The sequence below is a fragment of the Pituophis catenifer genome, unplaced genomic scaffold, assembly GCF_029215685.1.
Source record: "Pituophis catenifer annectens isolate HBS135680 unplaced genomic scaffold, rPitCat1.0.hap2 SCAF_11, whole genome shotgun sequence".
NCBI lineage: Eukaryota > Metazoa > Chordata > Lepidosauria > Squamata > Colubridae > Pituophis > Pituophis catenifer.
Genome location: NW_027256891.1, coordinates 3,746,846 through 3,873,763, shown reverse-complemented (window position 1 = coordinate 3,873,763; position 126,918 = coordinate 3,746,846). Strand labels below are relative to the sequence as shown.

Genomic DNA, 126,918 nt, shown 5'->3' with positions numbered 1-126,918 from the left:
TTCTCCAGCACACGTGGAGGCTCCCCAGGCTGACTCGATGGGTGGATAAACTGAAATCCAAGGATTGCTTCCTCCTCCTGGAGTTGCCTCTTGTTTATTTGGCTTATTGTTCATTCATTTCAGGGGTGGGGAACGACTTGTGGATTTCAATTCCCAGAATTCCTCAGCCAGCCATTTACTACATGGCAACATAGCCAGAGCAAGAAGTTTACATTTTTTAAAAAAAATCCTGGCTCAGGAATTCTGGGAATTGAAGTCCACAAGTCAATAAAGGGTCCCTCGTTCCCCACCTGAGGTTTATTTGAGCTTATTCCATCGTTTGCTTCTTTCCTGCTGAGCAGAAGCCACGCCTGTGACTCGATATGTATCCATTCCTTCAGTTGATAGGGACACCTTGCTCACTTTTATGGGACTCGAGATGGCTTCAATATCGCTTTTTCATGTCTCCAGCATGTTCTAGCTCATTTCTGCCGGCATGCTGCAGCATGGATGTTGCACTTCACAGAAGTCAGCGACAAGAAATGGGCTGGTCTCTTCTTGCAGAATCACAGAATACAGAGAGCCCTCGACTTACAACAGTTCACTTAGTGACTGTTCAAAGTTACAGCGGCACTGGAAAAAGTGACATGACGGTCACGTGATCACAATCCAGAGACTTCATATTTATGATTTCAGTATGAGGTCATGCAAGCCACTTTTGCAACCTTCTGACAAGCAAACTCAGTGGGGAAGCCAGGTTCACTTAACAACCGTGTTACTAACTTAACAACTGCAGTGATTCACTGAACAACTGTGGCAAGACAGATTGTAAAATGGGGCAAAATTCACTTAACAAATGTATCACTTAGCAACAGAAATTTTGGGTTCAATTGTGGTCATAAGTTGAGGACTACCTGCAGGGGTGAAATGCTCCTGGTTCAGACCGGATCGCCTGATCCGGTAGCGATGGTGGTGGGTGGTTCGGAGAACTGGTAGCAAAAATCCCTGCGCCCTCCCTTCCACCATGCGCAGGTGAGCCGCACAATCATCAGAGGTTTTTTCTTTTTACTTTTAAAAGCATTTTTTCTACAACCTCTTCCGACGAAAAAATGCTTTTAAAAGTTAAAAAAAAAAAGCCTCTGATGATCACGTGGCTCAGCTGGGATCATCAGAGGCTTTTCAAAGCATTTTTTTCTGCAACCTCTTGGCCGAAGAGGTGGTAAAAAAAAAATTATTTTATTTGTCATATTTGTATGCTGCCCCAAAGTATACACCAAAGACAATATAATAAATAGCATATTGCCCCCAACAATCTGGGTCCTCATTTTACCCACTTCGGAAGGATAGAACCTTGAGCCAGTGAGATTTGATCCGCTGATCTGCTGAACTAGCAAAAAAAATACTTTGAAAAGTCTCTGACGATCCCAACTGAGTTGCCTGATTGGCAGAGAGGTATTTTTTAAAATGCCTCTCTGACGATCCCAGCTGAGTTGCCTGATCGGCAGAGGCTTTTCAAAGCATTAGAAAAAATGCTTTGAAAAGTTAAAAAAGAAAAAAGTTGGCCACGCCCACCCAGTCACATTACCCCCCCCCCAAGCCACGCTCACAGAACCGGTAGTAACAAATTTTACATTTCACCCCTGACTACCTGTACTCCATGCATCATGTCTGTGTTCTGAAGAACACAGCCATGATGTGAAGGAGCCATGAAGGAGCCTGAGTGGCGTAGGAGGCTAAAGCCTCCTACTAAGGCAGCATTTAACATCCAGCTGCCTGCAATTATTGCGAGTTCAATTCTCATCAGGCTCAAGGTCGACTCAGCCTTCCATCCTTTCTAAGGTGGGTAAAATGAGGACCCGGTTTATAGGGGCAATAAGCTGACTTTGTATAAAATATACAAAAGTATGAAGGCTATTGCTTAACGCATTGTAAGGCATATAAAAATAAATAAATAAAAAAAAAGACCTGGAAAAGATCCTAATGTTATAGGACAAGCCAGATCCTTGGAGGTGCCGCCTGAGATCTACAGGAAATTCCCTTCACTTATACCCACACATCTATTAACCGTTAAATATTAGAAAATGATAACATTTATTTTCTGTATCAATAATATATCTCTTGGAATATTATTATTCCCTTGGAATTAGTATGTGGCACACCCATCTGCCTTACTGCATTGTAGGTTTTTTTCATATCCTGCTGGTCAAAAGAGTTTACAAGTGTCTCTTTCTGTCAGAACTAGATATAGAATCAAAGTAAACAGTAGGTGGTCAGAATCACTTCATGTGTGAGATTTGTGTGCAATCATTCTTCAATCATCAGGATGCCACTGGTAGATCCAGCACAGTTGAAACTGATGAGAGCCTGCTCATTCAGCAAAAATGCAATGTGGGAAGACTGTGGAGGAAACAGGATTGTTGGACACTGCTTCATACCTGCTGTTGACAATTAGTCTGCATCAACACTGGCAAATGTCATCTGTTTTACCTGGCTGCATAATTGTAACAGATTGTTGTTGGCATGGTTATATAAATTGGAAAATATTCCCAATAAATGTTACCACCATCTGTCAATCATCAGGAAGAATTTGGGAATCCTATGTGTTATACAAACACACACAGCGGAGGTATGTAGAATCTCGCCAAAATGAAGAATACTGGGGTGTGATTGACAATTACCTCTTTGATTTTAGATACTGACATGATAATCATAACAAGGATATCTGCATTCTACATCATATTTTTCAGCAACATTCATGTAATTGAATCATTGATTGCTAAACTTTTGCAGAATTTCCCAGTTAATTTATTTGCTGCCAACCAAAATCTTTTAAATAAAATATCACTAGTGACTGGCAAAAAAGGAACAAGAGCCTTGGAGTGATTAAGAAAAGAAAGTTATGCTGGGGATCTATAGTAATGAAATACTAAAATTAATTGATTGTCCCCTGAATTGGTCATGCTTGCAATGGACTCTGAGATAAATGGATATAAAGTAAAAACACTTTTAAAATTAAGGGTTATGAATTAAATATAACTGTAAATTTAATATAAATGATTATTCTGTTGATCAGACACCTGAACACATTTTTTATTCTTAGAGTTAAATGTACAATGTTGCAGTCTTATGTACAACAACTTATAAATAAGGCTTAAAAGATGGGAGGGGGTGTTCCATATAAGTAACAGGAATTTAGGGTGAAGGAAACAAAGCAAAAGTTTTGAAGACTGGAATAAATTCAAAGATAAAAATCCTTTCTTGCAGTTATAACTTTGTGATCATTCATCCTGCTGAATCTTTTGCTTATTTTTTGGGCTGATGTGCACATTTAAAAGCGGAAGAGCTAGAATAAGAAACGGGAGGAGAGGAAGAAACTGAAGTAGAGGTGTTCCTTGATTAACAACCCTAATTGGGATTGGAATTTCCATCACTTAGGGAAATGGTTATTAAGCGAAACATCTCATGACTGCACCAGTACTTCTGTAGTCCCATTTGCAATAATTAGAATAACTCTGCATTGTCATTAGTCTGTTTATGTTCTGCTGCACTCATTTCTCCCCCACCCACTATCTTCCCCATCTCTGCCCTATTGGCTGCTCTACACTCTACCACCCTTGCCACCTCCCCAGCTAACCTTTGCTGTTTTCTTCTGCTGCTGACAAGGCACACCCGGCCTGGCCTTTCCTGAGAAAAGATTCATTGCACAGCCAGCAGCTGCCTTGCAAAAGGCAGGCCAGGCACGTCTTGTCAGCAGGGCAAGAAGACAGTGAAGGTCAGCTGGGCGTGGCAGGGGGGTAGGGCAGAGGGAGTAGCAGAGGCAGGAGAGTGCAGGGCATCCAAAAGTTGAAAATGCAGGCAGGCTGTCAAGCATCCAAATTTTGATCACATGACTAAAACATGAACAGTTGCAGGAATTGGGTACCGTATGTCTAGTCTAGTGAAAAGAAGGACTAGGGGTGACATGATAGCAGTCTTCCACTATTTGAAGAGCTGCCACAAAGAAGACAGGATCAATCTGTTCTCCAGAGCACCTGAAGGCAGGACAAGAAGCAATGGATAGAAACTGATAAAGAAGAGAGCCAATCTAGAACTAAGGAGAAATTTCCTGACAGTGAGAACAATTAAGTAGTGGAATGGCTTGCCTCTGAAGTTCTGGGTGCTCCATCACTGTCCAAGAAGAGACTGGACAGCCACTTGTCTGAAATGTTATAGGGTCTGCTTGAGCAGGGAGTGGACTAGGTCCAAGGTCCCTTCCAACTCTGTTATTCTGACCATGGGGCCACTGCAAAACCCATAACTTTGAGGACCCAACCTAAGTACCAATTGTTCAGTGCAGTCACAACTTCTAACAGTCACTTCATTAAATGACTACCTGTAGTCCCGCCCCCCCCAAGTCAAATTTTAAACTGCATCTTTATTCAATATATGCATACTCAAGATGGAAGGATGGCAATTTTGATCATGTATACAGGTTGTGGAGTGTTTTCCATACTTTCCACGCAATCCTGAAAAATGATCTAGTTTTATGGCTCATGATGTAAGATAAAATAGAACATGATGGAATTGTCTATTAATCTAATGTGCTGGCACCGTTTCCAATACTGTTAACTCAGTGCAAACTCTCTTCTACTGAGGGAAACACAGCAGCCAATGGATGGAGTCCATTGGCTTTATAAATTGAGCACCAGTCTAATTGGACAACAACCTGAAAAGGGCAAATCTAGAACATTTGGAGTGATTAGCATCTTTTCTTTTACATATCATTTTATGAGAATAAATTGCGCTTTATTTACTTTGATTTTAATATCAAGTCCTTAGCCTCTTTTATGTTATTTAAGCATAATTTAAATTACTAAGTAAAAACCTCAGGTTTCTTTTCTTGTGGCTTTTAAATACAAAAAAAGTAGTTAATTTTGGAAAAACAATTCTGAACCACACAATTCAATTTAATTTAATTTTCTAAAGCTCAAAATATTTAAGTATAAAATAAATATTAAATGAAAACAATACATTTAAAATCAGAAAATAGCAATGAAATTAATATAAACAGAGGGATGGAAAGAGAAAAAAGTTGTAAAACTAAGTGGAAAGAGGTAAAAATTTGCACCCGTTTCTTCAAAAAACTAGGAAAATTAGGACACAATTGATACGGACCTTCACTGTACAAACTATATTCTATATTAGGATGAGTGTTTCTGTTCAAACCGAACTCTGCATAAAAGAGAAAATTAGATACTATGGTGTTACACGCTGCACTATAAACCTAAATACAGACAGCGGCTACCAGGAATCCTCGGCTTGCAATCACTCCTTTAGTGACCATACAACAGCACTGAAAAAAGTGACTTACCACCGGGTCTTTGCATTTACGACCTTCGCAGCATCCCCAGTTACATCAAAAGTCAAGCTCTTGGCAACCAGCATGGATTCACAACCGTTGCAGCTTCCTGGGATTGCCATTTGTGGCTTTCCCAGCAGGCTTCAGAAGCTCAACGGACTCGATGTGGGATTCGCCCTGAGCAGGGGTGGGCAAATGTGGCTCTTTTACAACCTCTTTTAGGGAGCCCTGGTAGTACAGTGGACTAAAGCACTGTTATTAACATCAGCTGCCTGCAATTACTGCAAGTTCAAGTCTCACCAGGCTCAAGGTTGACTCAGCCTTCCATCCTTTCTAAGGTGGGTAAAATGAGGACCCAGATTGTGGGGGCAATAAGCTGACTTTGTATAAATATACAAAAGAATGAAGGCTATTGCGTAACGCATTGTAAGCCGCCCTGAGTCTCCGGAGAAGGGCGGCATATAAATCAAATTTTTAAAAAAATTGCAGACTCCCTTAACTGCAGTGATTTGCTCAATTGCGGCAAAAAAGGTCGTAAAATCGGTTAGGACTGCTCGCCAACGGAATTCTGCTCCCCATTATGGTAATAAGTCAAGGGCTGCTTATATCTGCATTTCAAAGGCATACAAAAGTAGCTCTTGACTTCTCAGATCTAAAACAGAAGGGAAATGCGTCCTATTTTCGCCCCCTGGGCAAATGCAGCCCTTGCGGTTTGCCAGCAGCAGGATCGGCGGCTTGTCTGCCTGAAGACGCTCCCTTGCGGTTTACGCGCAACCACAGCCGAGGCAGCCCTGCCTGCGTGGAACGAGAAGGGGGCCACGGCAGCAAAGGGCCAATTTTCCCACCCACAATAATACACTGCTCAAAAAAACTAAAGGGAAGACAAGCAGAAGACATCCGAGAAATGAATGCATGAAATAAGCCTCTTGAAATACTTTGTTCGTTACCTACAGTAGTTTTGTGTTCCCTTTAGTTGTTTGAGCAGTGTATAAACTACTGCATGTAACGAACAAAGTATTTCATGAGGCTATTTCATTCATTCATTTCTCGGATGTCTTCTGCTTGTCTTCCCTTTTAGTTTTTTGAGCAGTGTAATAATAATGTAAGCCGCCCCTTTAAGAGGCCTGGTTTCGCGCGAAGGATTCTGGGAAATGTAGTTTAACGAGCACGGCGCTGGGGAACTTTCCACCGGCGCGAACTCTCTTCCCACTCAGGGAGACACAGCAGCCCATGGACGGACTCCGGGGAGGCCCACGCGAGGCCAGCAGCCGCCCGGCCCACGGCACTTCCTCGCAGGTGAGCGGGCGCGGGACGCAGCTCCTCAGGTGTGCCGCGCAACTCCCGCCCAGGCCGGAAAGGGGCGGGGCTGGAGCCCGTCCGCGCGCTCGCTAGGGGGCGAGAGTGGGCGGGCTCCGGCCCCTCCTCCGAACGGCGGGAGTGGCGGCGCGGCGCCGAGCGGCGGGCGCGGCGGCCAATGGGAGCGCCCGGCGTCACGGGCCGGCACGCGGGCCCCGGGCTGAGGTAAAGCGGAGCGCGTGGCGGGGCTCCGTGGCTCTCGGGCGGCGCATGGAGGCGATGCCTTGCCGCGACCGGCGCGTGGTGGGCCCGGCGGGGGCAGAGCCCGGGATGCCGGCGAGCGGCGAGGGCGGGCCTCGGCAGCTGCGCTTCGCCGACCCCGGCCCGGGCAGCGGCGACAGTCTGAGCCCGGACAGCAGCAGCAGCAGCGCCGACGGCACCCGATGCTGCTGCGCCGGCGGGAACGGCTGCTGCGCGGGCGACGGGAGCGCCGAGGCGGCCACCACCCCCACCACCCCCACGACGACGCTTCACGACTGGCCGGGGGCGGCGGCGGCCCAGCTCAAGCTCCTGCCCATGAACGACCAGATCCGGGAGCTGCAGACCATCATCCGCGACAAGTAAGCGCGGGCAGAGCGGGGGTTGCAAGCTGAGCGCCTCTCCCCCGACCGCAGCCCCGCGTCGCCGCCCTGCCCAGCCAGCCAGCCAGCCAGCCAGCGGGCGTCGGGGGAGAGGACGCGAAGGGCCGGCCGGGCTCGGGGCTTCGTCGGCAGGTGCCGGCGGCAGAGAGAGAGAGATCTCTTTTTCTCCAGGGGGGGGGGAAGGGGGAGGGCAACTAAGGAAAGGCTGGAAAGTTGAGTGGCATCTGATATTCCAGAAGGAGAGATGGCTCTTGTAATATCTATCTATCTATCTACCTATCTTTCTATCTATCTATCTATCTATCTATCTATCTATCTATCTATCTATCATCTACCTACCTACCTACCTACCTACCTATCTTCCTACCTACCTACCTACCTACCTACCTACCTACTTACCTTCCTATCTGTCTATCATCTATCTATCTTCCTATCTATCTACTACCTACCTACCTACCTACCTACCTATCTATCTTTCTAATCTATCTATCTATCTATCTATCTATCTATCTATCTATCTATCTATCTATCTATCTATCTATCTATCTATCTTCCTATCTACCTACCTACCTACCTTCCTATCTGTCTATCTATCTACCTACCTACCTACCTATCTGTCCTATCTATTCTATCCTATCTAATTTATCTTGCATCTGTGTATATTATATACGTCACCTCAAGGCAGCGAACATCTCCAATAAGTGCAGGTAGTCCTCAACTTACGACCACAAAGAGACATTTGTTAAGGGAGTTTTGCCACATTTGTTAAGTGAATCACTGCAGTTAAATTAGCAAGATAGTTGTTAAGTGAATCTGACGTCCCCATTGATTTCACTTGACAGAAGGTCGCAAAAGGGGATCATGCGACCCCAAGAAATGGCAGCTATCATAAATGAGTCAGTTGCCTCTGAATTTTGATTACGTGGCCATGGGGATGCTGCAATTGTCGTAGGAGTGAAAAATGGACACGGGTCACACTTTTCCGTGTCATCGTAACTTTAAACAGCCACTAAATGAACTGTTGTAAGTTGAGGATTACCTGTACGTCTGCCTCCTGTTTTCCCTACCACAACAACCCTGTGAGGCAGGTTGGACAGAGAGAGAGAGAGAGAGAGACTGCCCTCACTCACCCAGCCAGCTTCTGTGCCCAAGGGAGAGGCTAGAACCCACCTTCTCCTGCTTCTAGGTCAGCATCTTCACCATGACACAAGGCTGACTCTCTATATTGTGCCAGGTGCAAAATTGTCTGGAAGAGAGTTCTTTCATTTTTCCCTTTTTAGTGCTTTAGTATACAGAAAGAAACAAAAAGTGTTAGAAACAATGTTACAGTCTTCTTTTAAAAAGTGAATTTAAGATAAAGCATTACAGCTGACTAGTGGAATTATTTTCCATCAATTTTTTAAATTTATGTTTTGAGAAAGAACCAACTTTGTAAGCAGAGAGGGGTCTTTATAGGTAAGCCTGATGATGTAAAAATGACAGCCATGCTTCATGCAATGCAATGCTTCAGCCATTAAATGAGTACACGTATGTGGATTCTTGGTTCAGTTCCTCTGAAATACAGGCATGTTAACTCTTGCTGCGTAATAATAATGCTTGGAGTAATATTTATCAGAAATGCATGATAGATAGGTGAGTCATCCATCCAGATTTTACCCAGCTTAGAGGAGTATTACGAAAGTACAGCCACACCAGATGACGCTGGCCCAAGGCATCTTCTATTCTGTAAAGAGACCGACCTGGGTGGGGGCAAGTGCCGACGTCTTTGTACCATCAAAGGAGTGTAGAGAAGCCTGTTCTGAAAGGCAGGCATTCAGGGTAGGGCTTTCAGTTCAAGTCTGCGTCAAAGTTCATAGTGTGTGTCAGTGCAAATCCGCCTCTGCTGTCTCACTGTTCTTGGCTTGCTCTCCGATCTAGTTTTGTCATAGTACTGTAAGACTTGATGAGTCCAGCTGTCTTTTATTAAAAACATTTTCCTTTGTACGTAGATGCAGAAGAGCTTTTTGGCTAGGCAGACTTTTGAGATGAAATGAATGTTCTTGCAATAACCTTGTTTAATGGAGACTGATGGATTTCACACATTGCACAGACCTGTATGTGGTTAGCTTGCAGATTAGCATGGGGGTGCATAATGTGAGAAAGACCAAATGTTTGTCAGCACACTTTTAAATGTATTGAATTCATTTATTATGAATCAAACTTAGGTGGTTTTTTCCCTCCTGGCTCCACCCATTTGGCTGGGGACCCTCATGCCACCCAAAGACTCAAGTGTGCCTTTATGCAAGAAAGGTTTTACACTACACCCCTGACTTAGCATTACTGTGAACTCAACCACTGTGCTTATAAAGCTACATGGTTTGACCTAATGTATAGAATAAAGCTCATTGTGATTTATTTAGTAATCTTTGTTAACAAACTCATCTTACTGTGATGCATTAACCCAGTTATTATAATATTAGTGAAGCTGGATGCATTAACCCAGTTATTATAATATTAGTGAAGCTGGAAGCAAAAGAACCCATACTGTAGCTGCAATATGAAGCCAGAATTTTGTGTTCTCAGAACAATTTCAAAACCTATTTTTCCTGTTTGCTTGTAGGCCACTAAGTAAACAACACACTAGCAAAGTATATGACTCCACCTCAGGCTTCTTGCCAGCTCTAGTAGTTAAAGCACATAGAGGCATCCGGGTTCGTTATTTGTTGGTACACATAAACCAGGTTCTGAAGTTTGTTCTTTTTGAAACAAGTCACAAAATTTGTGCAGAAAGAAGCTACCGGTATTTCTAATTCTGCAACATGCTTTAGATGGGTGGCTCTTCTAGAATATGCCACACATCTAATGCGGATGCTTCACTAAGTGCCAAGGGGCTTGTTTGAACAAAGGGCCAACAATAACTGTATAAATAGCTAATGTATTCTGGGCATCTCAGTGTTATAATTTTGATGCTTTTTCTTACCTATTCTGATTTTGGTTTTATAATTAATGTGATAATTACATTGCTTTGCAATTTGTTGAAACCTGTTCAAATGATGTTATGGCTTTTAAATATAACTACATTAAGTAAATGGTGGGATTGTATCATTTTCATTGGTCTTAATATCAAGCAATTTTTAACAAATGAAACACAGTGAATGTAGATATTATAGACATTGGTACTGTCTTATATACACCTTCATTCTAGAATTATTGAACCAGTAGAGTGGATCTTGCTTTAAGGTAATGTCTCATTTTTTTATTAAGCCGATTTGGGAAATATATCCAAGCTTATGCAGCAATTCTACAACTTCTCAACAAGTCCTGCTGTGGTAAAAGCTGGAAATACCCTCTAATCTATATGACATTGCAAATTGGGTCTTGGAAATTTTCTAGTGCAACACCTACCACAAATAAATAAATAATTTCTGCTTTATAAAAATAACTTTTCAGTAGAAAGCACAATGAAACTTAAGGACATATTTTTAACGTGGAGGATGACCTTTTGTTTGCATAATTCCTGAAATCTGGATTTTATTGTTTAAACGACCATTTCTTCCTTGAAAAGATGATCAGAAATGAATAAAGCGATCCCTAGAAGCCAGGGGTGGATTCTACTTACCTTTACTACCGGTTTGTAGCGGGGCCGTGCGCTCTTCTGCGCATGCGCAGAAGCATTTTGATGATGGGGTCGGTGGGCGGGGCCTCCCACCGGTTTTACGACCGGTTCTATAGAATCGGTGCGAACCGGGGGCAACCCACCACTGCCAACATGGGCTTGTTAAAAACGAATCATGCCAGACAAACCTTACTGCCTTCTTTGATAAAGTAACTAAATTAGTGGATCAGGAAAATACTGTGGATATAGTTTCCTTGGGCTTCTGTAAGGCATTTGACAAGTCGATCACAGCCTACTTTTTGGAAAGATAGAACAATGTGGGGTAGACTGCACCACCACCAGATGGCTTCACAGTTGGGTGAACAAGTGAACTCGGGGAGAGTTAATGGAACTACATCTACATGGAGGGAAGCACGCAGTGGGGTACTCAAGGTTCCGTCTAGGGCCCAGTACTTCATCAATCATCTAGATGAGGGGATAGAAGGGTGGAGCTCATGAAATTTGCAAATGACATCAAGCTGCCTGGAATAACTAACAGTTTAGAAGATAGGCTACAGAGGGATCTTGACAGATTTCAACACTAGGCCCTATCCAACAAAATGCAGTTCAGTGGTGAGAAAAGTAAGGTATAACACTTAGGCAAGAGAAACCTAATGTACAGGTATAGAATAGGCAGTACCTGACTCAACAATTGTAACTGTGAGAGGAGGGCGGACCACTATTTAAGCATGAGTCAGCAGTGTGCTGCAGCTACCAAAAAACCCAGTGCAGTCCTAGGATGCATCAACAGAGGGCATCAAGATCACAAGAAGTGATAGTATCTCTATATTGCACCAGTGAGGGCACACTTGGAATTCTGTGTCCAATTCTGGTTGCTACAATACAAAAAAGACACTGAGACCCTAGAAAGAGTGCAGCAAAGAGCAACAAAAATGATAAGTGGTCTGGGGGCCAAATCATATGATGAATGGTTGAGGGAGTTAGGTATGTTTAACAGGGAGAAGTCATTTTTGAGACTGTATAACATCAGTCCTAAAAAAACTGTTCTACAAATTTGGATTTGACTCTAAGGTTACAGTAATGTTTCAGGTTCTTAATTGTTTAGGGTCATATTCACAGCACTCGGCAAAATAGATGATTAAGATTGCCAAAGCTGATTCTTCCAACGTACAGAAAAATATTTGCTGGCTCAGATCTGAAGTGTACTTGAGAAAGAATTACATTAAGATCAGTGGCTTGTTTCTATTCCCTTATGTAGATAAGGTGATTTCTATCCATTTCTTATACTGATGGTATCTTGCAGTCAAAATAACATGCAATCATGATAAACAATACAGAAATATAAACATGAAAGCACACAAATAGGATACAGTAAAAGCTTTGAAACAAGATCATTGCATGCTCTTGGACAACGATGAGGCAGGGCATTGCAGGACTCATGAGAAAATTTTAAGTATGAGATCTACAGTGCCATCTGTAATGGCAAATTACAGCCTTTTGCTTCAAATGATCTCTTGTGTCTTCAATAAAATGCTATGAAAATAAATGCCACTTTACTATTAAAGATTTGAAAAATCAGAGAGCTTTGTCTTTGTTTCTCACCTTGTAAGAGTTCACTAATTTATTGCAGTGTTAATCTCATAATGTGTAATTATATACTTCCTGTGGAAGCATTAGCTTTTTCACTTCAAAGCATTTTGAGTTTCATTGTGTATAAGGCTTCCAGAGCATTTGCAAAGATCAGTAGCATGTCATTCTTTGCTAAAAGAATGGTAAAAAAAAAGTGGGGAAAGATGGATTAAGTCTAGTTCTGCAACAAATTTAAGGTTTAGGTTCATTATACAAATCCATTATCTGCAATGAGTGTTTTTTGCGGAAACTCGGAAATAAATGCCAATTTCCAGCAAAAACCTCAAATTGTAGTTGCCAAATGCTACAAATGGTTGTAAAGACTGAGTGCCCAGAGTGTGCTTGTGTGACCACAGGCAGGGGGAGGATCAGAATTTTGGATCCGGGTGATAAATATCCCTGGGGAGATCCACCATCATTTCAAACAGTTGTTAAGTGGCCAATTGTAAGTCGAGGACTACCTGTTCTTGCTAACCTGTGGAGACGGCCAAATACATTGGGTCTCTTACCAGAATCAATAGTTTTCTCCTGTTTTTCTTCTTTTCCTGATCAAGCGGTTCTCATTTAATCAACTTACTAGATTTAGATTCCATTCTTTCCTCGCCACAACAGCCTTGGGAGGCTGAGCTCAACTGGGCAGGATTGGCCTAAGAGATCTCCTGAGCTTTCATGGCTGGGGACAGACTTTCCGCAAGGGTCAGCCTCCAGCTTCACTTGGCCAGGGATATTTTGTCCTAATATAGTCTGTGGATGTGGTCATCTTTGTAAAGAACACTGACCTGATTTATTTTAGTGGCTCATGGTGTTGTGCCTACAGCCATTCCTTTTTCTAAAGCTGTTGCAGCAGCTACTTCCAAACTGCCCGTGTTCTGACTCTCTGCTTTGGAATAAGCCTCAGTGGGTGGCAGCACCTGGCTGACCGTGTCTGGGTTTGTCAACCGAGCAGCTGTGGGTCCTGCTTCGGGAAGGCAGTGGCAACACCCTTCTGTATGGCTGCCCAAAATTAACGTGGGCACATGGGCATGTCCATACTGTCACCGACAGTTGAGTTAAATTTGAAGAAAATGTTTCCCTTTCCTATTGAAAGAGACGATCGGCGAGAGCTTTTCCTCGTGTACAAATTGTACTCGGCAGCCTCCTGATTAGTTGCATGCTCCAGGGCAAGTAGAATTATTGCTTGCTTTCGCTGACTTCATACATTTGTTATTGCTTCACTCGGCAGTGACCCACTGTGTCAGGAGCAGTGTAATCCTGTTATAAAAATGTCTCACTCAAATTATTTCCTATTAGTATTGAAACATTTATAGTTTTAAATATCTAGAATATGTTGTACGATTAATGTGCTGAAGGATTCATTAATGTATAACTCAAACGATGCAGAAAGCAGCCGTGGAAAGTGTGAAATCCTTAATATGGAAAGTTGTCTCTCACCAAAGGGCATTTTTCTAAGTTCAGTCTGCTACTGTCTTTGTGTTGCATCATTAGAGAAATGTGTGTTATGGCACAGAAAAGCGGAGAAAGAGGCTGATGTAAAAAAGAATCCATGTGGATGTGTTATCAAGCTGATAAGGAATACTGCATGTAAGCAGGTGCAGAACTTCTGAAAATATCCTGTAGGAATGGGGTTTTTTGGGTTTTTTTTTTTTTTGGTGTAATGAATGATCTCAATTATTTGTTTTGATGGAAGATTAATATTTTACCCTCAAAGTATTTACATTAGTATATATCATTTGTTCTAAAGTTTAATGCTAGTAATGTTCCAGAATTATTGCTCCCCCCTCCCCCAAATCAGTACTGTAGTGTAGATGCTTAATAATGGAATACTTGAAGCAAATTTCAAATGGGCGATTCTCTACTATTCAGTAGAGAATAACAGCTCATTATCCTGGACTATTACAGGGCTAGAAAGGAGAATATGAAATACAGTTAGGAAGAGTAAGAGGCAGACTTCTCTAAAAAAGATGTAGAATTGGACTAGGCTGAGTCACTACAGAAACAGTAGAATCAAAGAATGTTGAGTGTGGTGATCATGTTCCAGTAGCACTTTGGTGAGTGCTCTCTGTGTGTCCCCATCTGTTTGCAAATGTGTTATGTGTGTATTTGTGTACTTTTTACTTCAATTCTTTTAAAATGAAATTCCGTATTATCCCTTTGATGTGTGTATTCCAAGCAGGATGTTTTAAAAGCCGTGCCCTTTATTCTTGCCAGACGTGGCATACAAAGAGCCTCTTCTAGGAGTTAATAAACACAAACCAAATGGATGGCCATTAGCTGTGTTTTGCTTTTTACAATTCTGGAGGCAGTGTGATAAAATTTGTGCTAGTCAGAGAGAGAAAGTTAAATTGATTTCATGCAGCTGCTGTAGGAAGTATTCCCATGGAATACTTTTCACATATGACCCACAATCAAGGGAGATTATATCAGAGTACAGAGTCTATTGAGAAAGCCATTGATGCCCGCCCTCCCCATCCTGCCAGAAGAAGCTGAAGGATCAGAGATTATGCAGAATTTTTAGTTATATCTTAATAATGAGATTTTGTTTTCAGACAATTGTTAGCAAAAGCTTTCTTATATAGATGCTTTAGCATTGTAAGTCAGCTTTTGGCCAGGATGCATAGGTGTGATTAAAGTTGTGGACCAGAATATTTAGGGACATTGTGTTAGAAATTGCTAGCAACCAAGATTTGTGAAATTATTGGTAGTATTGATTATGATATTCTTTTGAATTGCCTTCCTGAGCTCAATTTCAGAGGTTTGAAATGCTGGGATTCTAGTCCTGCTATCATGAAGTTTTAATAGGGGGCTTTTTTTGAGGCTATTGTTTTGTACCATGGCTCTAGAAATCTGCTGTTGGTCATAGAATTTCATACGGTTTGGTTGTGTCCCAATGCCTTTTAATATTTCTGTGAAACCAATATGTGGTTTACATCCAACGGAGTGCTTTTTGACATGTTATTTTAAGACTACAATTAGAATCCATAGAAATAGTTTGGATTTGACAGTGGGTTGATGACAACCATGTTGAAGGTTAATTCTGAGTGATAAATATGCTATTGGTTAATAGAAAATTAAGCCAATTCCATAGAGATTTTAGTCAGTTCTAGAGGTAGGGAATTTGTGCCTTCCTCAAAAGAGTAACATTACCTTCCTATTTCTTTACACTTTTAATTATTAATTAAGGTTTGCATTGGTTTAATTCTCTATTTTCTACTTTTAATAATTGTTTGGCCTAAGATACCCAGTTGAGCTTTTTACTTAACTGAGTGGAAAGTAGAATGTAAATTAGATAAGTAATTGGCCCTATACTGACAAAATTTCTAGGGAGGTGGCATAGAATATGCCTATCCCATTATTTAATGTGTTAGCTGCAGTAATTCATGTATTGGCTTCATTTGTAGCAAAAACACCTTTAAGTGATGATGAACCTCCATGTGCTCTATAATGAGTTAATCTTGGAAAGCATTTGGAAATAGCTGTGGACATAATATGCAGCATCCAAAGTGCAGAGCAAAGTACAATGATCAGATCATACCAGTATGAAAACAGCTGGTTATGAAACTGTCCAGCTGTTAAATATCTTCAGCAAAGGCCCTTTAGGGTATTCCATCATTTGCAGAGACCTATACAAAGGATTTCAGTACTCATTTCTTGAGTGCAACATTTTGAGTGAATTCACATGTCTTTTAAATTCAGTGTCTCAAGTACTTACAACTATGGTCTTAATTTGCTTGTACATTTTGCTTTCTGCTCCTTGCCCTGAATATATTTCTCAGGTGAAAAGGTAAGATGTGAATACAATAAATCTCACTGAACCTGGCTAGACCTATAAACTGCATAAACTGAATGTACATCCTAAAATACTCCACTCTTCTCATATAACTGGACTTTACAGGTAAAGGTATAATGGGCAAGTCAGTTTGTCAAGAAACAATGTATTTATAATTGGTAATCACAGAACGAAGTAGATACGGTACAAACAATTTGGCGTTTTTTCCCTGTGTTTGTGTTTTCTTCAAAGCAGATGCAGTTGGTACAGAAGCAGAAATACAATTTTCTTGCTATATGTTTATCTAATCTAAATCGTTCCCTAGAAGTACATATTAAATTAAGGAAATACGGATTCAGAAAAAGTTATATCTGTTATTAAAAAACCTAGTGCTAACTAAAAATCCCAAAAGAAATATTTAAAAAAATTGGCATCCCCTGACAAAAATGTGGAATGGAGCAAGTCTTTTGAAATTCCTAGTACGATTTGATAGCTTATTAGTAACCTTGCTTATCACTAAGTGTTGTATCTTTTTATTCTTGATGAATGTATTTTATTCTCCTTATGTACACTGAGAGCATATGCACCTAAGACAAATTTCTTGTGCGTCCAATCACACTTGGACAATAAAGAATTCTATTCTATTCTAAAAAAGAAATCAAATCACTTAAGCAGTGAATTCAATTCTTCACTTGGTAATGTGCACAAAAGAGCAAAGATTGTATTGGTTTTGCATAATTGGCACTTTTGGTTAAATAGGCTCAATCCATTATTAATTCAGGAGGCAATCACTCCAGAATTCTTCAGCGTACTGTTTTGTTAGATTTATATCCTATCTTTCGTTCCAATTCTTCATTTTATTCCCACAAAGACAACCTTGCAAAATAGCCGAACTGAGAGAGAATGAATAGCCCACTGTTACACAGTGAGTTTTCATAACTGCTAGTAGTCTCATACATGTGTATTCTGGATTCTAGTCCAACCTTTTAACCAATAAACTACAATTTTAATTATTAAAATATTACCTTTTTCCCCGTCGGGCATCTCGTGCTGTTGTTGGACGTTAGAGGATTTCAGTATGCTGCAGACAGTTCTTTGAGGTAATGGGTGAGGGATGTGGAACCAGTCTACAGAGCTACTGTGGAACATGCCCTTAGCTTTTTATCCTGATGTGGCAGAAAAAATGGTGGTGGCAATCCTAGTGATGAGCAGAGAGCAACCCCTCTCTGTTGGTGTGCTCAGCTAGGCAGCCGGAGCATGTCGGGCTGCCAATGGAGGTTTGGTGGTCTGGAATGACAATGACGCAGCACCCGTAGAGAACCATCAACCGTGCAACAACATTGCTAAATGCCTGTTTTTCCGACTAGAGTTATAGGAGCTAGAGGTCAAATTCAAGATTCCAAGATTCAGGGTTCAGGAAGCCAGTAAAGGATTGTAGGCAAGTAACAGCAGCTGGATGTTTTTCTGGGAGGCCATCCTTGAAACTAGCAGTACTAAACGATGTTCATTTAGTCTCTATGCTTGCCTTTCTGACAAAGGTCACCGAGAAGGTGATAGGTCAAGATCCTGCTTGTCATCTTCAAAGCCCTACATGGGATGGAGCCAGGTTATTTGTGGGGCTGCCTCTCCAAATATTTCTGCCTGCCGTTGAGTCCTTGGAAGACTGCCTCCTTTCTCAGGGCACCTGTCTTGTGGATCAAATGTCCTCCTGGAGATACAGGCAGGCTTCCCAGGAATGTGAAGACCTTGGTTATTCTCCCAGGCCTTGGAGTCAATGTGCTCGTAGGAGCTCTGATACAAGTAAGGTGTGTTTGTTCCTGAGTTCACTACCGTTGATGCTTTGGATTGTGTTTCTGTGTCGTTTTTAGCTGCCCAACACCCAAGGTGTCTGTGTTCAATAAATAAATAAATACTAGTGTTTCTTATTTATATCAGTATGTTGAACTTTTTGAGGAGAATAAATTTCACAAAATATTTGGGCAGAGGTTGGTTTGCTTGATTTCAAGGCTAATGGTAACAGTGCCGCAGTTGACAATAAAAACGGAGATTTGGGGCAGCTGATTTTGGGAGCTGGTTTCCATAGAAGCAGCTCCGAACAGTATGTGTCTATTAGTGAAATCCATAATTAACTAACTGAATGCAAACATGGGGGAATTCTTTATGTTTCTGTTCTGCCGATAATTGTTTTAGGTTACTTAACACTTCTATAAAAATTCTGTTTACTTCGGTTGAAAACTGACTCTGCTTTTTTTTAATGAATCAGATTTAAGCTTTAGGTCTGTCAGAATCAATATTACAATTGTTCTTTGTTATAATGCCCAGGTTTCTTGTTTGCTTCAATTGAGAACAGATGTTAAAAAGGTGGGTGGTGGGGAGTCTGGAGTAGGAAGCAAGGAATCCTGGACCAGATACAGGTAGTCCTTGACTTACAACCAGAATGGAGCCCAAAATTTATGTTGTTAAGTGAAAATGTGTTAAGTGAGCTTTCCCCCATTTTACGACCTCTCTTGCCACAGTTGTTAAGTGAATCACTGCAGTTGTTAAGTGAGTAACATGGTTGTTAAGTGAATCTGGCTTCCCCGTTGACTTCGCTTATCAGAAAGTCGCAAAAAGTGGTCACATGACCTTGGGGACACAGCCATGGTCATAAGTAAGAACCAGTTGCCAAGCATCTGAATTTTGATCACATGATCAGAGGGATGCCACAAAGGCGGTAACTGAAAAATGGTCATAAGTTCCTTTTTTCAGTGCTGTTGTAACTTTGATCAGTCACTAAATGTTGTAAGTCGAAGACTACCTGTAGTGTAGGAGAGGACCAGGCTGAGCCTGAGGGAGGGGTCAAACAAATCATAAGTCATGAGTCCCTGCACCCATCTAAATCCAGCCCACCTTGAATGCCTTTCTTATCTATTTTCCCTCAACCCTTAGTAGTTCAGACTCTTGTCGAGAGCTTAAACTTGCAATAAATCTTTATATTCATTTGAACTGCCTGAATCTTCTAATTTCCCCAGCACTAGATACATATAGTATCACTTTGAAAGCCGCCTCTAGCCAACTGGCCAGCATAAGAACCAGGTTTGAAACAATTTGTTGCATTTTTTTTTTTACCATTGTGTTATTATGTTAGGAGAATGATTTAGTTAGATTCCGTATGTAGCAGATTGGCTCAGCCTATAGAGTGGTATGTTGGAGTTCTCCAACGTCTTTTGGGAACCCTCCGAATATTCACCCCTTGTTCTGGCTCCTGCTGTGGGTTGGTTAATACCACCAATCAGTGCCTTTCCTGACATCCTTACCTTGCTATGGGTGAAAGATCTGGTGGCTCTTACAACCTGTGCTGTCCCATTGGCAATTAAAAGGTACTAATGAAAAAAAAGGCTCTAATGCAAACTCTGGCAAGTGACTAGAGAATTTAACTCTTCCTTGGGAAATAAATCAATTTCACAATTTCGCATTTTTTAAATGCAGAAATCCCTGTTTACAGAGTTAAATGCAAATAGTCAGGGTGAGTAAAGAGAAACTGCAAAATAGATAATGCGATGCTCTGGACAGAACACAAGATGATGCTTGTAATGGGCTGTGGGAATAATCTTGAGGAAGAAGAGGAAGAGCTGCAACCAAAGCAACAGTCAAATAAGAATCCAAAGCAGGAATGGAATTTGAGAAAGCATCTGAGACTGGATAAAGGCATGGAAGGGAGAGGCACTTCCAGAGTTACAAGATTCTATTACTGTAACTGTATAATGAAAGTAGCTTTAGTATACATGACTTTGGTATTCAAGTCTGGCCTACCTTGCAGGGCCGATAGCACTGGTCTACTGCAAATTCTCTCCTGAGGCATTTGAAACAGGAGTCAAATTATCCAGGAAAAATGTATTTTAATAAAATTAATAAACTTGTACACATTGTGAGTTTTATGTAAATTGGACATAAAGCTCAAATTTATAATTAGGAGAGAAATGGAAAAATCAGCACCACACAGTAAAAAAAAAAAAAATCAGTGTAATATGGAATCCTGCTAATTACCATATTTTTTTCACTATAAGATGCTCCAGACCGTAAGACACACCTATCATATTTTTCAGTGTATAAGACGCACCTTTTTACCCCCAAAAAGGGGGTGAAAATCTGGGTGCGTCTTATACGCTGAATGTAGCCCCGCCACTCAAACCCGCGATCCCCTTCCTGATTCCAAACATGGGGTGTGCAGAGACCAAAAAAGTGCACCGTGTTTCAGGCGGTGGATCTGGCCAGGAGGAAAGATAAGTTGAGTCTGCTGAGAAGAAGGACGAAGGCTCTGCAATGTGCAGAAAAACACTTTCAGGCGGCAGCGCTACAATCTCCTCCCCGAATCCAAAGCACTTCCCAGTTCCCCACTGCACATTGCAGGGGAACTGGCCGCCACCTGAAGCGCGACTCTTGAGAATTGCATTGGGGAATCTGGGCAGCGATGGCTGGAAAGGAGGAATGTTTCCCTTTAGGGGCTCACATTCAGCTCGGCTTGGCTCCTGGGCACAGAGAGGGCTTAGGTGGCAGCAGCGGCTCCTCACATTGCTGGGGAGTGAAGTCAGCGCGGCCAGAGGGGTGACCAGCCGCAAATCGTGGCACCTGCCTTGTTCCCCGAAGCTGCAGAGCAGATTCCCCCCTCCCAGACCATCCCGAAGAGGTTTGTTCCTCAGGCTGTGCTCTGTCCCTCCCCCCAGAGCATGCGAGGGGTCTCTTTGGGGGAAAGCAAGTAGTCCCTGCACCTCTCGCTTGCAGGAGGAGGAGGAGGGCGGCGCCACCTTAAATGCTGGTAGGCAGAGGTAAAATACTTTTTTCCTTGTTTTCCTCCCCCCAAATTAAGGTGCGTCTTATACTCCGGTGCGTCTTATACACCGAAAAATACGGTAGCTTTTGGTGAGGAAAATGGACGTTGTCTTACCTGAACGTCCCTTTTCTGGGCGCTGCGTACACTATCCATGCATGGGTTAATCCTTCAGTGCTTGGCAAACAACTGAGTGAAAACAAAAGACCTTTCCTCCCCTTTCCGGCTCCCAAGCCACGCCTCTGTTCCCATGATTCCCCAGTCTGAACGAAGGCGCAGCAGACAAGAAACCACACTATGAGTAACTTAAAAACTCAACTTTATTAACTCGAATTAACGTAATGGAAAAAAAGAGCTAGTCTCAGTCATAAGCAGGGGCAGTCAGCCCTAACGGGTGGGATATGGATAGTGTACGCAGCGCCCAGAAAAGGGACGTTCAGGTAAGACAACGTCCATTTTCCTGTGCGCTGCTCCCACTATCCATGCATGGGATATACCCAAGCTTAAACTCCCTGGGTGGGAAGCTGACTGCCTCCAGAGTCCTCCGTCAACACCTTCTGCAGTACTCTGCGGCCAAACGATGCCTCAGCCGAGTTGAACACATCGATCTTGTAGTGTCGGATGAACGGTGTGAGGGACGACCACGTCGCAGCTCTGCAGATGTCCACGACCGAGGCTTGTGTGGCCCAAGCCGCCGTGGTGGCCGCGCTGCGAGTCGAGTGCGGTAGGATCTTGCCGGGACCCGGTTTGGAGGACAGGTCATATGCCAAAGCGATGCAGGCCTTGATCCATCTGCTGACCGTGGCTGTTGATATCTTCTGACCCATGGACTTCGGGTTGAATGAGACCAGGAGACCCTCTGAACGACGGAAGGGAGCGGTCCGTTGAATGTAAATGCGGACGGCGCGTTGGACGTCTAGAGTGTGCCACCTCTCTTCTCTGGGATCACGAGGAGAAGGGCAGAAATCTGGCAGGATGAGCTCCTGGGCCCGGTGGAACCACGAGTTGACCTTTGGGATAAAGGCGGGATCCAGACGTAGCGTCACGGTTGAGTCGTGGAAGATACATAAGTCCTTGCGGACTGAAAGAGCTGCTAGTTCTGAGACCCTTCTCGCCGAGGTGATCGCCAGAAGGAAGGTCACCTTAAAGGATAGGTACTTCAGCGAGCTTGAGTCTAGGGGCTCAAAGGGGGCCTCGGTCAGCGCCCGCAACACTAGCGGCAAATCCCATGAAGGGAAACGGTGCACTGTGGGGGGTCGCAGGTTGGTGGCCCCATGCAGAAACTCCTTGATGCGCGGATGGTGCGCGAGGGTTTGGTACGGCGGGCATGTGATGACTGTTGACAACGCCGCAGTCTGTCTACGTAGGGTTGCAGTGGCCAGGCCTCTTTCTAGACCAGCTTGTAGGAACCGCAGAATGTCCCGAGTAGTAGCTGACGTGGGGTCAATGTGCTGGTTGGCACTCCAGCGACAGAACGCCTGCCATGATGACTCGTAGATGCGTGTCGTAGACGGGCGCCTGGCCGCCTGGATAGTGGCAACTACCTCGTCTGGCAGGTTATCCTTCTTCAGGATGACCCGTTCAAATGCCAGACGGCTAATTGCAGCCACTGAGGCTCTGGATGCGTGACTGCTCCCTGGCACAGGACGAGCTGTTGTGGTGGGATCACCCATGGTTGTTCCACGGACAGTGCCACCAGGTCGGCGAACCATGGTCTCCGGGGCCAGTTCGGGGCTACCAGGAGTAGGTCTGCTTTTTCTGCCAGTAGCTTTCGGATGAGGCGTGGGAGTAGCGGGACTGGTGGAAATGCGTACAGGAGACCCCTGGGCCACCTGCAGCGTAGTGCATTGTGGTCCTCCGCCTGTGGTGTCGGGTAGCGAGAAATGAAGCGGGGAAGTTGGGCGTTGGCTGGGGTCGCGAAGAGATCTACTGCCGGGTTTCCGAAGCGCGAGGCGAGTTCTTGGAACAGCTGAGGGTGGAGCTGCCATTCCGCTTGATCTATTGTTTCGCGGCTGAGCCAGTCCGCCCTCACATTGGTTGCGCCCGAAATGTGATCTGCTCTGATCGAGAGTAGGTGTCTCTCTGCCCAGCTGAACAGCTCTGCGGCCTCCCGCATCAGGGTACGAGACCTTGTGCCCCCCTCCCTGTTGACGTGCGCTTTGGCCGAGATGTTGTCGGTCAGGATTAGGATGTGATGCCCCTGCACCGACGGCTGGAAGCTGCGCAGAGCCAGCTTGATCGCCCGCAGCTCTAGGAGATTGATGCTGCATAGCCGTTCCTGAGGCGACCACTGACCCTGCGTGACTAAGTTGTGGAGATGTGCTCCCCACCCCCGAAGGCTGGCGTCGGTGGTAAGAATCAGGCGGTCCGGCTCTAGGAAGCTGGACCCCTTGAGGAGTGATGGGGATGTCCACCACCTGAGAGAACGGCGGACCTGGGGGGTGAGACGAACTTCCCTCTTGGAGTTGGCCCTTCCCGTTCGCTGGAAGGGAAGGAGGAACCACTGCAGGGGTCTCGAATGTCTGCGTGCCCACGGTACGATGCCGAAGCAGGATACCATCTTGCCCAGGAGGCTTGAGAGGTGGCACAGTGCAGCTCTCCTCCCCGACAGGGTCTGCAGGATCAGAGTTCGGATGCTCTGGACTCTTTCCGGTGACAGGAACACCTGGCCGCTGGACGAATCTATCACCGCCCCTAGGTGGAGAAGTCTGGTGGTGGGCTGAAGTTGACTCTTTGCAAAGTTTATGGTGAAACCGTGATCCTGGAAGATCTTCATCACCATCTTCATATCTCTGGAGGCCTGGTCGGGCGTGGACGACAGGACAAGAATGTCGTCCAGGTAACAGAGAACCCGGATCGGGACGGCTCGGAGCCTGGCTGCCACCACCGCTACCAGCTTGGTAAAGGTGCGCGGGGCCGACGAGAGTCCGAATGGCATCGCACGATATTGGTAATGCCGGCCCACATACTCGAACCTCAGGTACCGCCGGTGATGCGGGTGAATGGGCACATGGAGGTAAGCCTCCTTGAGGTCGACCGACTGAAGGAAGTCGCCCTGTCTCACCCCCGCTAAGATGGACCTGAGGGAGTGCATTTTGAACCTGCGGTATTGAACGGACAGGTTCAGGCGCTTTAGATTGAGTATGGCCCTCCAACCCCCGGAGTTCTTGGGCACCAGGAAGAGGGTTGAGTAGAAACCTGAGCCCCGCTGGTTGTGCGGGACCGGTTCTATGGCTTCGACCTCTAGGAGGTGGGCAATCTCTTGTGACATTAGGTCCTGAAGCTCCGAGGATCGAGGGGTTGGGCAACGGACGAACCGGTGGGGCGGCAGACCGGCAAATTCGATGGATAATCCTGAAGAGATCGTACGCCTTACCCAGGAGTCCGACGTCGATCTGGCCCATTGTGGATGAAAGAGGATGAGCCTTCCCCCTATGGGTCCCGTGGGCCCGGAGTCATTTTCCCCTTCTGGCGGGCTTAGGGCCGGCTCCACGGAAGTTGCGCTTAGGCTGCTGTTGTCGTCCTCGGTCTCGGAACTGCTGCCTGTCGTGAAATCTGTCTCCTCCCTGGTATTGGGAGCGATGAGAGAAGGACCCCCTGGGTCCGGCGCTGGCGCGAAAGGGCTGCTGGAGCGGGTAAGGTGTGTATCTGCGCTCCTGGCGCCGGTATGTCGAGGGGAGGATCTTCCTCTTGTCTTTCCCCTCGACCAGAAGGGGTTCTAGCGCCGCTCCGAACAGCTCTGGCGCTTTGTATGGGGAAGTGGTCAGCTTCCACTTTGCTTTAAAGTCAGCTTTCCATGGCTTAAGCCAGAACAGCCTCCTAGCGGTAATGGTTGAGGCTAGAGCCCTAGAAGCGAACTTAGCAGAGTTCAGAGAGCTGTCGGCTGTGTATTCGGTGGCAGCTATTATTTTGTTAAGATCTTGATGCAGCCTAGTGTCCTCCGGCGGGAGTCTGTCCTGGAGGTGCCGGAGCCAAATGAGGGACGCTCTGTTGAAGAAGGAAGAGGCGGTCGCGGATCTGATTGCCCAGCCTGCTGCCTGATGAGCCTTGCGGAAAGCCCCCTCCATTCTCTTCTCCTCTGCTTTGAGAGTGTCTAGCGGGTCGGTGGAGACCAAGGAGCTAGAGGATAGCGTTGCCACTGGTTGGTCTACTGAGGGCAGCGCCAGAAGGTCCTCCAATTCCGGGGCTGAGCAGTAGAGTTTCCTTTCCAGGCTGCTGGGCGTTGCCAGGGAGGCTGGTTGCGCCCAAGGGTTCTGAATGACCTCCTTAAAGAGCTGAGGGCACGGGATGAAGTCCTTTTGTGGTTTTGACGATTGGAAAAGCGCGTCATGAGGACCTGCTGTTTGCGGGGTAGTAGTTGCGACGTCCCCTGGAACTCCGAGGTTGGTTGTAAGCCGCGCCTTGTGGAGTAGGGATTTGAATAGCGCCGGGCGAAAGAGGCCAGTAAATGCCGGGGTGTCCGGTGCCAGGCCCTCGTCCTCCGATAGCTCCATCTCCTCAGGCCCCTCCTCCGCTTGGTCTGATTCTTCAGACGACGAGTCCTGCCCTTGATCTGGGTGAGGACGGAGTTGCGAGTGGTGCTGTCGTGCCTGGGCCGGTGCGGCTTGTACCTGTGCCTGGGAAGCCTGCTGCATGCTTGCTGTGAGGAACGACGAGAAGGCCGAGAACATGGCCTGGAAATCCATTGGGGCTGTTCCTCCTGCCCCCCCCTGGGTCTGTTGGTCTGCCCTTGACGGGGTGAGGGTTGCCTCCCTGGCCCGAAACAGCTGGGCTGGGGAAGGAGTCAATGCGGCCTCTGATCCGGTCCCTGGGCCTGTGTCGAGACGGGGGGTTGCGTGTCCCGGTCTCGTCACATCTGGGGTTCTTGGCGTGATTGCAATGTCAGCCACTGAAGAAAGTCCCAGCTCTATTTCCCCTGGGGGGGGCTGTGCTGGTCCCAAAGGCCCGGACTCTCTGGCTGTGGCTCCTGCAGTCGCTTTGTGCGCTCTCTCCCACTGCCGCTCGAGTGCATTGTGCCTCCTTAAGGCGTCCCTGTCCCGGATGGGTAGGGAGCCTTCTGATGCGGCCCTGCTGGTCGAGCTCGTGTGTCTCCTCTTGGATTTCTTTTTCCCCCCTTTTGAGGTTTTGCGTGGGGGGGTGAGCTCGAGCTCCATATCCGAAGACGGGGGGGAGCGAGACATTGCCGCTTTAGCGACGATTGGGCCGGCGTGGAGGTGCGCTGAGGCTTGTCCCCAGATGGGGAAGAACTCCCTTCAGGCGAGGAGTGAAAGAGGAGGGGGGATTTGTAGCCGGCTCCCTGGAAATGAGGGAGGCGTAGGCCTGAGGCACTTGCCAAAATGGCGGCCCGAGGGTCCATCAAAATGGCGCTGGCACGTGGTGCGATCACCTGCTGTGCCAGTCTTCAGCGTCGGACTCACAATGGCGGCCCGAGGGTCCGCCAAACGCCGCGCGTTTCCCCTTTGCAAGCCTTTTCCGTAGTGTAGGGGCAGGCTGCTTGAATTGGGGCCCTCCTCCTCTTCGCGCTTCTGCCGCTGTCCTTTCGGCGCAGCGCGGCTCCCCAGGAAGCGCTGCGGTCCGCGCCACGTGGTCCAAGGCTCCGGCCCCGACGCCCAGCTGATTAGCGCGAAGCCGCTTTGAGCGCAGCGCGCGGTGAGCGAGGGGCGTGCAACGAGCCTGCCGGTCAGCTGGGGAGCGCGAGCGAGAGCGGCGGCACCAAAGCGGGAAAGGAGCTTCTTTAAAGGTGATCCAGCCGATCGGGCGGCGTGGGCAGCTTAGCTCCGCTCCCCCCCCTTCTTCTGATGCACGTGCAGCAGTAAAAATAGATAGAGAAAAGGAGCCGCGAAAAACCAATCTATTCAAAATTAAATCAAAAGCCTAGACGCCCTAAGGAAAGGGAAGATTAAAGAAACTAGGAAAGGAAAAACAAAGAGGGAGAACTATCCCCACAGCGGTACAATACCTTCCTGGAAACTGTGGAGCTCCCAAAATCACTACAGTGTTTGCCAGCAACTGAGTGAAGACTGGGGAATCATGGGAACAGAGGCGTGGCTTGGGAGCCGGAAAGGGGAGGAAAGGTCTTTTGTTTTCACTCAGTTGTTTGCCAAGCACTGAAGGATTAACCCATGCATGGATAGTGGGAGCAGCGCACAGGAAAACAAGAAAAAAAAAAATCTGCCTCTGCCTCCCAGCATCCATCGGTATTCATCTGGCTAGCATCTTTGCAGCAAACAGCCTGGTCAGTTTCAGCATGTTATCGCAATCTGATTTAGCACAAGCAGCTGATTGGTGGTTGGATCTGCCTCTCAGAATACCACCAATCAGCTGTTCCAGGCTGCAGGGATTGCCACAGCCCATTGCCGCTGCCACACATGCTGTTTTCGATCTCCACATGCCCTGTTTTGGCCTCCGTGTGTCCCATTCTCAGCCCGTTCCAGGCGGGTATCGCTGCTGATCGCCTCTGCCAAGGAACGGAACCCTGGAATGGGCTGAAAACAGGGCGCGCAGAGGCCAAAAACGTCTGAAGGGTGGGGGCCGGCAAGTGGGCGGGGCTTCGGAAACATTCACTCTATAAGACGCACAGACATTTCCTCCCACTGGAAATGGGGGGGGGAGTGTGTTTTATAGTGCAAAAATATTTTTACCTACGCCTACAGAAATGAATACTGTTATCTGTTTTAAGTTACCTGGTTTTTCTTCAGATTCCAAATGGAATCATAAACTGGAGAGAACACGTGTTAGTTATTGGCTTTTCCCAACCCAGTTCACAGCTTCTGCTCTTGTTTTTCATTCTTTTAAGACTTCTTTTATGAAAATCCCTGACTCTGTACATGACAAGGCATAGATCTCCTTTGTGAATATAGATTGAATTTGAGATGAGGGAACATATATTCTGTGTCTGAGCTTGCCGCTATTGCCACCTACAGTCGCAACTCCATCGAAGGTTGATAATGTTAACAAGGCTTTGAAATCTGTGGAGTTATGAGAATGTAAGACAAGGTAAAGCCTGCTCCTTAGGGCACCAGATTAGCTATATGTCAAGCCACCTAGTAGGGCAGTAGTACTACTATCCTTCTCATCTTTCCTATTACCTATTTCCTTAGCTTCTTATGACACAACTTTGTTATATATTGGGATTTTATGTTGATCGTTTTTATTGAGTATCCTATTATGATTTATGTTGATTGCTTATTTAGTATCTTATGACTATCACTGAGTGTTGTATCTTATGATTTATGATGATTGTACTTTATGGTTGGGACATGGTGGCTTAGTGGCTAAGACGCTGAGCTTGTTGATTGAAACATCACTAGTTCAGAGGTTCGAATCCCTAGTGTTGCGTAACAGGGTAAGCTCCCGTGACTTGTCCCAGGTTCTGCCAACCTAGCAGTTCAAAAGCACGTTAAAAATGCAAGTAGAAAAATAGGGACCACCTTTGGTGGGAAGGTAACAGCGTTCTGTGCGCCTTTGGCGTTTAGTCATGCCAGCCATATGACCATGGAGACATCTTCAGAGAGCGCTGGCTCTTCGGCTTTGAAACAGAGATGAGCACCACCCCCTAGAGTCAGGAACGACTAGCACATATGTGCGAGGGGAACCTTTACCTTTACCTTACTTTATGGTTATGATCATGATTTATCACTTGTTGCTTATATCTATGCTGAGAGCTTACGCACTGGAGACAAGTTCCTTGTGTGTGTCCAATCACACTAGGGCCTAGGCCAATAAAGAATCTTATGCTATGCTATGCTATACTACACCATGCCACACCACTCTCCACTCCCTATTCCACTCCAATCCACTCCACTCCACTCCACTCCATTCCATTCTATTCTGCATGTACAACTGGTAACAAGTAAAGGTGATTTGCTATTTGAGGATGGCCCACAGCTTGTTTGTTGCAAACTTTTTTCATATCTTAAAATAATGAATAAAGGCTTCAAAAAGATAAATGATGACATGGTTTTGTCAGATTTTTAAACAGGGTGGATTTGATTTAAATCGAGTCGATTTAAATCATGATTTAAATCACTAGTAAAAAGACTTGATTTAAATCAACTCGATTTAAATCATAATTTTTAAAGAGCAACTATCATCTCTGCTACTCCTTTGACCCTCTGTTGACTCACCGATAGTCCCAGTGTTGCAGAATATACAGCCTTGTGCTACATAACTAAGCTCCATTTCGTGCTGAATAAACTAAATTATCTATGTATCTTAAATAGAAAACTATCTTACGATAGATTTTTACCCCAAAAGTTTTTTATTAAAATAAATTCAATAAAAATAAAAAAAATCTGATTTAAATAAAAAAATCCAATTTAAATCAAAAAAATCTGATTTTTTTTAATTTATTTTTTTAAAAATCATTGATTTTTATCCACCCTGTTTTTAAAATCTGATTAGAAGGACTAAAAGAAGCTAATTTCATAAAATGCATAGGTATGGAATGTTACTGAGCTCTGAGAAATGCAAGATCCATTTTGTTTTCTTTATTAAACTTACTATGCTGTTTATTTTTGAGCTTTTTGACGGGGCTAAAAATAAATGTAGAGTTTTGCTCATATGCTTACAGATAATCTGTCTCCTTATTGTCACCCAAAGAAATGAATAAAAAGCAGGATGGCTTCAGTAGATCTTTCTGATGGAGTTTTTCTCTGACCATATTGGCGGCTGCTATAATGATTAATGTTGAAGGGCCTTGATGATGATATCAGATGTAAATGTAAAGTCTAGACATTCTCTCATATAATAATAGATGAAACGAATGTGCATGTTGCTAGTGTCACACTTTAATTATGTTAAATATTCTGAGATAACTAACAAAGTAATTCAAACCGAAGTTGAATCCTTAATAAAACTGATTTCTTGCTGCTTTTTTGTTCAGGACAGCCAGTAGAGGTGACTTCGTATTTTCTGCTGATCGTTTGGTAAGCCATATTTTTCATGCACTATGTTATGCTCATTAATGATGGTATTATTACCATAATGACTCCACCTTTAAACATAGATTATTTAAAAATCGGTCATTAGCATTAATGGTCTAGTTACATTATTATATTATGTTTTCATATTGTCCCATTCCCCATTTATGTCAGAGGTATGGTTAGGGTGCTTCCGAGTTGAAAGAATTAGCCGGTGACATCACTTTTGCCCACGGGATACCTGTGGGGGCTCCCAAAAAGGAGCTGGAGTGAATGACAGGAACTCAACCTGCCACACAGCAGCACTCAGGTCTTACAGGTGGGCTTGCTAACCTCCAACCTCCAGGGCCCCACCATGTGAGCAACTGTGCTCCTTGTTTTCATATTGTAATTCCATCAAAGTTCAGTGAGATTTCTTATCCAATTCAATTCAATTCAATTCAGCCTTAAATACTATTTTTTAAAATACTGTTCTTTTCCCAGTGGCAAGATATATTTGCTTGTTTTACCAAGTAAAATATTTCTATATAACCATAAATCTTTAGGATATATATTCAGGAATGCATAACGGATTCTGAATCAATTGGTATTTTTAGTTAATATAACCAATCTTAAACTATTGGACAGTTATTACTGTATTTTCCAATACCAGTTTTCTTGGAAATACCTATTCTGTTGTTTGCATTGGTTCAGCAGTAATGCCAATAGATAAGGAGAGAATCCTCCAAGATATTCTGTTTATCCACCATTGTGGCTGTCCTATGCAGTTAGACTTCAATTTATGACCATTCAACGACTCAAATTACAACGGTGCTGAACGAAAGGACCTGCAACCTGTGCCCAAAGTTACAGACCCCCTATGATCTCATGATCAAAGCTCAGGTGTTCAGCAGCCCACTCACACTTAGAACTGCCCACAACTCCTCTTACCTGCCTATCTCCCCCCCCCATTCATTTATGCCCTTAAATGCCAGGGAAGTTCCAGTGGTGCCGCATGAAGCAGCCACCCCGCCAGGGTCAAACACCTGGGAAACCTTCACAGCAGGGTGCAAAACAGCTGCCCACAGCTGACTCCAAAGGCCAGGACACTCCAAGAGTGGGGAATGCCTGGGAAGCTCCAGCCCAACTGCCCTCAGTGCCCTGCACTATGCCAATTGGCTTTCGCTGTTTTCTTCCTCCCATGAGGCAGCTCCACTTGGCCCTTTATTAGGAAGAAAAAGTTAAAGGCAGCCACTCAGCTGCAGTGTCTTAAAATGCCCCTTTCCCCATTTTCCTGGGTGGGGCTGGAGGACTGCAGCTGCCTTCCTGGTGAAAGAAGAAAGAGGGGGGGATGAAGAGCTGCCCTTACTTTCTGACAGCTGTGTAAGCCACTCTCAATTCCAAAAGCAAAAGTTTAGCACGTCTTTCCTTCTTTTTCTGTGCAAAGGGCCAGACTTGGCAACCCTTGTAAGCTCAGTCAGAGTTTTAGTTTTAAGAACTTTTGGCTTAACTTTCCTGGGTTAAAACCATCAAGCACCCATTCCTAGAAGAGATCAGTTTCAATGGAAATGACCCCTGTGATCTTGTAGCACTTGGCAACCAATCATAATTGCGAGTCAGTTGCCAAATGCCCAAGATGCAATCACGTGATTGCGACGGGGGGGGGGGGGGGCAGGCAGAGGCAACATTTTATGATGGCAAGAAGGGCATAATGGCCATAAAACAGCCTTTTTCTGAGGCTTTGATAATGATCATTAAACAATTGGTAGTAAGTGGAGGGCTACCTGTAAGCTTATTTTAGACTACGCAGGAAACAAATTTTGCTTACAATAAGAGTGAGAAACGCTTTTATTGAAACTTTGATTTTGTTGTGGTTATTTGAATTTTACCTCTCTTGCAGATCAGACTCGTAGTTGAAGAGGGATTAAATCGACTACCATACACAGAATGCACAGTGACCACTCCAACAGGTAAGTGAAGGTAGAAGCACCCAAGGCGTGGGGTATCCCAGGCCAAATTATACAAAGGTTAATAAACTTTTGCTCCAATGCTGCTGAATGAGGAGACATGTCTGGTCCTTGAAATTGGGTTCATTGCAGCGTTCCCACAAGCAGTTCAGGTCCTTGGCAACTGGCTGGCAGACTCTGTCAGTATCCCACAATCACGAGATCACCATTTACAATCTTCACTACAGGTTTCAGACAAACAGTCAGTGGCAAAGCTGGGAGGAGGTTGCAAATAGTGATCATGCGACATTGGGTTTAAACCACCTAATGACTGGAACTGCCATCAGAAATTGATGCAGTCATGTGCTCTTGTGCATTATGACCCTGTCATTTAGTGACTGAGTTCCTGGTGCCATTTACTATTGCTAACCCAGGACTAACTATATTTAGTCCAAAGCTGAAGGAGATAGATAACAGATGGATAAGATATCATAGAGTTAGCACAAACAAATAAAATTATTAAACAAAACATGGAATACTTTTTAGCAGCAATGTTAAATAAAATTCTCAGGAGATTGCTGTCCTTGTCTGGTTTTTGTTGTCCTAAACATCAAAGAACAGCAAAATTTATATAGGACTAATAGATTTCCAAAGAGATCATATATGTGAATTGCCTTAAAATTATAAAGACTAAATAACATTCTGATGTCAATATATAATATATACAGAAACATATATATTTCTGCAGCAGATGGTCTACATGCTGGAGAATTCCAGTTGTTTTATAGGCAGTACAGATTAAGCAACTAAATCTTGAGGTATGCAAATAAACATCCAGTAAATAGAAGATTGTTTTAGTTTTTTAAACTCTAGGATTGATCATTAGATCAATGGACTGGTCATTCAAAGGCAGGTAATCCTCATTTAGCAACCATAATTGGAGCCAGCAACTCTCACTAACCAAAGCAGTCGCTAAGTGGGAAATCCTGTGACTGCAACTGTATTTTCCTTCAACGACCCCACCCTTTGGAATGCTTACCCTGGTGCTAGCAAAAAGGAGCTACGTTCAATGAAGAGGAAGGATTACAGGAAACTAAGCAGGTGAGAGTGGGGAATATGATGGCCCTGGTAGCCCCAAGTGCAATTGGCAAACCAGTGTATTCCCCATTGTTCCTCTCTTGTAATCCCTTCCTCTCCAATCTCTCTGTTGTGCATGGGGGGGATCAGATCAGGCACAGGAGAGATTGCTTGATCTTTTTTTTCCTCCCCCCCAGTCCCACCCTTGCAGAACAGAAAGGAAGGTGTTGGAAAGGAAGGGGTAACAAGAGAGGGAACAGGCACACAATGGGAAATATACCAGGCTGTTTGTGTAGCATGCTCGTAGCTGCCAGTGCAGTGAATTGCTTTAAATGTGTATTTCCGTTGTATGCCTGCTTCCTCTCTTTAAATCCCTTCCTCTTCAGAGTTTCTACTCAGTAAAGGAGGGGGGATAAAAAACAAAAGGTCAGACACAGAACAATGTGCACTGATTATAATGGTGACATGTGACTGAGAGATGCTGTGTTTCCAGCTGATTGGAACTTTGCGATATTGTGCATCTTACCCTAGATTTGATTCAAGTGGGCCTGAGAAATGTTGCAACTATAATTAACTAGGAGAAGATAAATTCACCTATTTTGTATCAATACGTCCTTCTAATATAGTTTGAGAGCTTTTATGTAAGCAAGAGCTTTATATTTTCTGATTCATAGATTAGATCCAGATAGGATCAGTTAGCAATAAGATTGCGTTTCTTATTTTATCATCTTATTAACAGGAGTCTAAGCTCTGGTAAAGGTGAAGATAAAAAACCCCTTTAGGCTGAGCATTCTTCCTGGAGTTTTCATGACTACATCCATGTAATTTTCTTAGAAACCATGTACCCATGTCTCTAAATATATTTTGATTTCCCAGCCTGGGATTTCCTAGAGGTCTTTCATACAGGTTCAAATTGGCTATGTCTTTTGTTTATTCGTTTGTTTGTTTGTTTCTGCTGTGGTTGGCTAGGTATTAATTAGCTTCAGATGTTCAAAATGATAAACTAGTTTTCTAAGCAAGAAGCACTGTTGCATTCCATCAGTTGGCTTTTCATTCTGGCAGAAATGGCTGAACCAGCTGCATTATCAAGCCAGAGTCTACAGTATATGATTGGAACAATAGTCTGAAAATAAATAGAGTTGTCTGTAGAGTCTGTAAATAAATAGTCTGATAATAAGTAGAGTTGTTCTCTTAATTTTGCCTGGAATCTTGCTCAATGCATTAGCCTAAAATAGCTTTTTTGACCTGATTCGTTCCTACATGCAGGCTGCAGTTTTGGAAGTCACAGGGCAAACCTCTTGGAAAGCTGGGGAAGGCTTCAGGAAACCAGTCAGGGAGCTTCCATAGTTATTTTGGTACTTCTTTCCAGATGTGACTGGATTCTTTCCTCAGATTTCTGACTTGGAGTCAGAATATGAAAGACATACACAACTAATTATTCAACAACAGCAACTCAGTGAGTTTTTCTTTCTCTGTGTGTATCCCTCCAAAAAAGTATGGACTAAATTTTAGAAAGGAAATTTATTAATTGACTACTGTACAGATGGTAATGAAATTTCAACGCTTAAAAAGAGACACCTCTGTAAATGTTTGCAATGAAAGTGCATCTTAAATTTTATTTCTCATCACTGAAGGTCAACCATTGCAATATTGTCCTTTCTTTCTGTTCCAAATTTATAAGACCTCCTGTTTCCTTATTTGAACACGTCATTGCAGTAAAAGCTGTCTGGGAAATGAAGTTATTACATTTACTACTGAATAACATGAAGGATACCAACTCCTGAAGAAACTTCTTTACTCTTATAAGAATAAAAAATTCTTTATAACAAATAAAAATAATATTTGTGTCTTTTCAACAGGGTACAAATATGAAGGAGTGAAATTTGAAAAGGGAAACTGTGGGGTCAGCATAATGAGAAGCGGTAGGTCACTTAAAATTCTCTTGTGTGCTTGTTAATATTTCTTACTATTGATCATTGTACCACGTTATCAATCACGCCAGAATGCAGATTGAAAAACAATGCCCAGGACTCACCTATGTAAGAGAGTCAACCCTATTTAGGAAAACGGCATAGAATTGCAACGAGGTTGAGAGTGCAAATACCAGTTTTTAAAGCGAGTAATCCCCTTGCCCTTCTTTGCCCCATCCCGTTTTCCTCTTTTCCTCTCCCAATGAAGGGGAGGCAATGGAACAGGGCTTGCGCGATTGCTGCCGATCTATACGAATAGGGAAGATCCTGATCCAGAGCGACGAGGAGACCCAGAGAGCCAAAGTATACTATGCAAAATTTCCACCAGACATCTACAGAAGAAAAGTCCTCCTCATGTACCCCATTCTGAGTGAGTGCTTTAAAGACGGTATTAGAAGCTGTGTGGGCTGCAGCTGCTCGGTTGGAACAGAGATAAGCCAGCGAGGGCAGGCTTAGCTGCTTGGGAGATGCAAAATACACAAGTTTCATGCTTTGCTGAAAGGTCTAGTCCAGTGATGGCAAACCTTTTTGCCATGGCGTGCCAAAAGCGGGGGGGGAGCATGGGGGGGCCGGGTGTACGTGTGCCACACCTATACAATGCTCCCCCGTGTGCTCTGCCCGCGAACGTGACCCCTGCACACTCCCCCCGCCCATCCCCGCATGTACGAGACCCCACTTCCCCCCGCGCACGACCCTCCCACCGCGCGGGGGTGGCGGTTCTCCTCCAGAATCCTGGGCGCAAGTGGCAGGGTGAGAACCGCTGCCCCCCCCCCCCTTCTCAGCCACCGAGAACAAGCAGCGCTGCCCCATCACGGGTATAGTCCTTAATCTAATTGAGCTGGCAAAACATTGATCCTATGCTGCACATATTGAGTAAGATGTGTCTATTCATATAAAACAAATAATGGGAGTTTGCTAATTTAAGTGATGGCATGGCTATGTAGAATTCCACAGATTTTTAAATCTTCATGAGATACTTGATAATTGACTATTTTTTCCCAAGTTCCTATTCTGTTTAGCCAATTCCTTCATAGAAGTTTCTCAAAAAGAATTGGGAATAGATTGTGCCACAATTAGACTCCAGTTGTAATCATACCGAAAGGAAAGATGACTCTGACACACACACTAAGTTTGAAAAGACAGTTGGATATTTCACCTCTGCTTTCTTCCCCCCCCCCTCTTTCCACTCCTCCCCCACCCATTTATCAGGCACTGGCAACACTGTGATCGAGGCCGTAAAGGTCCTGATAGAACACGGGGTTCAGCCCAACGTTATAATCCTGCTGAGTCTATTCTCTACTCCCCATGGTAAGTTCAGGCTAACCAGTAGCAAATCATAAAATAAGGGTATTTGTGGGAAAGAATTTAGCTCTCGTTTCATCTAAGGGGATCCATACACATGCTAGAAATGAACAGAGAAATTATTATAGGCTATATACAACAGTATAGTTGATTTCTTTAAAAAGTGGCAGACGGGATGTTTCAGCATAGATCTACAACCAAACGAATATGTAAAACTAATGAGAACTTGATCAAGCAATCTGTTACATGGAGAAACATAATCTTAACTCGTCTGCTGCAAGATTTTGAAAAACAGACTGTCTTTGGTGTACTTCAGAAAAGGCATGGATGTGAGCATCTTCAAAATATTGTAGATACAAGTTGAGATGGAGTGAATAATTATGAATATAATCCTTGAACATTTGAAAAGATTTTCAACATTCCTACGTAGTGAAATCCTTTCATGTTAGAAAAGCCAGATTAAACGAAAGGAATGGTGTGTCTGTTTGATGCCTATGAGGAGCCATCTAAGTTTCTTTTCTTATACAAATAAGAATATTCCAGAGTGTCATTTCTGTATTATAGAAGTATAATTGAATTTCTTGTTGACAGCTGTGGAAACTGTCACATGTAAGCTTTCATATAGAAATTAGCTATATGTCCAAAGAGAATGCACCTGTTGAATTCACAAAATACTGGGAAAGGGGGAAAAAAGGAATTTATGTCAACTTTTGATTAAAGCTTATAATAATTGGATAAGGGCACATTCCAGAAGTAGAAAATCAACATAGCTACATATATAATTCAGTTTTCTTTTTTTTTTAAGGTGCCAAATCAATAATCCAGGAATTTCCAGATATCACAATTTTGACAACAGAGGTTCATCCAGTCGCACCTACACATTTTGGGCAGAAGTATTTTGGAACAGACTGAAGTACTTAACCCGTTTGTGTTTTGTTACTGTAAGATATTATACCATTTTTCTACATTTTATAATTTGAAGTGGAGGTATCTGGGAATATTTAACATCTTCGGATTTTTGTTTTTGTTTTTTGTTTTTTTTGTCCAAAGGTGGAAATAGTTGACCTGCACTAATTTTTTATTTAAATGGATAGATACTTGATCTTAAGTCTAGTTTTTGTTTTAATAATGAGATGGGGCAATAAAGCAGATCACAGAAATCTAATGTTGGGTTATTCAAATTGCTGCCCTCTACTTTATTTATTCTTTGTAGCCAATTTGGCTGATTGCAACAGTAAAATAAAAACTGTGAAGGCACCATTGTCTGTATTTTTCATTGTTTTTATAATGCAACTGCACCTTTTCCTGGAACAGATGGATTTTTCACTAGAAACCGTTGACATATTTGTGCCAGTCTTGGGATATGATTTTAGTTTTTGTAGATTGCATTCTTAAACTGTATAGGAGTTATGTAACTGTAATAAAGATGTGCAAACAAAATGCAGGCACAATTCAAAAGAGGATGTGTCCAAAACATTACACTGCTCACACTTGCTCACATATGAATATATGGATTAATGGAAGAGGCAATGCATGCCCATCAGATCTGGGTTGCAGAATTCTGAATACCCACCCCAGGGTAGCAAAGGGATACAGAAAATGCTTCGTTTTTTCTGCCATCTGGTGGTTGCTCAGATTTTTATACCACAGGTCAGCTAGTTTTCTTTTGATAATAAATCTTATTGATTTTTAAATTAAATACAATTAATAGAGAATGAGAACAATTAAAGACAAAAGTAATGTTTCATTTCATTACAGGTGACTTGTACACAATTTTAAAGCAAACCATTTCAGAGAAATCATTGCTGTATATCACCCGTTGTAGGTCACTGTCCGGACAATATTTTTAGCTTGGCTATGATCTATCAGTAATTGTCTCCTGTTGCTGATCAGCTGGTATCCTACAACCACAAATCATTTGCATCTTTTGGGAAAAAAAAAACAGGAATGTTCTAGTTCTGTTAACTTTCATTTTTCTGTTCATCATTAGACCTAAGGATATTTATTTTCATTTCTTTAAGAGCATGTTTTACTTCTTACTAAAATATGTTTAGGTATTGGACATTACTGCTAAAACCTTAAAGAGAGATGGGTGGGTGAGATGTCCCCTGGTTGGAAACTCAGTCTGTGACTAACAGACCCCGAGTAAAAATAAGCTAAATCAGAATGGCAGAATACTTCATGCTAAGCAAGAGAAATTCATTAACCCACTCTGGACTCCTGGTACTTGAATTTTAAAAAATGCAGCATTACACAATACATTTTAACATATTTAAATATTCACATGTGATTCTACAAAACATTTTTATTGTAAAATATTTCCATGCTTTAGACTGCTACATGATCACAAACATACATTTTTCAGTTAATGAACCTGAGAGAATGTAACCGTTAAACATTCAGGAGACCCAACATGAACAGCAGAATATGATACAATCCTTAGGAATGATTATGCTCCACTATACTCTACTTAAGTGATCCATTTTGTATGCTTCTCATGATAAAATCAAATGGGGAAATATCATCAATGAAACAATTGTATCTTGATTATACAATACCAAAGAAAAAGCCAGGAAGGAATTACTCTAGATAATGAACAAAATATTTAAAAGTATAGAATAAAGGGCTGTGCAATTTGCTGCCACCCCCGAGACCATTAATCAGTAATATCCAAACTAAAGGTTAGTGCAATTTTACAACATCCCTTAATGATTAAAACAAAAAGACTTGGCAAAAGTATTTTGCAAAAGTGCAGTCAAATCAATAGCTGCTGGTGGCTCATGCAAACGTTTGACCGGATTCATCCGTTCCTTACTTACCTACATGTAGTCTTTCACTCAGTAATCTTTCCTCCCTGTCATAGGAAGTAACTATTATTTAAACCACTCTTAAAAGCTCAGAGAAAGAATTGAAATCTAACTCCAGTGTATTAAGTGGGAAGTATTTTTGAGAAATAACTGGTACCTTCAAGTGAATCCTCTGCCTCAAATGTTTAATTTTCTTCTTAAACCAACAAGAGACTCATCTACAACTCTGCTATAAGAAACACAACCAACTTTAAAAATTCTACGATGGTAAAATCAGCTCTCTTTCTCCATCAGCTGTGACCAACACAGCCATATTCTTTCTCTTAATATATTAATGCATTTATCAGTGTTTTCATGTAGGTCCTGATATGTTTTATTGTGATGGGAAGCAAGCAGCGGGACTGGCAAAACAGCAAACCTCTTTTGCTTGTACTGGCGCATTATTACAAGGCAGACATTTCAAGAAATTGAGCTAAAGCAGCTTTGGTGGTACTCACAGCCCTGTTCTGCATATCTTAAGTGCTGATGGGTCACAGACAGATGGGGGAGTGCAGCTATATTAGATCTCCCCAAAAGTTGAGAAGGGGGTAGAGAGGATACTCAATGTTTCTTAACCTTGGTTGCTGGAAAAAAGCTGGCTGGAGAATTCTGGGAGTTGAAGTCCAGCCATCTTCCAGCTGCCAAGGTTGAGAAACACTGAGCTATTGTATGTCCCTGCCTCTCTAATATATTTTTCCCCACCCAGGTGAGGAGAAAGGAATGGTATGTATGTCACATTCAATTTGTCATTACAGATACGTCACGGTCCTGTCTTGTTACAAGTAGAGCAAATTGTGCTTTTTTTTTTTTTTTTTGCTTTAATTTATATGCCGCCCTTCTCCAGAGACTCAGGGCGGCTTACAATGCGTTAAGCAATAGCCTTCATACTTTTGTATATTTATACAAAGTCAGCTTATTGCCCCCACAATCTGGGTCCTCATTTTACCTACCTTTGAAAGGATGGAAGGCTGAGTCAACCTTGAGCCTGGTGAGACTTGAACTTGCAGTAATTGCAAGCAGCAGATGTTAATAGTGCTTTAGACCACTGTACTACAGGCTTTCAGTTGTGCACCACACGTTACATGAGAAAGAGTTATAGGCTGGGACCAAATAAACATTTCTTACATCGTACTAGCTGACTCTTTCACTATACCAGCATGCAATGACGATATTATTCAACAATTCTGATGATCTCCAAAATTAAGCTATATACAGAAGGCCAATTTTTAAAGCACAGATTTCCTACCTAACTACATTTGTCTCGCTGTCCTTAGCAGACACCAATGGGATGCTTTCAGTTTTGTGGTGAGAATGGGATGCATGTTGTTTGCAAAGATCCTCAGGTTGGATTCCGAGGACCGCTCTCTGCTGCTCAATCTTCTCAGAAGGACATTTTATGCCCAGGGAAATATGGGCAATGTGGAACTGTGGAAGCCTTTAAGAAGTTTCTGAACCTGGGACGTTCCAGCATGGAAAAGTTCCACATACATCAATGCCAACCGGTTCCATGAATAATGCTGGACAAGGTGCAAATTTTATAGTTCCAGTACACAAGTTATTTTGTTCCGCAACACAAGGCAAGATTTGCCACAAATGAGTCCAGATACTGGGAAGAAGGTACTTCTCATAATCAATTCACAACCCTAAATTACGTTTAGATTGATGAAAATGTGTGGCCTCTTGCACACCCGTGACTGCTTTAAAAATGGCTTAAATAATGTATAAAAATTATACCTAGTTGCTTGCAACCATAAAACTAATAAACAATAGGAATCTAGAGACAAACATTACAATATTGGATCATAATTCAAATGCTATAGAACTGTGTTTTTCAACCTGGCCATTTTAAGGTGGGTAGACTTCAGCTCCCAGAATTCTGGGAATTTAAGTCCCACCCAGCTTAAAGTGATTGAGAAACACTGCTATAGTAGCCATTTAAGGTCTTTCAATTTCTTCCTGATACTCAAAAGAATATGTTTGCAAATAGTCTTATTTCTACTCTTCCTCCCTGCTGCTGAATTTCAGTTGGTCCTAAGAAATCACAAAAAAAGGCTAACTAGATTACCAAATACTAGTTATATTATTTCTAGACAGAACACTGCCAAATTCTTGGGTCTGTGCCGTCGGTTAACAGGCAGATTGTTGTGAGCCATCCAGAGTCGCTGGGAGTCGGGTAGCATAAACATTTAATGACTTCTCATTATCTAAAATGAGAAGAAAATACTGTCTGCTCTTCAGAACATTTGTTTAATTGTTTCGGGTTTTGGGCGTCTCCATATCCTGGGTCCTCATGTGAGTACATGAAAACCAGAATGACCTGCAGCAATTGGATAAGGACTGAAAGTGGCAATACTGGTTGGTGCAAAGTATTCCAACAAACACACTTTTATCCCAATAAACTGAAAAAGTTGCTTTAATTACGAAACAGCCTTTCCCAGTCTGGAAGCCAGCATGCCAGCGCATGAGGAAAGTACTCCCAGCCATCATCCCAGTCCTTCTGGAGGGCACTAAATGCAGGGAAGGTCCAAAAAGTCAGTTCAACTTGTGTTTCCACTATTCTTGCATAATGGGCCAGGTTTAGCAGCGCCATTCAGACAAGATGCTTCGTTAGTTTGACCCTTAGGTAGGTTTTCTCAATTTGTGCCAATCTGTAGGTAGACTTCGACTTACGACCAAAATTGAACCCAAAATCTATGTTTGCTAAGTGAGAAATTTGTTAAGTTAGCTTGACCCCATTTTACGACTTTTCTTCTACGTTTGTTAAGTGAATCAGTGCAGTCGTTAAATTAGTAAGACGGTTGTTAAGTGAATCTGGCTTCCCCATTGATTTTGCTTGTCAGAAGGTCGCAAAAGGGGATCACATGACCCCAGGACACTGGAACCGTCATAAATATGAACCACCTCTCGAGCATCCGAATGTAAATCACTCTGACCATAGGGATGCTGCAATGGTCATAAGTCTAAAAAACGGTCATAAATCGCTTTTATTCAGTGCTGTGGTAACTTTGAACAGTCACTAAATGAACTGTTGTAAGTCGAGGACTACCTGTACTGCAAGGATTCAGGGTACAGTATTTGTGCAACAATGAAAATGGGTTAATTTGGCAATGAAATGCATACAGATACAGCACTATTAGTAGAGGGGACTGGCTCTGTAATCTATCATGCAAAAAAAAAAAAAACCCAAACAAAATCCTCCCATAACTTGTGGAAGCTCTTTTACAACCCTGCTTTGCAGGGATGGGCATTAGGAGGCCTTTGATTCTGAGGAATTACTGGGGCTGAAGTCTTCCTAACCTGATTTAACAAGCCCATTCGCTTGCTACAAGCCAGTTGGTCAGATGTTTCCAAAGAGAATTTATTTTTGGTCACCTGATCATATCTAATTTTATTAAATTAAGCAGTTCTCCCTCACCCCAAAATTATTTAAAAATATAATTTGCACGTATTCCACTTTGCCATTTCAAGATCAACAGCTGCCCAGCTCCCAAGGAAGCTGGCAGAGAAGAGGTGCCACAGCTGGAGGGGAGTTTGGGAGAGGCTGCTAAGAGAAAAAGACTTCAGGCCTACTGGAGTTTTCCCTGCGTAGAACAGATTGGGTGAGTTATACTAGCTGCACAAAGGGTTCTTGTTTTTGTTTTCCTCCCAATGATTTAGCCCCAAGAACACCAAGTAGACTTTATCCTTCAATTAGGCTGCTGAGGTGAGGGAAGCTTTGGAAATCATCTGAGTTCAAGAAGTTCTAAGCAGGCCTGGCTCAAGCAAACTGGTTCCCATCACCAAATAAATAATTATGCAAAGGCATAGGCCCACAAAAAGCTGTTTTATGGAGAACCACGCAGAAATATTAGTGAGTGCAGGTATAGTTTTCCTGGAAGCAAATGATGACACGGTTCCTGTGGATCATAATCACTGCTCCACAAAGGTAAACGAAGCAGGGCATTTGAGAGCCGCTTTTGCAGACAAACAGTCATTTTCCCTTTAGTACCTTTCACGGCTTTTCAATCACGGCTAAAGAACCCACCTTCCCTAGCTGTTTCTTCACACAACTGTTAAGCAGAAGAGTGCTTGGACTGCTCATTGCCTTGATAATGGCTTACAATGGTGTTTCGTGCTGACTTTAAAAGATGTGTGGTTTTCCATTTCCAGAATTCCCCGGCCAGCACGCTCACTAGGGGAATTCTGGGAGTTGAAGTCCACACACCTAAAAAATCAGCAAGGTTGAGCAACACTGGGCTACAACTATAGTTGCTGCTAGCCGATTGTTTATTTGGGACTAATGCCAAGGTCCAGAAGTGCCAGGATCTTCACTTCCCTCTGCTGTTGATGTCCCTAATTCAAGAATGTCTAAAAACAGTTGAAAATTTGGGGCATGAAGAAATGCCTGAAATTCAAAGGGTAGTTGACCAGGCCATTCCTTCTAGGCCCCGTAAGACTCACGCTGATCAGACACGGCTTTGGAGATTTTTTAAGGCACGCCTTACCCAGTCACTGCCTGCTAGATTCCCAAAATTCTGGACCCCCCTTTCAGTGAGAGATCAACGAAGCCGAACACCTCCTGATAATGTTAACAGAGTGGACCTGAGAAATGTTCAGTAGCAGCTGAGATGCTTTTCTCACGTAGGTCCATGAAGTTGGGGACACGTCATTAAAAATTAGTCCCCCAAATACATGATCTAGTGTTTTAGTAGATTATCTTTTTGAAACGTTGGAGTGGAGCTGCGTTTGTTAATTTGTTAATTAGAAAAGAGTCTTTTTAGAAAGGGAAACACATTGCAAGTGATTGACAGCACCGTTATGAAGTCTAACTAGGGAAGAATATAAGTGTTACATGTGGACCCACGCAAATGTCTATTTTGCTTAAAATGTATAGCATTCAAAGGACTAATATAATCAGCAGAAAAAATGTTTAAACTAGTTCTATTGAAATGAGTAAAGCTTCAATATTTGCCCTACGATTTCTGTCTGCTTCAGTTTCTCTGGCTGGCGCCTTTCTGCATTGAGAAAAAGTCGTGCTTTTTAACAGCCTAGCCCTAGTCTATTCTGGAGGCCGACTCTTGGGAGGTCTCCTCTAGAGAATCAGCAAAGGATGCCACTGCACAAAGGAAGCCCTTTGTGCAGCTATGAAACCGGGTTACTTCTTAGCAAGGGCATTTCCAAAACCCCAAAAGATACACCGCAAGCAAAGCCACAGAGGTCCCGGGCAAATCTTTGAGGAAGTCCTAGCCACTATAAATGTGGTGGGCTGCCTCTTCCGACTGCAGAACTTTGTTAAAAGTCTTCTTTAAAAATGATCTGATGGCCCCAGTGGAATGGAGGTACTACCCAGGTAGTACTGGAATGGGCTTCTATGGAGAGAGCTCAACTTTCATCTGCTTATGTGGGTGGGGAAGCGAAATGTAGCAGAAGCAGAGAAATGCAGTTGCCTGGATTGGTGACACCATCTTGGCACTGGGGGAAGTTAGTTTAGCTCCAGACACTGGAGCTCCACCACCAGCCCACCTCCCTGATCCTGTGGATTGTGCAAAATGGTTGACGTCTACAACCTATTTCCAATCACCTCCTATTATGGTGCTGGGCTGCTTTCTTCTCCAAAGTTCTAAAGAGGGAAGATAAGAACCTATTTCTGCATAGTCAAAGCCTGGAAAAAAAAATCTTTTTGGGGGGGTGGGAAACCCACGGATCAAAACCTCTTCTTGCAACACCAACATTTGAGATCAAGTCACCCAGCACTCAAGTTAAAGGGGCAGGGGGAAGCCCAGCCTTTTGGACTTTTCTATCCGTGAATTTCTTTAAATATTTGGAAACAAATGAATGACGGAGAGACACAAATCTTATTCCTGATCAGATTATGCAAAGGGTTTAAAAAGTCCGTGAAGTGAGGCTGGCCTGGGCTTCCCCTGCGTGCAAAACCAGGGGACGGACTTTCTCCCCCTGGCAGGCTGACTTTTGCAGGAAGGAGGCAAGTTCTGTCTAAAGATGCCCATAGTCACATGAGCCTCCGTGGACAGTCCAATACGGGGTCACTTGTGCAATTCAATGACTATTTTTTTCATAGCAGAAACTAGTCCAGTAGCTGAAGCTGTTCTGAATGAATTTCAGACAATTGTAGGCCACCTACAAACGAGGATTGTGCTTACATCAAAAAGGAGAACTCAAAAGAGCCGGATTCTTTAGCAAAATCAAGAGTTGACGATGAGTACGTTTAGGGCCCGAGGGTGTTGGAGGTTTCCTAGGGCTACAGAAGCAGTGAGTATTCACCCCGTTCTCTAGCAGTAAGACTTGGTTTGGCAGCCATGATTCCTGTTTTGAGCCGTCTGCTCAACCGTTTTAACCGTCCGTCTACACCGTTTTACGGAGCTGTTCTTCCTATTTGGCAAAACGAGACAACACGAAGTCCAGGCTGTTAGCTAAATGCCCCTTAAGGCACTTGGAAATGCATTTGCACTAAGCAGTTTTCCCTTCTTCTGGGTAAGACGTACAAAAAGAGAAGGTCATGAATAGCCTTAATCACTTCAGAGCTGCCATGTTGAAAAAAAAAGATCCATAATGTGTAGCAAACCTTGGAAGTGTCACCAAGGACAGTCTCCTCAAGAAGCGTTTCGGAAAGCGAGAATTAGCCTCCAATGTTGCTTTTCTTTTTCTGATCCAAGTGCTGTTTTTTTCTTTTCTGCCTCCTGAGTCTCCATCACCAGAGGAAGCTAATGAGACAGGGAGGAAGCTGGAAGTGAAGTGGGTTGCAGGAAAAGAAAGGAATAAGAATGAGTCTAATTAAAAGAATTTCTATTCTACTCCTAAGGACCCAACGCGACACGACATTAGGCAGCCCTGCATTTAATGCGCACGTTGAAATAGAAAGGAAACCGCACCTGCAGATGTGCTCATAATGATCGAGATCAGAGCAGGTGGGAGGAGGGGGCAGAAGGCAGCGCTTTCCTTTCCGGGATGAAAAGTATTCATCAGCAGCTGCTGTTTGATGTTCCGGAACAAAATCTTTAATTGGGGAGGCAAAAACTCCAAAGGAAAGGAAAGCGCCAATCGATTTGAGTTGGACCTGGAATCCTGCTTTCCAAAGGAACTATTCCTCTTCCCCACCCCCACCCCCTTCCTCGTGTTTGCTGTAACTTAAAGTTTAAAAAGAAGTGACATGACCCCACGTTCCCTACCTTTGCCCACGTCTTTGGCTGCCCCTTTCCAAAACTAAGAAGCACAATACAGGTAGTCCTCGATTTACGACCACAGCTGGGGCCAGAATTTCCATTGCTAAGCATTGTTAAGTCCGATTTTCCAACCTCTTCTGCCAGGATGATTCAGTGAAGCGTTGCGGTTGTTAAGTGGATTGTGTGCTCATTAGTAGAGCCCCGCTTCCTGTAAGTAGATGCTGGTTGTCACCCAAATTTTGATCATAACGGTCATAAGTGCAAGAACCAGTCTGCATCACTTTTTTCAGTGCCGTTGTAACTTTGAACAGTTGCTAAACAAATGATTGTAAATCGATGACTACCTGTATCCCTTTATGGATTGTAGTTTCTATAACGTCGCACTCTTGTCCTTCAGCCGTTCAACTTTCTCATGGGAGCCAAAATCCAAGCCAACTGGTGGCATTGGTACAGGAGACAACGGTCTTTTTTTTTTAATTTGATTTATATGCCGCCCTTCTCCGAAGACTCAGGGCGGCTTACAATGTGCTCAGCAATAGTCTTGTCTTCCATCTTCCCTGAATGCAAGTTCTATCCCTCTCTCATATTTTCACATTCATTGGATGGAATTCCTCCATTCTTTCTGTCGGCTGCCAGCCCCTCCAGCAGCCGAATCAGAGGAGGAGGAGGAGGTGGCGTGGGAATCAGGGCCAGCATCAGGGCAACCTGGGAGCTCTGAGGGGGAAGAGGGAATGGAGCTGGCAGAGAGAGGCAGAGGCGGAGCCTGGGCCGTCCGTCAGCCCTCAGATGGAGAGTCAACAGCCCCCAGGTCTGGAGGTGGCTGATGAGGAAGAGGAGGAACAGCTGGGTCCAGTGCCTGACGCACAGATGCACAGAAGGCAGAGGAGAGGAGAGCAGTGGAAATCTATGGGCCCGTCCTTGGGACGGAAGAGCCACTGCTGCTAGCGAGGCCCCACCACCCTAGCTCTGGGGATAAAAGGCAGGGGCCGGAGACGAGTAGATGTGGCAGACAACTATTCATCTTCTGGCTGGACAGACTTGTTAGCCTGCAGTGAGCGAGAAACTTTTTGCTGGGGCTGCCGGCACTCCTAATAAAGGAATTACTGAGTTCACTTCAGGGGGTTTGCCATGTTTTGTTTGGGGAGCTGGCCCAGAACACTTTCTTGCACTTGTGCTTGGAACGTTTGAGATCTTTTCTGAAAATGTATTAAGCTTCCAAAGGTGCTTTTTTCAAGAGGCAACTGGACTTTCTGGTTTTTCTTTGAAGACGTTTCGCTTCTCATTGAAGAAACTTCTTCAGCTCTGACTGGATGGTGGGGAACAGAAAGATTTATACTCCTTGCAGACAGCCATTTGTATTCTTTTAAAAGAATGCAAATGACCAACTGTCTGCAAGGAGTATAAACCCTTCCATTCCCCGCCATCCAGTCAGAGCTGAAGAAGCTTCTTGGATGAGAAGCGAAACGTCTTCAAAGAAAAATCAGAAAGTCCAGTTGCCTCTTGAAAACAGCAACTTTGGGACAACCGTGATCTGGATGATGGAGAATCTCCATAGATACTGAGCTTCCGTTGTTTAGACTAATCAAGAAGGTTTAGAAAAATGCTTCTCAGCTCTGCGGTTGGTTTTGTGTAAAGATATCTGTGCCATCAGGAGATGTCTTGCTCAAGAGCAGACTCATCCATCAGCCAATGTGGCAGAGGGTGGCACCGTCAGTTGACGGTGGGTTTCCTGCAAGCAAATGGCTTGTGGTGAAATAGTTACCGGAAAAGCCTCCTGGGTCTTCTAAATCACAATCATTTGCAAGCGGTTAGTCAACTTCTTCTGAAGCACAAAATCTGCCTCTTCTATTTGATAGACGTCTATCCAGCTTTCTCCCCAAGAGCACAAGGCAGCATCAGAAAAGCTCACACTTTCCACTTGGGGGCGGGGTGTGTGTGTCAGGTAGACTTGGCTGTGTAAGAGCATTTGGGCCGAAGACACCCCTGGATGAATCAAATCTGAATTGGGGCCAACCCAGCACCGATTCTAGGCAAGCTCCAGAAGGCGAGACCTTGACCTGCTGGCACTCCTGCACCAAACCTGCCAGGCAGGGGTGAAATGCTCCCGGTTCAGACTGGATCACCCGATCCGGTAGCAATGGAGGTGGGTGGTTCGGAGAACCGGTAGCAAAAATCCCTGCCCCCCCCCATCCCCCATACCCAGCTGAGCTGCACAATCATCAGAGGCTTTTTTTTACTTTTAAAAGCATTTTTTCTACAACCTCTCGGCCAAAAAATGCTTTTAAAAGTAAAAACAAAAAGCCTCTGATGATTGCGTGGCTCAGCTGGGATCGTCAAAAGCTTTTAAAAGAAAAAAACCCTTTTTTTCTTTTAAATGCCTCTGATGATCCAAGCTGAGTTGCCTGATGGCAGAGGCTTTTAAAAGAAAAAAAAGCCTCTGCCAATCAGCTGGGATCGTCAGAGCCTTTTGAAAGCATTTTTTTACAACCTCTTCGCCGAAGAAGTTGTAGAAAAAATGCTTTTAAAAGTTAAAAAAAAAAATTGGCCACGCCCACCCAGTCACATAATCCCCCCACCAAGCCACGCCCACAGAACCGGTAGTAACAAATTTTAGATTTCACCACTGCTGCCAGGACTTTGTGGCACACTACTAATACTGAACTCCAGTTCAGCGCTTCCCAACCTGGCACCCAGCAGCAACTTTGGGTGGCACAGTGGTTAGAATGCAGTTCTGCAGGGCTAACTCACTGCTCACTCCAGGAGTTCTGACTTCTGGAGGCAAGACGTCCAGATCGAGTATCTCATGAAAGAAAAATTAACTGAAAGAGGAGTGCTAAACACTTACCAGAGCTCATGAGTTGCACAACTCAGCTCTTCAAAGCCGCTACGTCTCCATTTCGATGGAAAGAGAAGTCCGTGACTGGTAATCTGGACAGACAAAGAAAACAAGCCCACTCAAGTCAGCCAGAGATTGCTCTTCCTTCAGGGTTGTCTTCCCACAGTAGTTGTGGAGCCCAATTTTCCTAGGCTGGGGTAGGGTGGGGGTCTATTTGGTTTGGAATGGCCTGCTGGAGACCACACTCTACTAACTCATAGGAAGATTGCATGTCCTTCGCATGCAACTAGAATTCGGTACGATTACTGTGATTACTTCCCAATTCTGTGTTTAATAACGGTTCCCTTTTAAACCATTCAAAAGCAAATTTGGCAAAAAATTATTTGGAAGGCCTGCAGCCAAAAGGTTTACAACTTTCAGATCCTGAGTTTGTATACGTCTTTAGGTAAGTATGGGCACGTGCACCCTTACCCTGCCTTTCTTAAACTTTGCCAAAGATGCCCTGGAGATTTACAGCTTGGTCCCTTTGCTCCCCTTTCAGCTGGGCCATTAACCCCCCACCCCAAGCAGGAAGACAAGCCGTTCCCCAATCCTGCAATCAATCTGATCTTGAGGGCAACCTCTCGAGTCCCCTGGTGAATAGGACTTGATTGGTAAACAAAGCGGCCTTCAGTTGGATGCAGAGAACAGGAGTAACTTTTTAAAATAACTGATTGCAGCACTCTTCATCTCCTAAAACCCTGTTTTTCAAGCAAAATGTAAAGGGAAGAAGGGACTCTGCACTGGAACTACTGGTTCCTTTGCAAGAAGAACAACATGGAGAAACACGGTCATGGAACATACTTTGTGATTTACAAAGTATGTTCCATGTACGTATGCATGCCCACAGAAGACTCAACTTGTATCTCTATCAAATGTAAACTGAATGAATAACTCCAGGAAGTCAACTCAAGGTTTGACTACTGCAAAGCACCCCACATGGGGCTACCCTTGAAAACTACTTGAAAACTAACTGGCCCAGAATGCAATGGGAAGGCTATTCTCCAATTGTTCCCTAAATCTGCCTCAATGATGAGGAAGGGGCTGTAAGAAGGGCATCTCTGTTTCTGCTGCATAAGAATGACTGGCCTAGGATTGCTGACTCCCACCCACCCCCGACCCCTATGACTTTTGGATGTCTGATGCCCATTTTTTCTCTCCCCCCCCCCAATGTACAGAACAGTGTTTGTCAACCTTAGCAACTTTAAGATGTGTGTGTCAGAACTGGCACCTCACAGCTGTGCTTTGCATTTGCTAGCTGCTAGTCTGCCATTGACTATGGGGGGCGGGAGGGAGCTGGATGGGAAGTGGGGAAAACTAAGGATTCATCGTACCGAGAGACACAACATCAAGGTCAGAGAGCTAGGAAAGGCATGTACCTCCGTATCGCCTACTCTACAGTTGAAGAGACCTTTCCCAAAACATCTTATTTGACTATGATTGGACAATGAGGGATGAACAATGGGAAGGGACAAACAGGGAAAAGTTAACCGGGAAAGTTTGGCACGCGAACCTCAGTTCTGGCTTTGCTGTATTATAATCTACTTGGCCTTTAATAAAGTAAACCTTTCACACCAAATGGAGTCGAGGGTTGCTCTTGTTTAAGAGACCAAGTTGGGGCAGGATTGATAGTGTGGATTTTAATTCCCAGAATTCCCCAGCTATCAGGAACAGAGAAATGTTGATGTGGCCTGTCAGTCGCCAGCCCCTCCGGCTACCAAATGTGATGAGGTAGTGGAGTGGGAGTCGGGGCCAGTGTCAAGGCAATCGGAGAGCTCCAAGGGGAAAGAGGGAATGGAGCTGGCAGGGATAAAGACGGAGGCGGAGCCTGGGCCATCAATCATCCCCCAGATGGAGAGGCAATAGCCCCCAGGTCTGGAGGTGGCTGATGAGGAAGAAGAGGAACAGCTGGGTCCCGTGTCTGATGAGTGGATGCGCAGAAGGCAGAGGAGAGCAGCAGGAAGCTATGGACCTGTCCTTGGAACGGAAGAGCCACCGCTGCTAGCGAAGCCCCACCCTGGGGATAAAAGCCCCACCCTGGGGATAAAAGGCAGGGGGCGGAGACAAATAGGTGTGGCAGAGAACTATTTGTCTCCCTGTTGGCCAGCCACTGATATTCTGAGCTTCTGAATCCTGTTGAGAACTTTATCGGAATTCTTTCTTGGAATCTGCGGTGCTGAGAGTCAGGCGCACCTTCTGAGTGTGTGTGTGTCTCTCTCTAATGTTGGATAAGAGCGAGTGCAGCTTCCAGAACAGTATTTTCACCCGTTCGCTCAATTCTCCACTTTGTCCCAGAGCCCCTTCCCCACGATAGCCCCCTCCTCCTCTTCTCTGCGCCAGCGGCTCATCCTACATCCCAAGCGGCAGCTCCTCAAAGGCCGGGGTGCCCTTACTGTGCTGGTTGCCATCTTCCATCCCGTCTTCCTCCCACTGCTCCTCGTTTGCCAGCAGGGGATTCTGGGCTTCGCTCTGGGCTCGGATGGGGAAGGAGTGTCCGTCTCCCTGGCTGTGGAGAGAAAAGGAGTAAGGAGGTCAGGAGAGGGAGAGAAGGAAAAGCCAACTGGCAAATGGCAGATCTGGGCCTTGTTGCCATCAGGCATCACAGAAGAGCTACAGGCTCTTCCGATGCTCACAAACTTCCCTTCAGATGCTCCAACATCTAACCGAGTGAGATTAGTTGCTCTTCTGCAGAGAAGTACAGGGAGTCCTCAAATTGTGACAGCAATTGAGCCCAAAAATTTCTGTTTTAAGTGAGATATTTGTTAAGTGGAGTTTTCCCCATTTTCCCACCTTTCTTGCCACAGCTGTTAAGTGAATCACTGCAGCCGTTAAGCTGGTAACACGGTTGTTAAGTGAATTTTGGTTCCCCACTGAATTTGCTGATCAGGTGGTCTCCAAAGGGGATCACATGATTCCTCAGGACACTCCAACTATCATAAATATGAACCAGCAAAGATCTGAGTTTTGATCACATGACCTTGGGGATGCTGCAACCATCATAAGAGTGGAAAACCGCCATAAGTCACTTTTTTCAGGGCCGTTGTAACTTTGGATGGTCGTTAAATGAACTCTTTTAAGTCGAGGACTATCTGTATGACGGTCAAGGTGTTCCTACTGCAGCCCTGGATATCAGCCTGTCAATCTGTCGGTCTGCTTGCTTACCTGCTCCAGATCGTTTTCCTCCCACCTTGTGAGTCAACAGCAATTGGGCCACCCTCTCCTCAGCCCCACGACTGGGGGAAACTGCTGACTCTTTGCAAAAGGGCCTCCCTTGCACTTGCTGCCCTGCCTCTGGCACGTCCCCCCCAAATGAACAACCACCAGGCAGCCCCTGACTTGTGACCACAAGGGAGCCTGGAATTTTAGTCATAAATTGTTGTAGTTGTAAATTGAGGCAGCATCACATGATCCGATTTTACGACTTTTCTTGTAATTTCATGAAGGAATCAATGCAACTGTTAAGTGAATAGTGAGATCATTATGCAAATACAGCATATCCAATAGGTGTTCTTTGTAGGTTTCTGCCAGAAAGCAGCAAAAAAGTTGCAAATTGCAGTCCTGTGACCATGGAACACTGCAACTGGTCGTAAATGTGAACTGGCTGCCAAGCACCCAAAATGTGATCAGGTGACCACATTGGGAGGGGGTCAGCAGTCATAACTTTGAGGCTGGATCGTAAGTATCTTTTTGTCAACTCACAAAGCATCCCTGACCAGCTCTCGAGTTGCCATAGGCAAGGGGGATGGGAAAGCAAACTTTGCAGCTGCATCGAGGAGCTGGCATCTCAGTCAAAACAAGGCACATTCCAACCAATACGCCGAGGTCATCTCCACGGAAACCCACAGTGGCCGGAGGGGAGTGACTTTTACAACCCACAAAATTGCTTCGTTAGGAATGTGGCTGATGACGCATATTGGGGGTGGAGGGGGAAGCAGGGTCGGAGGCAAAGCGTGAATTAACTAAGGTCAGAGTTGGCTCCATCTGGTCCGTGCCGGCATGAAGCTCCTAATAAATAACTGGATTTCTTTTGAAGCTTGGCTTGAGGCTCATGATTTAATTAGGGCATCGGTGGGAACCCTTGATAGAGGGTTGATAGTATAGGGGTTTAGTGCACCCTGTTATTAACACAGCTGCCTGCAATTTCTGCTGGTTCGAATCTCTCCAAGGCTCAAGGTTGACTCAGCCTTCCATCCTTTCTAAGGTAGGTTAAATGAGGACCCAGTTTATGGGGGCAATAAGCTGACTTTGTATAAATATACAAAAGAATGAAGGCTATTGCTTAACGCATTGTAAGCCGCCCTGAGTCTCCGGAGAAGGGCGGCATATAAATCAAATAATAATAATAAAAAAAAAAACCCTGACACTTTTTTGAAGTCCATTCTAACTTTGAATGGTCATTAAGCAGCTGTTCATTAAGCAAGGACTACTTGCAGTTTTTGCCTGACATTTAACCCATAAACTGTCTCCAGAGTCTGAGCCCATAAGCAGGAACAGCAGGGGAAGGGCTGTTACTAAAGATGTATTCTATAATGCCTCTGGAAGGGCCGTTGTCTTTAAACCAGAAAAAAAAAAACCTCAAGAAATTCTTGTCTTCCTCTTTAACAAGGAAACAGTGCAATTCCACCATGAATGCGACAGAATCTTTACGGAAACAGAGGAGTATAATCCAAGAAGTCATGTCAGGAACAGGGTTAATTAATGACTCTGAACTGCCGACCGAAATAGAGTTCGGCTGGGGACAGTTTGCAGGTCAGTGAAGAGGAGGGGGAGGAGCTGCCTTCTGTGGTGTATCCGAGAGCACGCAGAACAGAGAAAAGACAACAGCAACGGAGATCTGCCAGATTACTCGGGAGGAGGCCCCATCCATCTTAAAGGGCTGCACCAGAAAGCTATTTATCACGGCAGGCAGAGGGGAGGCGTTGCTGGGAACAACATGTTGGGTTTATGGCTGTGTGTTTGTTCGTGCTTCCTGCTTGACTCTGAACTTCTCTTGCCAAGGGAACTCTCGTGGACGTACTTTCAGTTTTGCCTGGTGGCTTTAAGTTTGTTTAGTGGACTTACTTGTTGGAGCAGCTTTATATTGTTTTATGGACTATTGGCCGTTGCCTTGTGGACTAATTTTAGCCTGCTTGTGGCTGGCTTTATTTGGACAATTCTGAGGCCGGATGAAGGGAACTGCTGGGGAACATCAATAAAACTCTCTATAAACCACACTGACCTGTGTGTGTGTGTGTGTGAGTGAGTGGGGGAGCACAGTTGCTAAGGTCCAGGCCCGAGAGAAGGACGTTAAAAAGAAGCCATTCGGGCTGGTGGACCCCTGTGGAATTTTGAAAGCATTTCACAGGTACATTCACAAAATGGCTGTGAATGTGCTATTTAGCAGAAGGTAAACCAGGAAGTTTGCACAGGACCGCTTCTTTCACACCCGCAGACACTGAATAGGGTTACTTTGGCCCTTTGTCTAGGCAGGTGGGCAAAGATAAAGATAAAGGTTTCCCCTGTCCAGTCGTGTCTGGCTCTGGGAGGGATGCTCATCTCCATCTCCTAGTCAGCATTGTTCGAGGAGATTTCTGTGGTCATGTGACCGGCATGATTATACAGCAAGGCGCATGGAATGCTGTTACCTTTCCAACAAAGTGGTACCTATTCATCTACTCGCATTTGCATGCTTTCCAACTGCTAGGTGGGCAGGAGCTTGAGTTGAAGACGGGAGCTCACCCTGTCGTGCGGCACTCGGGTCTCGAATGTGGGCTGTCAGCTTTCCAGCTGACAAGCTCAGCGTCTTTAACCGCTGTGGCTTCGTATCCCCTGGCAGAAGGGCATCCTGGGGAAAATACCAGCCAGGCCAGCAGATTTCTTTTCACAAAGACAAAAGTGCTTTGCTCTGCAGCAATCAGCTTTTCCCTGACTCTTTTTAAATGAAAAGGAAGATTGGCAGAGCACCCGGACAGGTTTCTGCTGCCCCACAGCTCCGGGGCCCCTTTCCCCACCTACACAGCCCCAAACCTCCCTTTGGGGGGAAGGGAGACGAGGGAAGAGGAACTCAAATTCGGTCTCCATGGCTGGTGGGTGGGTTGCTTTCTACTTACCTGGACTTCACCGGGAATAACCAGAGTCTCTTCTCTTCCCCAAACACCTGCTGGAAGTTTCTGACGAAGCCGAGGTTGAATCCGTTTTTATCAGGGCCGCCGGAGAACACGGGAGCCGAGAAGGCCTCTGCAGCAAAATAGAAGGCTGTCTCAGGCGCTGGAAAGCGGAACCTGATAAGAGAGGATTTTTCGGGGCTGCGCCTGCTAGAAATCACCTGACACCTCAAACCATCCTGCGGTTTCAGCACAGGGAAGGCTAGCAAGCAAAACAGAATCTGAACCGGTGTTTTCACAATCTCGTGTTTTAAGATGTCAAACAGGCTTTCCTGCGGAAGATAAGGAGGATCATAGAACACCAGATTTGGAAGGGACTTTGAAGGTCTTCTAGTCCAACCCCCTGCTTGAGCATTTCAAACAAATGGTTGTCCAGTCTCTTGTTGAAAGCCTCCAGTGATGGGGCATCCACAACTTCTGAATGCAGCCTGTTCCATTGATACTAATAAAGGAGAATATTTGTAGGTTGATATGAGGATGATCCAAAAGGTCTTAAGTTGTCCCACTGTAATAAAAAATTGGTAATGCCTTTTCATAAACAAAAATATCAGTGGAATAAGATCAAGAACCGATGAATTAAGGAGGAGTTTCTGACCAGTGCTTCTTGACCTTAACAACTTTAAGCAGCACTGGGGAATTCTGGGAGTTGAAGTCCCCACATCTTAAAAGTTGTTGAGATTGAGAAACTCGGTTCTGGACTGTGAGAGCTCTTCATCAGTGGGACCGCTGGCCTCCTGGATTCATGGAGGCTCCATCACTGGAGGGTTTCATGTCTTTGGATTCTTGGCTGGGCTAAAAGACCCTCCAAATCCCTTCTGACCCAATGATTCTATGAACAACCAACAAATATAAAGCAAAAAACATGTGAATAAGGATTCCGGGATCCCAGAATGGGGAACGGGAGCCATTCTTGGATTCTGGAATGCGTATTAATCAGTTTGGTCGGCCAAAATGGGCTGGTGCAAGTCTGCCTTGCCCACAGCTTTCTTCTCGAAGGGGAACGCCTTACCTAGAGTCGACCTGTTTTGACTGACGAGCCAGCAGTGGTAGCCAAAGAGGAACAACAGGCTGACCAAAAACATGACTGCCACAAAAAGAAGAAAGAGGACATGGAACCTGGAATGGCCACTGGTTGGCTCCATCTGCAAAGAAAAGCAAGAGAAAATAAAAGGAGAGATCCGGAGAGGGTCAAAAGAGCAGGCGTGTTCCACTGCAACGCTCTGTACATGGGGTTCCCCTTGAAGGGCACCCGGAGGCTCCAACTGGTCCAGAATGCGGCCGCACGGGTAGTCATGGGAGCTACCTGGCGCTCCCATATAACACCTCTCCTGCGTGAGCTGCACTGGCTCCCAGTGGTCTTCCGGGTGCGCTTCAAGGTGTTGGTTACCACCTTTAAAGTGCTCCATGGCATAGGGCCTAGCTATCTTCGAGACCGCCTGCTGCTACCGCCGACCTCCCATCGACCTGTGCGCTCCCACAAAGAGGGCCTCCTTGGGGTGCCATCAGCCAAGCAATGTAGACTGGTGGCCCCCAGGGGGAGGGCCTTCTCTGTGGGGGCACCCACCCTCTGGAATCAGCTGCCCCCAGAGATAAGGAGAATCCAAGATCTTGGTGCCTTCCGCCGTGCCCTTAAAACTTTCTTTTTCCAGCAAGCCGGGCTGGCCTAATACTTTTTAAATGTTTTAATTGGTTTTTTACTGTTTTTAATTATGGGGCCAAATCTATATATATCTTTTATTTATTATTTATTTATTTATTTATAAATTTATTTATTTATAAATCATTGGCCCCCACGGAGAGGGCTCGCAACTTGGGCGTCCTCCTGGATTCACGGCTGTCTTTAGAAGAGCACTTGACGGCCGTGACCGGGAGGATTTTTCATCAGGTTCGCCTGATTCGCCAGTTGCGTCCCTTTCTGGATCGGGACTCGTTACGCACGGTCACTCATGCCCTCGTCACCTCCCGCCTGGACTATTGCAATGCTCTCTACATGGGGCTCCCCTTGAGGAGCACCCGGAGGCTCCAACTGGCGCAGAGTGCGGCCGCGCGGGTGGTAATGGGAGCGACGTGGCGCTCCCATGTGACACCTCTCCTGCGCGAGCTGCACTGGCTCCCGGTGGTCTTCCGGGTGCGCTTCAAGGTTTTGGTTACCACCTTTAAAGCGCTCCATGGCTTAGGACCTGGTTATCTACGGGACCGCCTACTACCACCAATAGCCTCCCACCGGCCAGTTCGCTCTCATAGAGAGGGACTCCTCCGGGTGCCGTCAGCCAAACAATGTCGGCTGGCGACCCCTAGGGGGAGAGCCTTCTCTGTGGGGGCACCTACCGTCTGGAATGAGCTCCCCCCGGAGATACGGAGGATCCCGGATCTGCGCACCTTCCACCGCGCTGTGAAGACCTTTTTATTCCAGCAGGCGGGCTTGGCCTAATCTCTTCCCTTTTAAATATGTAAATTTTAATCTGTTTTTAAATTATTGGGGTGTTTTAATCTGTCTGGGCCAAAATAATTTAATTTGATTTTATCTGGTTTTTAAATTTTTTATGTCTATGTTATTTTATTGTTTGGCTGTTCACCGCCCTGAGTCCTTCGGGAGTAGGGCGGTATACAAATCGAATAAATAAATAAATAAATATATATATATCTTTTAATGGTATTTTAATATTTGTAGTCTATGTTTTTACGTGGCTGTACACCGCCCTGAGTCCTTAGGGAGAAGGGCGGTATACAAATTCAAAAATAAATAAATAAATAAATAAATGTTCTTTTTTTTTTTTTTGCAGGTCTGGCTTCGGCAGAGCTTGGAGGACCAGGGAATGCCCCTCCCAGTCATAAGGGACCAGCAGGAGGGAATCTGTTGCCCTCCAGTTGTGGCTGAATGACATCCCCCTGCCTTCCTCCCTGACGGTCTTTGGTTAAGGCTGCTGGGAGTTAGAGAGTTCTGCGGCAATGGTTGGGGGGGGGGGGGCGTTTTTAGAATACAGGTAGTCCTCAACTTTCAACAGTTCATTTAGTGACCCTTCAAAATTACAATGGCACTGAAAAAAGGGACAGGACTATTTTTCTCACTTATGACCGTTGCATCATTCCCAGAGTCACATGATCAAAATTAGGATGCTTGGCAACTGGCATGTACTTATGACAGTTGCTGCGTCCCGGGGTCACGTAATCCTCTTTTGTAACCTTTTGACAACCAAAATGAACGGGGAAGCCACATTCACTTAACAACCACGTTCCTAACTTAACAAGTGTCTCATCTAGCAACAGAAATGTTGAGCTCAATTGTGATCCTAAGCTGAAAGCTACCCGTACTACTTCTCAACCTTAGGAAATTTAAGATGCGTGGACTTCAACTCCCAGAAATCCCCAGCATAGAGACCCTGAAGCCCTGACCACAAAGCAGCTGAGGGCAGGACAAGAAACAACGGGTGGAAACTTATCAAAAGAGAAGCAACCTAGAACTGAGGAGAAATTTCTTGACAGAGAAAACAATCAATCAGTGGAACGACTTGCCTCCAGAAATTGTGGGTGCTCTAACACTGGAAGTTTTTTTTAGAAGAGATTGAACAGCCATTTGTCTGAAATGGTATAGGGACCCCTACACCTGCCTAAGCAGGGAGTTGGACTAGAAGACCTCCAAAGTCCCTTCCAACTCTGTTATACCAATCCTGACTACAAGACAAAACAGCTGAACGAGAGGGGAATATGATCCATTATATATTTTAATGATAAATAAAAAGGAAACTAGCTTGAAGTAGAAATGAATTTCCCCAGTTCTGAAAGATTAGGATTGTAGTAATCCCTTGCACAATGTTTGGAAAGGGGGAGTTCCCCCTCTTTCTGGTTTTGACCCCAGAAGATTTCAGACTCCAATGACATCCAGAAAGGAAGCAGTAACCAGGTCCCCCAACTTACTGTCCAGAATTTGATGAAATACTTGAAGACTGTCGTTGCAATAAACGTGCAGTACAACAGAGAATAGGCTAAAAACAGTAGGAAGAACTTGTAGTTAGAAAAGCCGATGCAGTTGTTCACCCTGGAGGAAAAAAGAGACAAAAATAAGAAGGAAGGTGGAATCAAAATACATTTGGAGAAAAGATGCTATGAAAAGCAAAAGCAGCAACAAGCACCCTCGTTTCTCTGATGCAGCCAAATGCCAACCCCCAGCTCACAGAAGAGTCCCTGCATACTCAGTCCATCGGCACAGTCCCAGCCCACCTAATGCCCACCCTCCCTCCAGCCCCCTCCCAGGTGTACCTGCCTCTTCCAGCCTCTCCCAGAAGCAGACAGACACTGACTTCAGATCAAGGCTTAAACTGCCCTCCAAACTCTTGGATATGGTTCTACCACATAGTTCCCAGCGACCGGTAAGATCCCACAGAGTTGGTCTCCTCCGGGTCTCATCAGCTAAACAATGTCGGCTGGCGGGCCCACGTGGGAGGGCCTTCTCTGTGGCTGCCCCAGCTCTCTGGAACCAGTTACCTCCTGAGGTCCGGACCACCCCACCCTATTGGCCTTCCGAAAAGCGGTGAAGACCTGGCTCCTCCAGCAGGCCTGGGGCCGTTGATCTCACTCTTGCGATCTTGTGAGATCCAGCCATGAATGGTGTGAATGGGTTTTAATGTTTTAATTTTTAAATGTTTTTATAATTTTTTTTAAAATACGTTGTAAGCCGCTCCAGAGTCTCCAGAGAAAGGCGGCATATAAATTGAATAAATGAATAAATGAATGAATAAATGAATGAATGAATGAATGAATGAATAAATAAATAAATAAATAAATAAATAAATAAATAAATAAATAAATAAATAAATAAATAAATAGTGCCCAGGGCTTGACCGATCCTCTCTAGAGTGTCCAGCTAATATACAAGTGTTTCAATTTTTTTTCTTCATGTCCCTTCTTCATTAAGATCTGCTTTTCTCCTTCCAGTAATTTGTAAATATTCATTTCATTTCATGGTACATACTAGCCTTCATTGAGTAATTCTTGCTGCATCTTTAATCTAGTCATTCATAGAAAATAAACTATATCTGCATATATACCTACATTTTTCTTATTGTAACTATCTCCAACTTGGAAAGCATTTGAAATGCCTAAATCAGTATTTTTCAACCTTAGCAACTTTTAAGATGTGTGGACTTCTAACTCCCAGAATTCCCCAGCCAGTAAGGCTGGCTGGGGAATTCTGGGAGCTGCAGTCCACACATTTTAAAGTTGCCAAGGTCGACAAACACTGCTTTAGAGTCATAACTTTCTGCAAGGCTCCAGGTTATGAACAATATTTGAGAGGTAGATCTTGCTTTGCTCTATGCAAAATCCCTCAAGTTCGAACTTATTGGGAGACATTCTGGGCCTCCATTTTTGTGGAGAGTAAGGTCAAAGAAATAAAAACCAGGTAGTTGGAACACACCTGGCACGATTGCATGGTTCCATTTATTATGCATTTGTGGAATTCCCCCAAAATATATTGGGGGGAATATAGCAAGGTAAGGAGAACCTGTACCAAAGAGAGGTAAACTGAGAATTCCTGTTAATAGAATATGAAATTCTGAATCTCCTTCCCAGATTTGGGATGGACAAACATTAATAATGCACTTTTATACTTGAGATATAACATCCAGTCCTTCTTTCTGAGAAGCGGAAACGGAAATAGTGTAAACCCACCAATGTGATACTCCGTTTTCTTTTGGCAGGTCGTTCAAAAGCACAAATGGCTTGGGTCAACATTTCTCAAGCCAATGAGGAAAGGATGCAAGGTGTTGCATCAAGAATGCCATTTCATGGCATCTTTTTGCACGCTTCTATGCATAACAATTTTGGGGTTGTGCGTTGTTTCTCATGAATGTTTATTGGAGTAGCTGAACCAAAGTTGGAGTTCTGAATTTTAAGCAGTGTTGGTGGAATGAGGCGATCAATTTCAGAAATTGATACACCTGTCTGTTCCTGAAACACTTTAATGTGTATATGGTGGATTAACGAAATGGTCCTCAAAAGTCCTTACCATGGGCAATGATGGTCCATTTTTAACACGCACCTATTAAAAAAAGAGAAAAATGTCAGGAACCACACAAGAGGGAAAAGAAGCAAAACCCACAGACTTTGTTCTCTTCTAGATTACTCATAATCCAGGATTCTGCTTGTTTTTTTTTTAAAAGGTGATGTCATTTATTGCTAAAATTTTCAGGTTGCAATTTCATTTCCCAGGAAGTCTCTTTGGTCATGATGCCCCCTTGTGAGGCTTTCTGTTATTGCATGTACAACACAGGACACGGTTGCGGTATCTTATGTCTCGATTATCCTTTGAAAAAGGGATTCCGTGTTTGCTACCAGCAGTTGAATGAATAAGGTGGTTTGCTTAGATTTAAAGCCATACAGAAAATTGCTCTGGCATCAGGCAAAGATTGCTGGCAGTCAAGATATAAACTTCATTTACCCATATAGTAGGGCTGTATTGATATTATCCTTCCCATCTTCTCTACTACCTTCTCCTATCTACCCTTATGACATGTGGTATATTATGATTAATGATTATACCTATGAACTATGATACATGACCTATCACTTTGTTGTTGGTATGTACATTAAGATCTTATGCACTGGAGACAAATTCCTCGTGTGTCCAATCACACTTCGCCAATAAAGAATATTCTATTCCTATTCCTATTCCTATTCCTATTCCTATTCCTATTCCTATTCCTATTCCTATTCCTATTCCTATTCTAGTCTAGTCTAGTCTTAGTTGTCAACTTGCAAAGCTTTCAAATTGCCATGGGCAGGAGGGAGAGAGAACTGATGGAGCTGACTGATTTCCCTAACTAAAATTACATTCCACAGATGCTTTTCTACCGCAATCAGTAGGAGAGTTTTGGGTTTCACAGCCAGCCAAAGTGGTTAATTGGAGAATGTGATTTATGACATGGCCAGGGAGGAGGGGAGAGACAGGGTCATAGGGGAACGTAAATGTATGTAGGATTTGTTCTAATTGCATCTGAATATTGCCGAAATGGGGCTCCTAATAAGTGACTGTATTTCTTTTGAAGTTTGGCTCATGGCTCATGAATTAATTAGGGCATCTTTCGGAAATTTCACACTAGTCTAGTCTAGTCTAGTCTAGTGAAGGGATAATCACTGATACCCTCTCAATAACCTACAGATAAAAACAAACAACCACAAAAATTCTATGCAATGCCAAGCTCACCCATCTTCTTTTTAAACTGAGAGTTGCCACCTTCAGCTCAAAGTCAGCCTGGAGATTTTATTCTCACCAACAAGTATATACTTCTATCTCTGCCAGAAGGAACACAACTAAAAAGAAGGCGCTGGACAAAAACAATGCAGTGATCATAACTGAAATTATGTGCCTGCAAAAGCAGACGCCCTTGTTTATAAAATCACAAAGGATGATGAGGCAGGATGAACAGGGAAGGGAAAAGGGAAAATGGCCCTTTGGGTGTTACCAGGGGATCAGTTTCATCAGGGAACACCACCTTTTCCTAAGCAAAAGCCTGTCATTAGGCTAATTTTTCAAAGAGAGTCAACCCTGCCTGCAGTCCTTCGAACTCTACCATGTCTCCTGTGTTCCTCAGCACAACAATCCTACCACAATTCACAGCTAATGATTGGGTTAGGGTGAGATGGGGGAATCTGCCTTCTGACTGGCAAACCCAGCAGGATAATCTCCTAAGAGTCTTCTTTGTCCTCAAAGGGGGTCAGTTTCCAACCTTTTCTCACTCAACATTTTGACTAAGACCCAGAAGGTCTTCTGGAAATGAGAGGCAGGAGCAGACTCTAAGCTAGAGACATGAATGATGGTGGGAGATCGGGTGGAGAGACGCTGCTTGGAGAACCCACAGATAAAAGGGAGCAGAGCCCACAGCGACATAATGGATGGGAGAACAGGCTCAGGAAGGACCCTCCTTATCTTAACAGACTACAGGTAGTTCAATTTAGGACCACAATTGAGCCCAAAATTTATGTTGTTAAGTGAGAAATTTGCTAAGTGAGTTTTGCCCCATTTTACGACCTTTCTTGCCACATTTGTGAAGTGAATCGCTGCAGTTAAATTAGTAATATGATTGTTAAGTGAATCTGGCTTCCCCACTGACTTTGCTTGTCAGAAGGTTGCAAAAGGGGATCCCATCACCCCGAGATACTGCAACCGTCATAAATATGAGTCAGTCATCAAACATCTGAATGTAAAGCACGTGACCATAGGGAGGCTACAACGGTCATTAAGTGTGAAAATGGTTATAAGTCATCAGCACCGTTGTAACGTCAAATGGTCACTAAATGAACTGTTGTTAAGTGGAGGACTCCCCGTATAAAAATAACAGCAGGAGAATTGTACTTTCAGGCTTGCAAGATTCTGTTAATGCAGCTGCACAATAAAGTAGAATTAGCTTTTCTGTCCGTATTTCCTGTCTGCTCTACCTGGCAAGGCTGGCAGCAGACATTACAGATTAACAGAGTTGGAAGGGACCTTGGAGGTCATCTAGTCCAACCCCCCCCCGCCAAGCAGGAGCCCCTACACCATTTCTGACAGATTAGGAGGATCAAACTGGTGAATCTGGCAGCGGAGATCACCTATGGTATACGGGAGCTCCCGGGATACTTGCGGCCTAAGGCCTTCTTTGTACACATTCCTCATCTGCCACAGCAACCGGCGTTTTGCTCCTGGGAAAGAACAAACTGCTTCCTATTTCAGGGAAATGAAACCAAGCCTGTAATTTGGCAACCCTTGCAAGATGGCATGTCATAACTTTGCACCCGGGCTAACATCAGCTAGCAAGTCCAGGCATAACCCAGCCAGTGATCGTGTTTTGCCTGCCCTCTTGCAAACAAGCTCTGCTTTCCAGTCAGTGCCAAAGTCAGATCCAAATCTCCAACGGCTGGAGAAAAGCTACTGTTTCATTGGCCCAATGCATTTCATTATAAACAGACTGTCCAACTGCACCTTTTAACCCTGAAAAGCCTGCAAGGTAAAAATAACATTGGAATGTTCACCCAGAACATCGGAATGTTCTTCCCTTCCCTTCCCTTCTCTCTCTCTCTATTCTTTCTTTTTAAGTCCTCTTCCTTGAATTATATGAAAATTTAAAAAGTTAACTTAGCAATACATAGCATTAATTATTTCTTACAGCCAAAATCAATTTTTCATGCATTTCTTTTTATCTCTTTTATCTTTCTTTTTTGTACTTATTTTTTTTTTAATACCCTGATTTCCCCCAAAATAAGACATCCCCTGATAATAACCCCAATTGGGCTTTTGAGCGCATGGAAATAAGGCCAAGTGCTTATTTCAGGGTTCAAAAAAAATTTAAGAAAGGGTCTTATTTTCGGGGAAACACAGTACTTCCCTCTCTCTGAGTTCAGTTTATATTTGCTTTCACTATTCTCATTAAAATCTTCAGCGTGTGTGTGCACATAGGTAAGTAGGTGGGGAGAGAGAGAGATATGATAGAAATGGATGGATGGATGGATGGATGAGAGAGCGAAAGATGAGAGAGGGAGGGAGGGACAGACAGATACACAGAGGACAGGATTGGGTCCCTGGGGGTGGGGTGGAAACTGGTATATGTCAAGTTGTACAATCAAGAGTAAGAGCACTTAGACTTATATACTGCTTCACAGTGCTTTCCAGCCTTCTCTAAGCGGTTTACAGAGTCAGCCTTTTGCCCCCAACAATCTGGGTCCTCAGTTTAATGACCTCAGAAGGACGGAAGGCTGAGTCAACCTTGAGCCTGGTGAGATTTGAACTGCCGAATTGCAGTCAGCCGGCAGTCAGCCAAAGTAGCCTGCAGTACTGCACTCTAACCACTGCGCCACCATGGGTAAAGCAAGCAAAATTATTTCTTTTTATGTGTGCACTCAACAACATTCCTGCGTAATTGTTGAGCTAACCTTCAAGCCGCATTGCTGATGGATGAAAAGAGTAAACTTACACAGCGCAAACCGAGCAATGGTGACAACGGTCAGGTTTGATGAGCTGACATCTGTCACAGAATCGAATGGCTGGAAAGAACACGACAAAAACGCCCCTAGTTAATCATTAGCACGAGTGCAAATTCTGTGTTACAAACTTGTTACTAGAAGGACCAAGGCATGTTTCTCAAACTTGGTAATTTTAAGATGTGTGAACTTCGACTCCCAGAATTCCTAGCCAGCATTGGGAATTCTGGGAGTTGAAGTCCATACATGTTAAAGTCGCCAACTTTGAGAAACGTGAGACCAAGGCACGATTTGAGGGCTACTTTGAAGATAGGTGGTGCCTTATATAAAACCAGGGAAGCTATATTTTTTAGGTGGCTGAATGCTGCAGGAGAAATTATGACACAGACACACATGCTTCACTCAGGCTGAGCTGATGACTTTATGGACAGAGTCATTTCTTGACAACAGAAGTTATTTAACGCTTCCTTTTTCTAGGATGCTTGGTCAGTTTCCTATATTGGAGTGGGTCCAATTCCTCCAGCTTTTTTGGTAAAGCTTCTCAGGGGGTCCTACCATATTTTTTATGTGAACTATGCTTTTCTCAATCTTGCGCCCTCCAGGTATATTTTGGCTTACAGCTTCCAGAATTACTAGGCAGAAGGGACAATTTCCCCAGATCTGAATTCACCCCACCTCGAGTTTTACAATTCCAACCGGCATCTAGAAATCAGAGTGTAAATTTTAGCTAGGGTGAAAATGATAAAAGCAGCCAGGGAAAAGCTTGTCATGGTGTCACTAGGCCTGCATTTTGATTTTAAGAGCTGGAATGAATGAATGCCTTATCGGTCCTTCGCCTTTAATACAAAAGCCAAACATTTGGTCATCGCTGATTTTGATGATGCTCTTTGTCACCCCAAACGCTCTCCAAAAGTGGGGTGTCAGTATGGGTTGCTGCATAGGGGGGCTTTGCCCAAGCCATCTTAGAAACTCACCGCCATTCCCTGTCCTTGTGCAAACTGGCAACTTCCGTGCCATCTCTGCGAGGATCTGCCTTTGACCCTCGGGGCTTTCTTCATCCTCATAGCGCTCCTTGTCAGCATATGACATGTGGAACTGGAAGTAGAAGGAAAAGAGTGAAACACACACGGTTGTAGAACAGAGGTAGGGAACTATGGCCCCCTATATGACCTGTGGACTTCAACCCCCAGAATTCCTGAGCCTTCCGGGAGAAGGCGGAAGCTGCCTTTGAAGTGACCATTCTGAAAACATCTTGCTTGAACCTGATTGGTCATGGGGGGAATCAGCAGTGGGAGGCAGTTAAGGGACAGAAAAGTTGAACTGAGGAATTTTGGCCTGCGATTCTCAAGTTCTGGCTGTGAACTACTGCTATACACTTGACACTTCAGAGGTGAAATGCTCCCGGTTCGGACCGGATCAGGCAATCCGGTAGCGATGGTGGCAGGCGGTTCGGAGAACCGGTAGTGCAGGTGGCGCGAGGCTCCGCCCACTCGCCCGGATATTGTTACTTCCTGCTTTTAAAAAGTTAAAAAAAGGCTCTGACGATCGTGTGCCACAGCTGTGATCGTCAGGGACTTTTTTTTAACCTTTTAAAAGCATTTTTTTACAACCTATTAGCCGGAATAGGTTGTAAAAAAATGCTTTAAAAAAGTTTTTTAAAAAAAAGTTGGCCACGCCCACCCAGTCACATTACCCCCCACACACACCAAGCCACACCCACAGAACCGGTAGTAACAAATTTTACGTTTCACCACTGACTTGACTTCTAATAAAACTATACCTTTTCTCAACAAATGGAACCAAGGATTGTTACTACTTAGAGGTTTAAGTGGTGGCAGGCCTGACATTAGGAACGGAGCTGCCCAGAGGCACAGATGTGCTTCGTGTGTCCAAAAAAGAAGCCACCTTCCATCATTGACAGACAACACCAGGCAACATAATAAATGCAGATTTAATGTCAGTTCAGAAGAGTGAGTAGGATCACATTCAATGTCTCTGCCCATTTCTCTCCGCTAGAATCTCCTGAAGGCCAATGACAGCCTTTTCCCCTTGGTTACCAAGATGGCTGATTTCACAATTAAATTATAGCAAAACCTGACCAAGCCATTCCGATTATTTCTGCCCTCCCATCAGCTCTACTGGTGGGGGAGATTTCACGGACTTCTTATTCACAGAGACTTTGCCCTTGTGGATCCAGGGAGTAGAAACTCTTGCTCGTGTCCTCATATGGTGCCTTTTCTATGTTGCCCCAAGACCTGCTCTGATCGCCCCAAGAATTTCCAAATACAAGAATGTTCATGTTTATACTTTTTTAAGGGATGATAACCCCACACTCATGTATCAGATGGCCAAATATCTGCACTAAGTAATACAGTTGCACAGAATTTTTAATTATATTTTTTTATAGTCCTATTATTTTTTTCCCTTCCTCAATAACAAATTGCTGTATTAAACTATTTATCTTTTTTACTGTATTCTTTTTATTGTAAAGTAGAGATATTTGATTTATCTCAGACTCTAGCACCCCATGCTTTACCCAATGGTACTTTGGTACTCAACTGCTTTGAAACTCATCAAATTTGGTACTCAACACATTTTGACATGAGAATTTTGTTCCGGTACTCATCGTTTGTTTGGTACTCAACACATAAGCTAGAACTTGTCAGTGTCGGCTGTCTTCTGACTCACTACATTATTCCTTATGGGAAAAATCTGTTTGGTACTCATCGTTTTTGGAACTCATCGCACCCCCCAGAACCAATTAATGATGAGTACCGAGATACCACTGTAATTGTAGCTGTCCCTAAACTGATCCACTTGCTTTCTGACCATGAAGGCAGACCTAAAGTTATGATGAGATGGCCTATTTATTCTTAAAGGTGAGCACGCCACTTCTGTATTACCTTTCTTTATTTCAGCCTTCTCCAGACTATATTCTCTCCAGACATATGAACCAACTTTAATTCTAGGAGTTGAAGGCCACGCATCCGGAAGGCATCCAGGTTAGGAAGACTGGTTAGTTTCTTTATAAAATTCCAGAGTTTTACCTTTTTGTCCGGTTGCAGTGGAGGAGTAAATATAGACTTCCAATATGTCCATATGAAGAATACGAAGATGATATGGAATACAGTGAGGTAGGCCGCTAAAGAAGAAAAAGAAAAGTATTAACCAAGGAAGCAGAAATGCTCCTTTTGCTGCTAATCCTTTAATAGTATCCTTGACTTTCACAGTAGACAACATAAACCTCTCTCAAAGTGCCTCTATGCTTAAGACTGGGGGGAAACAACACGGAGTCTGATTTATTTATTTAAATTTATACCCCCCCCCCCCGGTCTTGTGTTTCGAAGGATCTCTAGTTAAGGCCTCAGGCTGGACAAGGGGAGACCATGAGTTCTAATCCTACCCAAGGCCCCAAACCAGCTGAGCTAGTCACTTTCTCTCAGCCCAACACAGGAGGCTAAGGAAAACCATTTCCGAGAAAACCTTGCCAAGAAAACAGCAGAGACTTGTGCAGGCAATCTCCAAGATTCAGACACGATTGAACAGAAGAAGAAAAAATGCTTATGATAGGAAGTGAGACGCTTCAGGAAAAAAAAACGGTCATCCCACGAGAAAGCAAGATACATTTCTCCCTATATTATGAGTGTTGACTTCTTCAGCAGTCAACATGCATTTTTGTATCCTCAGGAATACAAAAAGGAAATGATATAGTTTGAGACCCCTTTCAAACACAAGCTACTGGGGTAGAGGGAAGGGGAAGACATGGATTTCATCAAGAAAGGGACTATGGAGGAAAGGAATCTAACCCCTTCCCAAGCCCAGAACTGCTAAGAATCTAACCTAAATGGGGAGCTGAAGTTTATGGTAAGACGCCCAGAGCTACCCTGTAGTAAGATGGGTAGCCAATACATTAAACAAAGCAAAACAAAACAAAAAATAAATAAATAATCCATCAATCAATCATTCAAACTAAGCAAGCAATTCGAAATTGGATCCCCAAGGCCCAGATTCTCCCTTGCATGTCCCCTTAATTAGTTGAGTGCAACTTAGATTCTCTTACACCCACCCACGACTTCCAAGGCCTTCTGTTAAGCAGGTGGCCTGGGGACACTTTGCATTTCCATGAGCCTCAACCACACTTCTGGTGGAAAACTCCCGTCAATGAGTCCTTTCTATCTCTGTCTATGGTGGGATAATCATACTGGATTATCATTGTAGGTGGCTGCAAAGCAATCTAGAGCAGAATGAAGTATAAAGATCAGATATAATAAATATCCACGTACCTTTTTCTACAGAGTTTGTCAGAGTCACTGAAAGAGAAAGGAAGGACATCTTCAAATGACATATCAAGGATTCCACAAAGAAATATGCTTGCAATTATGCATATGCTGACCATCTGTCTGAAATTAATTTTTACTTTATGGGCCATAAATCATTGTATTATTAATAGTACTGCACCGATACTCACTTATCCACTTGATTTATTACCCTTATAACTGAAAGACCCAAAGAATCAAGAACGACATGTGGAGTTACTAATTACTTTGTTATTGTTGGCCTACGGACAGAAACTTGCCAGACTAAAGCAAGATTCTTTTTCAACAAGTTCATTCATGGAAAGGATGAGAGCTTTGTGGAGAATTCAAGCTGTGGATCTGGAGCTGGTTACTGATCCGCTGTAGATTTATTAAAACCTTCCTTGGAAGTTCTACTCTACTCTTCCACTTCTTCGACTTTCATGAATGAAGTTAAGACCTTCTCTCTTTTCCATCTGAATTGGATGATTTTAAAAGATTACATCTGTTGATTTAATTAGCTACCATACTTGGTATATAATATTAATAAATAAGAATAGCAGTAATTATAGATTTATTTATTGGTTCGATTTATATTATTTATTTTATTTATTTTATTAAATTTCTATACCGCCCTTCTCCCGAAGGACTCAGGGCGGTGAACAGCCAGAAGATAAAACACAGGAAATACAAAATCTAAAATAAATTAAAACAAATTAAATAATTTAGGCTGAATTTTAAAATACCCCATAATTAAACAGATTAAAAATTTATGTTTAAAATATATTGCTGAGCACATTGTAAGCCGCCCTGAGTCTTCGGAGAAGGGCGGCATATAAATCAAATTAAAAAAAAAAAAAAAATTAAAAGAGGAGATGATTTAGGCCAGGCCAGCTGGATGAAATAAAAACGTTTTAAGCGCGCGACGGAAGGTGCGAAGATCCGGGATCCTCCGTATCTCCGGGGGGAGCTCGTTCCAGATCGTAGGTGCCCCCACAGAGAAGGCTCTCCCCCTGGGGGCCGCCAGCCGACATTGTTTGGCCGACGGCACCCGGAGGAGCCCCTCTCTATGGGAGCGTACTGGCCGGTGGGAGGCTATTGGTGGTAGCAGGCGGTCCCGTAGATCAGTGGTCCCCAACCTTTTTATCGCTGCGGCCCGCTGAGCGCGCGCAGGGGTCGGGGCACGGCCCAGGAGCTTTTGCGCACGGCCCATTGCGCACGGCCCAGGAGCCTTTGCGCTGCAGCGTTCATGTCCCCCGGCCGCTGCGCGGCCCGGTGCCAGGTACTCCACGGCCCGGCACCGGTCCGCGGACCGGGGGTTGGGGACCACTGCCGTAGATAACCAGGTCCTAAGCCATGGAGCACTTTAAAGGTAGTAACCAAAACCTTGAAGCGCACTCGGAAGACCACCGGGAGCCAGTGCAGCTCGCGCAGGAGAGGTGTTACATGGGAGCTCCATGTTGCTCCCATAACCACCCGCGCGGCCGCACTCTGCGCCAGTTGGAGCCTCCGAGTGCACCTCAAGGGGAGCCCCATGTAGAGAGCGTTACAATAGTCCAGACGAGAGGTGACGAGGGCATGAGTGACTGTGTGTAGGGAGTCCCGATCTAGAAAGGGACGCAACTGGCGGATCAGGCGAACCTGATGAAAAATCCTCCCGGTCACGGCCGTCAAGTGATCTTCTAAAGACAGCCGTGAATCCAGGAGGACGCCCAAGTTGCGAGCCCTTTCCGTGGGGGCCAATGATTCACCCCCAATAGTCAGCGATGGCACCAGCTGACTATATCGGGGCGTCGGAAACCACAGCCACTCTGTCTTGGATGGGTTGAGCCTGAGCCTGTTCCTCCCCATCCAGATCCGTACGGCCTCCAGGCACCGGGACATCACTTCAAGGGCATCGTTGGGGTGGTCCGGGGTGGAGATGTACAGCTGGGTGTCGTCAGCGTACTGATGGTACTTCACCCCGAAACCACCGATGATCTCGCCCAGAGGCTTTACATAAATGTTGAACAAAAGGGGCGAGAGGACCGATCCCTGCGGCACCCCACATATGAGGGGCCTCGGGGTCGACCTCTGCCCCCCTGTCAACACAGACTGCGACCGGTCGGAGAGAAAGGAGGAGAACCACCGTAATACGGTGCTTCCCACCCCCAACTCTTCCAACCGGTGCAGCATGATACCATGGTCGATGGTATCAAAAGCCGCTGAGAGATCTAACAGGACCAGGACAGAGGAGCAACCCCTGTCCCGAGCCCTCCAGAGATCATCAACCAACGCGACCAATGCCGTTTCCGTACCCAGGCCTGAAACCCGACTGGAACGGATCTAGATACGACGTTTCATCCAGGTACTGGGGAAGCTGTCGCGCAACCACACTCTCAACAACCTTCGCAACGAAGCGAAGGTTGGAGACTGGATGATAATTAGCCAATACTGCCGGGTCCAGGGAAGGCTTCTTGAGGAGAGGCCTCACCACCGCCTCCTTCAAGGCGGCAGGGAAGGTACCCTCATCCAATGAAGCATTGATAATCCCCTGGAGCCAGCCTCGCGTCACCTCCCGGGAAGCCAGTACTAACCAGGAGGGACACGGGTCCAACAAACATGTGGTTGCGTTCAGTCTACCCAGAATCCTGTCCACGTCATCTGGGGTCACAGGATCAAACTCGTCCCAGATAACATTCTCAAGACCTGCCTCCGTCACCCTTGCTGGACCTACCCAGTCGGAGTCCAGACCTTCCCGAATCTGAGTGATTTTGTCATGCAGATATTGAACAAAATCCTCGGCTCTTCCCTCCAAGGGGTCCTCCCGCGCTTCCTGGTGGAGCAGGGAGCGGGTCACCCTAAACAGGGCGGCCGGGCGATTATCTGATGACGCAATAAGAGCAGCAAAATGGGTACATTTTGCTGCTTTTATCGCCACTAGGTAAGTCTTAATATGAGATCTTACCAGTGTCCGGTCTGATTCAGAAAGACTAGCCCTCCAACTACTCTCTAGGCGTCTTTTCCGGCGCTTCATCTCCCTCAGCTCCTCAGTAAACCAAGGAGCCAGGTGAGAACGGCGCCAGGTCAGAGGCTGCAAAGGCACGACTCGATCCAGAGCTCCAGCGGCCGCTCTATCCCAGGCGGCCACTAGGTCTCCAGCCGAGGCGTGTGCAAGATCCTCGGAGATTGGCCCAAGCTCCATCTGGAACCTATCGGGTTCCATCAGGTGCCTGGGGCGGTACCATCTTACCGGTTCCGCCTCCCTGCGGCGGGGTACTGCGGTTCGAAGGTCAAGGCGAAGGAGAGAGTGATCCGACCATGACAAGGGCTCAGTGACTATGTCCCCTATCTCAAGATCACTCAACCACTGTCCAGAGACAAAAACCAGGTCCAGTGTGTTTCCCCCCCTGTGCGTAGGGCCATGAATTAACTGGGTCAGGTCCATGGCCGTCATGGAAGCCATGAACTCCCGAGCCACCTCAGATGCCTCACCCGCGGACGGCAGGTTGAAATCCCCCATGACCATAACTCTGGGGGTATCGACCGCCACCGCAGCGATAACATTGAGTAGCTCGGGCAGGGCTGCAGCCACGTGGCAGGGAGCCAGGTACGTGATCCACAAGCCCATCTGCACCCCATGACCCCACTTCACAAGGAGGGACTCACAACCGGCCGTCTGAGGAACAGTGGTCTCCCTCGGCCTAAGACCTTCTCTAATAATAACCGCTACTCCCTCGCCCCTCCCCTGAGGCCTCGGCTGATGGAATGCGTGGAAGCCTGGTGGGCACATTTCTACCAGAGAGACCCCTCCCTCCGGGCCCAACCAGGTCTCCGTAATACCCGCCAGGTCCTCTCCCCCCTCCTGAATAAGATCACAAATGAGGGGGGCTTTATTTACTACAGACCTGGCGTTGCACAACATCAGTCGAAGGCCCAGGCCCTGAGGATCTGTGCAACCAGGAAATCGAGTAGAGCTTTGGGGGCCGGAGCGCCCTACCGCTTGGAGACAGCGGATGCGCGCTCCCTTAACATGATATGGCCCCCTGCTCCCGCCATATCTACCCCTCCCACTCACAGTACCAATGATAGAAACACAGTCTGGACAAGCTTGACCCCCCCTATTACCCCCGGATCCCCCCCGCCCCCCGCCGCACATCCCGGCCTGGCCCGACCCTCCCCTAAGTGGGTTATTCCCCCAAACCCACGACCCTAGTTCCTGTCCAACCCCCCTCCCCAAGCCCCTTAAAAGTTTAGACAAGGACAGTTTTAAAAAACCCCACAGCCCCCTCTTTGTGGCATGCCACCTCTCAGGGTTCCAAAGCCCGTCATCGAGGTAGGCCCTCGATAGAGTGGAGGGCCAAGCCTGCGAGAGGGGGGAGTCTCGCAGACCAAGAAGCTCCGCCGCTGAGTACATCTTAGCCAAACGGGTAGCACGACCATATCCTAAGGGTCTATAAAAGGACCAGGGGAGAAGACGAAGAAATGGGGGATCTCAGAAACATATTTACAGGACCAAGTCCACTGTCCCCTCACAACAGGGGACGAAGTCCAGAACCAAAACAACCACAATCCAAGGGGGGCAATAGATCCTACCACCCTCTCACGGTGGTTAGGTCAGCTTGTCAGCCTCCTCTTGTGGTGAGATGGCAGCAATGGACCAATGGAACAGGCAGCGTCTGCCGCCCTTTTCCAGAAACTCAGGGCGGCTTACAATGTATTAAGCAATAGCCTTCATACTTTTGTATATACCTGCTTAGTAGGGCTTTGCCCCCCTCCCCCCCGATCACATTTATCTTTTGGTCCTTCTTCAACTACGATCCGACTTGTTTACGTGCCTGCTTCTTTAAGCTTACCTGTGAATGAGTTTTTACACCAGCACAAAGACATTCACACCAGGGGTGAAATCCAAAATTTTTCCCTACAGGTTCTGTGGGCGTGGGTTGGTGGGCGTGGCAGGGGAAGGATATTGCAAAATCTCCATTCCCACTCCACTCCAGGGGAAGGATACTGCAAAATCTCCATTCCCACTCCACTCCAGGGGAAGGATACTGTAAAATCTCCATTCCCACTCCACACCAGGGGAAGTATACTGCAAAATCTCCATTCCCACCCACTCTGGGGCCAGCCAGAGGTGGTATTTGCCGGTTCTCCAAACTACTCAACATTTCCACTACTGGTTCTCCAGAACCTGTTAGAACCTGCTGGATTCACCCCCGTCCACATCTAGTTGGACTAAGGGTCCATTCATTCCAAGAGTGCTTATCTTTTGAGGTAAAAGAAGGGAAGGCCAGAATATACATCTGGGGATGGCAGCCAGAAACCTTTTCTGCTGTGTCACAGCTGCTGTACTGCCAAAATCACATGCCACGCTCAATCAAAGCTGCTTTTCAAGTCCTCCTCTCCTCAAAAGAAGGTGGCTTCATTCTGAGCACATACACAGTTAACAAGCAAAATGGCTTTATCCTTCTTCTAAACTGGAAAAGAAGAAAGCATTGTACATTTACAAAAAAAAAAATGTTTTCTGCAGGTTCTTTCATGGTGGATTTGGTCACATTCTATCCTCACAACAAGTAGGAGTTGAGAAGAAGGATCCCCAAGGACTAAGGAGAGTATTAAAACAGAATAGTGGCCAACATCTTTAAGAACTTGAGTGCCAGTATAATGAGGTTCTTTTTGAAAGAAAGGGCAGAAATACGTCAATGATGATTCTCAAACTTTACCTCAGAGGTCTTCAAACTTGGCAGCTTTAAGACTTGTGGACTTCAACTCCCAGAATTCTCCAGCCAGCATAGCTGGCTGGAGAATTCTGGGAGTTGAAGTCCACAAGTCTTAAAGCTGCCAAGTTTGAAGACCTCTGCTTTACCTGAATAATCACAGAGCATCATGAAACACACCCAGTCAGACCATACATCTGTGCATTGCTCAATACACGGCTATGCAGATGACTCAAATTTGAACCAGTCACCCAGGAAGGCTGCTGTGAAAAATGATGGAAAGCACCACGAATGGCTGAATGACAGGAGTTGGTGATTAATCCTATCAGCCCACCTCTTCTTTATTTCCAAATAAAGAAAATAATGCAGTAGCAGGCATGGTTCACGTAGAAAAAAAATGAACTGGATGCAAAGAAGCAGCCGAGAGAAAAACAAATGCGATGAGAAAGGAAGCACTGAGCTCCACCTGCAATAGCCTAATTGAGATTCAGGAGATGGTTGGGAAAACAACAGCCACCTGCAAATGCCTCAGTTTTGGGAAGTAAGCAGCTCGCTCTTTGGTTCAGAGACTATTAAAAACTTGAAAATTATCTGCCTTAAAGAACTGAAAGATCTATTGGGTACTAGATCATGAGAAGTGATAGTACCACGTTTTACTGCCCTAGTGAGGCCACACTTTTCTGTATCGTGGTGACTTCTGGTCACCACGATACAGAAAAGACTGAGGCCCTAGAAAGAGTACAGAGAAGAGCAACAAAGACAGTCTGGTGGCTCAGCAGACTGATAGCATTGTGATTAACACCAGCTGTCTGCAATTACTGTAAGTTCGAATCTCACCAGGCTCAAGGTTGACTCAGCCTTCCATTCTTTCTAAGGTAGGTGAAATGAGGACCCAGTTTGTGGGGGCAAGAAGCTGACTTTGTATAAATATACAAAAGGATGAAGGCTATTGCTTAACGCGCTGTAAGCCGCCCTGAGTCTCCGGAGAAGGGCGGCATATAAATCAAATTAAAAAAATAATAATAAGAGGTCTGCAAGATAAACCATAGGATGTCTGGTTAAGGGGACTAGGTACGTCTATGAAGCGAAGGCTTAGGGGTGACGTGATAGGGGTCTTCCAATACTTGAAGGGCTGTCACAGAGAAGAGGGCTCAACCTATTTTCCATACTGAGGCAGGAAAAGAAGAAATGGGTGGAAACTAATTCTTAAAGAAAGATCCTACCTGGAACTAAGGAGGGATTTCTTGACAGTGAGAACAATGGAACAGATCATCCAGGAGTTGTGGATGCTCCAATGCTGGAGGTTTTCCAGAAAAGATTAGACATCCTTTGGTCCAGGATGGTATAAGGACTCCTGCCTTGTGCTGGGGGTTCGACTAAAAGACCTTCAAAGTCCCTTCCAGCCCTAGGATTCTATGATTCTAAAGTAAAAGCAATCTCATTGCAGAAATTTCAGTAACCTTATCAAAAACCTTGTTAAAGAGAATTCTGTAAATTTTTCTACGGTTGAGTCAGCTGCCGAGAGGTCCTATTGGTGTTCAGCACTATCTCCAAATACTTTGTTCTGTGACTGCTTGAACTCCTGAAATGGTTCACCCCAGTGGTGAAATCCAAATTTTTTTACTGCTCATTCTGTGGGCGTGGCTTGGTGGGTATGGCAGGGGAAGGATACTGCAAAATCTCCATTCCCACCACACTCTGGGGCCAGCCAGAGATGGTATTTCCTGGTTTTCCGAACTACTCAAGATTTCCGCTACAGGTTCTCCAGAACCTGTCAGAACCTGCTGGATTTCACCCCTGGTTACCCTACCATTGGTCCTGAGGTTGTATATCCCTTCCGCCAAACCTTCAAAATACAGCCTCACTTCCCCCCCCCCCACACACACACATAAAAAGGATCTGAAAGGATGATTGTAGCAGACAGCAAGTTCAAGCAATCTGTCTTTCTGTAACCGTTTATTAATTTCTGCCTTATTTTGTGGGGCTGGAATAGAGAGGTTTTTGAGCTCTGAAGAAAGAAGGACACCAGGCACCCTGCTATGAGTCCTGTTAATATTCCTTGCTTGGGTATCAGGTAAGAAGCACTTCTGGGAGGCAACCCCGGACCACCCCAATGATGCCCTTGACGTGATGTCCCGGTGCCTGGAGGCCATGCGGATCTGGATGGGGAGAAACAAGCTCAGACTCAACCCCTCCAAGACGAGTGGCTGTGGTTTTCTGCGTCCCGGTATAGCCAGCTGGCTCCATCGCTGACTATTGGGGGTGAGATCTTGGCCCCCTCAGAGAGGGCTCGCAACTTGGGTATCCTCCTGGATGCACGGCTGTCTTTAGAAGATCATATGACGGCTGTGGCCAGGGGGGCTTTTTATCAGGTTCGCCTGATTTATCAGTTGCGTCCCTTTCTGGACCGGGACTCCTTGCGCACGGTCACTCATGCCCTCGTCACCTCCCGTCTGGACTACTGTAATGCTCTCTACATGGGGCTCCCCTTGAGGAGCACCCGGAGGCTCCAACTGGTCCAGAATGCGGCCGCGCGGGTGATTATGGGAGCGACACAGCGCACCCATGTAACACCTCTCCTGCACAAACTGCACTGGCTCCCGGTGGTCTTCCAGGTGCGATTCAAGGTGCTGGTTACCACCTTTAAAGCGCTCCATGGCTTAGGACCTGGGTACGTACGAGATCGCCTTCTGCCACCGATAGCCTCCCACCAGCCAATACGCTCCCACAGAGAGGGACTCCTCAGGGTGCCGTCGGTCAAACAATGTCGACTGGCGACCCCCAGGGGGAGAGCCTTCTCTGTGGGGGCACCTGCCCTCTGGAATGAGCTGCCCCCGGAGATCCGCATGATCCCCGACCTACGTACCTTTCGCCGTGCCCTTAAGACTCTATTGTTTTAACAGGCTGGGCTGGCTTAGAAAATGAATTTTAATTGGGTGTTTGTAGTTTTTTAATATAAGGGCCAAATTTTTAATATATTTTAAACTGTTTTTAAATTTTATGGGTATATGTTGTTTTAGTATGGCTGTACACCTCCCTGAGTCCTTCGGGAGATGGGCGGTATAAAAATTTAAATAAATAAATAAACCTTACCGCTGCACCTTCGTCTTACCCCTCAGGAGTATCATATGGGTTACTTCTGCTGAGATGCTTTTACTTCTACAGACTACAGGTCCCCACCCCATGAAGAAAAGCACAGGCTTGCCCACATTGCTGTTTGCCAGTGAAAATGGGCACGGCAAGGCAAACCTTTCTAGGACAGCATGTATGTGCATGCACACAGAATCGGAAAAACTGGAGGCAAATTAAAACAACAATTTTCTCTCTCTCTAAGATGCAAATTCAGTTTTAATTAACTGAATCTATGGCAGCGGTGTTAAACTCAAGGCCTGGGGGCCGGATCCGGCCCGCAGGGTACTTAGATCTAGTCCGCAGAGCTGCCCTGGAAATAGCGAAGGATTGGCCGCGGTGCTTCTGCCAGCAAAATGAACTCCCGAGCTCCGTTTTTGGCTGGCACGGCCTCCTGCAACCCTCTGCCAGTGGAAACGGAGCTCGGGAGGGCCGTGTGCGGCCCTCCTGAGCTCCGTTTCCACTGGCAGAGGGTTGCAGGAGGCCGTGCCAGCCAAAAACAGAGCTCGGGAGCCCATTTCGCTGGCAGAGCACTCAGGCCACTGCAGGTGCCCCCAACAGGAATGATGTCGAGCTGGCCACGCCCACCCCGGTCCCCCGAGGTCAAACACAACCCTGATACGGCCCTCCATGAAACTGAGTTTGACACCCCTGATCTATGGGATTCTTAAAAATCCACCAGCTGCATTAAATCCCCGGGTAAATGGAGTGTCTCAGACACTTGCTTTGAAACCATTTTACAGTCAAGTGTCAGGTTTTGAGGTTGTCTCAAATAAATTGCATTTCAAACAAAGTCTTTGATGAAAAACTCCCATTTATTAAGCACGACATTCTAACTCCGACTCCATCCCAGCCAACACTGCCTTCCAGACCCAAAACCCTCCCTTTCCGTTCCCCACTCCCCTGCACTCATTGGCCATCTTCCAAGTCACTCTACCCCTAATCTACTGCTCCAGCTCAAAGGAATTTCCCCCCTCCCATCCCATCCCATATTATCTCCAGGGAAAATAAGTAGGTGAAAAGTCAAACGTCCCTTTCCAGACGCCTCCGCTTCTCCTTCTTATGTCAGCACTAGAGTAAATGCAGCTTGAAATGCTGACATCAAGTCTGTTCCCTCCTTAAATGAAGGCTGGCTGATGGTTGATACTATTGGTCCTCTCTGGTGCCATCAACCTCAGGGGCATCTTGAAGAGAAAGGGATGTTTCTACCTTTAGAGCTCTCTGATAGCTTTTTGTTTCTCTAGTAAGCCCACCCTTGATTTCAAGTCCTGGCTTCACCTGCTAGTGGCTAGGAAGAGGCCTCCCCTGCAGTCTACCTTCTCTCCCAATTCTCCAACAAGGGTCGTTATATAAATGGGTGAGCTATTTTCTGGAAACTAAGAGCTTTAGTAGTATTTTGATTTTTGCTCCGGTCTATCTAGGAGGCCACACGAAGGAACAAGTCACAACAGAAGATGGAATTGTGTTGCAGACTTCCCAACTACAGAACTCACTTCTAATGGATTAGGGAAGTGGTGTGTTTCAAATTTTATTACTACTGGTTCTGTGGGCGTGGTTTGGTGGGCATGGTATGGCTTGGTGGGCGTGGCTTGGTGAGCGTAGCAGGGGAAGCATACTGTAAAATCTCCATTCCCTCCCCAATCCAGGGGAAGGATACTGCAAAATTCCCATTTCCTCCCAATCAGCTGGGACTCGGGAGGCAGAGAATAGATGGGGGTGAGGCTAGTCAGAGGTGGTATTTACCGGTTCTCCGAACTACAAAAAATTTCCACTACCGGTTCTCCAGAACTGGTCAGAACCTGCTGAAACCCACCTCTAATGGATTAGGGGTTGGGGATATCTATCTTTTCTCTCCTGAATGATGAAATGTAGGGAGGGGGGCTCTTGAAGGACCCCAAGATAAGAAGTAAAAGGCTTAAACAGAGACTGCAGACTCCAGAAGTTTTAATAAACTTTGATCCAGTTGCCATGATTTAACCTTTTTAGATGTTTTTGGCCTGGATGATTGAGTCTTCATTTACATTTGCGATACATTTTGGGGAGAAACTCCTGCAGCTGGTATGGCAAGAGTTCATTCCAACGACTCTCTGCTTAACTTAAATTTTTCATTCTGACTAGAAGTTATTTGGATGAGTAATGAAACGTCTCAATTTAATAAACTTTGGTCCAGTTGCCATGCTTTAACCCTTTTAGATGCTGCAGAATCCAGTTGTTAAGAACCAAGTGGGACCTGCCCCAAACTCACCAAGTAGCTTTAACAAAGTTCTAATCAAATTTAATCCACCCACTCCGTATAATGCTCTTGAAAATCACACTGAACTACATTAGCAGATTGTTGTAAGAAAGTTCCCGGATTGCCTGTGTTCATATTATTATTATTATTTATTATTATTTATTTAATTTATATACCACCCCATTCCCGAAGGACTCAGGGCGGTGAACAGCCAAACAGTAAAAATACATAAATACAAAATTTAAAAACAAAGTAAAATCGAATTAAACAAATTTGGCCCAAAACATATTAAAACCCTAATCATTTAAAAAACCAATTTAACATTTGTGTAATTAAAAAGAGGGAAAAGATTAGGCCAGGCCCGCCTGGTGGAATAAAAAGGTCTTAAGAGCGCGGTGGAAAGTGCGTAGATCCGGGATCCTCCGTATCTCCGGGGGGAGCTCGTTCCAGATAGTAGGTGCCCCCACAGAGAAGGCTCTCCCCCTAGGGGCCGCCAGTCGACATTGTTTGGCCGACGGCACCCAGAGGAGCCCCTCTCTATGAGAGCGTACTCGCCGGTGGGAGGCTATTGGTGGTAGTAGGCGGTCCCGTAAATAACCAGGTTATTATGGCACCAGGGGTGAAATCCAGCAGGTTCTGACAGGTTCTAGAGAACTGGTAGCGGAAATTTTGAGCAGTTCAGAGAACCGGTAGCGGAAATTTTCAGTAGTTTAGAGAACCAGCAAATACCACCTCTGGCTGGTCCCAGAGTGGGGTGGGAATGGAGATTTTGCAGTATCCCTCACCTGCCATGCCCACCAAGCCACACCCATCAAGCCACGCCCACAGAACCAGTAGTAAAAAAAATTGGATTTCACCACTGTATGGCACCCTAAATAAACTGCACTGAGCAGGCTTCAGAAAACAGTGGGGAAGACGTGTTTTTGCCCAAATGCCAGCACAGCGTCTCTTCGCTAAAGACCACCAACTTGGTTCCAGCCAGACTGAGGAATTTTGGGAGTTGAAGTCCACACAACTTAAAATTGCTGAGCTTGCATAGCACTGCCTTAAGGTAAATGAGATGCTTAAAGCAGCAGCAACCTTTTTTCCCCAAGCTCTCCTGGGAACAAACAAAACAAAAAAGCTGAGCTGTTTTTGAGGTGCAGCTTTCACAAGATATTGGAAGCGCTTCTTACAAACCATATCTGAGGCCCTAGTGCAGCCTGATACGCTAACTGTGCAAATCCGGTGTTGTGTGCATATTGGTTCCCTTTGCACAACCCCTGCATTGGTTCAAGGAGGGGGAAGTTACGAAGTCAGGTGAGCAGCATCCTCAAATCCTCGAATTTATTTACGGAACCGCCTGCTACCACCAATAGCCTCCCACTGGCCGGTACGCTCTCATAGAGAGGGGCTCCTCCGGGTGCCGTTGGCCAAACAATGTTGACTGGCGGGCCCCAGGGGGAGAGCCTTCTCTGTGGGGGCACCTACTATCTGGAATGAGCTCCCCCTGGAGATACGGAGGATCCTGGATCTGTGCACCTTCCGTCGCGCGCTTAAAATGTTTTTATTCCATCAGGCTGGCCTGGCCTAAATCTTTCCCGTTTAAAATGTAAATTTTAATTTGTTTTTTAAAATTATTGGGTGTTTTAAATTTGTCTCAGCCAAATTGTTTAATTCGGTTTTATTCTGTTTTTAAATTTTGTATTTATGTGTTTTATTCTGTGGCTGTTCACCGCCCTGAGTCCTTCGGGAGTAGGGCGGTATATAAATCCAATAAATGAAATGAAATGAAATGAATCAAATGCTCCCACAGGTGATCCCAGAGAGGCCAGGGGTGGGGAGCCATGGCTCTTTTATGACTTGTGGACTTCAACTCCCAGAATTCCTGAGCCGGCCAAAGCCAGCTCAGGAATTCTGGGAGTTGAAGTCCACAAATTATAAGACTTAAGAATAACTTTATTGCCAACCGGCATACATGAAAGTGAAATTTCGTTGCATGCAGCTCTCAAAAGCATCACCCCCTCCGATATACACTAAACATGACAAAAATATGAATAAATAAATATGCATATTATACCCACATATAGGACACAGAAACAACTCAGTCGAGTTGGGATGCATAAAAGGCCCATGGTTCCCCCCCCCCTTCCTGTCTGAACCAACCGCCTGCGCTCAGCCAGCTGCTCCTCCTCCGGCTTCTCGTGTAGAAAGAAAGCCCCCGAGACCCCCCCCAGCCCTCCCCCCCAATGCTTGATTTGGCCCACCAAGGCGGGCGGAGGCGGCTTAAAGGCAAGCGAGTCCCAACCTCTGCTACTTTGTTGCTACTTTGTTGCCAGGTAAGGAGGAGAAGTCGGGAGGGAGACCTTTGTAGGGGAGGATGCCTGGGGAAAAGGGGTCCTGGGTGCGGGGGGGGGACTCGGGGGGGGCTGTCCAGGCACAGCAAGAGGGCAGCGCCCCCACGACCCCCCCCCCTTTGGAAGCGCTGGAGGGAGGTTGTTGTGCCCCTCCCACCTGGGAATTAGCCCCCCCCACCCCAAATTCCCCCCCATCGGCAACCAGGCGAGGAAAGTCCCCAGAAGCCTGGGACTACCGTGCCCATCATCCTCAGTCCCCAGAAGGCAGCCGGTGGAGCTGTAGCCCAGCACCATTGGAGGGTGGGAGGTGGGGCTGGGGGAAGGGGCTGAGGAAGCCTAGGCCGGGGAGGATGGGAGTGGTAGCCCAACAGCGCCGGAGGAGGGGGGAGGGAGGCTGGGGATGATGGGTCTGGAGGCTCCCCGCGCCCGCTGCGCCCTCCTACCCAGGCAGAGCTCGACGACGTAGGCGTAGTAGGACCAGAGCACCACCAGCGCGATGATGAGGACGGGCACCCAGCCGAAGACCCGCTGGCAGCACCGCAGCCCCCTGGACAGCGCCATCCCCGCCGCGGCGCCCCTCGCGGGCCGGGCCCGGCGGCATCGGCGATCGGCGATCGGCTAAGCGGGGCTGGGCGGCGCGCCCGTTCCCTCCTCCCCCTCCCTCCCTCGCTCGCTCGCTCGCTCGGGGCTCGGCTGCGGCGCCTGGAGGCGGGCGGGCAGGCAGGCGCGCGGCGCGACGGGAAATGTAGTGCCGGCAGCGGCGTGGCAGGCCGCCTCTGGAGGGCGCGCAGACGGCTGGGAGACGCGCATGCGCGCGCTGCCTTCATATGCCCTGCTTCCGAGGAAGGTGCGGGAATCATCGGGCGCGGGCGGGGAGGGCGCAGCTGGGAGAGGATCGCGGGCTGCTTTCCGGAACAGTTTATTTATTTATTTATTTATTGGTTCGATTTATATAAAAAAAGAACACTGCTTGGGGAGGGGCGAAAGCCCTACTAAGCAGGTATATACAAAAAGTATGAAGGCTACTGCTTAAAAGCATTGTAAGCCGCCCTGAGTCTCCGGAGAAGGGCGGCTTACAATGCTTTTAAGCAATAGCCTTCATACTTTTTGTATATACCTGCTTAGTAGGGCTTTCGCCCCTCCCCAAGCAGTGTTCTTTTTTTTATACAAAGTCAGCTTATTGCCCCCACAATCCGGGTCCTCATTTTACCTACCTCAGAAGGATGGAAGGCTGAGTCAACCTTGAGCCTGGTGAGATTCGAACTCGCAGTAATTGCAGGCAGCTGGTGTTACTTAACAGCACTTTAGTCTGCTGCGCCACCAAGGCTCTTAACAGTGGATGGAAACTGATCAAAGAGAGATTCAACCTAGAAATGAGACATTTGCTTGACAGTGAGAACAATCAACCGATGGAGCAGAAGTTGCCTTCGGAAGTTGTGGGGGATTCATCAATTGAAGGTTTTCAAGAAGAGACTGGACAGCCGCTGGTCTGGAATGGTGTAGGGTCCCCTTCTCGAGCAGGGGGTTGGACTAGATGACCTCCAAGGTCGCTTGCAACTCTTGTTATTCTGTTATACCTGCAGCACCTTGAGCTACACTGTGCTCCACCGTGGATGATGGGTTGGGTTTGCACACCCTCCTGCCCCAAAGCAAAAGCAGCAGCCTTGTGGCCTGAGCAACGATGCCACCCAGGTCCTCCCCAAGAGGCCGGAGTTGTGATGCCCGAAGCCGAAGGAAACAATTCCAGCTTCTGGGTAGTTTTAGTGTCTGGCTAGGATCCCTCCTGGGAGCGAGCCCTCTTTTCCTGAGCTAAACCCTGCTTTCCTGGCAAATAGGGTATAAAGCAGGGGTGAAATGCTCCCGGTTCGGACTGGCTCGGGCGAGTAGGTAGTGATGGCAGTGGGCAGTTTGGAGAACCGGTAGCAAAAATCCCTGCCCCCGCCCCCCATGCCCAGCTGAGCCGCGCGATCATCAGAGCCTTTTTTTTCCTTTTAAATGACTCTGACGATCTGCTAATCGGTAGCAAAAATCCCTCCCCCTCCCCCCCCTTAGCTTGCTTACCTTAGCTGCTGGTCGCAACACCTTGCTGTAATCCCTGCAATCCATTGCATCAGCAAGCAACTGAATCTCTCTGCCTGCAATCAAGCAGGCAGGGAGTTGTGGACTTCAACTCCCAGAATTCCTCAGCCAGCAAAGCAAAGCTGGCTGAGGAATTCTGGGAGTTGAAGTCTACAAGTCTTAAAGTTGCCAAGGTTGGAGACCCCTGTTCTATTGGGTAAGTTTTTTTCCCCTTTGGGAGCTTTAAAAAAATAGTTAATTGGGGTTTTTTTTAGTTGTTCTTTTTTAGACCTAGCCATTTAAAGTTTAGGAAGTTTTAAATTTAGCTGCTTTTATATAAAAATAAAATAAAATAATATTTGTGCAGCTTTCTGAGATTTAGTGTGTTTCTGTAGTGTTTCACTCTAACTACACAAACACACAAAATCTCACAAAGCTGTATGTGGAATTTTGTGTGTGTAAAGTGTGAAAGTTGGTTTTTTTGGGCTTTTTGTGGCTGTGTGAGGTTCCTGCTTGTTGCAGGGGCCATTTTGGGTCTAGCACAACTGCTTTTATATTGTGGGTGAGCCAGTTGTGTTGTGTTTTGTAGATTTTAAAAGGGCAAAGAAGTGACATTGACTTGGCCACGCCCACCTGACCAACAAGCCACGCCCTCCCAGTCACCTTACAACCAAGCCCCGCCCACTAATTAAGCCCCGCCCACAGAACCTGTAGCAAAAAAATTTAGATTTCACCCCTGGTATAAAGACCACAGAGAGACCAGGTTTAAACAACGTTCCCACTAACTTCTCTACGGAATTCCCTAGAGAGCCCCCACCCATCCTCACTGGCCACCCAGCCTCCCCCCCCCCGCAAGGTTTTCATGCCCGGGGTGAATATGAAAGAAGCCCAATCTTAAAGCTGCTGCCCAAGACAAGGGAAACAAATGGGCAGACAAAACATGCAGACAAAACCACAAATCGCAGGAGGGCCCAGGTTGGAGTCACTGCCCACTTATTAAGCTCTCCCTTGGTAAAGGGTTAGGGCGACTGCGGTTCCTGGCTGTCACTCCCGGAAGAGGCTTGTGGTTGGGCAGCAGGCCCCAATCCCAGGGAAGAATCCTGAACCAACCAAAATTAGCTGGATTTGCACATATCCAGGCACAAACCGTCTTTGCATTAGGCAAGAGCTGCATTCTTACAGCCCAAGCCTAACCTCATTGTCTGAGGCAGAAGTGATCAACCACAGGCAGACAGTGCAGGAATCAGCTTGAAGAGGGCTGCCAGGCTCAAGGTTGACTCAGCCTTCCATCCTTTCTAAGGTAGGTGAAATGAGGACCCAGATTGTGGAGGCAATAAGCTGACTTTGTATAAATATACAAAAGGATGAAGGCTATTGCTTAACGCATTGCAAGCTGTCCTGAGTCTCCGGAGAAGGGCGGCATATAAATCAAATTAAAAAAAAAAAAAGAGGGCTGACGAAGAATCCCCCAGAAGCTCCCGTTCGCCCTTTGCAAAGAAGCAGGAGAGGGATCATGGCCAGCCCAGAAATGGAGAAAAGAAAGAGACTGCTTCCTTTTGGTGCCAACATTTACTCCTCCCACACCCATCCTAGCCCAATCTACGGCTTCCTGCGGTCTCCTTTCCCAGTCTCCTTTTGTCCCAACAGTGCATGGAGGGTAGGTGATGTATTGTTATTATTATTATTATTATTTAGACTTCTATACCGCTTCATAGTGCTTTACAGCCCTCTCTTAAGCGGTTTACAAAGTTAGCATATTGCATATTACCATATTGCATTAGCATTAGCATTAGCTTGCCCCCAACAATCTGGGTCCTCATTTTACCCACCTCAGAAGGATGGAAGGCTGAGTCAACCGGTAGAGATTAGATCTGCTGAACTAGCAGTCAGCTGAAGTAGCTGCAGTACAGCACTCTAACCACTGCACCACCTCGGCTCATGTTAATGTATTGGAGTGAGAAAACAATCAAAAGAGAAGGAAAGCTGAAGATATATTCCTCCCTTTTCCTTTCCCTCCCCCCCCCTTCCAAGCCAGCTACCCTAGACTGAATACAAATTCCTCCTTAGTTGCGATGTGATTTTGTCTCTGAACAGGAGATCACACACAAAGTAACACCTTCTCTTTATCTTATTTATTGAAGGGACTGACACACATCTGAGGTATAACATCCTGGGTGGGTCAGTGCCTTAAAATACCAACAAAATGACAGTAACAGCAAACAGTGCACCATACTATATATTGTCCCCAAACAATACTCCCTCCCCCATCGAGTCCAGTCTCATCCCAGCCCAATCTAGCGGCTTCTTGCAGTCTGTTTGTGGATGGATGAGAGATTATTACCACAAAGCAGGTCTTTCTAGACCCCAAGTGCTGAAAGGTGAGATAATGCTGAGTGGGGGAGGCGGGGCAGGATGCCGTCATTTGAAGGCAGCTAAAGGGAGAGCAACAAGGCTTGCTGTGTATGGAGTTGGTTTGCAGCGTTGCGCAGGCGGCGTGTCCTCCGTGCACCCGAGGGTGAAAGAGCGGCCGCAGGTGGCTGTGCGCTACGGCTTCTCTGCCAAGGGGGCAAGGCCATTTGGTAGCGCAGTGGGGCAGTGACTCGAAAGTGGAGGCGGGGGGGCAGTGGTGGGTTCCTCCCGGTTCCGCTGAACTGGTAGCGGTGACGATACGATATCACCAGTTCTGGGCTCCCCCGCCCCCCACCCATCCCCGCGCCCCCCCACCCATCCCCCATGTTATTCTTACCTTTTATTTGGCCCCACCCCCAATCTATTGCTGCCTCCTGAGTCCCAGCTGATGGCTAGAGGGAAAAAACTGTTTAAACTCTTGCTGCTGGGCTTCCAAGGGCCGCTGCCCTACAGCTGATCAGTGTTAAAAGAAAACAAATGAGTAGACCGGTGCCTGCAAAAATACATGAGTAGACCGGTGCCTGCAAAAAATAAATGGGTAGATTGGTATAGCTCTGCAAGCAGTTAAAAGCCTGGTAGACCAGTACCTCTGCTAAATCCTAAAGAATTGTCACATGACCATCAAGTCACACCCACAAAATAAGCCACGCCCACAGAACCGGTAGTAAAAAAAATTAGAACCCACTCCTGGGGGGGGAGCTGCTGGTGCGTGGCTGCTTTCACTTCTCGAGCTGCCCCTGGAGCAAGGGGCCCCTGCGGGGACGGGGTATTTGGGGAAGGGAGGAGGAAGGCGGCCCTCTGCCTTTGGGGAGCGGCAAGGGCTGTGGGTGTGCGGGGCTTGTCTGGTGAGGGTGGGGGGAGGTTGGGTCTGGTGCGTTGCTTTTGTGTGTGGTTGTGCGGGTTGCTGGTGGTGAAGGAAAGCCTTGGAGGAGCCAAGCGAGGTAGGAAAGGGCAAGCAGAGGGGGGCAGCAGTTGGGCAAGCGCCAGGCGGAGAGGAATCGAGTGATAGGGGGAAAGAACAGTCCTGTTTGCCGGAGCTGCAAAGAGGGTCCTTGCTTGGCCGGGTCTCCGGTGCCGAGCAGAATCTGCCTAGGCCCGGGGGGGGGGGAGTGTCTCATCTGGATGGGTTACTAAAGGCACCGCTGCAGAGAAGCCCCAGTTCACAACTGAAATGATTTCTTTAGCAACGGTGGCACAAAAGCTGAAAAAAATGGGTGTGACTCACCGAACAACCTCCTCGCTTGGCAAAGGAAAGTCTGGTACTTATCATGGTCATAAGTCAAGGACTACCTGGAGCCCTAGGGGTCTGCAGTTGGATCCCTTGCAGTAGCGCAGCCTCTGTAATTAAGAGATTTTTCAGGCATTGGCCGGTCACTCAGTGCTGGGAGCCTCTGCTCAAAATTCTTGGAAAGCGACTGGATTGGGCAGCTGACAGTGCTGGCACTGTGGGTATCAAGAGGATCTCCCTCATTTGGGCATTTCAAGAGAAAGAGAAAGTTTCCGTTAGGCAGAATTCGGGGGCGGGGGGGGGGGGAGAGATGAGAAAAGTGAGGTTCAATCCCAGACCACAAAAGTGCTCATACCTGCCGCATCAACAACCTGCATAACTTTGACCAAAATCCCCATCCATCATTTCTCCGAAAAGGGGTTGGTGCCAGCTGGCAGGCGGCAATGATCTCTGCTAGAAAAAATCTGCAAGAGTAGGAACCAAAAAATTACCTCAGGATATCCCAGTTGGCATTGTGACCACAAATGTAGAAATTGACCTGGCTCAATGATTTGGAGAAATTAACCTGAAAAGGGACTCAGTTGGCCAGCTATAGTTATTTCCCAACACACTCAGCCTGGTGACTGAAATATTTATTTATTTTAATTTTTATTAATTAGATTTTTAACCCACCTTTATTATTTTTCTAAATAGCTCAAGGCGGTGAAAATACCTCAGACTCCTTCATCCCCACAACAACCACCTTGTGAGGTAGGCGAAGGCTGAGAGAAGGACTGGCTCAAGGTCACCCACCTGGTTTTCATCCCCAAGATGGGACTTGTAAGTACTTGGGGGGGGGGGAGTCCCATCATATTTCAAATGGTCACCACCTTTTCCTGTTATCAGAAAGACCTTAGCAGTGCCAGAGATGAGCAGATTGATAGATATCTGACGCTGACTCCTTTGGAGGGTTTTGATGGATTAATTTGCCTTGAATTGGACTCGGAATCAAATGGGAAGTCAGGATTGTTTGAAGAGAGATACTTTAAGGCAGGGGTGTCAAACTCATTGTCAGGTTTCGAGGTCGTCTCAAATAAATTGCATTTCAAACAAAGTCTTTGATGAAAAACTCCCATTTATTAAGCACGACATTCTAACTCCGACTCCATCGCAGCCAACACTGACTTCCTGACCCAAAACCCTCCCTTTCCTTTCCCCACTCCTCTGCACTCATTGGCCATCTTCAAAGTCACTCTACCCCTAATCTACTGCTCCAGCTCAAAGGAATTTCCCCCCTCCCATCCCATCTCCTAGGGCAGTGGTCCCCAACCTTTTTATCGCCGCGGCCCGCTGAGCGCGTGCAGGGGTGGGGCCACGGCCCAGGAGCCTTTGCGCAGGCCCATTGCGCACGGCCCAGGAGCCTTTGCGCAGGCCCATTGCGCACAGCCCAGGAGCCTTTGCGCAGGCCCATTGCGCACGGCCCAGGAGCCTTTGCGCAGGCCCATTGCGCACGGCCCAGGAGCCTTTGCGCAGGCCCATTGCGCACGGCCCAGGAGCCTTTGCGCAGGCCCATTGCGCACGGCCCAGGAGCCTTTGCGCAGGCCCATTGCGCACGGCCCAGGAGCCTTTGCGCTGCAGCGTTCCTGTCCCCCGGCCGCTGCGCGGCCCGGTGCCAGGTACTCCACGGCCCGGCACCGGTCCGCGGACCGGGGGTTGGGGACCACTGTCCTAGGGGATATTATCTCCAGGGAAAATAAGTAGGTGAAAAGTCAAATGTCCCTTTCCAGACGCCTCCTCTTCTTCTTATGTCAGCACTAGAGTAAATGCAGCTTGAAGTGCTGACACTCATGTTATCATGGCGTCGTCATCTGACGTATCAGGACTTTTTCCCACTTTGCTAAACTGGGCGTGGGCGTGGCCAGCGCATAACGCATCCGGTCCAGGGCCAGGAATTTGGCAGCCCTGTTTTAAGGCATGAGTGGACTTCAACTCCCAGAATTCCCCAGCAAGAGAGAATGATGAATGTTGGGAGTTGAAGTCCACACATGCCTTGAAGGGGACAAGTTTGTGGTTTTTACACAAAGTTGTTGCAATTTAATGAATATGTTAGGCTATTGTCATTTGACTTAATCCTAATTTTATAACTCTTTGGCTATTAATGAAAAGAAATAACAGAATAACAGAGTTGGAAGGGACCTTGAAGGTCTTCTAGTCCAACCCCCTGCACAAGCAGGAGACCCTATACCATTTCGGACAAATGTCTGTCCACTCTCTTCTGAAAAACTTCCAGTGATGGAGCCCCCACAACTTCTGGAGGGAAGCCGTTTACTGGTTAATTGTTCTCAGTGTTAGGAAATTTCTCCTTAGTTCTAGGTTGCTTCTCTCCTTGATTAGTTTTCATCCTTGGGGTGCTTTGGAAAATAGCTTGACCCAGTGATGAAATCCATTTTTTTTTACTATTGGTTCTGTGGGTGTGGCTTGGTGGGTGTGGTGTAGCTTGGTGGGTGTGGCTTGGTGGGCGTGGCGGGGGAAGGATACTGCAAAATCTCCATTCCCATTTCCCACCCCACTCCAGGGGAAGGATATTGCAAAATCTCCATTCCCACCTCCAGAGGTGGTACTCAAAATTTCCGCTACCGGTTCTCCAGAACCTGTCAGAACCTGCTAGATTTCACCCCTGGCTTGACCCCCTCCTCTCTGTGGCAGCCCCTCAAATATTGGAACACTGCTATCCTGTTCCCCCTGGTCTTCCTTTTCACTAGACTAGACATGCCTAATTCCTGCAACTGTTCTTCATACGTTTTAGCGTCCAGCCTCCTAATCATCTTTTTTCTGCAATCTTTCCAGAATCTCAATATCTTTTTTATATTGTGGTGACCAAAATTGGATGTAACAGATGCTCCAGCAGATGCACTTAGCTGAACAATTGGATTTTCCACCAGCTCCATCACCTGCTGCATTACAGTGGCTTCAAGCATCCTTAGAAAGCCTCTCATCTTCTACTGAATCTTCACCAGTTCTGGAAAAAGGGCTTCCAGATTCAGTGAAAAACCCAGACCAGAAAGGTCTTGAAGCTTCTAAACAAGATTACAAAAAATGGTTTGAGATATATTATAATGAACCTCAAAGGGGAAGGACCTAAACCACCCCATCTAGGAATTCAGGAATAGCTTAAAGCATGTATTAAATGATCTACCAAAGCCTAAAGTAGAGGTTTGAGATACCCTAAGTAATGGCTGGCTTGAGAACCAAGTATCATTGTTATGAAAGACCGATGGAAATGGCTTCAAAGATCTCTAGAAAGCCTCTTATCATCTAAAGAACCCAGACCAGTTCTGAAAAAATGGCTTCAAGAATCCTTGAGAAACCTGGAGAAGGTAGAACCTGAAAAAAGATGCCAAAATATGGCTTGAACCACCTGTAAATAACCTTGAAGAAAAGGAGTGAAATGGCTCATGTGGTTAGGACACTGGTATGATAATTTTCAGGCTCACGTTCGAGACCCAGTTGCTACTACACGACAGGGTAAGGTCCCATCACTTGCTCCTCTTCCTGCCAACCCAACAGTTCGAAAGCGGGCAACCGTGAGTAGATAGATGGTTACCACTTTGGTGGGCAGCTTAATGGGGACATGAAGTAATCCCCAATTGATTATCCCCTGGGCAACATTGATGTCACTGTCTAATTCTTTCAACGTGGAAATGCTTTTGTGCTCCTGACATGACTGTCGACAGCGGAAGGACCTGAAGCACCCCATCCAGATACTCAGAAATGGCTTGAAACATCTATTAAGGGCATCCAGGATTTCAAAGAACAATAAATCATTAAAAACTAGCATGGTAAAGAGTGAGGAGTAAGCGAACCTGGTGGCTTCAAGCATTTTTAGCAAGTTCCAGAGAGTGTGGTTCTACTATATACAGAACAGTGGCAGGGGTGAAATCTGTCTGGGCCAAACTATTTAATTCGATTTTATTTCTGCTTTTTAAATTTTGTATGTATGTATTTTATTGTTGGCTGTTCACTGCCCTGAGTCCTTCGGGGGTAGGGCGGTATACAAATTAAATAAAAGTAAAATAAAGTAAAGTCCGGACCAGCTGCTGCGGGAGGAAGGTAAGGCTGAAGAAAGAGGCGGTTGTGGGGGAGGAAGCGGGGCTACGGCCAGGGCCTCTGAAGGAGCAGAAAGGACTGAGGAAGGGAGAGTGGGCGGCATGCAGGAGGAGGCATTTGACAGATTAGGCCAGGCCTGGGCAGAAAATAGGTAGACAGGTAGAAATTCAATTTTTTTTCCTAATGGGTTCTGTGGGCGTGGCTTGGGGGGGGGTCATGTAACTGAATAGGCATGGACATGAGCGATGTCACATTAGCCATGCCCACTCAGTCAATGACCCCCCCCCCAGCAAGCCACACCCACAGAACTGGTAGGAAAAAAAATTGAATACCATCACTGCTTGCAATGCCTATTTCTTTCCTCTCTCTGTCCCATCAGTCCCCCTGCTAAACTTGAGATGTGATGAAGAAACAAAATTAAAAATTTAAGTCTATCAAAAAATACTTTGAGAAATATCTATTGGCAGCAGATATAAAACTCCACTGAACAAAGTATCAAAGATATGAGCACATCCAATAAAAATAAGTCAAATATTTCACAAAGGCTCCCCTCATTGGTTTTCTTTTGATTTCCTTTCCGGACTGCCATGTTAGAAGTGTCAATATCACCTTATAAAATGCTAACAATGAAGCCGAAAGTTTAAGCAACACCATCATAGTTTCCATCTCCTTCTCTTTTATGGTCCCTTCCCCAAGACTTTGCCTTTCCCTAAGACTTTGCCTGTGTAATGCAACTATTTGCCACTGAATGAGTTTTCTGGAGAAACCGGGGATTCCCTTAAAGAGTGAGATGGCCCAATTCCTACCTCCCATAATAGATAAAGTATATTTCAAAGGATGGAAGAAATTGACTCTAGCCTGCTAACTAAGTGAGCATCCGGTAAAGAGTGGTCAGTAAAGCTTGAATCATTTCAAAGGTCTTGTGTCTGTCTCCATGGTAACCTGGGATATTCTGAGATGCAAAGAGAATTTTCAGAGTAGAACCTGATGATGAAAAATGATGTCACTGCAGAAGGCAAGGAACGCATCAGTGATGGCTCTCAAGAGGTAGTAAGCCCAGGAGGAAAGAAAACATCCTGTCCTAGTCCTGACCACTCACCTTCTCTTGTGCCCAATCTCCACATTCACATAAACAGGAAAAAGCTCATTTGGGCAGTAGATCACTTTTTCATTCCTTCATCATTTCTGAATGGTTAGTAATCATCACTCTTTACCAGCTGTGCAGGAAGGAGTCTATAAACATATACCAGTAGTTGTCAGTGTTCTTAAATCTTTATCTATCTATCTATCTATCATCTATCTATCTATCTATCTATCATCTATCTATATCTAGCTGCTGCCCATCTCACTATCCAAAGCAACTCTGGGTGGCATTCCTGAAGTGCTATAAAGTAAATATATCAGAGAAGGGATAAATGAATTGAAAAGTCCTAATTTCAGGTTTCAGGTTCACTATGTACAGTATTTGGGAGAGGCCTAGGCAGTTGAGTCCTCAGTCCTGATAATCATTGATCATTGGCTTACATTTCAGGACTATCACAAAGAAAACATCCAAAGTATTTGGTGTTTTGGGTCCATTCCTATTCAGATCTTTGGATATTGGCAATATCCAACGCCTACTAGATCAGTGGTGAAATCCAAATTGTTTTACTACTGGTTCTGTCCACATTAGTCTTGGTGGTGCTTAAACATTCTCTAATTAAGACAAGATACTGTTCATTCCTAATCATAACAGACACCCAGCAAGGTACCATGGTAAATGGTACCAAAAATTGCTGACATTAAAAAAAGGAACCAGGATGGTTGTAAAAAATAAGAAAAAAACCCCCAGGTAAATGATTGATCCACTATTGGGAGAAAATGGCAAGGAGGTGATAGACAGCAGGGAGAAAGCAGAACTGCTATTCAATCTTTCTATCTGTCTTCATGCAAAAGGAAAAAAATAGCCCAATCTACCAAAAGCAGCACCATAAAAGATAGATTAGGAATATAAATCAAAATTGGCAAGAAAATTGTAAGAGAACACCTATCCACTCTAGATAAGTTTAAATCACAGGACCAGATGGACTACATCTGCACATGGGTATGCACTCTAGTCAAAGAAAGAGAAGGACTAGCGGTGACATGATAGCAGTCTTCCAATACTTAAGGAAATATTACAAAGAAGAGGGGATCAACCTATTCTCCAAAGCACCTGAGGGCAGAACAAGAAGTAACAGATGGAAACTTATCAAAGAGAGAGAGATCCAACCTAGAATTAAGGAGATTTTTTTCTGTCAGTGAGCACAACGAACCAGTGCAATGGCTTGGTTTCAGAAGTTGTCGGTGCTCCATCACAGCAGGGTTATAAGAAGAGATTGGACAGGCATTTGTCCAGAATGATTCGGGGTCCCCTGCTTAAGCAGGAAGGTTGGGCTAGAAGACCTTCAAGGTCCCTTCCAAATCTGTTAGTCTGTAATTCTTTTAGTTCTACTCTTGTTGCAGCTCCGCCAAAGGTCATCGCAAAGAAAGACCAGTGATGCCTCCGCATTATCTATGCACCTGAAAGGTGGAGCAGGTATTAACGACCGATTTCCTCCAGAGGTTTCAGGCTGAGGATGGAATGACAGTTGCCAGTAGAGTCGGGTTTAGGGACAGCCGCTGAAGCTCCTGGCTCTCCTTCCTTTGGGCGAGCCCTCCGGTCTTGGCCGAGGTCTTCCTGGACGGGATCGGTGGAGGGCGGAGGCGGTGGGCCGAAGAGGGAGGAGGCAGCCAAGAGGCGCATCGCCTCGGGGCGCTGCCTTAAACCCTCCGCACAAATCACCGCTCGCAGCCGCGGGAAAACACGGAGGAAGCCAATGAGGCTCTGGCGGCGCCGTCAGCCTCGTGGGCTGCTCTCCAGCCTCAGCCGCCGCCGTCGCCCCTCCTAGCTATCGCGGGACGTCCCCTCCGCGCCTCGCAACCAGCGCCGCGCTCCTAAACGCTCCCGAAGAAGCCGGGCGGCGCTCCGCGGTCCTCAGCCGTTCGGGAGCTGTCCTTCAGCACCACGGCCAGCCGGGGAGGCCGGCGGGCGGCCGCGCTCCGCTGCCGCTCGGGGACGGGCGAGGGAGAGCTGCGGTCGGGAAGCCGCCCGCTCAGCCCGCCCCGACGCCGGCCGCCCGGGCTCCCAGGGGCCGCGGCGGCCGGAGGGAAGTCCCGCATGGCGGCCGCGGCTTCGGGGGCGCTGTGGCGAAGGCAGGGGCGCCGAGCGAAGGAAGTGTTCCCCGGGTGCGGAGCGGAGCGCGCATGCGCCCCCGCCTCTGGCCGCCCCCTCCTTTCCGACCCGATCGATTTCTCAAGGTGTTCCCTGCCCGGCTGAAGATGGCGACGGCCTAAGGCGAGCGGCGGGCGCGGGAGGGGGAGATGGACGGGCCTGGCCGCCGCGCCCGGGCGCTCCGGAGTGGCCTGAAGCGCCGGAGGAAAGGCGAGTGAGGCTGCCCGCTGCGCAGGGCGGGAGGGGGGAAGGCCGAGGCAGGCAGGCGGGCGGGCGGGGGGAGGGAGGGAGCCAGGCGGGCCCGTCGGGACGGAAGATGAAGCGGGCCAAGCGGTGAGCCGGAGCGCCGGACCGAGCAGCCGGGGCGCCCGGGGGGAGGAGGGGGGGATGCCGGGACGGCGCGGGGCGGCCTCCTCCCGCCAGGGCTGGCCATGCTGAGAAGCGCCGCGGCGGCGCAGCACCATGCGCCGGCCCTCGGCAGCCCTTAGCGGCCTCGCGGGGGGAGGCTGGGGGCGTCCGCGCGGGGCTCAGCGGCGGTGGAGGAGCGGCGGGCGGGGCCGGCGGGCTCTGGTCGCGAGCCGCCATGGGGCCGCCCCTCCCCTTCCCAGCGGGCCCGGGCGGCGGCGGCGGCAGGTGACACTCTGCTCGCGGAGGGGGCGGCCGGAGGAGCGGCGGAGCCCGGGAGCCCCCCCGCCGCCCGCCGCCGCCCCCCGCCCGTCTCCGCGCCGCCCCCGAAAAATATGACCAGCGGCGCTTGGATGCAGCCACGGGAACATGCCGCCGCCGCCGCCGCCGCCCTAGCCGCCCGCCTGGGCCAGCCGCGCCAGCCCGAGAAGCCGTGCGCCGACTCGGAGCGGGCGCAGAAATGGCGTTTGTCGCTGGGCTCGCTGCTCTTCTTCGCCGTCCTCCTCTCCGACCGCCTGTGGCTCTGCGGCGCCGCCGCCGGCACGCGGCTCCGAGCTGAGGCCAGGAGCTCGGCCATGGCGGCGCCCGAGGCCGCCCTGCTCGGAGGGCCGCGCAACCGGAGCGCCGAGGGCCCCGCCCCGCCGGCCCCCCCGCACTGCGCCGCCGCCGCCGCGCCCCCGCGCCCGGACCTGAGCTCGGCCTGCTCCCAGCGGCGCCTCTTCCAGCAGGGCTCCCTGGCCGCCTTCGCCGCCGTGCCTCTCCGGCTGCCCGCGGCCGCCGCCCTCGCCGCCGCCGCCGCCGCCGCCCTCGCCTCTCCCCAGCTGGACTTCCTGGAGGGCCACTTTCGGACCTTCCGCCTCCCTTTTTGTGACGCTTACACGGCCTGGGACTTGCTGCTCGGCATGGCCGGCCCGGAGAGCTTGGACTGCAGCTTGTCCAACCTGCTGATGGATTTCCTGTCTGCTGCTGCGGGAGCCCGGCGCGGGGAGGCCTGCACCAGCTGCCTGGAGGCGTATCAAAGGCTGGACCAACACGCTCAGGAAAAATACGAGGAGTTCGAGCTCCTGCTGGAGAAATACCTGCAGGCCGAGGATTACTCTGTGCGCTCCTGCCTCAGAGACTGCAAGGTAGGGAGGCCGGGGAACAGGGGGAGGGGGGGCCCAGAAACCTTCCCCTGCAGCCGGACCCCCTTGGGCTTTGGGTGCAACAGCTGGTCGGCCTATTGGGACTCCGCTTGCCGCTGCTGCTTTCTTCAGCTGTGCCTCCCTCCCTTCTCTCTGGACCAGTGGACCATCTCTCTTGCTGCCGATAAGCAAGACTTTGGCTGGACAGATGGGTTGAGATGGGAGGAATGCCAGCCACAGAGAGCCAGGCCCTTGGCTTCTTGCAGGCCGGCTGCTTTAAACGCTAATTTTGCTTTTCTTGCAGCAGTCCTGGTCAGAATTTCTTGGGAAGGACATAGATTGCCATCAGAGTTCCTCAGCAACTTGCTGTTCAGCAGGGCAGGTCAAGGGCTGGGAATCTCATCTTCCCGGGTAGCAAAATAGCCTTGTGATTAAGTAGTCACTCTGAACTGACTGTCGCTCAGGACAGCTCACCTTTGCTTTCCTATGTAAGACTCATTCTTTTCATCTAGAACCAATAGAAGCTTCTCTCCAATACGTTACTTTTGTTAAGAAGGCAATGAATCTGCCTTGTTGACAACACTCACTATTGCCTTATATTTTGATCTCAACTTTTGACCAGTGTTGTTAGCTGCTTTGAGCTACCTTGCTGAACAGAAAGATGGAACATTTAGTTACTATGTATTCCTGTAGATGTCCCAAAGGGTTCTCTTTATTATAGTTTATTATAGTTTCCAAACTTCCCTTACATCAAAGCATTTTAGAAATTTTACTTTGGGATGTTTGATCATAAGCACCTCCCACTTTCCAAAGTTCCCCAGGGTTGCCTTTAGGACAGGCGTAATAACTGCACTCCAATACATCCTAAAGACTCTTCCAAAAGTTGCCCCTACTAATAATAGACATGAGTGTTGGCCAAATGGATGTGCAGAACCTCAGGCCCAGTTCCATGGGTAGCATTTCCAAGTGTAACTTGCATGGAACTCAGTGGAAGGTAGCCCGGGAGACCAGGGCTCTGGCTTGGGCACAGACTCCCTACCTGCCCCCCTCAGCCACCTCTGGAAATAAGATGCCCTGATTAAGAATGGAAGCCCAGAGAATTAATAGCTCTTGCAGGGATAGAGATGAGTAAGAAGATCCAGACCATTTCTGGATTGTCAAGAAAATTTATCACCAAATTGACTGTATTTTTCATATAAGAATTAATTTGAACGTTACTTCCTCTCTGAAAAGGTTTTTCAAGTTATGCTGTACATAACATTAAATGCACCATTTTTGGAAAGTGGAATGTGCGTTCAAGAAATAAGTGCAGGGGCACTGATTTTCATATGGATATTCCATTACATATGGAAATGTAATGGAAATGTTATTTCCATTAACTAATTTGGAACGGGAGGATTAAATGTACCTTCTCTCTGTCCTCTGATCCCACAATAAATTATTCCACCTCATTGTAGCATTTTGTTAAAAGTACACATTTATGCCATGCATGTTGAATATAACATAAAGTTAAGCTTTTACTATTAGGTGGAAGGGAGGGGATAACATTTCTGGCGATTCTGTTGATATTTGTATATCAGCTTTGACTGTGGGACCTTCATGGGGAGAAGGAATAGAGAGTGCCTGTCACAATATGGCAGTGTTGGAAAAGAAACTATAAGCAGAATGGAGATGGTTTAGTTCCATTGATAATGCAATGGATGAGAGGGGAATCATCCTTAGCTTTCGGAGGAGGCTGATATGTAGGCGTGTGGTTTGTTTACCTCAGAGATTAGTAATGACCAGTGCCCATGAGTCTCAGTGTGTCCAATGCTGTGTCATTTTATTTTGTCAGGTATTCTGTTAACTTAAAAAAAGTAAGGGTTGGCTTCCAACAAGAAGTTCATGATCCCAGATTACTCTGGGATCATCATATTTCAGTCCTATAGATGTTCTCAGAAAAAAGTCAATGATGAAATGTATCCAGAAGAAGACACAAACAAATTGAAGCTGGTGTTAGAGAGGATTTAATTTAAAAGTGTAACTTTTCCCAGATCATCTATTTTTTTTTTCACTGACTTCTGGTGTGGTTACTTAAAAGCAGTCCTCAGTTCAGAAAAAAAAAATTGTATCACTGGTATTGCATATTGTATAATGACTGCATTTTTAGCAACATATTCAAAAACTTTGATGACTTCTTTCTGTTTTCAGATATAGAGCATACATACACAGGACATAGAATAATAGAGTTGGAAGGATCCTTGGAGATCTTCTAATCCAACCACCTGCTTAAGCAGGAGACCTTATACCATTTTAGATAAATGTTTATCCACTCCAGTCTCTTTTCGAAAGCCTCAAATCATGGAGCACCCACAACTTCTGAAGCCAAGCTGCTCCATTGGTTGATTTTTCTCAATGTTAGGAAATTTCTCCTTAGTTCTACCTGTACTGCTTGATTAGTTTCCTCCCATTGTTTTTTGTTTTGCCTTCTGGTGCTTTGGAAAATAGGTTGACCTATTGTAACTTTGTAACTTTGAATGGTCACTAAATGAACTGTTGTAAGTTGAAGACTACCCATACAAGAATTATTCATGCACAATCTTTTCAAAATTGGAAAAATTACTCAATTTGAGCTGCCCTTTGTACTAGCCCAGAAGTTACGCAACTGGTTACTAAAGGCAGTATACGTTAAATTCATCACCTGTGCTGAAAATGCTGTGTTGGCTGCCAGTTACTATACAGCCAAGGTCAAAATGCACATGGCCTGAAGCAGTCTCGTGGACTCAAGAACCTATAGTATTTGGGGAGAGCGGAGGTCTCTTCGCTGCTGACTTTGCTTTTCTTACAACAGGCTTGTATAAAACCTAGCTGAGTTTTGAGCAAGTGCTAATAGGATATATTGGGACTTAGAGTGGGCTGTGAATAGAACACCTGTGCTACTCGGGCTTTGTTTCCTGTGAGGTAGCGCCATTTCCTGGCAAGTTGTGAACTTCTCTCCTCTCAAAAAAGGAGAGATGATTTTCAGAGGTAAACCAGAAGTTAGATAGCCAAAAGAGGAGGTATTGCAGGTCCAAAAGGAGTTCTATCTTCATTCAAGGGTGTTATTGTATAAATCTGGCCTTCCACCTCTCTGAAATACTTAAACCCACCGGGAACAGGCTTTCATTACTGTAGCAAAAGCAACAGTGTGCAACCCTAATGCAACTCCATTGCTTTTGAGGAGAAATGTCATAGTGAATATACAAAAGGAGTGGCACTTGTCTTATATTGATGTGATGCTGCTTTTGTCATTTGCCCTCTCTTAAACAACCCCCCCTCCCAAGTCTGTGAAAGACTCTGGGGGCAGCCCACAGACCCACATAGAATCAAAGTGTGGTCCATGATCCATCCAGGACAGGGTACTACGTAAGGATCTTAACGCCCAGGATCAAGGTAGATGTTTTCATCCATTCAGTCCGCAGCTCAAAATGGAGATGGTGAACTAAATCCACAGAGTTACGGGTATTGCTGACATCTGGGAGAAGAAAGGGTTTTGCGCTTCCCTCTCTGGAATCGATTGGCTGCATCAACTGACCCAGTTTCCTATTTGTGTGACATTCTGACTTCATGACCCAATTAAAGCATGTTGCACAAAACACAACTGCTAACTTTATTAATTCAATGAAATGTAGCTTTTATTATAACGCCACCAACGACTTTTTAGAGTGTCACAGACATGTGCCTTCTCCTCCCCTCGAAAAAAGTTGCCAGATCTTTGATAAATATTTTTATAAATGTGAGTGTCGTATCTAGGAATTGATATTTTCTCAGGTCTGAGCTGAACTTGACTCTATCTCTGGGGCAAATGAAATGAAATTGGGCAGGGAATTTAAATGCAGTAGACCAAAGAGCCCATCTCAAAGGAAGAGAAGCAGGAAGAAGAATGGCTCCTTCCACAAAGCCAGCAGGGCATTCATTTGGAACAGCCTGGTGACCCCTCTCTCTCCAGGCTCCATTACACCAGAAGCCTTTTCACAGAAAGGCCCACTGGTCAGTGAGGGTAGAGCTTCCTCGGCCTCCGAGGCCCTTTGTCTCTGAGGTCCCCATGCCAGAGTTCAGTAGCCTTCCTGCTGCTACCCTGGTTTCTCCCTCCACACTGACCCTCTCAGGAGCTGGAGAGGACAGAAAAGGGGTCTGGCTAAGTACCAAAAAGGGAAACCAAATCAAAAACAAAAATTGAGTCTACAGTTCAGCCCACCTGAGGCAGGTGAGAGAAGGCCACCAGCCAGGGTTGAAATAAAAAATAAATGTTATGAAAGGTGCCAAAAGAAGACAAGTTCACATTCTCAGGCGTTTCCAACAGACTAAATAACTTCAATCTTGCCTGAGGTAATTCCTTCACCAAAGATGCTCTTCCCGCCAAAACCTGACAGGCCCCCTTTTCTTTTCTCCCATTGGCCCTCAGTGGGGCTGTGAGCGCTGACACCTGCCGGCTCACATTCACGGGGCCCGGTTGCAAATAGGCCGTGGCCTGGTAGTGGGCCACGACTCACAGGTTGGGGACCCCTGCTCTACCTTTTATTGGTCTATCATTCCCCTTTTATTGTTCTTTTAATTTTGTGAGGTTTTCGGAAGATCACTTTTGTTTAACTGTTTTGAGTACAGGTAGTCTTTAATTTAATTTAATAATTTAATTTAATTTAATTTAATTTAATTTAATTTAATTTAATTTAATTTAATTTAATTTAATAATTTAATTTAATAATTTAATTTAATAATTTAATTTAATTTAATTTAATTTAATTTAATTTAATTTAATAATTTAATTTAATTTAATTAATTCAATTTATATGCTGCCCCTCTCCGAAGACTCAGGTTCATTTAGTGACTGTTCAAAGTTACAATGGCACTGAAAAAAGTGACTTATGATTGTTTTTCACACTTGCGACCATTGTAGCATCTCCATGGTCACGTGATTTACATTTGGATGCTTGGCAACTGACTCACATTTATGACGGTCGCAGTGTCCCGAGATCATGCGATCCCGCTTTGCGACCTTAGTGAAGTGAGGAGTTTGCCAGTCTGGCTGCCAGGATCTTGAAGACTGAGTCTATTGTTAGGGGAAGGAGTGCAAAGTTTTTGGGTCCCTGGTGTGAGAGTGAGAAAGGAACATTGAAAATATCCAGGTTGGAGTCAAAAAGACATAATCAGCCTGTCTGTTTCTTAAACTGGGAACCTGGGTGATATAAAAATTAAAATGTGAACATTTTGCCCCGTCCTATTTGGTGTGGTTTGAGCTTGAGAGAAGTCTGTAGAGCAGCATTTCTCAACTTTAGCAGCGTGAAGGACTCATGAACTTCTATCATCAACTGCATAATGAACTCTGGTGGTGCAGTGGTTAGAATGCAGTACTGCAGGCTGCCCACAGCCAGTAGTTTGATCCTGACCAGCTTGAGGTTGACTCAGCCTTCCATCCTTCTGAGGTTAGTAAAATGAGCCAGGTTGTTGGGAGTAAACCACTCAGAGAGTGCCTAAGTATAGAAGCCTAAGTGCTATTGCTATTGCTAACTCCCAGAATTCCCCATCCATCCATCCATCCATCAATCCATCCATCCATCCATCCATCCAAAGTCCATATGTCTTAACATTGCCAAGGTTGAGAAACACTGCTGCAGACATTGCAGATTATGGACAACAATATGTAGTCTGCGGCTATTTTTTGGAAATGGGAGGAAATCTGTAATAGATGCAGGGTTTAAAAGACTTGTCCCTTTTTCTTTTTTTACAGAAATATTGTTTTGTTTACAAAAAATATAGGCAAACTTGCTGGGAATGGAAGTCCTCCAATATTCTGTAAGTTTCCGCAAATTAAAGAGGTGCGATGGCTCAGCAGTTAAAGATGCTGAGCTTGTCAGCGGGAAAGCTGAAAGACCCAAACATATGCAAAGGGACGAGCTTCCATTACTTGCCTCAGCTCCTTCAAATGTAGCGGTGAAAAAGCGTGGAAATGCGAGTAGATAAATAAGGTACCACTTTGATGGGAAGGTAACAGTGTTCTGTCCACATTGGCTTTTGTAATGCCAGCGACATGACCACAGAAGCTTCTTTGGACAATACTGCCTCCTTTGGCTAAAATAATGGAGATGAGCATCACCCCTAGAGTCAGACACAACTGGACAGGGGAAACTTGATTTTTTATTTTTGATAGGCCAATTTCTTTGGCACCGTGGGATATAGGCATATGTCCAAACTCTCAAAACCATGTTTATAGTGCAGTTACAGGATCTGTGACTCTAAATGATTCATGTGTCCTTCCTAGCAAGTCAGAACAATTAGAATGTTCGACAGATACAGTGAAAAATCTGATCAGAGCAGGATAAGGAAAGTGTTTCAACACTTCAAAATGGTGTATGGGGCAATCCTAAGCCTCAAATGCTGTGCCTTTTTGGTCTAATAGATGTGTATGTTATAAACGTGAGGGCAATCCATCTCTTGCACTACAGGAACATGCAGAGGAAAAAGACAATAGAGTAGCATAGATTCTGGGGGAGTGAATGTGGGAGAGGGGAGGGAGAGGAATAAACCAATGTGACTGAGCAGTTATCACTCTGAGCACCCTTTCACTGTTATTTGCCTCTTTCCCTGAGCAACTTGAGGTGGAAGACAGGATCATATCCCATCACAGGCAGGCTGGGAGCCAGGCCTAAATTGTTCACCTCGACTTGTAAAATGCCACCTTTTTCCACATGTCAGCTTCATGGCTAATAAATGCTTCAGATATTGCCCCAGGACAGGACAATCTTAAGCAAAATAATTCAAACGTCCACAGTATAAAGCAAAGCCACTTATGACTTGAATGTGTTGGAATTGTTTCTTCACAGTCATAAGTGGCTTTCCTAACCCTCCGTTTCATAGTGTTTCCATCATCTGAGAATAGATGGAAGGGGAGGAAAAAGCAGAGTCATGACCTATCTTCCTGTCCATAGAAACCTAGGGCTGGAAGGGACCTTGGAGGTCTTCTAGTCCAACCCCATGCCCAAGGCAGGAGATCTTATACCATCCTGGAAAATTGGTTATGTAGTCTATTCTTGAAAACCTCCAGCGACGGAGTATCCATAACTTCAGGAGGCAAGCTGTTCCATTGATTAATTGTTCTCACTGCCAGGAAATTTCTCCATAGTTATAGGTTAGATCTTTCTTTAGTGAGCTTCCATCCATTGCTTCTTGTCCTGCAGTCAGGTACTATGAAAAATTTCTATCTGTCAAGATCCTTCTGAATCCCGAGTTTATCTTCCAAAGTGTTAGCAACTCTTCCCGGCTTAGTGTCATCTGTAAATTTGATGAGTTCCCCCTCATCTAGATAATGTATGAAGAAGTTGGAGAGCATGGGCCCAAGACAAAACCTTTGAATCTAAATGTTTTTTATTAGTTTATAATATATAAAACAAAAGTACAAAAGAAAATAATAGGAAAATGGGGGAGGAAAAAGGGAAGGAAAAAGTGTGGGGCAAAGGGAAAAAAGAAAGAAAAGGCATTGACTTCTGACTCCCTTTGGTGCAGTAGAATAAGATAATAACATCAAACCTCAACTTTTTACTTTTACATAATAATATAAACTGGCCATTTCTATAAGAACGAACCTATTAATCAGTAAAACCCAAAATCAAAAGTTCTGCCCAAGACAGAACCTGGAGGTATCCACTGCTTACTTTCCTCCATATTCTACTAAAATTCCTCATGTCTATAGCCATTTACCTCATCATAAGTGTCGGATACTGTGGTTTGCTGTTGCCTACCTGGTGGGTTTACTGCAGGCAGCTGTCCATCTGATCATAAATTTGGTATAATTGTTTATATCCAGGCTGCTGTGTACTAGGATAAGTGATGCTCATAAAGTCATAAACTCTCAGGGCCTCAGATAATATTCATTAGTCAAATAACTGGCGAGAAGGGGTAGAACATTTCTAGAAGGATATGCTGCTCTAAAAATATAAATAAGAAGCAGTTCTGTCTGGCAATTTCCTGGATTTGGGCTAATTGCTGTGGTGTTTGATTTATCGTTTGGTTCAAATGATCTATCTGGGCCACCATGTAATAATGATGTTGGGCCATAGAAGCAAAGTCTTCATAACCTTTTCTATGAACGGTGATGCTGCAAAGGATTATCATTGTCTGGGTGTAGAAACCAGAACTGGTTTTTTCCCCCTGTTCTGTGAAAAAGAGAGTAATGAGTTAATGAAATTGCTGTCAAACCGCTCAATAGATACTAGAACTGGAAGCAACATGGGAAACAATTCAAGGACACAAAATTCTGGTAAATAGGTTTATTTCAAGAAGCTGTCATGAAATGACTGTAAAATAATTCCAGTGACTGCTTATGTAACAATTCAAGCCCTAATTATAGTGAAATCAAGGATAACATTTTTGTGGCTTTTTCTTTATACTGCCATAGGCATACAGTAGAGACCACCCAACAAGCAAATTAAATAGAGGAACGTTTTGCTAATCAGTTAGCTAAAATATGGAGGAACCCTGCTATAGTAGTCATGCAGGACTCTAACTATCCTGATGTGAACTGGGAGACAAATTTTGCATCAAGTGGGAGATCAGGTTCCTGACCAACGTACCAGACCATTTTGTCATCCGAAAGATAAAAGAGGGAACCAGAGGGTCAGCTATACTGGACTTAATCCTTACCATTAGAGATGAAATGATATAAGGAGTTGAGGTTGCGGGAACTTTGGGGGAGAGTGACCATGGCATATTGGAATTCAACATAATGTAGGCATAAGTAAATAAAGTCAAACGAGCATCTCAGACTTTTAAGAGAGCTGACTTCAACATCTTAGAGAGAACTTAGGAAGATTCCAATGGCTGGAAATCTTGAAGGGGAAAGAAATCAAAATGCTTGGGAAAATTGGAAAAATGAGATTATAAAAGACCAGTCTAACATAATACCACAGAGAAAGAAAAATAAACCCAGAACGAAACCAGCATGGTTGCATAAAGAACTCTCTCATAAACTGAGACAAAAATGACAAGTATTTTTAAAAAATGGAAAGAGAGACACATAACTAAAACAAAATATTGGCAAAAACCTTGAATCTGCAAGGATGAAGTCAGGAAAGCACATGATACTAGTCCATTTTTGGTCGTGAGAAAGACTTGAGCGGTTGTTGCTAGTGCTTCCCATCTTAGGAATTGTTGTAATTGGTGTACTAGCCAAAGCTTGGCCATGGCCTCCAGTTGCTGCTGTAGCAGGAACTGTGGGTCTAAAAGTTCCCACATATTGTGGGCTAGTTCCTTTGGGAGAAGACCAAATCGTCAAGAAATAGTGTTGGAATTGTCCCAGAATAGACTGTTATTGGATTGTTTTGGAATTTGACATATGCACACTCTCATATTCCAACCATTAACTTATTTCAACAAATATTTATGCCTTACAGCTGGCTATCCAATTTTCCTATCAGCATTTGCAGAACTTAAAAGTTTCTGTGTTAATTATCCCATTCTTACTAAACATTACACCCAGTTACAGAAATCTAATTTATCAGCAACCTTTCACCTCACTTCTCCAGTCGATCAGAATTGATTTCGTCCCTGATACATTAATTTTCTTATTTGCTTATTCATATGCCTCGTTGCATCACACGGTTTGTCAAACATTCATTACAAATCATTCAGGTTGTCAAGCAACAAAGAATATTTTATTATGCAAATTTATGTCCCAATCAATACCCTTTTAACTTCTTCACAAGCATTCATTATATAGTGATCAATAAGTGCATTAAGCAATTGAGCTGACCTCACACGTTCTCCTCAGTGTTGAATCATTTACTAAGCATTTCATTTATTCTTACATATGTGTAACTTCCATCAAATAGTGCTGTTACTGAATTCAACAGCCAGATAATTTATGTTTTCTCATCTATTTACTTATAATAGTGGGTCTGCCTACAGCAGTGTTTCCCAAACTTGACCCTTTGAAGATGTATGGACTTCAACTCCCAGAATTCCTCAACCAGGCATACTATTCCTCAACCAGGCATACTGGCTGGGGAATTCTGGGAGTTGAAGTCCATGCATCTTAAAATAGCTAAGTTTGGGAAACACTGGCCTACAGGATGGCCCGCTAATTAATTCTCCCACTTTATTGATCCTCTTGATCACTCTTTAATACTTTCAATACTGGTGGCTCAGCAGACTAATAGCATTGTGATTAACACCAGCTGTCTGCAATTACTGTAAGTTCGAATCTCACTAGGCTCAAGGTTGACTCAGCCTTCCATCCTTTTTAAGGTAGGTAAAATGAGGACCCAGATTGTGGAGGCAATAAGCTGACTTTGTATAAAATATACAAAAGTATGAAGGCTATTGCTTAATGCATTGTAAGCCGCCCTGAGTCTCCAGAGAAGGGCGGCATATAAATCAAATTAAAAAAACAACAACTGTCTTTAACTGTCTACTAATACATCACACCAGATCTCTCTTGCTTCTCTTTATCCTTTCATCCTTATAGCTGCTCCTTCAAATTCTTCAAAATTATATTCTTTTATTTTTCTAATCTTTTATCTGTTTTTACATCTTTTTTTTTGCCCTTTGAAGCCTTATTTTAGGCTTTAGTTTTAGTATTAATATTAAGGACTTTTATAGAGATATTTTAAGGTTGTAATTTTATAGATCATGTTAGTAATTCTAACTTCTAGTTATTTCTTTATTACTTACAGGTTACAGTGAAATTATTGAAATTGGTGTAATTTTCTTTTTTTATATTTTATGTTGGACTGTAACCAAAAGAAACTAATTTTTTATTTAATGATCATTGGGACATTTCCCTAATGCAAAAGTTATCCTAGATAAAGAAATATAGGTTTATATATCATTTCCATATATGTATTCATTAGCTAGTCAATATACATTAGCATACATGATTTAGTCATTTATATTTAAGATAAAGTACATTTAACATACACACATGTTTGAATGACTTGAGTGTTTCTTATCAGGGCATACTACTTGTCTACTCCTCTACTCAATTGGCTCCAATTACACTTCCTTTACAATTCGTACAGCAGAATTCTTGGAGTACAGGTAGTTCTCAACTTAAAACTGTTCGTTTAGTGACCATTCAAAATTACAATGGCACTGAATAAAGTGACTTATGACCATTTTTCACACTTACAACCTTTGTAGCATCCCCATGACCATGTGATCACAAGTCAGATGCTTGGCAACTGACTCATACTTATGCCCGTGGCTGTGTCCCAAGGTCACACAATCATCTTTTGCAATCTTCTGACAAGCAAAATCAACGGGGAAGCCAGATTCACTTAACAACCATAGTATTAACTTATCAACTGCAGTGATTCACTTAACAACTGTTGCAAGAAAGGTCATAAAATGGGACAAAACTCACTTAATAAATGTCTTAGCAACATTAAAATTTTGGGCTCAATTGTGGTTGTACATCAAGCACTACCTGTATAGGGTAGGAGGAAAGATCAAAAAAGAGAAGAAAAGGAGCTTTTGTTTTTGTAAAGCACAAATCTTTGTGGTCAACCAGATTGTTCCCTCCTAAACAAAAAACTTTCTCAGTTTTCTGGGATTCACACGAAACTATGATTGAACGAGTGATGAAAATGCACCCACAAATCAGGTTCCTGAGCCATTAGCAAAATAGCTCCACAACCCTTTGGGCCTTTCCCCCACTAGAAATTTTACATTTATGATCTAACACTTTTTGCAGACTAATAAAAATTCATCTTCCTAGGGGATCAGTTCCATTGTTTTGAGTTCTCTCTTTCTTTCTTTTTCTTTTTATGTTTATTGTGGTGCTCAGCAACCCCTCAAACACTGGCACAACATTTGCAAATCCAACATACAAGAGCATTTGGTAAATTTTATATCAGAGGTCCTTGGTGCTCTCTGAGCTGGCTTGTTTTCTTGCAGAGGTTTCATTTTTGTACCGTGGAGCACTGTATACAATCTTGAAAAGCAGTTAGTATTTTAGTGGTATTTTCAAATCTTCAGCCAGGGATTGGTGTCTGTGTGTCGGGGTGGGGGGGTGGGGGTGGGGGAGGGTGGAGTAATGTAAATGCGGCCAATTTGTAGCTGTCTGCACTTTCCTGGATGTTGCAAATCACCCAGCCATGCTTTTCAAGATTGACTCCTGGCTAAAAGGCGAGGAGGGATCTAAATCAGCAGTCCCTAACTTTTCTGGCAGCAGTGGGGCAGGGGTGGGGTGGGGGGGTGGCGTCCTTGAGTCCCTGCACTAGTCCATTAGTATGTTAATATAATTTGCTTTCTCCTGAAAGCTGGTCTCCTATCTGGGTCAGGAGACCAGTAGGTGGTATGTACTAACTAGATAATTGCAATGTGGGACAATATAAGAAGTAAACGATGGATTTTTTGACAGCTGAAAAAATATCCAGTTGCTGGCTTTAACATGGGAAACAGGAAAGCTTTAATTGATGATCAAGGCAGGAGGTTTACCATCTGTTAGGACAGATATTGCTTGTTCTGTGAAGTTTGTAGAACTTGTATAGCTGACCCACATAGAAAAAAATGACAGCTACACATATCACAGAGTAACTTGCCAGCCAGCACATTTCTTTCCACATAGGTCAACGAGGTAGGTCATTTTTTAGAGGTCCTGGTCTACTGTTGTTGTTTTTTTAATTTGATTTATATGCCGCCCTTCTCCGGAGACTCAGGGCGGCTTACAATGCGTTAAGCAATAGCCTTCATGCTTTTGTATATTTATACAAAGTCAGCTTATTGCCCCCACAATCCGGTCCTCATTTTACCTACCTTAGAAAGGATGGAAGGCTGAGTCAACCTTGAGCCTTGGAGAGATTTGAACCAGCAGAAATTGCAGGCAGCTGATGTTAATAACAGTGCTTTAGTCTGCTGCGCTACCAGGGCTCTTGTACCCAGGCTACTGGAAACTGTTGTTTCGAGTAGCCTGGGATCAGGCCAATCCAAATAGCCACAGAGGAAAGTCATTGATGACCAGAGAGCAGCAGGGTTACCTGCAACAGCTGAAAGCAGAAACATGGAGATGGGGAAGACCTCTGTAGCTGGCTGTAGCTGTGGACTGGAGGAGGTGAGAGGCAGGACCCTCACTCAGAGTTGTCTTGCAAGAGCGGCAGCAACAGCCAGGGTTACCCTGTGGTGAAGGGACTGGGCTAGTAGCAAAGAGAGCCAGGTTTGGTCCTCCTCCTGTCCCCACCTCAGCCCTGGAAGCTCCCTGGGAGGCCTTGAGGCAGTTCTCTGCCAGCCCAACTTAAATTGGTGGGAGCCCAACTTAACTTAGTTTGGTGGGAGTGGGGATGGCGTGGTATTTGTTGTGTGCCATTTTGAGCTTCTCAGCAAAAGACAGGATAGAACAAATGCATCTTTCCGCTGAAATTAGAGAGAAATGTAGATTTGCTGAAGGAAATATCCCGTCTGTCTCTGGCTCTCTTGTTACGGGACTAGAAAATGATTTGCAACTAATGGTGCAGTTCTCTTACAACAGATTCTTATGAAATAAGATGATGACAATAAACCAAAGTCAGGATTGTTGTTTTTGCTTTGTGTTGTTATGTCAAGTCTCATCGCTTTGAAAACTCTTTTATGTAACTTTTGAGTTTTAACTTTCTACAAATCCAGACTTGCTTCTCATTTCCCTTCTGTAGCCGCTTGGAGGAATGGCCAGTACGTGAGCAACTTCATGTACTCACGTGACAAACTTAAGCAGTGCTGATTATCTTTCTCCCAATAATTTCCTCTTAAAGTAAACTCCAGTGTCCCCACAAATTACTCAGCCTGACATACCTGGGCTTGGAAAGAATGGCTTCCAACACAGGATTCATGAGTTTCTTCTTATACCGTGTTTCCCCAAAAGTAAGACCCTGTCTTATTTTATTTTTTTTTGGACCCTGAAATAAGCGCTTGGCCTTATTGCCATGTGCTCAAAAACCCGATTGGGCTTATTATCAGGGGATGTCTTATTTTGGGGGAAACGAGGTAGAAACTGAGAATTTTCGCTGAAGGTACATTATTTTCCAACAATCTATCTTATTTATTTTTTTTTAATTTTTAATTTGTATACCGCCCTTCTCCCTGAGGACTCCGGGCGGTGAACAGCCAAGTAAAAACATCAAATACAAATATTAAAATACAATTAAAAGTATATATAAATTTGGCCCCATTAATTAAAAACGATAAACAAAACACTTAAAAACACTTAAAAAATTAGGCCAGCCCGGCTTAACACTTAAAAAATTAGGCCAGCCTTCCTTGGAAAAGGAAGGTTTTAAGGGCACGGCGGAAGGCACCGAGGTCTTGGATTCTCCTTATCTCTGGAGGCAATTGATTCCAGAGGGTAGGTGCCCCCACAGAGAAGGCCCTCCACCTGGGGGTCACCAGCCTGCACTGTTTGGCTGATGGCACCCCGAGGAGGCCCTCTCTGTGGGAGCGCACAGGTCGATGGGAGGTCGTCGGTGGTTATCTTACGTACAGTTCAGCAAAGTCGTGCAAGGCAATGTACAATTAAGGTTGTCCATGGCTACAGGTAGTCCTCGACTTACGACCATAATGGAGCCCAAAATTTCTGTTGCTAAGCTGTTAAGTGAGTTTTGCCCCACTTTTCTTGCCACAGCTGTGAAGTGAATCACTGCATTCATTAGCAATATGTTTGTTAAGTGAATCTGGCTTCCCCATTGACTTTACTCGTCAGAAGGTCGCAAAAGCTGATCACTTGACCCTGGGACACTGCAACCATCATAAATATGAGTCAGTTGCCAAGCGGCTGAATTTTGATCACGTGACCACGGGGATGCTGCAATGGTTGTAAGTGTGAAAATCGCTCATAAGTCACTTTTTTCAGTGCCATTGTAACGGTCACTAATTGAGCTATTGTAAGTCGAGGACTACCCACATATCCCAACAGACACCATTCAGATTCTTGGAGGGGGGGGTGTTTTTGCTACTGTATTATTGCCTCTGGACTCTTGTTCCTTTCATGTAGGCTGTCTACAAGGCTTGGCTGTGCTCTGAGTATTTTGATGTGACCCAACTACAGTGCCAGCACCGGATTCCATGCAAGCAATACTGCCTGGAGGTGGAGACTAGGTGTCCCTTTGTGTTGCCTGACAACGATGAATTGGTCTACGGAGGGTTGCCTGGCTTCCTCTGTACGGGTAAGACTCGGAGGGGGGCTTGAGAGTGTCCCAGGAAGTACCTCCCTTTGCCTCGCTGGATTAGGGCAAGTGGGGATAGCCTGGAGCACACAGAGAGCCCAGTTCACCTGGCACAGCTGGCATTCCTCTGCTGATCTATAAAGCTAAGGAAGGGGAGGCAGGTTGCGGCTCTGCACTCCGGGGCATCATGCCTCAGGTGTACCGGACAGGGAACAAGGCCAATCACCAGGCAGCTGATTTTATCCAGGTACAGGTAGTCCTTGGTTAACGATCCAAGCGGGGACTGAAATTTCCATTATAGGTAGTCCTCGACTTACAACAGTTCATTTAATGACAACGGCACCGAAAAAAAGTGACTTATGGCCATTTTTCACACTTACGACCATTGCAGGATCTCCAATGGTCATGTGATCAGAATTCAGACATTTGGCAACTGACTCATATATATATGACGGGTGCAGTGTCCCGGGCTCATGCAGTCCCCTTTTGCGACCTGACCAGCAATGGGGAAGCCAGATTCACTTAACAACCATGTTACTAATTTAACAACTGTAGCGATCCACTTAACGTGGCAAGAAAAGTCGTAACATGACAAATTTCTCACTCAGCAATATAAATTCTGGGCTCATTTGTGGTTGTAAGTCAAGGACTACCTGTACCAAGGAAAGCAGCTGTTAGGTGAAACAACGCACAACCACAATACTTAATGATGGGAATTCTGGCAATCACAGGACTGTGCTGTCAATAGGCCACCATCTCCCACTTCTCCTGGCCTGCCAGGCTCACCTCCTCTTTAGCTCCCTCCACTTATTCACCTGCCACCACCGCTGCCCTTTTGGCCACCTCTGCTCCACCACCTGGCTTCCCCCTTCTTTCCCAGAAGAGCTACCTGTTCAGCCAGTAGGAAGAAGATAGCAAAGGTCAGCTTGGAATGGTGGGTAGTGGTGATACTGGCTGAAAGTTAGAGTGGGGGTGGGTGGGAGATGGCCGAAGGAAGTTGAAGTATACAGCTGGGATTGTAGAGGTGGGTAGGCTGCCAAGCGCCTGAATTCTGATTAAATCTGAATTCTGTAACAGCCGTAGCTATGAAGACTGGCTTTAACTACCATTCCTTCAGCGCCTTCACATGGTTGTTCCATAAAAGGTGGTTAACCAGGGACTACTTACAGTGTACTGACAAGGCTTATGTCAGCATTCCAGAAACCCCCCCCCCCAACTCCAAGTAAAGACTCTGAAGCAATCATTTTTCAAAGTTCCATTTACTAGAATAGGTAAACTGGCACATCTGGGAAAACCCGAATTTGAGAGTTCCGGGTTTTCCCTCAGTGAATCAAAACCCCCAAAACCATCCCCTCACTCCTCAGTTGATCACATGCTCCAATCAACGTCCGTCCCATCTCGACTCAGCACTCCGACCACTCCTTCTCCAGATGCAGGATCGCCCTGACCTTGACCGACAGGAAGGATGCTATTATGTCTACAGACAACCCCTCTCCTAAATCCCCCCTCCTACTTTCCCACACAGGAGAAGGTGGCAGCATGGAAGCTCCCGGCCTAATATGGCTTCCAAAGCTGACAGCTTCTTTTTGTCAGGCCTGGGATGGGTGTTGGGGGGGGGGAGGGTTGTTCAAATGCTACATAAAGAGATGCAAATTTTCAGGAAGGAAAGGGGCAGCTGCAACACACGAATGCCTGGAACAGGATGGTGCCTGGATTGAAAAGCAATATTGCACGATGGTGCTTAGTGCTGGGAATGGCTGATAAAAAGGGTGGGAGACATTTCTATGTAAAGAGGAAAGAGACTTGAAAAACACAAGGGATTAGGAATTAAAATGTTTTGGTTTAAGAGAAGAACTTTTTATAATGTGGTGCAAAGGACAGCCTTTGAGATATGGGATTGAATGAAGAATGGTAGACAGAGAGCATTAGGTAAGCGAGAATAGACTGCCACAGAATTGTTTTAGGGAAGAGCTTTTTTTTTTTAATTTGATTTATATGCCGCCCTTCTCCGGAGACACAGGGCGGCTTACAACGTGTTAAGCAATAGCCTTCATACTTCTGTATATTTTATACAAAGTCAGTTTATTGCCTCCACAATCTGGGTCCTCATCATAATTTGAATTAAGAAATCAAAAGGAAAGAAAATTGCTAACAGAGTGAACAAAACCACTGGTAGTCCTCGACTTACGACCACAAAGGTGGCCAAAATTTCTGTTATTAAGTGAGTTTTGTCCCACTTTACAACCTTTCTTGCCACAGTTGTTAAGTGAATCACTGCAATTCATAAGTTAGTAACCCGGTCGCTAAGTGAATCCAGCTTCCCCCCCCATTGACTTGGCTTGCCAGAAGGTCGCAAAAGGGGATGACGTGACCTTGGGACACAGCCATGGTCATAAGCATGAACCAGTTGCCAAGCGTCTGAATTTTGATCCCATGACCATGGAGATGCTGCAATGGTCATAACTCTGAAAAATGGTCATAAATAGCTTTTTTTCAGTGCTGTTGTAACTTTGAACGGTCACTAAATGAACTGTTTTAAGTCGAGTACGTTATGAAGTGGGTCAAACAAGAGAAGGCAATTCTTCATTCCTCTGGACTGAAAGCAGCAGAAAAACTGTTGGATGAGATCAAAGATGCGATAAAACAGAAAACGGCACTGAAGAAAAATGATGATGCAAATTTCACATTTAGAAATGTGATTATTTTGTCTTTAAAAGAGGAAAATCAAGCCAAGTCATGTCAGATTGGAAGCAGGGGATGCACCTACACTCGCCCATGGAGACATGGGCCTGTGGACCTCCTACTATGTTAGGTATATTAAAATAGAAGTATTAATATTGTATAATAATATATTTTAATTGTCATATAATTAATGAACCTTACATGAAGTATTCATTGCTGTAGATTAGGGAGCATAAATTTTCCGGGCTGTGGCATTCATTCATTCATTCATTCATTCATTCATTCATTCATTCATTCATAAACAAACAAACAAACAAAGAAAGGTAAATGAAATTATTATTTATTATTTAATTATTGTTTAGTATTTAAATCATTATTTCTTAAATTATTTATTATTTAAAATTGTTAAATGATTTATGAAAGACATCAGCACGGACCCAAAATTAAGGTCAGGTCCTGTGAAGGTGTCAAGAGGAGGAATGGGCTGGATTTTTATTTTTTTTCCCATCTCATGAGCCAAATCCATTTCTGTTGCAGTAATGAACACAGAGGCTGTCTGAGGTATTTTACAATTGGTCGCATAGCTGTGGTTTCTAAAGTCTTGTGTAACTTAGATGTTTCACTTATATAATATCACAACTTATATCAGGAACCAGGCTGCAAACAATCTCCTACAACAGCATTCCCCAATCTTTAGCCTAATGTGGGGGCGGTGAGGGGGAGAGGGAATGGTTTTGTGTGAGTGGCAGGTGCGTGCCCTGCCCCCCCATGAGTGTGAGTGGGGTGTGAGTGCGTGTGCATGAGCCAGCCTGCCACTCACGCACGCGGCCCGGTTGTGAATAGGCCGTGGCCCAGTAGTGGGCTATGGCCCACTGTTTGGGGATCGTTGTTCTAAAGCAAGAGAGGGCCATGTTAACCTATAGTTAAGTATAGGTTTCCTGGAGGTCATTTGAAGTTACAACAGATCCCCAAAAGCTACGTACAGCCCCGTTTCAATGTCACGGTGCCTGCAGCACTGCTGCCGTCATTCGCCCTTGCAACCAGAGACAGACGGTGCAGCGCCCCATACCACCTATTCCCCCCCTCCTGTCCTGCTGGGTACCCACAGGCACTCGGCCTGCTTTGCCACCCCACTGGATTCGGCACAGTCTTCCCCTCCCGCCACTGGTCACTGTTTGGTCTCTTATCTTCCGAAGATATCCAGAACTCAGGATGTCAGGGTAGGGAAAGTGGAAAGGCCACGTGGCACAGACCACAAGGAGAACAAATGCAGCCGGTTCTCCTTTCATTGCTCGTCTTAGCTTCCTGCTAACGCTGCTTATGCTGGGGATGCTCAGGCTAATCCCAAGGAGGGGACGAAGGCGTCCTTCTGGTTCTCCTGCCTCCCTCTGGCCTTGGCCTCCCCAGCATGAAATGTGCTTGCTTTACACTGGCACTGCTAACCTGGGGGAGCTCAGGTAATCTCTAGTGGCCAGAAGAACCCATTCACTCAACCATCATCCCGACTTTCAACAGTATGGATGGCAGCAGGCTCCATTACCATCGTAACTCGACTTATGACCACAACTGAGTCTTGCTAAGCAAGACAGTTGTTAAGTGAGTTTTGACCCTTCAACCCTTTTGAAAGGTTGATTTTACAACCTTTCTTGCCACAGTTGTTAAGTGAAGCACTTCAGTTGTTACGTTAGTAACACAGTTATTAAGTGAATCTGGCTTCCCATTGGCTTTTCTTGTCAGAAGGCTGCAGAAGGTGACCACAGGACTCCGAGGCACTGCAAGCGTCATAAGTATGAGTCAGTTGCCAAGCGTCTGAATTTTGACCACGTGACCACGGGGTGGCTGCAATGGTTGTAAGGGTGAGGAACAGTCAGAAGTCATTTTTTCAGTGCCGTTGTAACTTCGAACGGTCACTGAATGAACTGTTGTAAGTCTGTATTGGACAATCTCCGTATGTTGACGAGTGTCCATACTTTGAAGGAGCACCTTGCTTTTCATTTCATTTCATTTCAGATTTCCCAGTTGCTGACAAAACGGGCGTGAGAGGGAGGGAGGGAGGGAGGGAGGGAGTGCAATAAAGCAGATTTGGAAACAGTGGCCCAAATTAATGAACCCAACATGTGGGCAGTACAAAGAAAAACGGGCTCTCCAGTTTATGCTCTGTGTTCCTTTTCCTTGGAAGCAGATGGCAAGCTTGTACTGGCTTTTTATCCACTCCTTTATTTACCTTATTATTCCAGCATCCCCCCCCCACCGCTTTTCCTCTTTTGAACACAGCCCGCCCCCCCAGCTCAGTCAGTGTTTTGGATAATAGCCCCCTGAATCCAAATTGGATCACTTGGTTTAATCTCATAGAGACAGTTTCTTTAAGAGCAGGGTAAACGGGATAAATCCAACAGCCCCTGCAGTGAATGTCCTATAGATAGTCCTTGACTTACAAGCCCAACTGAGCCCAACATCTGTGTTTGCTAAGTGAGAAGTTTGTTAAGAGAGATTTGCTCCATTGTCACTGCATTTTTGTATTTACCAGATGAGCTCTTATTTCTGAACTTTCAGACTTACCGTAGCTTGCCAAGTTCTTATCTCTAAGCTAACTGCGCATGTCCACATTCTTTCACTTTCTTCTAATCTTTCTTTGTTCTCCGATCAGGAGAGGTGGCCGGGAAAACTTTGCCAAGATGTAATTAATTAGCTAGTAAGATGTTTTATTTTCTTTATAACAAATAAATGAGTTTTTCTTAGAAACTATATCTTCGGGTTTATTTTCTTAAGTATACTTCAAGGGAAAAGCCTCAATCCATTCTCTAAATCAAGCTGCAATTACCCAAAAGCAGAATGGGATTAATTGCCACCCTGACATCCATTTTATGACCTTTCTTGCCATAGTTGTTAAGTGAATCACTGCAGTGGTTAAGTTAGTGACACGATTGTTTGCTCATCAGAAGATCACAAAAGGGGATCACGTGACCTCGTGCCACTGCAACCGTCATAAATATGAGTCAGTTGCTAAGCAGCCGATTTTTGATCCCATGCCTGTGGATACCGCAGCCGTCGTAAGTATGAAAAACGGTCATAAGTCACTTTTTTCAGTGCCGTTGTAACTTTGAAAGTTCACTAAGTCAGCGTAAGTCAAGGACTACCTGTATTCTAGAGATATTTAGGAGTCACTTAGGAAACACCTGTAATATTCTATCCTCATAGTTCTCTAATGGACATTTTGGCTGCTGCAGACTTTGGGGGCCAAGAAGGCAGAAGATGAAATGATGAGGGGTACCTGCCTCCACCAGTTCGTTTCATGATTGTTCTAAATTAAAACAGCATTGAAAAATGGGACTTATGACTGTTTTTCAAAGTTACGACCTTTGCAGCATCCCCATGGTCACGTCGTCAAAATTCAGACGTGTGGCATGTTTGTGGCAGACTTGTTCATACTTATGACCGTTGCAGTTTCCCAGGGTCACGTGATATCCCCTTTTGCGACCTTCTGACGAGCAAAGTCAACGGGAAAGCCAGATTCACTTAACAACCATGTGACTAACTTAACAACTGCAGTGATTCATTTAACAACTGTGTCAAGAAAGATTGTAAAGTGAGGCAAAACTCACTTAACCAGTGTTTCACTTAGCAACAGAAATTTTGGGCCCAATTGTTGGTCGTAAGTCGAAGACTATCTGTATGAGCCATGGTGACACAGTGGTTAGAATGGAGTCCTGCAGGCTACTTTTGCTGACTGCCAGCTGCCAGCAATTTGGCAGTTCGAATCTCACCAGGCTCAAGGTTGACTCAGCCTTTCATCCTTCCAAGGGGGGTAAAATGAGAACCCAGATTGTTGGGGGCAAGAAGAGGCTGACTCTGTAAACTGCTCAGAGAGGGCTGTGAAGCCAGGGTGGATAAAAATCAATGATTTTTTTAAAAAAAATAAAAAAAATCAGATTTTTTTTATTTAAATCGGATTTTTTTTATTTAAATTGGATTTTTTTTTATTTAAATCAATTTTTTTTAATTTTTATCGAATTTATTTTAATAAAAAACTTTTGGGGTAAAAATCTATCGTAAGATAGTTTTCTATTTAAGATACATAAATAATTTAGTTTATTCAGCCTGAAATGGAGCTTAGTTATGTAGCACAAGGCTGTATATTCTGCAACACTGGGACTATCGGTGAGTCAACAGCGGGTCAAAGGAGTAGCAGAGATGACAGTTGCTCTTTAAAAATTATGATTTAAATCGAGTTGATTTAAATCAAGCCTTTTTACTAGTGATTTAAATCATGATTTAAATGGTGATTTAAATCAACTCGATTTAAATCAAATCCACCCTGTATGAAGCCCTGTGAAGCAGCATATAAATCTAAGGCAGTGTTTCTCAACCTTGGAAGCTTGAAGATGGGTGGACTTCAACTCCCAGAATCCCTCAGCCAGCGCTGCTGGCTGGGGGATTCTGGAAGTTGAAGTCCACCCATCTTCAAGCTACCAAGGTTGAGAAACACTGGTCTAAGGGCTAGGGCTATTCCACAGACAATTATTGTGCCATTGTATTTCCAGGGTTGTTGGAGAACCAGCTGCCTGACCCAGAAGCGAAGTGCTGTGACGTGCAGTGGGACTCCTGTGATCCCCAACCGGACCGCAGCTACAACACCTCCACCAAATCCACCGAGTCGGAGTCATTCCACAGCCCCCGCCATGAAGACCCCCATCACCAGCAAGAGCAGCGGCAACGGCAGCAGAAGGAAAAGCAGCAGAAGGAACAGAAGCAGCACTATCACCTGTATTACCATCACCACCAGTACCCTCCCCCGTCTCTGCTGCCGGTCTCTGCAGGGTCTCGCCTCAGCCACAGCAAAATCCGGCTCTGCGTCCTGGTCCTTATGCTCCTGCACACCATGGTGTCCTTCTCTGGTGTGCACAGCAGTGAAGGCTTGAGCTTGGAGGTCCTTCCCGCCGTGGAGGAGAGCATCGCCAGAGACGAGTGACGGAGCGCGAGGGCAGCTCCTCAGGCAAAAAGAAAGGGCGGGAAAGGCGCCTGCGGGGGAGGGGAGGGGGCATTCCTTATACCTCTTTTGGGGGCACCGGTTGGGTGACATGCCATGCACAGACCCACCCCCACGTGGAAACCCCCCACCAAGAGCAACTCCTCGCAAGGGCCCGCCCTGGGATGCCCAGAGGGCTTGTGTGGAAACACAGCCTCCAGGAGGGCTCCATGAGCTCCTGGCCTGAAGCTGCAGAAGCCAGGCAGGGAAGGGGCAGAGGGGAAGGGGGAGCAGGTGGTCGTCTGCAAAGGCCAGTGCGAGGCTCCCGGGAGTGACCCCTGCTGCTTCTGCCACCACGTATCCTGGGTAAGGTTCCTGGCCGGGATGTTTCCCCTCCGGAGTGAGTAACTGGCCTGTGGCAGTGGCAGAAGTAGCTTGCCCAAGATCCAAGTCCTACACGAGGCCCATCCCAGACAACCCAGGGGTGATGACAGGGTTCCTCCCTTCCCTGTTTCTTAGACCTCTCTGGCCCCTTCCCCCCTTTCTCTGACCAAGAGCTGCAAGAAGCGCTGAAGGGGCCTTCCCAGGCTTTCTGTTGAGCCAGGGCCCAGGAGAAGTCAACAGCAGCTTGTGCAGTCTGGAGTCCCATGTTCCCAGAAGGGCTGAATTCCTTCACTGTCTGCCTATCATCTCTGTAAGATGTCCTCAAACACATGAAATACTGTATTTGCCTGAAAGAAAGATTAAGCTTTTCTCCAAAGGGATTACTTTCAAAATTGGAGGGGCATCTTAGATTCGTTGAGAATAGGCCAATAGAAGCCGTTCCTTTTCTGTTCTTTTTCGTTGAGTTACAGCGTTATAGTTTTGCAGGGGAAGGGGGATTATCTGCCATGCTGGCTCAGGAATTCTGGGAGTTGAAGTCCCCAAGTCATAAAAGGGCCATGGTTCCCCACCCGTACTCTAAGAGGTAGACATGCTGTCTTTCGCACAAGGGTAGGAAGTTAGAAATGCCCGTCTCCCTGTTTCTAGCACCCCCACAAAAAGATTATAGTCGATTGATTCCAAGTTGAGCCAGAATGTCCAAGCAAACACCTCTGAATATTTCCTGTGAGAAATACCAGCCCAGATGCAGGGTTTTTTGGGGGGGGGGCAATTGATAGGCTTGGCTTGGCTCTTTCTTTACAGAAACCAAAGGCATGTCCTTATTCTTGGCTCAATTAACCCTCTACCAAAACACTACCAGGTTTGGGTCCACATTCTTTCTTCAATTTGAATTTGCTATCTCTTCCCCGCCTATGCCCATGGGAAAAATGGTTCTATGCAGACACAATGCAGGCAGGCTGTTTCTGATACCCAAAAATTCTCTATCTGAATGTTAAATTTTCATTCAAGGAAAAAGGGAGACTCCTAAGAGACTCTTGACAAGGAAATATCTCTCTGTCTCTCTCTGTCTCTTTAATCTTACATTAAAGAACCATACATTTTTTTTCTCAAACCTCTCACGAAGGCCCTCACTCTCAGAAACGTGGATAGCGTCAAAAAGACTATTCTCCATCCGCAGCAGTTGGTGTGTTACATATCATCACTGAGAAAGAAGAATTTGTGACAACAATGAGGGGTATAAACAAGAGGGAGAAAAGTGAGCAGCTCTAAGGATGTGATTTGTACCAATAGAAGAGAATACTTGCAGCTAAGGATGGAACTGTGAGGTCCTTGGTGCTCTCTGACCTTGGTGGTTTTCTGGCAGACATTTCATTACCAAACTAAGTGACATCATCAGTGCACTGATATCAGTCTGCAAGAAAGCAACTAGACTCTGAGAGCAGCAAGAATCCCATAGGTGATTTGTGTTCTTCTAAAATAGACTCATTTAGAGACACTTAGGTCATAAAAAAATTAACCCTTGTTCTTGGCTTCTCCGTAACGTCTGACAAATCTTGAAGTGGAATAATTCCAGAAATCACATTCATTATGGATTTTTGTGCTCTCTGGTGATATGTTGGGCCACATTCCTTCCTCCTCAAAGAAAAGCTACTGGTTGGAATTGAATAATCATAGCAAATCACAGGAAGGCTATATTGTTATCTATTCATTCAATTCATTATCAGAGGGAACCGACATGTTGGGTTATTCTGCGGTCTGAGCTTTAGAACCTTCCATCCATCTCAAATTTATGATCAAAGTCCTGAATGCCCAAAGAGAGTCGTCTTCTTAACCCCACTGGATACTATGCAACATGAAAACAAAAGTGCATCTTGATCCAATCCACACAGTACATCTGCCTCAAGTATAAACTCCCCCTTTGCTCTCTCTCGCTCTCAGATTAAATTTGCCTCTTTTGAGGAGGAGCAGGAGGAAGAGGAATAGTGATGATAAGAAAGGGGTGAGATTGATCACTCCAAACCAGTGTATGCTTTCCAGAGGATCTCCAGGTAAGGTCTACTCCCAAGCCTGTAACGAGGTGCCAGGGATTGAAGTGCCTGCACCTTGTCCTTGCAGAGGTGTCCCCCCTCCACCTGATATGATCCTTCTTGGTGACATAATTTCTATAAGAATTGGCTATCCTTTAAAATATGCAGTTCAATTCATGATAAGACATCTTTTATTTTTGAAACCATATGTTGCATCATGGTGGCAGAGCACAGTGAGATCAAAAGAAGGCATAGTTTTCAATCCTATTTAAGACATACGGAAAATAAAATTCCCATACTGAAGCAGTGCAGGGCTTCATCCTTTGCAATGACTTCCTTTGCCATTCATGATGGAAAGGGCCAACAGATTGCCAATGAAAAGACTCAACAGTAGAACAGGATTCAACAGTATATTCACTATTGATTTACAATCAAAGACTCAGCCTTTGGGTTACCTTTAATCGCCTGGGACTCATAAGAAACTACCCCCCTCCCTGTCTTAGGAATTGGTGGATGGACCGTTGATCTCTTTATAGGTGGGGGTAAATAATGCAATGAATGCCATAGAAAACCCACTTAATTCAGGGTTAGCTTAAGCAGCCTCTGGTTGATTGAACCAACAGAACTGAACCCATTGAGTATTATTGGATGAAAGCAAAATGGAAGAAATATTGCTGCACTTGTGTTACTGATTCCAACAACAGTTTCTATTGCTGATTATTCTGAATTGGACCCCAAAAGATTGTCATTGCTTTTCACATTCCTGGATGGTTATTATAAATTCTCTTGGCTAAATTGGGCAGAGGAGGGTGTTTTTTCTTTTTTTTAAATTGAATTAAACAGAGTTATGTGATTCTGAAAAGTAGCGTAAGATAATTGAGCAATCATAAGAACAGGAACATGAGCTGGATCTGAGCAAAACCCATCTTAATTAGCATACGGCTTCTCACAGCAGCTAATGATCTGCTTGCCTGGAGGGGAGTTGGTCCTACTTCTCTCCTGCCTCTGTTTCCCTTCAACTGGTTTAGGGGCCATACTGGCCCTAGTCTGGAGGTAATACTGAGTTTACATGATTAAAGGACACTTGATAGAGCTATCCTCCATGCATTTAACCAATACCCCTTTAAATTATCCAGATTACTGACCATCACAATGTTCCAAAATAGATCCTTAGGAATTACACTTCTCCATTGAGAAAAATTGCCCACTTATCTTACTCTTTGCTTTCTCTTTATTTTATCAACAATCTATACAGGGACACATCCTCTTATCCCATGGTTGTCAAGGTTACTTAAGAGTCTTTGATGAACACATGCCTCTTAACAGAATAACAGAGTTGGAAGGGACCTTGGAGGTCTTCTAGTCCAACCCCCTGCTCAAGCAGGAGACCCTATGCCATTTAGAGAAATGGTGGTCCAGTCTCTTTAAAAATTTCGATGTTGGAACACCCACAATTTCTGGAGGCAAGTTGTTCTGTCAGAAAATTTCTCCTTAATTCCAGGTTACTTCTCTCCTTGATTAATTTCCATCCATTGCTTCTTGTTTTCTGATGCTTTGGAAAAATAGGTTGAACCCTCTTCTTTGTGGCAGCCCCTCAAATATTGGAACACTGTTATCACTCCTAGTCCTTCTTTTCATTAAACTAGACATACCCAATTCCAGCAACTGTTCTTTATATGATTTAGCTTCCAATCTCCTAATCTCTGTTGCTCTTCTCTGCACTCTGTCCAGAGTCTCCATATCTTTTTTACATCATGGCAACCAAAATGCAGTATTCCAAGTGTGGCCTTAGCAAGACCATATAAAGTGGTACTAACACTTCACGTGGTCTTGACGTGGAATCTGAAAGATTGGAGAGGGAGGATTAATCTTTATGGAAGACATGGTGATTTTCCTTCAGCAGAGCTTCTGTGTTTAGAGTAGTTTTTTTTAATGTAATCAGAATTTCACCAATTTATCTGGAACAGACATTTGATTTGTCTATATTTTCCTGGGTCTGCTTTCTAAAACGTGCATCCAGCTGGCAATTTGTTGCTGGGTAGTTTCTAAAGACATCTGGAAAATATTATTATCACTGTTTACTTGCATACTTCTCATTGCCTCCTTGAGAAAGACACTAGCAATAGCACTTAGACTTATATTTATTTATTATTATTTATTAGTTTGATTTATATGCCGCCCTTCTCCGGAGACTCAGGGCGGCTTACAATGCATTAAGCAATAGCCTTCATACTTTTTGTATATACCTGCTTAGTAGGGCTTTTTTGCCCCGCCCCCAAGCAGTGTTCTTTTTATACAAAGTCAGCTTATTGCCCCCACAATCCGGGTCCTCTTCATATACCGCTTCATAGTGCTTTGCAGCCCTCTCTAAGTGGTTTACAGAGTCAGCATCTTGCCCCCAACAATCTGGGTCCTCAGTTTAATGACCTCAGAAGGATGGAAGGCTGAGTCAACCTTGAGTGAGTGAGAATTGAACTGCCAAACTGCTGGCAGTCGGCAGTGAGCAGAAGTAGCCTGCAGTACTGCATTCTAACCATTGTGCCATCACAGCAATACAGGTTCATATGACGTTAATATAAAAGCAGATTCATCTAGTTTCTTTGCAAACTGCATCATTCCATAGTGTCTCTTTTTACTACTTGACCCAGTGGCCCAAATGGTTCTCTGGCCAGTTTTTGACTTTGAACATAAGTTCTTACTGTTTTCCTTTAGTATTTTTTGCCACATGCTCTTCAATTATTACCACTTTATTTGCATCTCTTATTATCACCTACTTTCTCTGCCAAAGTCTGTTTCCCTTTCTGTTCTCCGTGAAGTGGGCTTTCCATTTCTCAAAGGAAATTTTTGAACTTTTACAGCTACATAGATGCTACTTAAACATATTAGAAGCCATTTCCCGGACTTGGTTGATCCTTCTCTTCTAAACAGGATACATTCTACTTCAGTTACTGTAGTTTGGAAAAGACTCTGTAGTTTGGAAAAGACAGATTCAGCTGTCTGAAAAGCATTAAAGCAGTCAGCACATGGTTAGGAAGCCTGAAATACGATGGCCTGCCCTTCCCGCACCCCTCCAGCTACAGGGAGAGATCACCCCAACAAAGTGTGCTTGAGTAAGACTGGCCATTAATCAGGAACTACCGGTACAAAAATATGCTGTCAGCTTGGATTCGAAATAAAGGAAGCACCAATTTTCTTTTACTGGATGAGTTGCAACTACTTCTGTGGCAGCACCAAATATACTGGGGGCAGTGGGAGGGTGGGGGGACCAGGCTCCTACAGAGAAAGGCAGAGAGGGCAACTAGGGAACCTGAAGTGTTCGGAGGTGGGCAGTGCAGACTTTTTGCAGCAGGAGGAATGTGCAGCCTGTTGAGCTCAGATTCTTGCAATTGCTGACGTTTGATGGGAGATAATCTACCCTACACAGTTTGTTCTGAATGAGAAAAGAAAGGTTTTGATTCTACACAATTTACACACCATTTTCTATATAGATTACTCCCCCCATAGATTTTTAGGTGGAGAAAGTTTGTACGGAAATGACCCTTGTCAAGGATCATCAGAGTTTTTGGCCTGGTGGACGCAACTGGAATTTAAAAAAAAAAACATTTTAGGTGAAATGATTGGTTGTGGGGAGAGGCGGCTCAGTCTCAAAATAGTTGCATCTGAGACCAAATATAAAACACCAATTTATCAGCTGGTTACTGTCGCCCCCTCCTGGTGGGTGCCACGGAAAGTGTCTCCTGACATGGATTTGCAAGCAGCATTTTGGAGACTCCAGGCAGAAAGTTTTAAAAGAACAAGTACAGGAACAAGAGAGCTTGAATGGGGGAGTGAAAACATTTGATATTTGCTTGTGGCTCCTGCTTGTTGGGCGCCAGACTCGCAAATAGTGCAAGAGGATCATATGGAGCATATGTCCTGGGAAGAGAATGTTCTGGGTCTCGTGAATCCTGTTAAATTCTGGGAATTGAAGTCCACACATCTTAAAAGTTGTCAAGGTTGAGACACAAGGTTGTAGGTAATGTCTAAGACAGTGTTTCTCAACCGTGGAAACTTGAAGATGGGTGGACTTCAACTCCCAGAATCCCCCAGTCCACACATCTTAAAGTTGTCAAGGTTGAGACACAAGGTTGTAGGTAATATCTAAGACAGTGTTTCTCAACCTTGGAAGGTTGAAGATGGGTGGACTTCAACTCCCAGAATCCCCCAGCCAGCAGCGCTGGCTGGGGGATTCTGGGAGTTGAAGTCCACCCATCTTCAACCTTCC

At 45.3% G+C, this 126,918-nt stretch overlaps 3 protein-coding genes across 3 annotated transcripts; 2 read left to right on the top strand and 1 right to left on the bottom strand.

Annotated features, from left to right (window-relative positions):
• Positions 1–6,883: 6,883 nt before the first annotated feature.
• UPRT (uracil phosphoribosyltransferase homolog) lies at positions 6,884–37,504 on the top strand. Its single transcript, XM_070951962.1, has 7 exons — positions 6,884–7,233; positions 29,936–29,978; positions 31,852–31,921; positions 34,834–34,896; positions 35,153–35,314; positions 36,154–36,252; positions 37,052–37,504. Exons 1-7 carry the CDS (start codon positions 6,884–6,886, stop codon positions 37,156–37,158), a joined length of 894 nt encoding a protein of 297 aa, XP_070808063.1. The 3' UTR covers positions 37,159–37,504.
• A 976-nt stretch (positions 37,505–38,480) lies between these two features.
• Positions 38,481–83,471, bottom strand: ZDHHC15 (zinc finger DHHC-type palmitoyltransferase 15). The gene is made up of 12 exons (XM_070951961.1): positions 83,354–83,471; positions 69,505–69,531; positions 68,269–68,363; positions 66,196–66,316; positions 65,215–65,284; positions 61,275–61,307; positions 59,186–59,306; positions 56,280–56,412; positions 55,217–55,343; positions 51,521–51,633; positions 49,098–49,180; positions 38,481–41,409 (listed from the first exon to the last, which is right to left on the bottom strand). The coding sequence occupies exons 1-11, from the start codon at positions 83,469–83,471 to the stop codon at positions 49,137–49,139; spliced, it is 1,002 nt and encodes a 333-aa protein (XP_070808062.1). The 3' UTR covers positions 38,481–41,409; positions 49,098–49,136.
• Positions 83,472–96,663: 13,192 nt separating this feature from the next.
• Positions 96,664–120,246, top strand: NALF2 (NALCN channel auxiliary factor 2). Its single transcript, XM_070952108.1, has 3 exons — positions 96,664–97,455; positions 112,424–112,595; positions 119,819–120,246. The coding sequence occupies exons 1-3, from the start codon at positions 96,664–96,666 to the stop codon at positions 120,244–120,246; spliced, it is 1,392 nt and encodes a 463-aa protein (XP_070808209.1).
• The last annotated feature ends 6,672 nt before the right edge of the window (positions 120,247–126,918 follow it).

Coding starts and splice junctions, on each gene's coding strand:
- ZDHHC15 (XM_070951961.1), bottom strand. CDS start 83,471: ATGGCGCTGTCCAGGGGGCTGCGGTGCTGCCAGCGGGTCTTCGGCTGG. Junction 55,344..56,279: donor TCAAAACAGGTCGACTCTAG/GTAAGGCGTTCC, acceptor ATTTTGCTGCAG/AGGCCTTCTCGGCTCCCGTG. Junction 49,181..51,520: donor GGAAGATGGCAACCAGCACA/GTAAGGGCACCC, acceptor TTGTCTGTCCAG/ATTACCAGTCACGGACTTCT.
- NALF2 (XM_070952108.1), top strand. CDS start 96,664: ATGACCAGCGGCGCTTGGATGCAGCCACGGGAACATGCCGCCGCCGCC. Junction 97,456..112,423: donor CCTGCCTCAGAGACTGCAAG/GTAGGGAGGCCG, acceptor CCTTTCATGTAG/GCTGTCTACAAGGCTTGGCT. Junction 112,596..119,818: donor GCCTGGCTTCCTCTGTACGG/GTAAGACTCGGA, acceptor TTGTATTTCCAG/GGTTGTTGGAGAACCAGCTG.
- UPRT (XM_070951962.1), top strand. CDS start 6,884: ATGGAGGCGATGCCTTGCCGCGACCGGCGCGTGGTGGGCCCGGCGGGG. Junction 7,234..29,935: donor CAGACCATCATCCGCGACAA/GTAAGCGCGGGC, acceptor TTTTTTGTTCAG/GACAGCCAGTAGAGGTGACT. Junction 36,253..37,051: donor TCTATTCTCTACTCCCCATG/GTAAGTTCAGGC, acceptor TTTTTTTTTAAG/GTGCCAAATCAATAATCCAG.